Source organism: Homarus americanus, unplaced genomic scaffold, assembly GCF_018991925.1.
Source record: "Homarus americanus isolate GMGI-L3 unplaced genomic scaffold, GMGI_Hamer_2.0 scaffold32929, whole genome shotgun sequence".
Taxonomy (NCBI): Eukaryota; Metazoa; Arthropoda; class Malacostraca; order Decapoda; family Nephropidae; genus Homarus; species Homarus americanus.
Genome location: NW_024737097.1, coordinates 18721349 through 18865527, shown reverse-complemented (window position 1 = coordinate 18865527; position 144179 = coordinate 18721349). Strand labels below are relative to the sequence as shown.

Below are 144179 nucleotides of genomic sequence, written 5' to 3'. Positions count from 1 at the left end.
ACACGTAGAGTATAATTATTAATATGATTATCAATATTAATAATTTAATAGTGATTGCAGTTGTCTTTCATAGTGCAGCATTCAGAACTAAGATAGGTATTAATGAGAGATACAAATATCAACCATACACCCTGGGATAATTGCCACATTGTAAATGGTGTTTTGGAAAGTCCCCAGTCCAACTTGCAAATACCCACACACGCACAAGCATATACATGAAGATAAGAATACACACACACACACACACACGTTCTCGTTTACACATATGTAGGCACACACTCGTACACATGCTTACATTGAACATTGAATACAAGAACCCCTGTAGGCTGCGGGCGGGGGTTAATAATTAATGATGTTGTAAACATGAGCAGCAAACTGAACGTGATATGTCTGTCAATATTCAAAAACTTACAGTGAACTGAGCGATATGATGACGTGGATGAAACGGGCGTTTGAAACCTTGTTAGAAAGAGGATTTTCTGCTGTACAACACCTTTATTATTGTTATTTTCATTATTTTGTTATGAGATCAAGGATGAAGAAACCACAAGTCCAGAAAAATGTGAGGGCAATTTTTTTCTGAGTGAGAATTGTGAACTCTTGAACAACCTTGCCAGTGAGCTCTTTCAAGGCCAAAGTTGACCAACACCGGAGCAGGTTCAGATTCAGGAGCTAGTGCATGCTCAGTACTTGCCAACAGTGGGTAATAGTGACGTGACCGATCACCCAAGCGGCTAACGAGCTGATCAGAGAAGAGGATAAAAGTAAAAGAAAAGAAAGTGTCTGCTCGAAATATTCCGTTGCCTTGAAATGCAGCAGTAAAAAGTTAATGTAAGTTAAATAAAAAAAAAAAAAATACTTCGCTAGTAACAGCCTAGATGATTATATAGTTTCCCTAAATGCATAAGCAATTAGTTCAGAAATTACAGTAGATGTACAGGTACAGTGATTCTCACTTGCTTACATTTTCACGATTACTTTCACTCTTATATGAACGACTTGGCAAAATGACCTCTGAAGTCTTAGTTTCAATCAGTTGGCGACCTCATTTAACCTTCATTTGACAAAGGTCGATCCGTGTTGTAGCTTACACAAGAGCAGGTCATGTGTGGTTAAAGCGGACGTTGTCATGGAGTCATGCCCAGTCTGCTGGTGATTTGCATTTAAATGACTTACAATAACAGCGAGTCCGCAGTGCGTCTACAACGGCGACAGCTTTGTATGGTCAGTCTGGAGGAGGAGGGGGAGGGGGGTAGGGTAAACCCATTCGTTATCTGGCAAAAATAATTACTAGATAAATTATATATAATTATCTAAACAAATCACTAACAGTTTGGCGAAATGGACTGTCAGTGACATCGAATGTGGAAAATGCGAGACTAATATATAAATTATTATATATTTATTTATATCTCCTGTACATATGATTGATTAAATAGATAGCTGTAATGAATCAGGTAATCAATTACAATTATTTTCATAACCAAATGGAAATAATGCATGATCTTAATTCCACCAATAAAGGTATTCCATTAAATAATCAAATGTATCAAAAATATATAATAATTAAATAAGGCTGCTAATCAAAGCAAACGATACTGAATCTAGACACTAACGTGGACAGTGGAGACCATTTACGAGGTGTATACTGTATATTAGGCTGAAAGAACGAAACCCGACCAAGACGCGTTGTGGTTGTCTGGAAAATAACCAGAAACGAAATTTCGCTATAGTTTAGGTTTGATTAAGTTTGCTTTGATTAGGTTAGGTTAGATTAGGTTTGGTTTCATTAAATTAAATTGGTGAGGTTTGGTTAGAGGAATTTCGAGACCATCCCAAATTTCGATAACTGGTTATTTAAAAAACGCTCCCAACGCGTTTTAGTCGTTTTTTCGTTCTTTGAGACACATATACACAACATCCTAACCAGACGGGTCCAGTCGTCGGGTGCTGCGACGTATCGAATGTCGTCGGGGAGGAGCGGATGAACATTTCACGAAACAGTCTCAAACACAATCCAGTAAACATTTTCTCAATTAATATTTTTTATCTATTATCTTACAAATAATGTAGATAAACACTCGTTACGGATGGTAGGAAAACTTAGTAACAAAACGATACAGTCTGTGAATCTAAGAGACGAAGACGTTAGAAAAAAATGAAACAATTGTAGAAACTGCTTACTGGTGTGCATAGTGGTGTGGCAAGTTGACTGAGTGCCAGGATCAGCTAGACACACACACACACAAGGGTAGGGAGTGTGTGCTAGTGCCAGACCTGAGAGCCAGACACGGGGGTAAGAACTAGGGCGTGTCTAGTATCAGGGACGGGCTCAGTCCTCCTTTGTGATATGGTAAGAAGATAATTGGACCAGACGCACTGCAGTTCATCCTCAAATAAACAATGGTGTAATTAGAGCGAGATATAATGCCTTGGTAATGTTCAGAATATTTTTTAAGAATGTTCTGGAGTAACTTTACGTAGCTGAGTGATGTCCGTTGGTCCAGTGCACAACGGACATCACTCAGATCCGTAAAGTTACTTTAAACGATGTCATTAAACATCCTCTTATTCAGAATATTCGTTCACATACAGTAATCTTTAAAAAAAAGTATTAACTTGACCATCAATTAATGTTAAATATTTAAGTTTTCTTCTTATTTATTGTTATTCAGTTTATTTATATAGATTCAATAGCTGTACTTAGTTAAAATGTCTATGGCCTTCACAATCTGTTGCCTGAATTAATTATGATATGTTCATATCTGTTAATCGGTATTAGGATTAATTAATTTGAATAGATTTATTTAGTTACTCTGGAGACGCGAGTATAAGTGTTTGTAAGGTCTGATTTGCCTCTTCTTTACACACACACACACACACACATTAGTGACTCCGAATTTTGTTTTCCCCTTCCTCGACTGCCAGAGAAAAAGAGAAACAAATAAATAAACACGTAATAACAGAGTTTGCAATTGCACGGAGGGTGAATAGAAAGGGAGGGAGGGAGTGAGAAGAACAAGGAAATGAGAGAGAGAGAGAGAGAGAGAGAGAGAGAGAGAGAGAGAGACTTTCTTCCTCCCTCCCCTTCCTTCCCTGCCCTCCGTCCCATCCCCTTCCTCCCCTGTCCTTCCCCTGTCCTCTCTCCCCTGCCCCCCCTCCCCTGCCTCCCCCTTCTTCCTCCCTGGACCTCTCTCCCCTTCTTCCCTCTCTCCACTACTGCATTGGTGTAGTGACGTCAGAATATGATTTTCTACCCAAGGACCTCAGCACCCCATCAGGGAGGGAGGGAGGGGCCTCATACTACTCGTACCTTCGACCTTGAACCCCAGCTCAGCTCCAACCTAGGTTCCGCCTGACCCCCAGCCTCTATTATGAGCTAAACCTCAGCTTAAACCCTAGTATACACCCTACCCTAGACCTTACCATACACCCTACCCTAGTCCTTAGCATACACCCTACCCTAGTCCTTAGCAAACACCCTACCCTAGACCTTACCATACACCCTACCCTAGACCTTACCATACACCCTACCCTAGTCCTTAGCATACACCCTACCCTAGTCCTTACCATACACCCTACCCTAGTCCTTAGCAAACACCCTACCCTAGACCTTACCATACACCCTACCCTAGACCTTACCATACACCTAGACTATACCCTACCCTACCCCTAGTCCTTAGCATACACCCTACCCTAGACCTTACCATACACCCTACCCTAGTCCTTACCATACACCCTACCCTAGTCCTTAGCATACACTCTACCCTAGTCCTTAGCATCAACTCTACCCTAGTCCTTAGCATACACCCTACCCTAGACCTTACCATACACCCTACCCTAGACCTTACCATACACCCTACCCTAGTCCTTAGCATACACCCTACCCTAGACCTTAGCATACACCCTACCCTAGACCTTACCATACACCCTACCCTAGACCTTACCATACACCCTACCCTAGACCTTACCATACACCCTACCCTAGACCTTACCATACACCCTACCCTAGTCCTTAGCATACACCCTACCCTAGACCTTACCATACACCCTACCCTAGTCCTTAGCATACACCCTACCCTAGTCCTTAGCATACACCCTACCCTAGACCTTACCATACACTCTACCCTAGACCTTAGCCTCAACTCCAGCTTACTTCTGAACCCAACTTCGACCTTAGAAACCCTAACCTAATTCCTAGCTAAACCCCAGGCTCGATCCAAGCTTTAGATTAGATTTTTAGATTGCCCCCGAGGGGGCTAGTTTATTGGGCACCCCCTTACAGCCTGTGCAAGGTGAAGCGCAGAAGCGTTTACAGCGCCCATCTGGGAAGCATGCGGAGTTCATGCTTGCCTTTATGACTCATGCATTAAGGGCGTAAAAGCCTGAAGGGTCATGGGCTTTGTCAGCAAGTTTGACCTCCACCTCGACCCTAGCTTGACCTCTACCTCGACCCTAGCTTGACCTTCACCTCGACCCTAGCTTGACCTCCACCTCGACCCTAGCTTGACCTCTACCTCGACCCTAGCTTGACCTTCGCCTCGATCCTAGCTTGACCTCCACCTCGACCCTAGCTTGACCCTCCCCCTCCCACTTGACTTTAAAATGAGTGTAAGGTGAGGTAGTGTCGTCCTCCACGCCTCTTAACCAGCAACACCACCCCTACACCCACCACACCAACACCCCTACCCTTACTCAACACCACCCTTACCCCACCACACCAACACCATCCACCTTCACTCAACACCACCCCTACACCCACCACACCAACACCCCCACCCTTACTCAACACCACCCTCACCCCACCACACCAACACCATCCACCTTCACTCAACACCACCCCTACACTCACCACACCAACACCACCCACCCTTTCCTACCTGAACTTACTCAGCTCCACTCCACCCCCACCTAGCCGGAACCCACCCTCACTCAACACCACCCCTGTCCCACCTTATCCCACCCTACCCTCTCCCCGGCCCACCTCGCCCCTGTTCCATCCCACCCCGCCCCCACAGGCAGCAACAGGACCTACACCACGATAGCCCAAGGCCATGAGGGGTGTATTGATCCCCGCAGCCATGGACACGTGGCCGCCACACCACGTGCTCCACCTTCCCCCCGCCCCCTTCCCTCCACGACGCTCTCCCACCTACCTTCATCCACGTCCTCCCTCACTTACACCCACAATACGTTCCCGCCCCCACAACCTCTTTCGCCTATTCCCTCTCTCGTTTGTCTTCAGGTACTCTGCCCCTTCTCTCAGCCGTGCCAAACCTAATCCATGTTCCCCCTCACCCACACCCTCCCTCCTGCCACCCCTCCTTCTTTCCCCTCTCCCCACTCTCTTCAGGAACTGTATTCTCCTTCATCTTCTTTCATGCCTTTCCTATCTACAGAAACCTCCTCCACACCTTACCCCAGCAACCTTCCCAATGACCCCGAACTCTAATCGGGTGTCTTTTGAATCTCTCAATCAGACAAATGCATAGAGGAAGGGGTGGTGGTGATGGTGTAGGTGGTCAGGGTGGTGGTGTAGGTGGGTGGAGTGGTGGTAAAAGCAGTCTGGGAGGTGGTGGTGTAGTCAGTCAGGGTGGCGGTGGTGTAGGCAGTCTGGGAGGTGATGATGTAGCTGTAGGTGGATGGGGGCGTGGTGTAGGTGGTTTGTGTGGTGGTGGTGTAGGTTGGTAGGGCGGTGGTGTACTGTAGATGGTGTTGTGCATGCTTGAAACACTTATTAAAATATTAAGTCAATGTTCCCTCTCTTCTCGTCTTCTTAAAAAAGGAAACGTGAAAGAGTCGAGACGCGTAGCTCCTCGACTTTTCTCATTATTTTGGGGGATTAGAAAATGAAAAAAATAAAAATAATATGGAAAAGAGGAAGAAGGATGGAAAAATAAAAGCTTAGATCATTTCAACCAGTGCCCAGCGATGACCAATAGAGAACAAAGCTAAGATGACAATGAATTCAACCTAACTCGTAATTCATATACTTATTATATATTACATGCACCTTGGGTTACTTGTTTGATGCTGTCCTGAAGGCCCTGGATGGACATTATAGGGAGCCTCTTGGGCCTGCTTGGTGGTGTTCTTGAAAGGCCCGGGTTTACCAGTTCGTGCCTGATACACAGTTTACCGTCAATCCTATCTTGTGTATTTTGGTTAGGAAAATTAAATCCTTGTTAAAGTTTCCCAGAGTGTTATTATCGAGGCAAGTGTTGATGATGGGTGAGGAAGAGGGTGACTTTGTGTGGCTAAGGAAAGTTAATGAGGCAATTTCTAACTTGTGTTTATTGAATTGTGATGGACTGATGGTGTTAGGAAGTTACGGGTGATATCATTTGATCACATTTCACTCTCCCAGATTGTTAGTGGGATATTAACTTATTAACGTTGATGATGGCGGCACTGAAAGGCTTTAGCGGGGGTTGTAGATGTGGCGATAACTGTATTTGCGGATATTATATGATTGTAGCTTTTGTGACGAGTGTGTTGGGGGTCATTAGCTGCTCTACGCTTCACTAATCCATAAACCTAGTAATTGGTTTTATTTGCTTCATCAGTTGATCCGGGGAACATGGCATATACGTATTAACATGGACGTAGCGTAAGTCATGTGTTCAGGCGAGGGGTGTAAACGTGCATGACGTGAGGGCGTATACATAAGTGTGGCGTGAGGGCGTATACATAAGTGTGGCGTGAAGGCGTATACATAAGTGTGGCGTGAGGGCGTATACATAAGTGTGGCGTGAGGGCGTATACATAAGTGTGGCGTGAAGGCGTATACATAAGTGTGGCGTGTAAGTGTGGCGTGTCAGGTGATAAATAATTCAGAGTGACATGAATAATGAGTCTCTTGTTTGTTTGTCCTCGTACCAGTTATCGACTCACTCTCCTTGTCTCACTTTTCTCTCTCAGTTTTAGATATTTCACTTCAGTTGCTTCTCGCTACATGTGTTTCTCACTTCAGTTGTCTCTCGCTACAGTTGTCTCTCACTTCAGTTGCCTCTCGCTACATTTGTCTCACTTCAGTTGCTTCTGGCTACACTTGTTTCTCACTTCAGTTGCTTCTCACTTCAGTTGCCTCTCACTTCAGTTGCCTCTCACACAAGGTACTTTTTTCTTCAGAAATTCTTCGAGAATCAAAATACTCTTTAGACCTATAACACTTTAACTTATCCAGTGTTGACTTAAACCAGCCTGCAAATTTACCCCACAATATACTGTAGAGAACCTCGTCCCTGCTGGAGGAACCGTCATAAAGTAGAGTTAACACCGCCGAAAATTTCCCCATTAGGAGGAGTATTAATATTTAATGATACGACGAGTCAGGGTGGTTGACCTGTAATCCACATTGGTCACGAAGAAACAAGTCGCCTAAACTCGAACGTCAATGAAAAAATATCACATTATAGTATTCTGATTGTTTAAAGGTTGTCTTGCAAAAGACTTTGACTTTACTTAAAAAGGTCTGTTTTGTTTGCATCTTTACCTACACTGCATCTTGAATGAAATTAGTCGATACTATTATCATTGCTTTATTTTGTGGTCAGTGCTTAATAATCCTGGCAGTTGAAGCACTAAATCTAAGCTAAAAAAACAACAATAACAGCTATTGCAGTATGGTCTTTGTTAAGACAACATCATCATATGCATACCTAAGTGAATAATTAAATAACACTTAACGTGTGTGTGTGTGTGTGTGATTAAGGGTGGTAAATGTTTGAGTGACTGCGGTAAAAAAAATGGACACTACAGGAGTCCGTATTTTAAACAGACGAGCAAACAAGAGATTGCTATGTGTGTGTGTGTGTGTGTGTGTGTGTGTGTGTGTGTGTGTGTGCCCAACAATTAGACACAAGTACCGTCAGCTCGGGCTGGTCAGAAATTAATGTTCTCGGTGAATCAGTCATTCACTCAGACTGTACTGTAACTCTACAAGGATCTGACTGATACAGCAAGATTGCAAACTAACGTAGCCAACATCCCCCGCCGTTACTCCGTCACTGTTGTAAAAATAACGTAACATAAAGATTGTACGATATGCGAGTCTTCATTTGAAAACTGTAACACCAGAAGAAAAATTTTTATTATATATTTTTTTGCATGGATGGACCAATGGTCAAGTGCCACTAAGAGGGCCCAGGCTCTCACTTGGCTCAGCCATGTCAATATTTTTCTTATTTTCCACTCTGTATCTTTCTGGCTAAATAAACTATTTCAATATCAATATCAATATCTATCCACAACAATGGGCGGTTGAGGATAGAAACAGTATTGCTAGTATGAAAATTTGACTGTTGATGTTGGCAGCCCGTGTCACATGACCTCATACATTGTCTATAACTCACACATATATATATTATGGATCACAACAAGCTCACAATCATGTCTTTGTTGTGGACAACAGACAGTCAATGACTCAGACCTCAGACATGTCGCCGCCTCTCGCGTGTTGGCGAGTCAAGTGTGGAGTTTTTCAAAGAACTTAAAGACGACGCTTCCTTCATGTGGAATATTAAATGTGGAACTGAATTGCACTATCAATACATTATGACCAATTGGATTCGCCATCTTTTTTATCGACTAAAAATCCTTGCGTATAAAAAAATAAAAATAAAAATATTCGTTGGGCCTAAAATAACGACTTCTCTGTCCACTCATCAACCATACTAAATAAAACAGGCTGAAAAATATTTAACATTATATAAAAAACATCAATATATATCTGCCTGTCTTTCCATCTATGAGCCTGATTTAGACACTCAAAGTCTCATAAAATGGTGAAAAGTATACTCTCTGAAAATATACAGGTATATTCGTATATTTTCACCTCGAGAAATTATTGTTCTTTCCCATTTTCCTCAATTTTAACAAAGTACGTTTATTTTATAAGTTTTGGAATGAATATAAATAAATAAATGTGGAGGATGTTTGATTAATGGCTCTGTTGGTTACTGCTACCCACGACACTGCCACTTGAGACACACAATTGCAGGGTCTCAATTGTTTCTCTTACTTTGAGAACACAACATACAGTACATATATCGTTTCTCACTACAAATATTTTTTTATTTCTTTATGGTTCTTTATTATTATTATTATTATTATTATTATTATTATTATTATTATTATTATTATTATTATTATTATTCATATTATTATTCATATTATTATTATTATTATTCATATTATTATTATTATTATTATTCATATTATTATTATTATTTTATTTTGTATTTTTTATTATAAATTTTATTTACTATGAACTAATTATGATTATTATTGTTATTATTATTACATTTTCGCCTCCCAAACCCCGATGTGGGTCAGTGACCTATGCCCGGGTGGGCTAATCCCCGTGAAAAAAAAATAAGAAAAAATAACACTAGGAGACAAACACTCACTATACTAGGAGACATTATCCACCACGCTAAGAGATTCATCCACCACTAGGAGACATCATCCACCACACTAATAGATTCATCCACCACTAGGAGACATCATCCACCACACTAATAGATTCATCCACCACTAGAAGACATCATCCACCACACTAAGAGATTCGTTTACCACACTAAGAGATATCATCCACCACACGAAGAGTTTCATCCACCACTAGGAGACATCATCCACCACACTAGAAGATATCATCCACCACACTAAGAGATTCATCCACCACTAGGAGACATCATCCACCACACTAAGAGATCCATTCGCCACTAGGAGACATCATCCATCACACTATGAGATTCATCCACCACGAGGAGACATCATCCACTATACTAGGAGACATCATCCACCACACTAAGAGACATCATCCACCACACTAGAAGACATCATCCACCACACTAGAAGACATCATCCACCACACTAGAAGACATCATCCACCACACTAGAAGACATCATCCACCACACTAGAAGACATCATCCACCACACTAGAAGACATCATCCACCACTAGGAGACAGAAAGAATGAAAGAAGAGGGAACACTGGATTAGGTTTTATTGACACTGACCGTGGATAAGAGGCATGGGAGTGTGAGGAGGATGTGAGGACTGGTTAGGTTAAGTCATCGTAGTCAAAGGGTTAAGTCATCGTAGTCAAAGGGTTAAGTCATCGTAGTCAAAGGGTTAAGTCATCGTAGTCAAAGGGCTAAGTCATCGTAGTCAAAGGGTTAAGTTATCGTACTCAAGGAGTTAGTCATCGTAGTCAAGGGGTTAAGTTATCTTAGTCAAGGGGTTAAGTCATCGAACTCAAGAGTTTAAGTCATCGTAGTCAGGGGTTAAGTCATCGTAATCAAGGGGTCAAGTTATCTTAGACAAGGGATTAAGTTATCATAGTCAAGGGGTTAAGTCAACGCAGTGAAGGAGTTAAGTCATCGTAGTCATCGAACTCAAGGGGTTGTCGCCAAAGTCAAAAGGTTAAGTTATCGTACTCGGGGGGTTAAATCACCATCGTCAAGGGGTTAAGTCATCGTACTCAAAGGGTTAAGTTATCGTACTCAAAGGGTTAAATCATCGTACTCAAGGGGTTAAGTTATTGTAGTCAACTGGTTAAATCATCGTAGTCAAGGGGTTAAGTCATCGGAGGCAAAGGGTTAAGTTATACTCCAGGGGTTAAGTCCTCTTAGTCAAGGGGTTAGATCATCGTAGTCAATTCATCGTATTCAGGGGGTTAAGTTATCGTACTCAAAGGGTTAAATTATCGTACTCTAAGGGTTAAATCACTGCAGTCAAGGGGTTACGCTATTGCGGTCAAGGGGTTAAGGAGTTGTGTACGGGAAACTAGAAGGGATTTTTTTATATGCAGTATATTCTTTTCCATGTCAGATACATGATTACGGGGAGATTATAATTTATAAAAAGATTAAGGATATTTATATTACCACATTGAACTGTAAGAGGTAGAGAGTTTATTTTATTTTTTTCTTGTTGTGCTGGGGATACTGAACTTCACTACCTATTGCCCACAAGGTAAATGGACCAACACTTTTTGCTTATTAATGTCCCGTGCGCTGCTCTAAGTCTACATTATTTATTTCTTAAGAGTTTCCGCCGAGCCAACAACAATACATAAATTTTGCAATAATTGCTAAAGCGATTGCAATTAACAATATTTATAATTTAAGATGCGGCTGAAAATAGGAACTGTATGTGCGGGGAGCGTTCTGGATAAGGATCTTAATTGTTCTGCTCGCTACACTCTTTCTTGCACACGATTAAGACATTTCGTCTAATACGCTATATTACATTAACACTTAACGTTTCCATTTGCTGAACATTACACTCCTACGTTCATTGATCCATAGTGCTCATATACGTACAGCATATACTGTATATCCGTTAAAAAAAATTGGAGTAGGTCCCAAAGGCAATGCAGACACAACACAGTGAAAATTAAGTCGCTGGTACAAAAGGAGGCAGAGTTGCTGGCTCTACGCTCGTTCACCTTCACTTCCCTATTAGTAGAGTTAGGTATCTGTTCACAACTGAGTCGACTGGGTGTGCCCATGGCGCAAACTAGCGACACCTGAAACAGGAGACAAGCGCTGTGTTCTCTCTCTTCCCATTGATAAAATGTTTTACCTCCGATTTAGTTAACTTATATGTTAAAATGTATCAGTATAATATATTCAAAAATGTATTTCGTTATTAATTCAACAGGGAGAAAAGTTTACAATTATACAGTGGGGAGTGAAACACCATTGCTTGTTTACTTTTTATATGCAACATGGACACCGAGATGGGGTACAGGGCCAAACATGAGATTATCATCCTCCACCTATAATTTCTTGCCTGATGCATGTTTCGGCAAGATTAACGTTCAATTAGAATTCGGAATTTTTGGTAGCGTCCTTTAATTACCGAAGACAAATAATTTAATTGTATACCAAACAAACACAGTAATGAAGATGAATGGTTTAGTAATGGCCGCCACACACTTGTCATCGATTGACTCCCACCAGGGCCGTCACGCATCGGAAATACGTTATGACGATATTCTCAAGGGCTAAAAGAAATACTGTAACCTCTTTATTTTTATAAGTTGCTGTACAGTGAAAAAAATGAAACGTTGTGAAGGGAATTTTATGTATCAAAACAACAGACTATCACTTTATGAGCATACATAAAATATATATTATACATTGTTAGGAAATTGATATATTATGGGAGCTTCCGCTCTGTTGAACTCAGTATTGTGAAATAGTGGACGGTAAGATAAATTCTGGTATGCTTTTTCCTTGTGGTTCATCATGAGAAAAACATTTATTTCAATTGTAACGTTTTATCCTGGTCCTGCTGGCCGTGTCATTTTATCTAGAAATTATCAACATTATTAAAGATTTACTGCATAGTAATCGTCGCAGGTGAATATGAGTATGTACTAAATTGTCATTATGTATCATACCTTCTGTTTTATCATTAATTGTCGTTCTGTTATTATCATCACGTTTATGTTCTTATTGTTACTGTTAATACTTCATTTTTATAATTATCAATATAATTTACAAATGGAGGAGTATGAGGACTGATCGTATTAAATTCGTGATTTTTTCTAATATTTTTCAGGACATCGTGCCCAAAGTCTAATTATACTTTGATCGTGCCCTGTTGTGGTTGGTATGTGTGGGCAGCGCTGCGGCGTTACAATTGATAGGTTTTACCCTCTAGGTGTCTAGGTTATGAAATAGCATTTTTTTTTCACATGTACAGCGTCAGTGTAGGACTGGAGAGCGTAATAGAGTATTTCTTTCGGGGATGTTATGGCTGTGGTGTTGATGGATAATATTACGTTGTGTGAAGCGACGGGTGTTGGTGTAAATGAGAAATATATAAGGCCTTGTTGTGGATGAGGATTTTCTTAACGGAAGAACTTCTTTGTTACGACATTAATGACTGACAGGCAAAGTCCGCCTATGAACGGAGTACATACAGTACGAGTCTCGCATTGCGTTTTAGCGGCGCTAGACTTGAAATAATGAAAAACTAACACGGATCTGGATACATAAACCTTACTTCTAAATGGTTGGCAAATGAATATCTACAGATCAACTGTTCCAAGAAATCGTCAATTTCGTTATTTTTTTTTTCCAAGCATCAAATTCTAACTAAATTCCCAGTGTTGAAAAATGTGCTATCGCAGGCGTCTAGTTTCACATGAGCTTCATTTTTGAAGAGGTGAAAAATTTCCTTTCAAGAAGGCGGAAGTGAACGAGGTGTATAACAAGAGCAAGCTGTGAGTGTTTATTGTCGTCGAGGACTGAGAAGACCACCATGGCATCATCCACCACTGCTAGTTTATGCTTCCTCGACCAAGCGGAATCCTCAGAGATTTCCCGAACTTGTTTACAGAAAAAACCTTGAATCATGCTATTTGATTCCATCACACCCGGGTTGGATGTGGGGTGTTATCCAGCCTGACCTTACAAAACATCATAGGCTTTACTGGGTACTCGAGTTTCTTCCTGTACTAACAGTAGACATTTGAAGGTCGTCACACAGACCATATTTGCGTAACAACAGACCGACCGGCTAGTAAACTGGCAAGTGGTGGTGGTGGAAATTATAAAATAATAATAATAATAATTAAAACATGCCTAAGGTAAATAATAACATGAGAGTAAGTCCAAATAAACCCCCAAATGATAATAAAAATCTTTCAAAACCTTGGGGCAGCAACATAAATTAAAGTCAACCGATGACTACAGTATAATATTATGCAAAACTTGGCTCTTAGTCAATAGCTAGTGTCAAACAGAACGAAGCAATACTATTTTGAGTCAGTGCACCTGAGCACTCGTCACTCATGTGATTTGTCACAACTGACGTCACGGGTGAATATGTTGAAACTGTCACTCTTCTTAGATGTTTAACCCCCTTTATACAAAGTTTGTTTTGACCCCGGGTGTTTGACGCACTGCCTGTCAGCTGTCGAGTCCGAACAGCCATTTTATCTTGCGAAATTATTATCATTCTTTTTTTTTTTGCATAACCATTTATTTACTTGTTTCATATGTCTATTTTATATAGTTATAAAATTATAGTTGACGATGTGTGCGTGTGTCTGTTTCTTGACGTGCTGGCTTTTCAGCGTTATCATTCCTTTACAGCAGTTAATGGAAATATTTTGCCCTATACAGTATGAACACTTTTCAGGTGATCACAGAACATTATTTAATCGTATTATAAGGAAATTTCACAGATTGATGGAAGACTGCCACAGTCCAGATTCTCAAAGGTTCGCGATGATTATTCCTTACAAATGATGATGTAAAACTGCAATTGACTGGTTAGTTATTGTTCTTGTTATAATGTTAGTAATACCATAGTCCAACAGCAATTAAAACTTATGAGATAGAATTTTCATTATAAACGGTTAGTTAAGATAAAACATAAATACCTAAAATAGAATTTACATATCACTGACGCTCGACTTGAGCTAGATAAACTCCTTTGTACACCTGACGTTGAAAATTGCCTTCCTATTGTATAATCAACTCCTTCGAAGCTTATCTTCATGATCTCTACCTTCCTGACAGAAAAAAAACACAACAGACAAACAGGACATATGAGAATGATTTAGTTTTGTTTTATTCCGGAGAAGACAGTTTTTTGAGGTCATGTTTAGACGCACGCTTGCACGAGAAAAACAAACATGTAAATGAAAGGTTAGGTTGGATACTCACTTGATTATATATATATATATATATATATATATATATATATATATATATATATATATATATATATATATATATATATATATATATATATATATGTATATATAAATAATAATAATAAGGCGGTAATAAAAATCCCTTTGTGTATTCAATAAAGGTTAAGTTGGATTAGCAACAGAAGCCGTTTGCTTACATAAAAGAGGTGAGGATTTGTTAGTAAGGAATAGCCTTTTGTGTATATAAAAATTTAGGTTAGGTTAGGAAGAAAATAGCAATTTTTGTACTTGATTTTTTACAGCATTTATGCATTGGGCTCTTTTACTTTCTCTTTGAAATAGCTATCGTTTAGTTCTGTCAGTGGCTATCGACCCGGAGCCGACTCTCCACTTATGTTTACTGAAGGTCAGGTAAGCATAGCGGTTGAATTTAAATGAAATAATATTAACAATAGACATGAACCAAACAGACTTAGCTTAACCATAATCTATACCAGGGCTCTAACGCTAGGTTAGATTTTATTTGTGTTTTGCCTCGTACTCTGCAGTTCACAGGGCGATTACTAAAATCAAATAGCTTCGCGCGTTGGTTTCATGTACTGTACTGTAATCAAGTGCTTTAATGGCTAGGGTCTTTGAGCACTGTTCAGTGTCCTGTTAATTGCCTGATATCGCATTTGCTTTCCTCCGTCAATTGGGTTAAAACGGTGCATTTGGAAGTAGTATGTTTATTAATATTTAAAAGACTATTAAATATTAAAGGAATAAGGAAATTGACTAACAGGATAGGGATCAAACTAACCTCTTTTGACCTGTCATTAATAGTTTAAGCTTTTGATCAAGCAGTGGTATGAATATATTTGTTGTTTTTTACTTGTATCTATGCTCGTGTACCGTTTTTTATTTTTTTCACCTGAATCGTTTTTGTTCACATCCTGGTCTTCTGTATTCTGACCTGTATATCATAAGCACCACAGCTCTACACCATCACCCCACTGCTCTACACCATCACCCCACTGCTCTACACCATCATCCCACCGCTCTACGCCATCACCCTATCACCATCACCCCACAGCTCTACACCATCAACCCACATAACAGCCCTACACCGGGATAATTTAAAAAAGCCCAGTGGTTTGCCAGACATGGATTTTTTGTCTTCTTTGTTATTTAGGTGGTGGGGTTCTGTTTAGTGGGAAAATGCTTTGTGAGATTTTGTTCAATGGAATTTTGTTCACTTACAACCAACGCTTGGGAGTTGTAAAGTCTTAAGGTGGAGGCACACTGGGCACTTTCCTCCAAACATGTTGGCCGTTTTGCTGGCCGTTGGCCAAAACTCCCAACAAACAGCAGGATTTCGGCTGTTGCTAGAAATGGACACCGGTTTGGCGGGGCTCTTTGTTGGCCGGGTTAGTGCTCAAATGAGCTTCATATAATTTCACTTAAAATTGAAATAAATCATGAAATAATGGTAATTTAAAATATATCTCATAAACGGTGACAATATCTATTTATTCGTCACTTTTAAACTTCTTTAGTATTATTAAATCATTATTCAGGGTCTTCTTTGACCAACCAACCGCCGCCACTTTTAAAGAAACTTCATTACACACCCATTTGTCTTTTTTTTAGCCTTTGCAGACGCCTCACTTGCTTCAGAAATTGAAGAACTATAGCACAATCCTGCATGCAAGGCCTCAACTGTAGTAACGGGATCCATGGTGAACAAAGTCTAGACGCTTTGTTGTTGTTTTCGTTGCGTTGGGCAGACGCGCCAACAAAACATTCCATTGTGACTCAAAACGTCTCTTTGTTTGCTAAACACTTTTGGATGAAAGTGCCCAGAGTGCCGCCGCCTTTAGTGGCTTGAAATTCAAACCTAACCTAACCTAACCTAGCGCGGATTTTCACCTGTATTCTATCCCTTGGAAAATTATTTAGTGGGATTTTATCTTTTCTGTAGTGGGCCTTGACTCAGAGAACCAGGACAAACTTAGCAGGTACAAGGAGAGACTGCAGGAGGTCATTAGGGCGCACCCTAACAATCATTTGCAGGGGTCGCTGGCTAGATCCAGTTTCCCGCACTCGGCACCAACTGTGTTTATCTTGTGTGCTCCACAATCCTCATCCACCCACAATAAACACTAATTCTGAAGCCCCTATACTGATAACGTGTTAAGATATCCCATATATAACATTGCCGTGTTAATAAAGAGATTTAGTTTGACTGTATACGACTTTATTCTGAAAATGAAGAGGGTAGTTACACAGTACATGAACTAATTTTGTAAATAAAGAAGTTACACTGTCTTTGATCTTGTGTAAATAAAAATGTTTAGTTATACTGTAAACGACATTATATTGTAAATAAAGAGGCCTAGATTATGGTGTATATGATAATGTTGTGTAATGAAGTAAGAAATATCTGCCATACAGTATGTAACATTAATCTGTAAAGAAGGGCGTCTTTTAATTAAAAATAAAATAAAATGCAGAACTTGACATGGTGGGATGTTCAGATAGCGTTGCATGTAGCAGTAACTAACTCCTGTAACTCATCTGTTTTAACTTGAACTTGACCTGGCTTGACGTTGTGGATATTATATCTTCAAGTAGCCTGATTGATGGTATGGATATTAAGAGCCTGGCGTGATGGATATTAAGAACCTGGCGTGGCGGATAATTAAGAGCCGAGCGTGATGTATATTAAGAGCCTGACGTGATGTATATTAAGAGCCGAGCGTGATGGATATTAAGAGCCTGGCGTGATGGATATTAAGAGCCTGGCGTGATGGTTATTAAGAGCTTGACATGATAGATGTTTAATTTAGCTTGAAGAGGCAAGACCGTGATCAACAGAACCAACCAACAACTCGAGCTTATAGTCTGCGGCTAGCCTCGACTTGGCGCGAATTCTGAAAATTTAGGCGAAACTGGTGGGAAGTTCAGTTAGCAGATCATTAGTCCTTCTCCAGTGTTTGCTCATTAGCATAATTACCGTCGTTTTTGCCGTCTCCCCCTCCCCTCCCCCTCTTCCTCCTACTCCCACCACGACCTTGGCAGTGTGTCGTGCTGATTGGGCTGCGATAACGACTCCGGAACTACCTGTTTAAATAATAAAAGAGCGCAACCTTTTGATTCCTGCGGCGAGGGTCATGCAGGCACGATATATACACCTTACCTGGAAATTACCTGCAACGCTGGGACGAGGGTGTGCGTGTTGTGGGTGGGTGGGTGGGTGGGTGCGGGGGCGGAGCGGGTGAGTTGGAGTGTATTTTGATAGTAGGTTGGGATGTCTGAGGGTGGGGTAGCTTGACGGATGAGGGTGTAGGGAGTGGAATGAGTGGGTGGCAGGAGGAAAGATTGGGGGAGGGGGTGAGTATGGGTGGCAAGTATAGTAGGTGAGGATGGTTGAAATGTTTATAATGTATGGGTGGAATATACAGGAGGTGGGTGGCGTGTGCTAGGCTTTGATGGGGAATGTAGCGAGTGGGCGGGAGCATTGAGTGAAATGGGTGGGACAGGGTGAGGGTGGACTAGGTGCGTAGTGGGTGGTTGTGGGGTGTAAATTAAACTGAGGAACATTGTTAAACACTTGCCACACGCTACACTACAACACTTCCCACATACTACACCACAACACTTCCCACACACTACACCACAACACTTGCCACTCACTACACCACAACACTTGCCACACACTACACCACAACACTTGCCACACACTACACCACAACACTTGCCACACACTACACCACAACACTTGCCACACACTACACCACAACACTTGCCACACACTACACCACAACACTTGCCACTCACTACACCACAACACTTGCCACACACTACACCACAACACTTGCCACACACTATACCACAACACTTGCCACACACTACACCCTGGTTGTATGGACAAGGGCGTGGTCCTCCCGTCTACAGAGTCAGCACGACATCACGGCATTGAATAACATTTTCCGGGGGTTGGTCGTCGCCTGAGTGCTGAGTAACACACACACACACACACACACACACACACACACACACACACACACACTCACTCACATTACTGCTGCTACTCACATTACAACTAATGCCCTCACAGCTAACCATCACTATTACCACTACTACCACCACCACAACCACCACCCCTCTACCACTAACACTATCTCCTCCTCCATCACCACAACCACCATCATCAAGGGTTCGGACGCTAATTACTGTACTGTACTCTTAACTCTAGCACGAGATGAACGACCTCTGATTAAACCGATCCTCCCTGAAAAACTGATCCACTGTGACAGACATATCCACCCCTGATACAGACTGATCCACTCAGATAGAGACTGATTCACCCCGTCGCACTAATCCACTTAAGTGATTGATGCACTTAAAAGACGATCTAATTCACAGAGATTGATAGGACCCAGTCAAAAGTTTCATGAAGTAGTCACCAAGTTAATATGGAATAAAACAGTTAGTGATAGGACCCAGTAAACAGTCTCTTAACACAGTCAACACTCTTTGAACAGTCACTGACAGGGTTGAGTTAAGTGTGTGACATTACTGAACCAGTGACATGTCCAACCTAATTACTGGTCTATCTTCTAACCTGGACATGTTGGCGCCCCTCTCGAAGAAAATTGTAAAATAATGAATAATGTAGTTATATAAATAAACAACGGTATTCAATGATAATATTCTTATACATCAAAGAGAAGTAAATAATTAGTAATGAATTAAAATACAAAGTATTGAATTAAAATTAATACTTCTCGTTACGTCACGGTGAGTTGCCAAGTGGCATCATTGGGTAAAACTTACCGACGTATTCGAGATGCCTGGGTTTACAGACATACGCGGGAGGGCTTGGGCACTTTCCCTGCGTGTTGCACCTTGGCAGCCTCGTGGAAGAAACTTGTAACAAAGTAGAGGATTGAATCGTTTACGCTTTTTTGTGGCTGTGGTTTTGTTGAGGATAAAACTCAAATATGCCATATTATCTAACTACTATCTTATATCTCCTCCTTACTATTAATATCAATAAAGTTTGTAGAATAAAAATATATCCCTGAATTTTCTCTCCGTTACTCCTAGAATATCCCTGGCATCTCTACTTTCTAAATTATTAACCCTTAAAATTTCTCCATATTTTCATAGTTCTATCATACACAACCCAACGCCTTTTACTTAACCCATCAACTTCCAAAGTGAACGTTTTGAGACAACCTTTTAGGGAATCTTACACGCCTTGCAAGCGCAGCTCATCATTTTTTATGGCGTGATATATCTCTCTCTCTTGGGTCTGTATTCACAACCTTACGCTAGCTGGTGTTGAGAGAATGAATTTAAGGTAGACTCTTGTAACTTTGGTGCAATTTTGGACAGTTAGAGGCTTCAGTTTAAATCGACCTGTTAGTTGCATTCTCATTACATACCAAGTGACGAAGAAAATTTAACTTACGGAACCTTAGAGAAACAATTACAAACACACCGTCGAAATCCTAAGCGTTTGGAACTTTTTTATTTTTGTGAAGAGAGAAATTTACCATATTAGAACGTGAAGAAATGCGATGTTTATATTTTTCATTTGATCCTCAGGACAAATTGTTTATCAAGCGGGCTCATCGGATTATCAGACTTGTTTTGATTCTGTTTTCGGGATCTCTGTGTGTGGGGAGTGTAGTGAGGTGCATGGTGTGGGGTGGGATGAGGTGAAATGAGTTAGGTGAGGTGGTTTGAGAGGTTAGGGGTGGGGTGGGGGTAGGATGAGTCGATGTTGGGTGGGGTGGGGTTCATATAGACCTTGGGGACAAGGGCGGGGTGAGGTGGTGTGGGGTGGAGTGAGGGTGAGGTGGAATGAGGATGATATGAAGTGGAATGGGGTTGGGTGGACTGAAGGTGGAATGGGGTGGAATGAGTAGGGCGAGTTGAGGGGGGTGTGGGTGGGATGAGGCACTGTATTGTGGGTTGAGGTGGAGGGTGGGGTAGGGTGGGGTGGGGTGGGTGGGTGTTAGGTTGTTTGGGTGTGGTCCGGGTGGATCATCATCAGAGTATTTCCTCGCGTGACGAGGGGTCGTCTGTACCGCTCACCTCTCCTGATATTTCACTCATATGACACTTATTCCTCTGGGCATACTGACATTAGCCACGGAAATAAGATATTAAAGGGGATCAAGTTGGCGTTGGGTGTCACTACATGGGGTAATACTTACAGTCAAAATACATTAAGTTAAGTGTTGAGATGCACGCATAACCTGGCTCAGGATAGCTTATTGTTGTTGATGTTGTTAGTAGTAGTTGTAGTAATAGTAGTTACTGTGTATTTGTGAGAAATGTGCCATCAGATACTAAAACCACAATGTACTGTTCATGATGATGGGTATTTTAACAAAGGGCAATTAACATGTACACTGTATACCACTGATAACCGTTGTTGTATACTCTGCACGTACTAAAGATTAAAGTTATATATCCTTGTAATTAAACTTGTCTAGTCTGTCAAATCGATAGCCGCACTTGCATGTAAATGACCAGGATGTATGCATACCAGCGCGGAAAAATCACACAAAAACGTTACCACGGGAAACTAATACACGGGGGCCAGCAGGTGTCAGCTGTCCTCGGCTTGTAAATATTTTGTTTAACCTGGTCACTTGTATTTTTATATCCAAAGCATTGGGATACAGTATACAGATGACTGTACCGAAGAGAGGGCATGGGAGGAAGATGCACCTTGAAATACGTATTTGTCAAGCAGTAGAAATTTATAATTACCTTTTAGCGAATAGGGTTTGTGGTCAAAGAACATTTACACGAGGAGAGAAATAAATACTGGACGTGTAAGTGAGCTTTTTCAATGATCAAAGTATGTTTGGATGGTCAGAAACATGGTGTTTAATACACACCCGAAAGGACTGCAAGAAAAATGCTCATAGAACTTCACAATGGGCAGACTAACAGACGAATACAGCCAAAACCTGGTTGCAGGTAGACAAATATATAAAAGCACCGAACAAACACATTTACAGTGAACATTCAAAGGGAGGGGAGATATTTGTGAGCAAACAAGTAAAATGATACACGCACACAACGGAGTGTGGGCAGACAAATAACATAAAACACACTACTCAAACACACATTCAATTCTGGGAGAAAGACAAGACAATCAAAAAGGCAGGTAAATTGGCGAGGGCTGTCAGTGGTGCAAGAAGAGCTCTCTGCTCCCTGGGGGTCCCACTAGGCTACAACGGGGACCTTTTTAGCCTTTTATTGCTCCTACCTGATGACTCAACGAACGGAATATATATATATATATATATATATATATATATATATATATATATATATATATATATATATATATATATATATATATATATATATATACACAGAGAGAGAGGGAATAATTTTTTTTATTTCTATTACTAAAATTAAAATTAATTCACATATGATAGAATTAAATGGTACGGCCCTTAAACAGGACCCGATCCGAGTCTGCAGCCAATTGTAGAATTTGGTACCCATTTACTTACAGCTGGGTGGAGTGGGAGTGCACCGGGATCGCAGTAGGCGAGAACTGTATCACTTGACCGCCACACCTCACCCCTAAACCCAACCTAACCTAACCTAACAGATTCCAGAGTCACCCATAGTAAAATTACCTTTTCAAAGCTACACTCAAAATACATGGTAAAATCTTGCGAATGAAAATCAGGACAATGTTCGGAAAGCAGATAAGGCATCAACTCAACGCTTTAACCCTAGGATCCTGTGTTAGGGCTCAGGCGAGAAAGCTGTTACTACTTTCTTTGAGAATTACCACGGGATTTAGATAAACTGACGGAACATAGTGTTGACCATGGGCTCTAGATATGGCTGCGGGTGGTAGGGCTGGCCAAGGGATTTAGAAGTAGCGACAGAAGTGCACAGTGTTTCACGAGATACAGTATATCCAAAGTGACCATACTGTATACATCATTTCTTGATGAAAAATAAATAAATAAGAATGTAGAATGTAGTCTGAAGATTTTGGAATATTTAGTAGTCCGTCATGACCTGAAAACAAACGTCATTAAATCACATGTGACATTACGGAGTCAAATAAAACTTCCAATGCGCTCCTCTCAGTCCCAGACCTCCATAAAATATCACTGTGTGAAGGTGTGGAACAACTTACCCCCACCCATCCGAGCAAAGACTACGCTCCCTTCCTTTAAATCATCCCTTAAAAAATATATATTGTCTAAGTATTAATATTTCTTGTAACTCAGTACCTGTTTTTATTGTACCATCAAAACTGTTTTATCGGAAATTATCATATAAATAGATAAGTAATTACCATTGCAATAAACATATTTGCCAACTAATCATAATCCTGACAGCTCTGTCCTCTTGTTCAACCTTATTATTGTACAATGCATGTTGTACTGCTCCCCCATTATACTTATGTTTTCCAATTCCACTGTAATTTATATATATATATATATATATATATATATATATATATATATATATATATATATATATATATACTTACTTCATTTTTAGTCCACATAACATGAGGACTTTGAACATATAATCATAGACCTCACCAACCAGGACTCGAACCCTCGACCTACTGCATGGGACCAGGGAACGTTACAGACCATGCCACAAGTGTCCTTGTGGCATGGTCTGTAACCTTCCCTGGTCCCATGCAGTAGGTCGAGGGTTTGTGTCCTGGCTGGTGAGGTTGTTGATTATATATATATATATATATATATATATATATATATATATATATATATATATATATATATATATATATATATATACAATAAATAAAATTAATAAATATTGAAGTGATAACCGTGGTAACATTATGAAATGTTCATATTACCACCATACTATTGTTCTATTCCAGATGATACTAAATGTTACATAATACTTCCTTGAGATAAATGTATAGTATATATTAGGTGCCTCAACGAGAGCTCAGGTTCTCAACTGGCTCAGCCATGTTAATATTGTTATTATTATCCACTCTGTATCTGTGTTTTTCTGGCTAAATAAACTGTTTCAATTCAATTCAATCCCTTCTCAATATTTATGCCGCCTTACTTCACCACATTTACAACATTCTTACTGGTTTACTCGTCCTAAATTCCGTCACCTGCGGTTAAGGAGAGAAAATCTGAATGGTTAGTTTCGTTATTACCGTAGATTGCAGCATTCGAACGCTTCGTAGCCCAAAACTGACGAAGTATTCCAAAAATTCCCACACACGAACAGGGCAATGTGGATGGTGTAAGTTGCAGTGTGAAGCAACGGTTTTCGTATAAACAATATAATCAGTTAGTGACATTAACAGATGAATGGGTGAGCTAATGGGTCTGATGTGCACACTCAATGAGGAACTCAAGCCTAGCCACCGAAATAGCTGTTGCATATCTCAGATTGGATCTCTGTCTCTGGTTCCTCCCGGGATTTGGCTCAGCTGGTGATGTGAGTGGCTGGCCTCAGGTCCTGTTGCTCGCTCTTGTTTGTTTGAGTGTTTTCGTGAGTGATTGTACATGTGAATTACTGACATGTTTCTCCCTCTCCGTGGGGCTAGAATACTCTCCATCCTTAATAAAAACTGAACTTGACCATTTGTTTGAATTAATTTCAATTTATAATTTCTACCAGTTATCAGCTTACTAGTTGTTTGGGTGATCAGTCAATTGTTACTTTGTTATGACCTGTGATGTTTGGTAGGATCACATTGGATGACACCCTTCTCACATCTGACTCAGGTCGGGGATTGAAGTTGAGACACAACACAAAGCAAGAGGCACGAGCTTAACTACCGTATGATCAACACTCGTGAACACATTATATAAAACATATATATGTATAAACTACCGTAGGGTATACTCCGGTGACCATGAATACAAGATTCGGTGATTCCATCTTTATTTTTCCCGAGTTACCGCTCGGACATGCAAACACACAAAAGCACCATTGAGAAGCCAACAAACAGACTTATAAACAGACAAGGCTGGCTGTCCCCACCGTGTGTGGGAGTGAGAATAATAAACCCATCAGCCCCGGCCAGCTGGGTGTTGTTGGAAGGTTCGTGTTGCTTTATTTACCAACTCCTAGGGGCTTAACGTTCCTCTAAACACTCCTACCTCTTGTCTATATGGGAAGAAACTTTTAATTGAAAATGAATTAATGAACCCGTTTCTCTCTTATGTAATCTCTTTCTCTCTCTCCCTTTACAATCCTTTCTAAAGACGGTATATATTTTCGTTTAAGCACGCATCCACCCAGTCACCTCAACCACACATCCATCCAGTCAACCACCCTAACAATCCTCCAGTCACCCATCTATACAATCATCCACCCAAACATTCATGAATCCACCTAGACAAGGACACATCCACCTAGACACCCACACATCCACCAAGACACCCACACATCCACCTAGACACCCACACATCCACCAAGACACCCACACATCCACCTAGACACCCACACATCCACCTAGACACCCGCACATCCAACTCAAAATACGACACAGGTGGGGTGGTGAATGAAGAATAGCAAGTCATCACCCAAACAGAGTATCTCACCACTCTCCTGGAGGTAACTGGACATAGGAATAGGACAGTCAAGCTTTTCCATTTTGTAAACGAGCAATCCTGAAGGCGACACTGTCCTCTTACGTTCAAGCTAGTCACTCCGCCCACAAGCTCTGCAGCGAGGCAACTTTCTTATCGGACGTATCACACTGCAGCAATGGACAGACAAACCAGCTGGGTGCGACGGACTGGCTAGCTGATGTACAGTATTTTCTTTTAATTTTTTTTTTGTCCTGTTTATAATGTACTAAATATATTCTCAGAAACATAATTAATATAAATAAGAGAAAGAAAATAAGTAAACTGCCCTACATGGTAACTTATCAAAATGTATTGTCAATTTAGTATTCCACTGTGTTATCAGGGATTGTGGCAGCAAGGTAACAGACATTTGATGGCCTTCCTCACCGAACAAGTCCCTATATCTGACGACCTCTTCTGCATGATCTGTACAGTAGCCATTTGGACGCCATCTGGAATTCGGAGTTAAGCACAAGATGGATTTTTTGGGGTGAGTTTTGTGTTATTATAGACTTTTATTGGAAAATTATCCAGAAAACTTCGCTGGGTTCATCTCCACTCACCTCCACCTCCAGAAACACATAAATCAGGGAATTAATCGGTGGTCAGCCAACCCATCGTCATATCCGTCAAATAATCCTCGATCTTTTTCGGTGCCGCGGTGTCTGGAGGCAAGTTTATCGCGGTGACTGCCCAAGCCTCTTGAGTACGACAGCTTAACCATAACGAGTCTGATTATGATAACGATGATGATGTTGATGCATTGATGATGGTGATGATAATGTTGATAGTGATAACATGGAAGATGCTGGTAAGGATACTGATAATAATAATGACATTGGTGATGATAATTAATTGATGATAATGGTTATAATAATGAGAATTAATAGGAATTATAATAATAGTAGTGATACTATAATAATAATAATAATAATAATAATAATAGCAACTAATAATACTAATAATAGCAACTAATAATAATCGAATCACGTATAACATTAAAAATAATAATAGTAATACTGTAAAGACAGTAACGTAAAAAATATTAGTAATGACTAATTATTATAACAACTATAATATTGGTATTACTGACAATAACAAGGTAAATTACACCTACAAACTACCATATAGTAGTTAATAGTTTGGTTAATTACACAGTTGACTTAGAAACGCCTAACATCTTGTCTTTGAACACCTTTCATGAATTAATTAAGTTTAAGGTGATTGACTTTGGTTTGCCTGTAGTCTATCTAAAATGTTAATCCATACAATATACCAGACAGATGTGGAGTCCGTTGGTAGCTTTGGTTTTGTCGTGGTTTGGGTTGTTCGTCCTGAGACAACACACACGTCTTCTAAAGCGTTGACTTTCTGAATTAGAAAATAATTTAAATTGTGTTCTATTGTTATTTGTTATGTTTAATACAGTTTTATCTCATTTGCGTTTGTTTCCCGTTTGTTTGTTTGTTTGTTTTTAATAGTCAAATAAAGCGGGATAAAAATCTAAACATTTTTGGATACTTTTTGTCAACAGTTGACTGACACAACTTTGAGACATCGATGACGTTAGTGTTTCCAGGGTTCATGAACGGCTCTGATCTGTTTTTGATACATCAGACTTGATCATCCCAAAACGAGCCATTATACGAACTAAAATATTGGCATATAAACTTGTGTAATACATTGCCTTATATTTTATAATTAGAACAGATAAAAACAGTGATATCTAAAGCTACATGTATGGAGAAACGAATGAGTAACACACGCCCAAACTCAGTTCGTTATATTACTGAAATTGAAATACTTTATTGACCATAAAAACTGTTACATCAAAAGGGCAGGGTAGTGTACTACTCCCACCCTCACCTTATGGGACTGGGACGAGGTTTGGCCGGTTCGCTCAAGTCTTGAATCTGCCTCGTTTCACGGTTTCGGATTCATGAGAATATCAACGGAGGACATAGGCCACATACCTGAAGGTGCTGCAGTGGTGTGACTGGTATCTGTTATAGTGCCGGTTTCTGCAACCAGTAGTGGAGTAGATTGGAGCCCACTGGTGAAGCCTATACTGTGTGGTGCTAATATGGTGTGGTGCTCAGGGGTAAAGTGGAGAAAACTGGCGAAACCTACATTGTGTGGTGCTAATGTTGTGTGTTGCTCATTGTGTGGTGTCTCGTGTGGTGCTAATATTGTGTGGTGCTAATGTTGTGTGTTGCTCATTGTGTGGTGCTAATATTGTGTGGTGCTAAGGTTGTGTGGTGCTCATTGTGTGGTGCTAATGCTGTGTGGTGCTCATTGTGTGGTGCTAATGTTTTGTGGTGCTCCTTGTGTGGTGCTAATGTGGTGCTCCTTGTGTGGTGCTAATGTTTTGTGGTGCTCCTTGTGTGGTGCTAATATTGTGTGGTGCTCATTGTGTGGTGCTAATATTGTGTGTGCTCATTGTGTGGTGCTAATGCTGTGTGGTGCTGCTTGTGTGGTGCTAATGCTGTGTGGTGCTTTGTGTGGTGCTAATGTGTGTGGTGCTCCTTGTGTGGTGCTAATGCTGTGTGGTGCTCCTTGTGTGGTGCTAATGCTGTGTGGTGCTCCTTGTGTGGTGCTAATGCTGTGTGGTGCTCCTTGTGTGGTGCTAATGCTGTGTGGTGCTCCTTGTGTGGTGCTGCTGTGTGGTGCTCCTTGTGTGGTGCTAATGCTGTGTGTGCTCCTTGTGTGGTGCTAATGCTGTGTGGTGCTCCTTGTGTGGTGCTAATGCTGCTGTGTAGTGCTAATGTTTGTGGTGCTCCTTGTGTGGTGCTAATGTTTTGTGGTGCTCCTTGTGTGCTAGTGTGGTGCTAATATTGTGTGTGCTCCTTGCTCCTTGCTCCTTGTGTGGTGCTAATGCTGTGTGGTGTGTGCTCCTTGTGCTAATCTCCTTGTGTGGTGCTAATGTTTTGTGGTGCTCCTTGTGTGGTGCTAATGTTTTGTGGTGCTCCTTGTGTGGTGCTAATGTTGTGTGGTGCTCATTGTGTGCTAATCACCAGTTGGCTCCACTACCCCATTGTTGGTCGCCGCCACCACGCAGGTGTGACTTATTTCAAGAGGTAGAATTTTGCATGACAACTAAGGGGAGACACGAAGGCTTATAGACAAACAAATAGCCGGTGAAGAGACTGAAATTGACGAGTTCTGAAAATGATCGAAAAGTGTTCCTCAGTGTAGTAAAGTGTTTGCAATTGTCATGAAGTTTTTGCAAGTGTTAATTGTCGTAAAATATTTAGTTACAGTATAAGTGTCCCAAAGTGGTGTTAAGTTTCAAATATTGCTTTTAAGTGTTGTAACGTTTTCATTAGTATTATGAAGTGATCACATGCATGGTAACGTGTTCGTAAGTAACATAAGGTGTTTATAAGTAATGTAAAGTGTTTTTGATACGAGGTTTTATAAGTGATGTGAAGTGTTTGTGTGATGAAGACTAATAAGTGTGACAAAGTAATTGCAAGCGCCAAAAACACCCATACGTGTCATAAGAGTGGTATAAAGTGTCGTAAAGTGCCATAAGGTGTTAGAGTACCATAAAGTGTCACGTAATGTCACAAAGATTAATGTAATATCTAAAAGATATATGAAGTGCTTTTAAGTGCCAGTGGGTCTGTTAAAGTGCCATTAAGTCTAATGTGTCGTATTATGTCGTAAGATAGGGTGCACAATGAAAAGGTGCTATGGAGTGTTAGTGGTCTCATGAAGTGTCTTAAGGTGTCAAAGTGTTCGAAAGTGTCATGAAGTGTCCTAAAACGTCGGTGGCCTAGTGTCCTAAAGTGTCAGTGTTCTAAAGTGCCATAAAAAGCCACTTAGTTTCAGTGTCATAAAGTCGCAAATAGTGATAAAGTGTCCAAGCACCATACACTAGTGTCATACTGTGTTGAAAGGTGTCATAAGGTACTGTTAAGTCGCTGTGTCGTAAAGTGCCATTAACAGTTTAAAGCCTTGCAAAGTGTCATAGTGTTGCAAAGTGTCTTGAACTATAACAAGGTGTAAAGTCTGTCATGGAGTACAGCAAGGTATCGTCAAGTGCCATGAGGTGTCATAAAAGTGTCAAGACGGTGCCAGCAGGTGACCCTGTACGGCGCCAGGGCTTCCGCGACCACCAGCACAAGGTAACTACTAATAATACTACTGTTGTGTTCTTGACATGTTGAACAAGCTCTCTTAGTCATCCATTTGGCATAAGGTAATGCTTAAGAATATTGGTTCTGCCTTAGTCTGAAAGTTAAGTGTTAATAGTCATATAGGTGTGTGTGTGGGGGGGGGGGGTAACGGCAAGTAATTTCAACTAAATTTTGATTGTCTTCTTTCAGGTAAGTGCGAGATAAAACAGCTTTTCGGGGGACATTAGCACATTATATATCAGGTACGTCTAAGCTATGTTCATTGATTTTCGTTTTATTCATCAGCTAAATCTGGTGTCCCTCCCTTATCAATGAGATAGTGTGATGCCCCCCTCTCGTTCACGCGGACTTCGGACCCACTCCTCATCCTTACCCCGTCTTTGTAATCGCCTGTGGCCCCGTCGCTGTCCATATGAAAATCTCCCCTTCACTCACGTCGTTTATGGGGGCACCGGAGTCCTCCCACCTTCTTCCCATCAGAGCCTCACCTCTTTCAATCAAGTGGGTACAGTGATCACACGCAACCTGTTTTAGAGGCATCCGTATCTCTCCTGGAAAGCTCTTGCTATACTGAGATAAAATGACCCTCACCCTAACCTACTTTACAGGCTAATTAGCTAATCGGTTTCGTGTTTTGGAGGCGTCATGTCCTCTCTATCAGCTGTTGATTCGTTAAACAGGTCCCAGCCTAATTGGTAAGAGCCTCGCTTAACCATTGGGAATAGAGCTTAGTGTTAACAGGTCCCAATTCCAGTAAGTACTAATTTCAATGGATCCCAATTTTAATGGGCTCCAACCGTAATGCTTCAGGGGCGATTAGGATTATGGTCTTTTTGGACAGAGAACCATTTGATCTTGAAAATTTCTCTCCAGTGTTGACCCTGTTACAGCTTAGAATCAAAGACCAATGTTTTCGGTGAACTGGGTCTCTCCTCCCGTTTTAGATGTGTGGGAGCCCATGCCTCGGGGACGTCCTCACACCTCGGGAGCATTACACCACCTCTTCGTGTTTCTAGAAAATCAAAATATTTTTCGATGTATTTTTAGGGATGCCACGATTTCCTAAGCTTGCATCAAACACCATTTTTTTCTAAGTAATGTGAAGATAGATAAAGTCATTCGGTTTACTGTAGTGGGAGCGCCGTTCTTTGTTGACCAGCTTTAAATTTATTTCTCTCAGTATTCCTCCAAGATCGAAAGTTTGAGGATATATAGCAATGAATGCCGTCCGTCGATACGTCTCTTCGTGTCCGTCCGTCAGTTCTATTCATTACAAGGTAAATTGACTGCACTAAATTTGCCGAGGAAAGGAAAAGATAAATCTGTATCTAAATAATGATAAATGGCGTTGGTGGGTAGCTGGCCAGCACGGCACCAGTAGTTTAATAACAAACAGAAATACAGGAGGCCACGAGGGAGTGGGAGTTGCCAGCATGGATTTTAATTGTCGATCAATTCCATATACTGTATTTTTTTTAGTGTGTGTGTTGGTAGGAGGGGGGGGGTAATGGTAAAAATAATGTCAGTCATATTAATATTTAGGTGGACAGTGGTGTGAGGGAGCCCGGACACCGTTGCGTGTGTTGCCGCATATTCCATTTACACATAGAGGTTGTAGGTATACATAATGCTACATACAAAGATTGACAGAGATAGTGATGGTGGAAGGGTCAGTGATATGTGGGTGCACACTCACTCATCAACATCTGCCCTAACGAAGGAGGGGGGGGGGGTGGCGAGGTGGTCATGTCGGCGCAGAACCCACTGATTTCTATTAAACATTTAAATAGTCAAAAGGTTCATGAGGCTAAGCAGACTCTCCCCCCCCCCTTCATTTTTACCAATGTAATAATGAATATAGGGAAATGAGTCTTGTATGTATGGAATATAAATATTACATTGCCATGTGTTAAATAACCAACTGTCCTCCATAGAAACCAGACAAATTTAAAGGACGCAAACTCAAACTAACTGCTAGACAAATCCAACTTTATGACCGTGGCCCACAACGTCCAAAATAATATGCTTTGAAGCGACAGGCTCTTAAAGTAGGCTCCACACACACACACACACACACACTGAATCATATCGGTAACAGGTGTAAGATTTCGTGACATTTTTGAAATGATTGATACATGTAGTAGATATAAGATAAATATGTTGAGATAAAAAGTGGTCGAACACACGGCGGAACATATTTTTATCCTATTACTTTATGCGGGAAATCTGAATTGAGAGAGTTGTGGGTGTTACAGTAGGGAGCTGAAGGCGAGAGAGAATTAGGTGAAAGCGAGTGTCATAATTGTGGTAGTATTAGTGGGAGAGCAAGGAAAGAGGAGGTGAGAAATGGGCTAGGCTAGTGCGGAAAGTGAAAGTGAGAAGTGGATAAAGAGGGGTTGGAACTTCGAACACTCGGCGCGTAGAAAATTAGTGGTAATTCATTTATTAAGTACCGTTATCTTTAGCCCAAATAAAGTTCGAGGTGTATTGGAATATCTGTGTAGTCCTAATGATGAAGGGCATGGAGTCGACAAGGCTGAGACAGAGGTTGTGTCGACGGCGGACGTTCTGGCACACTTTTTGAGCTTTGTCTTCCTTCCACCGCTTGCCTGCTCCGCTCCTCCCCCACATCCCACTCTCGACACATTTTTTTTTATTGGGCACCCCCCTACACCCTGTGCAAGGTGAAGCGCAGAAGCGCTTGCAGCGCCCAACTGGGAAGCATGCTAAGTTCATGCTTGCCTTTATATCTCATGAGTTCAGGGCGTAGAAGCGTGAAGGGTCATGGTTTTTTTTTTGTCAAGGGCGTAGAAGCCTGAAGAGTCGTAGGTTTTTGTCAGCAAGTTATTGGAAGCTCCAACAACTTTCCCTGAATAAGAATTCGCAACTTTTCAATTTACAACAGGTACCTACTTTACTGCTAGGTGAACAGGGACCAAGGGGGGCTAGGAAGTGTGTCCAAACAACTTTACACCGGCATCGTGGCCCACAGATGTTCAATTGGGTTTGGGTCACAACCTTTAGAAGGCCAGTCCATTACCTCCATCTCAGGATGCCTCTGACACGTCTCTCACTACCCGGCTAGTGTGGAGCGGATTTCTGTCCTGGACTAGTCTGGTGGTGTCTAGAGCAGGATTTGTCATAGCTCGAACAGATGGCAGGACGACTTCCTCCAGGATGTCAACGTACTGCTCCCCAGTGAATTTTCCCTCGATCTTCGGGACCGTTCGCCCACACCCACCCCCAGAACGACACGCTGACCCTTCCGCTAACAGCACGTTAATCTGGTTGTGTGTGTTGCGTGGCCTCCAGCACTGCCTCGTTCCCGCCTCCACGGACGAACACGTTTTTTCGTCGATGAAGACTGTGCCCCTCCAAAATTCGACATTACAGGGAAGGTGCTGGAGGGTTCCAGGCTCGAGAATCCTTGTGTGCCAGCACATAGCAGTGGATACCGCTGTTTTGCAGGCGACTTCTGGTGGTCCTAAATTGGAAAGTGCAGCTGAAGATCCCATCTCAGCTGCACTGCTGACGTGAACGGATATTTGTCATCCATCCTGGGGGTGTTTACACGCGGCCTCGTCTCCACGAAGCCCTCTGCCTGCCACTGCGTGATCTACTTCTTCACCATTGTTTTGCTCAGTTCCATCTGCCTGGCAGGTAGACGGAAATAAAGTCCACAGGAAAAAAAGTCACAGGACTTGTACACATCGACAACACAATATATATATATATATATATATATATATATATATATATATATATATATATATATATATATATATATATATATATATATATATATATATATATATGTACATACATATATATATATATATATATATATATATATATATATATATATATATATAAATATATATACAATAAAACGTGGATATATATATATCTTGATAAAATCACACGGGAAAATGGAAACAACGGATATACCTTAGCTTTCGTCTTTATTCAAGACATCTTCAGAGGCAACTGGATTACATGGACAGAGAGAGGCTTAAATATACAGGGTGACCTTAAAAACATGAGGTCAGGTCATAATGATGTCATCCACTAATCCCCACACCAACACACACGTAGAGGAGCTTAAGAGAAGGGGGGTGACGTGACTAGTCAGGTCAGGTCAAAAATAAGGGACCCACTAAATAACTATCATACATCTAGATCAAAGGTTTTCAAAGCATTTTTAACCTTGGGCCACTGACAAATAAATTTATGTAACATATTATCAGTTTTGAACTGACCATCACTAAGGTTTATTGATTTTAATTCCTTAATCAAACTAGCTTCAACCAGAAGTCTTTCTGTGACACAAGATGATTTAAATACTTCTAAGCTTTTTTCCCAAGCAATGGGGTGATTATTATTCCTAACATGAACGAACAAGGCACTGCTTTCAGATGCTGTTCTGATATTATACTTATGTTGTTTGATTCTGAGCTGCAGTGTTTTTCCTGTCTGTCCTACATAATTACAATTACATTTGCTACATGGAATACAATAAACACTTCCATTTACATTCAAACTTGGGCTATTTCTTATTAACATATTGGTAATGGTTGAGTCATACTTGAAAACAACATTAATATTTAGAAGCTTGAGGGACCGAACTAACGGGACAAATTCATTACGAAAGGGCAGTCAAAATATTCTTAAGTGTAGGAACTTGCCTGGTTTGAGAGGAATGAAAGGATTTTTTAGCCCTTATAAAACAACGATCAACAAACACAGAAGGGTACCCGAGTTTCTGTGCAATGGAACGAATGTGTTTCAATTCATCGTCAATAAATTCAGAGTCACAAATACGCAGACATCTTAAGAACATAGCAGAAAAACTGACATTTTAGTAGACTCCAGGTGATTCGATAAAAAGTGAATGAAACTGTCTACCTGTGTGGGCTTTCTGTATACCTTAAATTTGTAGTTTTGGCCATTTCTCATGATAAGCATATCAAGGAATGGAAGGGATCCATTTATTTCTCTTTCAATTTTGAATGTGATACTTGGGACAATATCATTAAGCTTGTCTAAAAATTCCAATGGGTCACTGTTTCTAGGCCAAAGACAAAGAACATCATCTACATATCTATACCATGGAGGAATAAAGTCCACTATATTGGGTAGTAATCTAGACTCAAAAACTCCATATAAATACAGGCTAGAGGAGCAGAAAGACAATTACCCATGCTCATGCCGACATCAAGGTAAATAACACTTCAACTCTGGCGTGTAAGCTGCTATACCTGTAGTGCTACTCTCGGGGCGGTCTGGTTGGGAGTAAGGAGTTGTCTGTTTATTGTATTTTTGCTACCCAACCTCCACAAAGAATTACGTTCAGAATAAAATTTTAAATGATACACGCATAACATCCTCTGGTTAGGAACATAACCAAGAATGTTCATTGGTATATGTGGTTCATGGTCTCGACACACCTGCCGCTGCAATATCTCATTTAGGTTCGATACCGACTCAATTCGGGAGGAGACGAGTTTCTTATCACATTACCTTGCGTCTCTATGTCAGTACAAGTGTTTGTCTTGTCTCATGTCTTGTGATAGCCGTTTTTAGTGAATTTTGTGGCTTGTAAGATTGTAATTTTAGCCTAATTACGCGGTTAATGGATAGTCACTTATTTCAGTAAATACAATGTATTTTTCTAGTTTTACATCACAACTTTTGTGTTTTAATAAATATAAAAGAATGCCTTCCTCTCCAGTTTTCGTTTGTGGTTAATGTGAAAGTTCACTGGAATGAGTTACGGTAGTTTTTACGAGATTTTGAACTGAAACAGTTCAATTCTATGTAAGTCACGTAAGCTGCAAGAAAGGAGACGTGATATCAGTGATGCAAATTCTTATACGCCCACTCTACCGAGGAGTCCAAAATAACGTAAGATGTCTGAGCATAACTACGTCATCGTTTGTTAACCGCAAATGGGTTCTGGGCAAAACCCAGGCAGTTTAATATACGAGAGAAGGTACTTTTCTCCAAGTGGTTAGTTTGCAATCACTGTGTTGGCACTGGCAGCTTCAGTCCGGATTAAGTCCTTGCCAGATTCTTATCAACTGGGACCAACCGTGTAGGGCTACGTCCACAAGCACACTGACTACATCGTACTGTAACACTGAATTGGTTGAGGATGAAATAGAGGAAATACTTGACCAAATTATAAGATTTATCATGATGCCATAAGATAAATGGTTGTGTGTAGTAAATCAGCTATTCCAGTATTATAAATTGGTTTATGTTTTTAACAGTTTCTGGGACTAAATATTTCATAATATTAATTAACAATGAATTCAAAGTAAACAGAGCTTTCTGTCTGCCCGGGAAATGTTAATGTTGGATTTTTTTTTTACTTCTTAAAGGCTAATAATTTTTATATTTCGCGAACTTTACTGCCGACTTCATGAAAATGGTGATTTTAATGTTTATGAGATTGGAGTAATGAAACAATTAAAGGAATTACAGAAGGCTATGAGAAATATGCAGGGAGTGTTCATGTGGGGAGATAGCATGGAAATTGAAAGTGAAAGTGGGTCCCATAGGCATGACTGCATGTTAGGGACAGTGTGCATACAGCACACTGTATACTAAATTACCCATTTACAGCTGGGTGAACTGGGAGTGCCCGGGGATCGAACCACTGAACCCGGGACAGGAGGCGAGCTCTGTATCCAATCAGTTAAGTTAAAAAGTAATAGAAATATGCTAGGAAAGTAATTAATGATAAAAAAAAAATTGCCGAGTCCTTTGATATTGTAAAAAATAAGAAGATAATCGATTTATTATTGTTGTAGGTGATGAGGAAGGGCAACAAGTAGAGTATTTTATTATTATTATTATTATTATTATTATTATTATTATTATTATTATTATTATTTTAGTTTGTGATTCTGCCCTGCTATATGATAAAGAATTCTCTACGGGGGAGGAAAGAGACAACAGCGAGCTGTATTACATCCTTGAACCGAAATAGAAAACTTAATTTATGAAAAACGCTGTAGCAGATGTGTAAAAAGTCAACCAGAACCGGTAGTACTGATCATGTAGGAACTAACATGGACAAAAATCGTTCTAACAAGTTAAAAATGCTGAAAACTAATAAGAGAAATAAATAAAATAGCGAGTACGGACAGTGGCAGTGGGAATCTACACCAAGGGTGCGCGCTTCCAAGAAGAGTAATAGAAGGAAACGAGAATCAGTTATGGAGAGAAGAAAGGAATATGCTTTATGGGCTACTGGGATAGATTTGTTTACTCAAGATGGAATACATCTGATTAAGCCAGGACACGGTTTGTTGGGTAGGCTGTTCAACGGGACAATTACAGATACAAAGATTTAAAAACGATACCGACACCATTGGACACAAACCAGTAAAACTAATCCAAAAGATTAACTCCCGTCCTTCACTAGGCTGTGATTTGAATGACTGCCAAAGAAAACTGTGCTGAAAATATCTCAAACCGCCTTGGTGCATAAGACGAAAATATAAAAAGATAAAGTTTTCTCTCGTAAATTCACGCCAACTGAAATGTTTGTTAACCTAACAGCTTACCTTTGTCCTCACTCGAATCCGAGACTTCATTTTTTCTTTAGTGACGCTCAAGACGGAAGCTCTTGCGAGTTCTTCACTGTCTGTCTTTATTGATGTACCATATTTCAGTAACATGCCAACGATTGAAATGTGTACTGTGTGTGGTTATAAAAGCATTTCATCTAAGAGATTAAAGAAATATTTGATATTGGATTTTTCTGTGTATCTCATTTTGACAAACTAGTAGATGTCTGAACGAAAATCGACGCTATTTAGACAAATATTGGACGGTCTTCAGTTGAAACTAAGGCCAGTGTGAGGCGGAAGGTCTGGGTCACAGGGGACGGTCAAACTGGTTTCACTTTGGGCTGTGTTTTTCTATGACCATTAGAAGTAGTAGTAACGACCTACGTTAATGAACGTCATTTTAGTTTCTTATTGGGAAATGTGCGTGGTATTTAGGTGGAGATAAACAGGAACAAATTAATAGAACAGTATAGAGGGAAAACCGGACATATGTGGTGTATATATATATATATATATATATCTTGATAAAATCACACGGGAAAAATGGAACAACGGTACCTTAGCTTTCGTCTTTATTTTTTTTTGAGAGTGTTGATTGTATATATATATATATATATATATATATATATACTCTCTATATATATATATATATATATATATATATATATATATATATATCATTATATAAAACACGCGGACTTCTACATACAATTAACACCTCAACCCGCCAGTATTCGAACCCACGGCCCACGAGCCCATGACTGAGACCGGGGAACGCTACCTACTGAACCACCAGGATACAAAAGCAGTTCTAGACTCTGTTATATTTCACACAAAGCCTGTTCAACGAGCTTATGGCGCCGTGAACCTCTAATGGGGACTACCCGTATCACGTAGGCGGGTTGAGGTGTTGATTGTATGTAGTAGTCCGCGCTTTATTGGGCTAATGAAATATATATGGATCCTCGTGTTTCGAAGCAGGATTTGGTAAAACGTTACTCTGACCTTCGGAGGGAGGGGGCCCACCCACCAGCCGATGAGTTCGTTGGATGGACGTTTGGAGACCGGGTTGATGCGGCGTTCCATGTCCAGTAGTTGTGGGAGAAGAGGGCGAAGATCGTCGATAGGGATCTCCCAGGGTACGTGGCGAACCATTACCTTGGTACGACGAGTTTCTGGGGTGATGATGGTGAACTTCAGCATCACCTCCCCCTGGGGAGCAGGAAAGCCCACCTGAGTGAGCAGGCGTACCGTCTCGTCCATTTGTGTGGTGACTATCACGGCTGTGGGACCTCGGCGGAGGCGAAGTGTTGAGTCCTGAAGTGGAGAGCAGTGACGGAAGAACCAGGTCGTCCGTGTGCTCAGAGGCAAGTCCCGAGGAAAGGCGAGACGACGAAGGCGCGACGGGGCAGGGAGACAAAAGGAATCCCCTATGTCCATCTTCGGCGGAGGGTCGGTCATTGAGCCACATGTAAGCTCACTTGGGGACCCCGATGACAGGAGGAGTCCACCCTCTACAGCCCCAGAAGGGGTGCAAGGGGGAGCCGTGGCCCCTGCTGGAGACCCTGACTTCTGAGGCTTCTGCTTCTTCTTTGACGTGTCTTCAAGAAGAAAGTCGTCAGCATCACTGTCACCTACTGCCGCCGTTTCCAACGAACGGGAGCGTTTAACAGCGGGCATAGGGCACGTTGGCAACACTGCAGTCAGGTGGAGTGGTAATGACGTCACTGCTACGTCACACTATCACATTGCGCATGCGCAAACTTGAAAAACTTTGCCCAGAGGGATCGGGTGGTAGGACCAGATGTTTTATCCCCAAAAAATGACAAAGTCCAAAAGTAAAAAAAATATATATGCCACTGTGCTGATAACTGGGTCTTCCTATAGTTGTCTGCACAGGCTGGGATTGGTAGACTCGCTGAATTCGTCAGAAATACGAATTTTAAGGAGCAGTCTCTTACAGCCTTTGTTGGCACTACGCACGCATGCGCGTTCCCTCATTATACTGTTATTATTTTATTGTCTAATCATCACTACATATAACACCACCCATCATCACTACATATAACACCATCCATCATCACTACATATAACACCATCCATCATCACTGCATATAACACCATCCATCATCACTACATATAACACCACCCATCATCACTACATATAACAACATCCATCATCACTACATATAACATCTCCGTCCATCATCACTGCATATAACACCATCCATCATCACTACATATAACACCATTCATCATCACTACATATAACACCATCCATCATCACTACATATAACATCTCCGTCCATCATCACTGCATATAACACCATCCATCATCACTACATATAACACCATTCATCATCACTACATATAACACCACCCATCATCACTACATATAACATCTCCGTCCATCATCACTGCATATAACACCATCCATCATCACTACATATAACACCATCCATCATCACTACATATAACACCATCCATCATCACTACATATAACACCATCCATCATCACTACATATAACACCATTCATCATCACTACATATAACACCATCCATCATCACTACATATAACACCATCCATCATCACTGCATATAAATAATTATCATCATCACTATATATAACACATCCATCATCACTACATATAACACCACCCATCATCACTACATATAACATCTCCGTCCATCATCACTGCATATAACACCATCCATCATCACTGCACATAACACCATCATCATCATATATATAACACCATTCATCATCACTACATATAACACCATCCATCATCACTACATATAACACATCCATCATCACTACATATAACACCATCCATCATCACTACATAAACACCATCATCATCATACTATATAACACCATCCATCATCACTACATATAACACCATCCATCATCAGTACATATAACACATCCATCATCACTACATATAACACCATCCATCATCACTTATAACACCATGTCATCACTACATATAACCATTCATCATCATTACATATACACCATCCATCATCACTACATATATCAACACCATCATCATCACTACATATAACACCATCCATCATCACTACATATTACACCATCCATCATCAGCACATATAACACCATCCATCATCACTACATATAACATCACCCATCATCACACATATACCACCATCCATCATCACTACATATAACACCATCCATCATCACTATACATAACACCATCCATCATCACTACATATAACACCATCCATCATCACTACATATAACACCATCCATCATCACTACATATAACAATACTCATCCATATACTAAATATACTGTCTATTTTTAATTTCTATAACACTGCGTCTTGGAGGCGTGATCCCTGAGGTTCACTCAGGCCCCCCCCCCTTCCCCTCAGCCCCAAGACCACAAAAAGATGAGACAGGAGGGGAGGTGTATACACTGGACTTAAGACCAATACACACATAAAATGCGGGTTGAGCTTTATGTACCCAGCGTCTGGTGGTGATATTGAAGCTACTCATATGGCGCTGTATGTATTTTATGTTGTTATTGTTGCGGTAATTGTTCTCTTTCCGTTGGTTGTACAGTGTTTGGGTTTTGTTGATCTTTAATTCAATTTTATGCTATTGTAAGTATAACTGTATCCAGAATTTAATAGTCTAAATTAAATTACTTTGGGTTGGGGGGAGGGGTAGATTACGTATGTCTAGTACCAAAAAGAAAAAAATCTGTTGGTTGTTTGATATCAACTTGGGGCGAGGGGGGTGAAGTAATCCTTTGTAATCTCGGTACTTGCACATACCGAGTGTTGATGATATATACATTAAGCTTTAAAGAGTGACTGATATTTTGCCAATTAGGGATATATTTTTTTGTTTTATTGTTACAACTTAATGAAAATTTATTCATATATAGTAAAATTTGCTGTCTCATTTAATACGTCGTTATTATACCTACATGATTGTCTATGTCTAGTCCGATTTTTTTTTTCAAAAATAAAAGTACATAGAAGTTGTCGCTATTTCGCAATTATCCCTATTTAGTGTATGCACACTTACACATACACATATATGTGTGTGTGTGTGTGTGTGTGTGTGTGTGTGTGTGTGTGTAGGGAGCGAGAGGGAGTGTCCTGAAATATCAAGTTTGATGGCACACGTCATATATTAAAATTGGAAATACATTAGGTCTATTCAAGATGGACCAAACATTGAGACCAATATTTGACGATAAACCAAATGAATGTAAATAGTTATCTATTAAATCAGATGATTATTTTTATGATAAACCACTCTTTAATTATAGTTTTACCTTAATTGTCATGATGTTTTTATTGCAGGTGCGAATTAACACGAGTACATTTGAAATCATCGTCGAGACTTATTGGTGTTTCCAGTGACATAATAATTGTTACCTCAATTGTTCTTTACTTAGTTACATAATGTATATATGTAGTGAAGTTGTATCCGTATAGATCGAGCTACCATATTTATACTTGCCCTTTGTGACTCGTGCCAAGATTACATCTGAAAAATGTCAACAAACGCCCTGCCCGAACACTCTTGGCTCCGTATCATTAAGTTGGCGCCGTATGGGACTGTCGTATTTCCTCACATTTTTCGCTTCCGACAAGTATTATAGTTATCTTCTACTCTGTTTGAAAATTTTCTTACGTGGAATATATTTTCATTGTTGGATCTGTGTAGAATTTTGAATGTAGGTGAGTGTTACAGATACTAGCTGGAGGGCGGGCAGACTTGGCAAACGACATAAGGTCGGGTAATAGGGATACACGCCACACCACCCTTCACAACCCACAGGAACTGTAGGTCACTGACAGAGAAAAAATGTATACGTATTAAAATCTATTTATACTATAGTTACAGCTCAGAAACACTTGTACTAAATTTCACTGCCATATGCCGCATCCAGCTTGAGTGTTGCAGATAAGCGAACAGTTGAGATCATAATGGAAATAATACAGACGTACTAGGCAGTAACGATTTGAAGGGCTTACGGGCCTTCGGCTAAAGCTTCTGCGAGCTCCCCATACCATATAAGACTTTCATTTATCTCTTAGTGGTCTCATAGCGTCGTAAGTCACCCAATTTTGCAGTGTACGCATGGAGAAACTGAAGACCGGCGTTGACAGACCAAAGTCAGAAAAAGGCCTTCCGGTTTTTAAGCTCATATTTCAAGCCACGGAAACGGAAGCTAATTTACGGAGCGATGAAGAGGAAGAATTAATTATTTTTTTAAATATTTGATTGATTAATAATATAATACGAACCAATAATTAATTGATAAATCGTACAGTAACAATGTCCTAGTCCCGAGCCTTAGGTCTGTACATCTAATTAATTTTCTAGTCTCTTCATTATCAGATGAGATAAGGTAGATGTAGATAAAAAGATATAAATAACACTAGCATATAAAGTCTGTAGAGAAGGACGAGTCATTAAAACCATAAAATGATCCCCCAGTTATTATAAGAAAACAAGACAGAAGTGCTAAGCTTAATAAGAAGAAACAATAAAAGAGAGGATATATAAAGGACTGGAGGAGTATGAGACCCCATAAGTTTCCAAGAGAAAGAATTATAACCGTATATGAAGCTTGGGGGGGAAATTTAGGGAAGTTTTTATGCGTGTGGCAGAGAAATTATAGGTGGCAAGTGTGGCAGGGGAAATATGTAGGGCGAGTATGCGGCAGGGGAAAGGGATGTAGGGTGAGTATATATGTATGTATGTGTGTGTGTGTGTGTGTGTGTGTGTGTGTGTGTGTGTGTGTGTGTGTGTGTGTGTGTGTGTGTGTGTGTGTGTGAGGTTGATTATAGGAGTGATGTGTAGGACAAAAGCATTGAGAACGAGTGTTTGTGACAGGGTAAGTTAGAGGGTTAACGTGTGTGGCAAGGTAAAATATAGAGGGTGAATGTTGTGGGGCACGGAAATTGTAAGGGGCGAGTGTGTGTGTGGCAAGGAAAGTTTAGGTGTGATTGGATGTGGCAACGGAGTATGTAGGGTATGTATGTGGCAGAGTTAAGTGTGGTGTCTGTAGGCTCCCAATTTAATAAGAAACCAATACTTATTAAAAACGACTATAGTCTTTGTCAGCAAGCGGTGATTTTCATTTTTACTTTGAAGGTTTATCACATGAATAACATCGACGTATGGACATCAGATATAAGACCCAAATCCAAATGTTATAATCTCAGCATTATACCTTATATACTGTATATGGATAACCGTCTATAAGAACAGCCCTTTAGTCCCCTCCACCCTCCTGTGATGTATTGGCCAATATTGGTTTGCCTGGCATGTTGTGTAAGCGACTGCTGCACTACTAGGCCGGGTTTTTTTTTTACAGGAGGATCTATTTTCAATATTCTCTTAAAAGTTGATTAAAAATATTTGAATTATTGAATGGGATGGGCGACTTTTCAGGGCGTGGGGTTTCATAAAATTAAAGCGTGGATAATGGCCATGTTAAAGTGATGACACCCCGGTTGATGAATCGGTTTTCTAAGGTTTGACTAAAAATATAACGGCGTTCCCAAACGATATATTAAAGTGGATCATAAGCCAAAGATTTGGTTAAGGTAAGGATTCGTTCCCTGGCCGGAGATTCAGTTGGATCTGTGACCAGTAGTGTTGTTAAAGGTAAAATAACTTTCCCAAACCGTAGATTCCATGGAACCCGAACCCAAGAGGTAGTAGTTGTTTCCTCCGTTGTGTGAGGTTATCTTAAAGTCCACTTATACCTGAACAAGATTTCTATCATCGGTCATCTTTAAAGTGTACTGCGGCAGCAAGTCCGTCACTACCCACGTCCTTCTCTCACACTTCCGCCACACGTTTAACACCATGATCCACCTGTGCCCTTCAATTCCCCGTCCCCTTCTCTAGTACTTCCACCACTAACCTAGCTCCACGATCCACCCAGTTCCCTCACTACTTACACCCTTTTATACCTCATCCACCACCAACCCAGCACCCAAGGCTTCCACTAACTGCATGAACATCCCTCTCCACCACATCCGACACCAGGTTTTAGAGTTACATAAAAGAATTATGTATACAGCAACTTAATGTTGTCATACAGCTGTGATTACATTCGAGCATTTTTCCACAATAAGCAGGAGAAATCGATGTTGTAAATGTCATACTGTCATATGTAAACAGGGTGCAAGTAAAGATTCTGATTCATTCTCAAACAATACATAGAAATGAATAGGTTTAAGGGTGATGTAACCACGTCGCTTCTCGGCCGCTACAGCCGCTTCGGACAGGAAATTAAAGTAGGAAAAAAAATGCTGTACAAGGCTTCTTCTGAGTGCAACAAGCGGCTTCTTTTCTTTATTTAGTGTTAAGTAATGAGTAATGTGAAAGATCAGGAAGATATGGTGCTCGGACAAAAGTGGTCGGCTGGTATTGTAGTGGATACTCTCCCCTACAAGCTCACCTGGACAAAACCTCATCGGACAGGTTGCGTGTCACAATATTAACTTTAGATAGGTTTAAGTTAGGTAAGGTAGGTCAGGTTAGGTTAGTTTTATCCAATGAGTTTATTGCCAGGTGATATTTTGTCCTGCCGCGGAAGATGTAATTGATCTTAGGAATATTATTAGATTTTGTGATTATTAACAACCGTTTGAGTGTACTGTATTCACCTCAGGGTGCAGTACTTTGATCTTTATATTGTATAATGCACGCTCGTATATGACTTACTCCGAGTAACTGGTTTCATTTATATAGGATAAAGAACGTTCGTTCATACTGTAATCTGTTTCAGGACTATAATGGCTCTTCTTTAATGTTGATTGAAAACGTTAGTGTATAGGTTTGCCTTAGATTATTTGTACCAGGCTTCACTCGTGTATATATATATATATATATATATATATATATATATATATATATATATATATATATATATATATATATATATATATATATAATCAGCATAGCCACGGGGCCATCACTAGGGTACACCCATTGCTGCCTTATCAGTTATCTTATAGCCTCATATCTTAAGATCACACCACATCTTGAGTGTCGCTAACCTTACCCTCTCCAGTCTAACATATAACTAAAAATATTTGAATATGATTTGTCGATTTTTTGTTCGAATACAATTTTGTGGCATATTCCTTCCCTTGTACATTATACTCATTTTGACAAATTCACAATGTAGTGCAGTATATGTAGGTCAATTAAAAGTAAACTCTGTTCTAAAGTTTGGTTTATGATGAAGCTTGCGGGTTTTGGAGAGACTGCCTTTTAACAAATTGTCTTTAAAAAAATGAGAACTTCGCATTCCCTTCTACTTCTGCACTTAAACCATCTATCTTCGACTAATATTAATCTAAAATCTCCCTTGCCTGGAGAAAATTGTAAATCAAGTGATTGCATTATGTATTCCCGTAGTTTTTCTTCCTATAAATAATGGACGCGTTTCCGCCATTGTATTCGATACCATTTTTGTGCTTCAAGTGTTATTGACAAACGAAAGCTTCCAGGATACGTTACACTTGTCAGCCAATACTCAGGGGTTTCCAGTAAGGTAAGAAAACAAAACCTAACCTAACCCACCCTACCCTACCTTATGTATCCTAACTAAAAGACTGCTACACTATCGTTAGATTGTTAGATTAGTTCGTGTTACCACGGATTCAATTCAATTTCAATTGTTTATTCCTTGATAGAGGAAGCGGGATCCTAGTGCTGTCACTAGGTACCCCTGTACAATGACACCAGAAGCATCTGGCAAGTGTGACAAGTATATACAGCATAAATATTATAAAGGGGCTTACTAAAGCGTAAGGAAGGATATTCCTTTAACACATAATCAATGTTATTTACATAATATCTGGCCAGGATGGGGAGGATCATCGTGTCTCCGTCAGGGGGTCGTGGAGTGGTGGTCCAGCAGGCGTCACGGAAGCGTTGTGTGTGGGGACATCTTAGGAGGTAGTGGATAAGGGTGCTGCTGTCGGGTCTTCTGCATAATGCACATACCACGGATTAATGAAAATGTGAGTCGGAAGCATTCGTATAGAAAGTTCGCTGAAAGTATTTGGTCATTGGTAAACGTCAACAACACTTGAAACCCAAAACTGACGAAGGATAGACATGGCAGAAACAGGTTCATTATATATAAAGAGACAAACTATAGAAACAACAGTACGACATTTACAATTCCTGCATTTGATATGTTTTCTTGAGGTAAGAAAGTTGTCCAATACAAAATTCTTCGAAAATTGGCTATTTAGGTGCGTTAGAACAGTAATGTGTTACCATAAGCAAGAAATAAAAGCCTTTGATAGTAACTGCTGATTTCTGAAATGGTCCCTTTTCACAACTACACTACTCAATGTGGCTGAATTTCTGAAATTCTGTCTGCTTTAAGTATAGGAACTACGAATATATTATGCCGCGAAGCTCACTAGCAAGTGGAAAACGGCTAGATTGCATTTGGGCTGATTAAACGCAGCTAGATATTCGAGAATAATTAACTTCTATTACTAAGCTATGAAACAATTCTTTTATCTATTCCTTGTAACATTTTTATGCTCTCTAAAATTAATGGGGAATAGAGTATGGTGTAGTAGCTGCATAGCCACTTGGGAAATTTAATTGAAATGTCGTACATATGGGTATCTTAATGTGATTTGTTGCGTAGTGAATTCAGGACGATATACAGTAATAAAGTTTTAAAGTCATGGGCAAAGTTAAAAAATAACTGATCATACCTTGGAAGAGATCACTCATTAATCTTATTTAAATTTTTTATGATTATTCTTGTATTCGTAGCCATATACTGTATATCAGTGTCACTTGGACGTCGAGTGACCAATGTGGGTTTTCTTAACTTGTGCTGACAAGTATTAATGTCAACTTACTGTATATTTAATGAAATAAATGACGCCAGTGAACTTGGCCGTTGTTTGTTCTTCAGAGAAAATGATTGTGGTCGATATGATATTGGTTAGTTAATTTTGTATAAAAAAATACACCATTCTATTAATAGCGGCTTTTGCGTTCCCGAAAAAAAAAATAACGCAACTGTATTTTAGGTACCGTGTGCATAATAGTTTTTAATTGTCATCAATATAGTTAAATGTTATGTACTGTACATGTTGATTATTGTTTTATTCATCACATATTCATTTATTCATTGTACGTGTGCTAAGGCGTTGAGTAAACAGGTGAAGAAAAATCCATCACGTTTAGAAGACCGTCCCAAAAGTATACCTTTGTTCTCTAACTTATTCTGAAAAATTGGGAACAGATCTAGTGAATATAAGCGAATGTGGATCTCGAGCTAATATTTCGTCGATGCAAATTTTTATTTAGAAAATGCGCAAGGTGATTTTATGTATGACAATAGGATTGTTTGGCGACACATAAGAATCCTTTCAAGTCTTTCAAGAATGAAAATCCGATTTCTCGTGTCGTTGAAAAACATTTTATGTAGCTCTCTAAGGCTTTCTGTTGAAAAATGCTTTTACGGTAGATTTCCATTATTTAGACTCGAAGGGTTTTAACTTCTTTTGACTCTTAAAATTGTAAACGAAAGAATAAGGATAAAAAGGAAGGTGGTCTTAATGAATGGGGAAATTGCGTATATCAATCAAAGTGGTGGAGCAGGAGCAACGGAACAAGAAGCAGGATAAAACCCCCAGCAAACTGCAGAAGCAAAGGCAGGGGTCGCATGAGCATAAAAAAAATACATAATTAACAGCAAAGCCTGTTTCAACAGCAGCAAAAACGTAGCAGAGGCACCAGCAGCTGTAGGAGATACAATTGAAATGGGAGCAGCTATACGAGGACAGCAGTGTAAAAAGACAGTTGTCGCAATAAAAGCAGTAGCAACAGCAGTCATTGATTACCATATCTTCAATAGCAGGAACAATTTCCTACTTATCCTCTTCGCCGCTCCCTAGTTTACCGGTACTATCGGTATGGTCGTCGGTCGGTCCTGTTACGTACGGTTGTACCTGAACATGTACAGTTGCGGAAATGTGTTCATACACATCGGTGGTAACCTGTGTCTCCAAACGGCTAACCTATATGACCTATAGCAAACCTATCCATCAATCATGTCCGTCGTTACACGACCAATACCCATTCATTCATAAATAGTGATACTACTGTACTACTACTACTGTGAAGTTGCCGTTTGGAGACACGGGTTATCACAGGGGTGCATTTCCGCAACTGTACTAGTGTTTGTCAAGTCTAATCTCGAATGAGTTCCCAACCCTCACTCTCAAGAAGTTAGTAGGACAGTTTTCTGTACTCGTAGCTTTAATTTTAGGCTTTGACTCTCTAGTGGGGTATCCATCCGCTAACTCTAGATATGTGCACGTGATTAATCCCGTTGAGGTACTTATAATCTTCTATTTAATCCCCCTTTGCCCTTATATAGTATTAACTAGGCAATTGAAGACTCTAATCTCTTGAAAGGCTATTATAAAGTGTCCGAGTGCCTGATGTTCGCAATCAATTGGCAGTCTAGCCTATATATAGCGTATCTCACACACAGACCAAACAGAATTATGTATAGTACTGTACAGTAGAGTATTCCCAATGAGGGACCACTTAAGTAAGAGTAAGATCCTTGTCTAAGTTCTGTTAGTTTATTAGCAAGATTCACCTTCTCACAGTGATATGAGAATTTAGTTCATTGTCAATATAAACACCCAGATCCTTTTACAGTTGGTTTCAGTTAATGAAGGATCTTCGTCACAATGTGATATGCTTCCCTACCATTGATACGGCCAAGGTGCATTCTTTTAAAATTTTCAACGTTGATTCTCAGCTTCCATTCCTTTGACCACTCCTGTGACTCCTGAACAGGACCGAACTAAAGCCAGGAGAAACAAGGCAGCTGCCCCCCCCCAAAAAAAAAGAAAAAAAAAAGAAAAAAGAAAACAATACAAATGTATCCAATATGAATATAGGTTTAAACTACCGAATGTAGAGTTAATACAGAGTGTAGTATGGATAGTAGCATACGAAAAACTAATCGGTCCCCTAAAATGAACCCTTGCCCTGGACCCCGTTTGTTCTAAGTTCGTTTTAGTAGCCGATAGAGATTAATTTAATTCACTCACGATCCATAAATTTACAAAATTGTTGGGTCACTCACCTTACATGATCCTTGACCCGTTGATCATACATAACTCAATATATCTCTTCTCTTCACAATGCTACCCCACGAGCTAAATTTTTACATAAACACACACACACACACACACACACACATCGACACCTACCATTAAACCAAATACAGAAAAAGTTCTTATTCACAAGTTTAGGCGATTGTGCTACTACGGTGGCCTCTTGGATTTTAGGTATGGTAGTTGTCATTCATGTCATTTGCACGGCCTTTGGGGTTTGTGATAGAAAAAAAATACAGCGATAATCACTTCCGCCGCCAATGAACTATGGGCAAGTTTATTTTCACCAGTGGCCTCTATCTACACAGCAGTAATCCAGGACCTGGGAAGATATTGGAAGCATAATGTATTGTTTAATGGTAGACCCTTCTGCCATATGGCATCACAAAAATTGTGACCAAGTCCCAGGTTGCAGATCTGACTTTCTGCTTCATTTACACTAAGTGCAGGGTCTCAATTGTTTCTCTTACTATTGACAACACAACATACATATATCGTTTCTCACTAATGATCTTTTTTTCTTTATGGTTTCATATTATTATTATTATTATTATTATTATTATTATTATTATTATTATTATTATTATTATTATTATTATTATTATTATTATTATTATTATTATTATTATTATGTTTATGTTTATTTACATTTTCCCCCCCAGGCCGTGATGTGGGTCAGTGACCTGTGTCCGGGTGGGCTAATACCCGTAAAAAAAAAAAAATAAAAGTTTTGGTTAAATTTCGGACGAAATTCATTATGGTACTGGTGATGCTTAAAATCTCAATATAATATGATGGTATGGTACTAAAATTTATATTGCAAGCTATATTTTATAATACCACCAGTACAGAATAGGTAAGTAGTCAGAAGCTTTTTGCTTTGATTGTAAATTGTTTTGTTTAGATATTAAACCTGTGAGTGTGCCTACAGGCCATACAGCTTCATCCAGCATTGCAAAAGTAGCATAATTATAATTATAGATAATATATAATTGATGTATCATCTTAATAGTAAACAATCAACATTGTACTGACCGGTATGAAGGCACTCGGCACGTTAATTGGTGGCAAATTTCAAAGATATCTTTCTTTGAAGGAAAAGCTTGTAAACCAACAACTTTTGAAAATTTTTAGCTGTTGAATTACAAATGTGTTGTATTTATGTATAACTTTTGTTTGCATAAAGTGTCTACGAATCACGGCATTAGACAATAAAATATGATAAGATAGAATAATTGAGGTTTTAGCAAACAATATGCAGTTGCCACCTTGCCCATACAGTTGTGCCAAGTAAACATTTCATCCACCACCGTTCAGTGCTTCCCCTTGGACACCCTTCTAAAGTGATTTAGATATGCAGTGAATAATTACTAAATAATAATCTACATTTGGAAACCTTAAAAGTTAACTGACAAGGTATATCCTATTATCAGGTTTTTGTGGACATTTTACTGGATATTAGTTACTCTAAATAAGAGACTTTCCGTGAAACACTGAACCCGAAGTGTAGTGAAAATGGACGAAGCTGTATGGGTAAGTGGTGCACTAGGGATGAGGCAGTGGCACAACATTTCTCCTTCCACTCCGTATCGATTGGCCCTGTGGCGCATTTGTACATGTAGTATCTGCGCAGTCTTTAAAATATGTATGTAAGTTAATATTTGAATAGTTTCAATTATTTATGGTTTAATAATATTTATGAAAGTAATATTAATTATATTTGTACGATTAACGCGTGTTTTTATTGTGAATAAAATATTTAAAATAAATATTATGTGGACGCCAGTACTGGAACCCGGTGGCCTGGGTATCGTCTGCCACAGTCAATAACAAACAGCCAGAAAGAGTACGAGAATGAGATGGGGATGTGCTTAGGTTCATGACGTAGTGGACGCTTGTGTAGAACTGTATAGTAGTCGTTGTATGTGTGTAGCACAAGGTGTCTTTAATCATGTGGACCTTGCTTATGCATAGAAATAGTCGTTAGAGTAATGTCACGCCTGTTTACCAAGTTTCCCTAGACGGCCATGCCCAGTTTGTGATGGCACCACCCTCACCTCTCGTGTAGTTATAAATCCAGTGGAAGCAAAGTGCTTGGTGTCAAGCCACCTCCAGTGTCTTGCGTGAAGCCAGTGCCTTGCTGCCTCTGCTGTTGGCTGCTGTCTCACCGCCGTAGTGCTGTTGCAACAAGAGGAATGCCCGGACTTGCCAGGACTTTGGTCTGAGTAAGCTCTGTCCCTCCGTGGCAGTGACAATCTGGACTTATAGTTGATTAATTAGCTCAGTGCTCATTAATGTGTAGTAATATCCTTGAATGTATTATAAAGTGTTGTTATATACCGTACAAACTACTTGGCATGTGTACCGTTTCCAAAGTTAGCGAAGTTGATTTTTAAAATGCAGTTAAATTTAATTGTTACTTTGAGTTACACGAGTTCAGTCCAGTTTGATCTTTATACGGTAACACTAAAGAGTGCATTATCAAAATTGCATGTTTTTTGGAATTTTAATATAACTTCCTGATGTTACTTTGATCTATTTTTCTCTTGAAAATCATATCTATAAAAGGTGTTTTAACAACTTCAGCCCTATAAGCCAGTTGTGTGTGTAACCAAACTGTACCGTACTTTCCCAGAAGAATCTCTAATCATTCACATTCTGAAAGTGAATAGGAGACATTAGTAGAATAAAAATTAAATAATTCTGGTAGTGCATAATTTTTTTTAGTGCTTTCTATGCTCTGTTGACCAGTTTCAGTATGTACAGTAGACCCCTGCTATTTGTAAGGGTTTCATTCTTAGAAAACCTCAATAATGCTTAAATCTTGCTTTACTGGGAAAAAGGAAGCTTGGTGCCTGATATAACTGAACAAGGGAGGGGGGGGGGGAATGATAACTGTTAATACTGTACTGTATTATGTAGTGACCATGCATGGAATTATATATTATTTCTTATACAGTGTAGGAAGATAGAGCAAAACAAAATAACATGACTGTACTACAGTATATATACTCTCTAGCAGTGGTTCCCAAACATGCCCAAGATGCATCATAAGGGGTCGCATGGGGTCGATGGGGTTCCGTAAAGCTCATATCCAGGTGTCAATGACTGAAGTACATGGCTTACAGGTGCTGTCTCGTTAAGTTGGAACCATAAATTATGGTCAAGGGAATAATGCTGTTACTCCTTATGTCAAGTCAGGTCAGTCCAGGGAAGGTGAATGCTGATGACACATTATGCAGCAGAAAATTCACACTCCTACCTTTGAATTGTTCTCAGCTCAATGCACTCTGAACTTCCCATGGATGCAGACAAAATATGGCAACAAATTTCAATGAGATTCCTAAAATTGCTTACTCATTCTATGGATTTTGCTCAGTTTCTGTTCAGGACAGATGTAAAACTGTGTGGCTCCTTTGCCCTCGAAATAACAGATTTAAAGGCTGACAACGAGGCAAGGGTGATTTTTGCCATCTATGATGACATCAATGTTTTGGGTTATTTACCAATTTGACATTCATTGGCTAAAAAACGAGTTATTAAGATTCTGATATGAGTTGGAGGTCTGTGAGGCAGCTCTCTTGACAATGGTGTTTATAAAAAATTATCACCGTAACCGTATATCAAAATTAAACTTAGAGAATTGTCTGCTATGTTGTTTAATCACATAATTATACCCTAAGTTAAAAGAAAATCTATTAAATGATAATGCACACACGTTACTATGAATTATGATTGATGTAACTTGCAATGAAAATTAATTATATGATGATGCACACAAGTCACATATGAAATACGTACAGTATGACAGAGATGTAACGAAGATTAATTGTATGTTGTGTTGCTTAACTATGTAATTATATCCCCATGTATAGAACATTAAATGATCATATATAATGTCACATATTATTAAATATGACAGAGTTGTAGCCTGTTTCTGCCAGTGTTTGCTTTTAGACTTCTCGATTTGTAATACATTTTGTTTTTTTGTTTTTACAGTTAAATACGTATATCAATATGTTCGTATTTACTCTTAGGATTTTCATATACAGTATACAGCATACTGTCTAATGACTTGGGGTTGCACTGGATAGGCGACAGTACTAGACGGGGTTGCATTGGAAAATATTTGGGAACCCCTGTTCTACAGCTTTATTTTCACCTTTCGATTTCACTTGAGAGTGCAAGTTCTCGGGGATATACAATGTTTACTTCTTACTCAGCCAGTCAGCAGAATTGTGAATGTCACGTAATACTTCTGCACATGTGCTTACTCACATTTTCGTCTGATATATTATATTACTGTGTGTGTGTTTGTGTGTATATATATATATATATATATATATATATATATATATATATATATATATATATATATATATATATATATATATATATATATATATATATATATATATATATATATATATACATACATACATACAGTGGGGTATGCTATAACGAATGGATCCTACTACGAATATTCCTATAACGAACGGTTTTACCTATAAAATTGAGAATGCTATAACGAACGAAACTCCTACAACGAACATTATTTAAAAATTTTTGTTTTTTTGTTTTTTTACTAATTTATTGTTTTTTTATTACAAGTATTAATTATATTCTTTATTTCAGGGGTTTAGATGCATATTTATGCACTTTTTTTACAATTTTTACAATTTTATATTATATTTTTCAGTGTTAAGTGGTTGTATTTGGGGGCCTGGAACGGATTAATCCTATAACGAACGAATGCTATAACGAACAAGGTTCTAGAACCAATTAGATTCGTTATAGCATACCCCACTGTATATATATATATATATATATATATATATATATATATATATATATATATATATATATATATATATATATATATATATATATATATATATATATATATATATATATATATATATATATATATATATATATGTAAATCACTGTGGGTGCGCGTGATCCAGGTATATGCTGATAACCACAAGGAAAGAAGAAAGCATGATATAGTATATATATACACACACACACACTGTACAGTGATCCCTCAGTTAACTAGCGCCTCTGTTAACGCAATTTCGGTTAACGAATTACCTTCCATAAGATTCTTAACTTCGGTTAACGTCCCTCGATTAACGAATTCCTTACGAATTTTTCCCAACATGTTTTCGCCTGCATTTTAAGACTTGAGAGTGATTTGGCTAGAAACAACAATTTTTATGGCGATACATTACAGTTTTTATACATTTTCTGTTATAAAAAACTAGTAAATGCTTCTTTTTAGAATTACCTGCACTTGATTCATATTTATTTTAGTGATTAATATTTTCATGGATTAACCCCCTTTTTTCACTTACTATGAGCAATATATTTTTTTATTTTACGATTCGGTTTACTTTTTACTCTCATTGTGAATTTGCTCATTCTTTTTTGTTTCCTAGATTTTTGTGGTATGATTAGAGTTCTTTAAAAAGTCAGGGGTTTTGAAGTATTGTGCATGGAGAGCAGGGAACTTAGAACAGCATAGTGATTTGGAGGTGGAAAAGAAAAAGGTGAATACCGTAGGGGAAGGAGATAAGGGGGGTGGGCTGGAGTGAGAGGACTGGGAGTTAAAGTTAGCATTAGTGCTCATGATTTCTCTTCCAAGGCCTGCATCTACCTACCATCCAGATAATGTGATAAAACATTACTGCTTGGTTTTAAGTGGATGGTGGTGGTGATCTTTCAAGTGTGAGACTATCACCAGGAGATAGAGAAATATTGATTAGGCAGTCTGGGTTCTTTTTTTGTTTTTATATGACTGTTACTACTGTATAGGTAATCTGTCAACAAAAAAACACTTCTAGTAATTTAGCCTTATGCTTTATGAAACTGTCTAATAGAAAAATAAACAGTACTTCTGAGAAAATTTACCAGTCATATTTTGCCAGAAAAAAAATTTGTCTGGTGAATACGTCAAAATTACAACTTTGGCCCAACATTTAGAGTGGCCCTCAAAGCCTTATTTTATTTTAATTTACAGTATATTGATTTCTGGTCTTGATATTTCCAACCAATCTGAAGACCTATCGTTTACAAACTTTGGTTAAAATTTCATTGTCTTAGGCCTTCCTATGCTACAACTCACTGTATATATTCAGTATGTGTACTGTAACTTAATAAGCCTTAAATGTGTATGTATAAAAACAATTAATTTTGTGCACAGACTTAGCCCAACTCTAGCTAAATTTCTATGTTGAAAACTGGACTACGGTACAGATCTTTGACTAGTACAGGTACTCCCCGACTTACGACGGGGTTAGGGACCGACATCCAGGTCGTAAGTAGAAATGGTCATAAGTCGGAAATGCTAAAAATAACACATAGAAAATCGAAAATTTGGGTCTCTTTCTTTTCAGCACCACAAAACACTCACTTTTAAGCTTGCCAGCCATTTTAAAGTGAATTACAGATGAAAATTGTCTGTGTACTGACTTTGGGACTCTAAAATACATAATTTAACCACATTTTGGTACGACTGAGGCGGTCGTAAGTGTGGGTGGACGTAAGTCGAGTCGGTCGTAAGTTGGGGACTACCTGTACTTTATTTTTATCCCTACATATGAAGGTAATTTAACCTGCTTCACCAAATCCAAGAGAAAAAATGCTAATATTTTATAGACTAGGATTATTGATAGCATCATATTTATTTGGTTGAATTAGGATATTTCAAGAAAAGCTCTTACCATACAAAGTACAGAATGTGTTCCTGAGACAGTGAACAACAGAATACATACTAACAAATGTACCTATGACTGCTGTGTTGGCTTTGGAGAATTACACAGTGTGTATAGATACTGTATATGGTCTAGATTTACTATGTAGTGTGCCCAAAGATAGATAAAGAATGACTTGGGCCCTGACTATGGGCCCCTACCCTACTCGTATTGACATCCCACTGAAAATTTCATTGGTGGGGTAAGCTATAGAACACTATGCTTCAGAAAAGTAAAAATGCTCAACTGAAGATATATAAATTTAGAAAAAAAATAGTGTAGAAGGCGAGGCAATGAGCAATAATCTTTGCCTAGAAAGCCTACTGTAGTATTGTACTGTACCCCTTTATTGTATAAACAATATTGCCAACCTTTACCTCATCAATATAGCAGATTATTTTGCTACCCTGGTCCATTAACATTTCATACAGTCGCTTGACATGAAGTCAATAATACTGTATACCTAAATTATGATAGAAATCATTAAAATATGCTTGTCAGCTGGTCCCTGTGTAATACCGTCTGCTAGTCAGGTGGCCCCCATCAATTGCAATACTCTGTGCTTTTTGTTCATATGTTTTCCATTCTTTCTCGTGGGTCGTGGTCAGATGACAGCACTGCTGCTGTCTACATAGCTGTCAGTTTGAATTATTTGCTGCAGAATTTAAGTTCTAATTTATTAACTTAAATTTCCAATGCAATACTATGTAAACAATGCAAGAATGATAGAGCTACTGTACTTTTTTCCTGGTCAGTGGTTCAATTCTCGGGCTCTCCCAGTTCAATCGACTGTAAATGGGTATTGTACTTAAGTTTACAACTTAGGGAAGTGAAAGCAGTCGAGTGCAGTACTAACCTCAAATGAGCCTAATTGTAGTTTATCATGATACTGTATTTAGCAGGAGCTATCTTCTTGGAAAAGCATCAAGAGTTGTCTGGTGTGTTGTGCAGTCCATATGGCAAAGAAGTTCCTTGTAGCAGGCCAGACTTCCTAAAGTACATTGCAGCTGTGAACAAAATCAGGATAGTTTTCAGTGAACTTGTGCACTGATGTTATTTGGTTCATTAATTTGGCCACATTTTTCTCAAATTCATTCAGGTTCAGGGTAATCCACTTCTGTGACTTATTCAGAAGCTCTTTCACAGTTTCTGCATCAGTATCTGTCATTCCACATCATTGACCAGGATGGCAATAATGTATATAGCTAAATGGTAATCTGAAAATTTTTCTCTTGACTGAATTCTGCAAAAACCTTGACAACTTCAGGCCAAACATGGTGCCAAAACATCCTTCAAATGGCCAACTGTCACCGCTTCTTAACCCCATCACCTTGGGGTTGCCACATTTGATATTTTATTTGGTTAACAGCCGGAAACTTTATTCAGCTCAAAGAGAAACCTGTACACAAGGGGTTAGAAGACTTATCTCCACTAACCCCTTCACTATGAATATTTTATATGGCAAAAGCTAAATGATTTTATTTAGCTCAGAGGTAACCCTGTACACAAGGGGTTAATCCTCTTTAATGTTGTCTACGGCCAACATAATGTTTTAAGACTTTCAATAGAAATGAATTGATTCTCTGTCATCCCCATCAATGGCTTTAAAAAGTTGGTTAAAGGTTGGTTGTGACTTAAACAGCTGTCACCCTGGTTCATGGGCTGAAGGAGATATATGTTGTTTAGGCGAAAGAAAGCAAATAAAACAGAGGAGGTTCTGAGGTTCATTAGTTTTGTGGGTGGTCTTGGGCATTTTCCAGTATCAATACAATATACCTTATATAATACTTTTGGTTCAAAACCTTTAAATTTACAGTAAGACGAGACAAAATGGATAAAAAATGATTTATGAATTAATTCACTACATTTTCTTAGTTTCATCCAGACTGCACAAAAGGGTGATAGACAAATTAATCTTTTGCATTGTTGGTACTGTACATGTAGTCCCTTTAGGGAGACTCTTTCTCCAGCTTGTAGAGATGTTGTCATATCATGCCTTAAAAATATGGCTCCCAACACTCTAGATACAGTACAGTATTTCTGTATGGATAGGTTCATCAGCCCAGGGCTGGAATTTGCTACTCGTAAGGAATTGTCAATAGTCAAAGGTTTAGTCATATTGCACAGCAACTGGGATAAACTTCAGGTTCCATTTAATTTTCCTAAACATAAAGAGTAAATTTCAAGGAAGAGCAGTGGCCATGTACAAGTTTACATTGGTGGTGTATTAACAAGGAAAGGTTATCAATATCTTTGTGGAAAATCTTGAAAAGGATTTTTTCAAATAGCCAGCATGTGATGTTTGTCTCTTCTAATTGTAAAATTAATCAAACCCACTGAGCTTCATTGCCTTCATAGAGCACATGATTTTGAGAGCTTTTGCACTTTTCATGAATATTGTGGGAAATATTTCTTTTCTGGTCAATTAAGCATTTTGAGCTACTGAGTGGATTTTTTTACCTATGGCATGAATCCCTACTGGACATTGAATCACCCACTAGTTCAACTGAGAATTACTTGAGCAAAGTTGGTATCGGGATGCCTTCACTTTATCCCATTTTTTTTTAGACACGTGTAGCCTTGATTTGGATGAGTAAAAATAAAAATTGCTGTACTTACCTGACCAGACAAATAAAATTTCATTAATACTTAAAAGTACAGTAATTATCAATATATACTGTATACAGTACAGTATATTTGTCAGATTAGATATTGTAATCAAATAAAGAAACATAATTGGTATGTGGCAACACATGTTACTGCCCTGTACACATCCACATTCCACATATATGAGGTTGTTTTATTACATTGCTTAGTTTGCTCAGTGATTGTTTCTTGAGTATGGTAACCACACAGCCCTAGAATGATGGATAACCGAACACAATACTGTATAGCCAAATTTCAAATTTATAACCGTACTATGGGTTAAAGCAACTCTGTATAGCTAAGTTACAGTAATAAGGGTAAGGTTGAATATCGTGACCCAACAGTGCCAATTGAATTCCGAGAGACATTTTGTATGTAGGTACTGTCCTCTAAAAAGGGAGAAAGCTGAAAAGTCTTTACTGTCAAGCACATACTCTCCAATCTGTTTTTGTTGTCAACAATCACTAGATTTTATCAGGGCCACCACTTCATACTCTGGCACACAGAGTGGAGCTCCTCTAAACCTGCCTTAACAGATACTAAATATTTCTATAGAATTTAGACACTTGTGTTTGGCATTAAGTGCTGCCACACAGTCATATGTAGTTGTTTTCTAAGGGGTGATTCACTCATGGGTAGCCTACTTAAAGGAATTTTTTTCCCAAATAAGGCTCACACCACTAGTGACCTCAAGGCAAACATTCTCCAAGAGATCAAAGCTATTCAAGAAGACATGGAAGAGTTAACATTCTCTAATATGGAAATTGGCTCATAAATAACTTATTAGAATTAATGAAACTCCGGGTCTACTACCAGCGAGTGAATCGTTCTGTACCTTATTTTGGTATGTTTATATGTGTTACAAGTGTTTATTTTTCCTAACAACCTTAGTTGCCAGTGAGCAATGCAGTCGTTTACTGTACTGTACTTTAACAATGTGTCGATCACGTTATCTTTTATAAGATATTTTTTGTTCCAAGAGAGAGTATTGTTTGTCATAGATTATCAGGAAAGGAGTCTTAGGAAAATCTACCGTTAAAAGCTCACACTACATGTACTGTATGTGCAATGCCTCTGGAGCCATGAAATCTGCACTACCTTTGCTCTTTAAAAGGAGGCAGAGATTAAATAGGAAACTTAAGCCCCCCCAAAATTTTTATTTTTGTTGAAAAAAAGGACTTGAAGATTAAAGAAATAGAAGCGGGCTGGAATAAGTTAATAAATTTATATTAGAAAGTACAACAAAATTCAAATGATAAAATGATAACCAGACTAAAACAGAATTGATCACAAATGAAGTGTAAAAGAAAATGAAAAAGAAAAGAACCTTGGATAGAGAAAAAGAGGATTACCGGGTATAAAGAAATTAAATAGATTTTAAGGAATGTAGGCAGCCGAAAGAAGATTTATTGAAAAAAGAAATGTAAGGAGATAGATGATGATGACAGGAAACAGCAAGGAAATGTGAAAAAAAATTCACATGGTTCCTAAAGACCAGACAGTACATCATTTACAATGTGGGTGCAATATACTGATCACAAAGCCTTCAGTACACAAGGAGACAGTCTGGTTGTTACTGCTCTTTCATTCCTTCACTTTCCCAACTGTAAAATTTGGTACCCATCTACAGTTAGGTAAACTTGTGTTGCCCTCGGCATGAATCAGTGACTTAGAACAGGATCAGAACACTTCAGTATCCATTTTGTTACTGCACTCATCGAAGAAATGTACAGAAAGAGGAATGAACCAGAAAAGGACATGATATACAGTAGGCAGAGTATATACAGTAGAAATGATAATGATAAAGTGGAGATTAGGAATTAAAATAAAATAAAGATCAAGCCACCATTTTGATAAGTTAGAGTATATGCCACCCTCCCCCCAGGAAAATGGTTTTGTTTGTTCATGTTCCCAGACCTGCTGCAGGAGCTCCGGGTGGTGGAGTGGCAATGATCTATGCTGTGGCCCAGCTCAACATTAGACTGATTGGTAGTTACAGGTACTGTACAGTACTCTGTTTCTTCCTCCTATGAATTTATGGTGGCATTAATAGATTTTCATCGCCAAATTATTAGAATTGTTTTTGTTTATCACCCTGGTCACCCAGGTACAGATTCATGGATCAATTTGGATGGTTTCTTGAGGCTTTCTCAGGAAAGATTGGGTGACAGTTCTTGGAAATTCTTGATCTAAACAATTTTGTCAATCATGTGTCGTGTTCAGCTCATCTTTCTGGACACTTTAAACCTAGTTTTGTCTCCTGCTGATTGTGATCAAGTACAGTAGTAATAGATGTTGTTGAGGGTAGTTGACTTGATCAATCCAGCAATCTCTGACCATACTTTAAGTAGTTCCTTTTGGTTTTAATGTTCCAAGACCCCATTTTTACAGTAAAACAATTGCTTTCAGAAACTATAGAAACATTGACCATAACATGAGTGATCAGGAAGTCGATCATTTTTTTTAATTGTGTTGGCTCCTCTCTGTTTTGTCCTCTGATGCTCTCTGTTTTGTCCTCTGATGAGACTCGTAATATTTGTTTCTGGCATTACTGGTTTTGAAGGGGGACATTGTTTAAGAGGGGAGAGTTCTTGAAAGGACATTGTTCTGGAAGGGGACATTGTTTTAGAGGGACATTGATCTGGAGGGGACATTGTTCTAGAGGGGACACTGATTAGGAGAGGGACACTGTCCTCATACTTGGTGAACATACCAAGACAATATGGAACCAAATTTAGTGTTCAGGTTTTAAAATGGTGAACTTCATGACTGGTGGCTGGCTTATTGTTTCTACTACCTGTACTGTACTGTCTGTTGTTATCAGAATAAGGCTATAATGGTTGAAAGTATTTGTCTGAGATTTGTTGTATAATGTATACATGGAACTAGTGACTGGAAATAAAAAAAATATTTTGGTTGAAAAAGGTTATTGATTAACTGAAACATTTAAAAATTCATCATGGTATGATTATTGCGGAAAGACAAGAATGTATCTTCTTTACTTTATGGTTTTATTGGGGTTTACATTCTCTCGTTTAGGCCAAACAGCTTTTTTGAAGCCTTTTATGACCTTAGAAATTCGGGTTGTGCCAGTACAGTATACTGTACACTATATGGAAATGCCAGCTCAATTCATCTATACTGTAGTTTTGGGGTAAACTATCCTGTTAACTTACAATTTTGAAGAAATATATTTCAAGGATTTTTAAGGCTTCATGAAAGCTTAACACCATTATTTATATAAGATTCTGCTGTATCACCTTACATGTTGATGGAAATTATTACTGTATAATATTCTAATCTGCAGCAAGGCTTTGAGATAAAGTGACTATTTTAAGCTGATTGCAACTGAGGTAATTTTTGACTCCCCATAACCTGACAAAGTTTACTTATACAGTACAGGTGCTCCTCTACTTAAGAACGTTCAACTTAAAAACTTTCAGAGATACAAACATCATCACTGAGGGGGGTTTACCTGCCAGAACAGGTGTTTAATGGGATGAGACTGGATTATTTTGAAGAAAATTCCAGGTAGAACAAACATTACCTAAGTGGAGAAGAGTGAGCCAGGTTTTAAGGCTGTATTATAGGGTATAGCTGCACTAAATATCCATAATCTTTTAATTTTTTACAATATGTTTGTTATCAACATGAGTAAAGTTGGACCTACAAACAAGCCTCAGGAACATAACTCGTTCGTAAGTAGAGCAGCGCCTGTACTGTAGTAATAATTTATCTTTGCTAAATTTATTTTATTCATAGCAATTTACAGTCACAAATCACAGAGAAGCACCCATTTGGTATCTTTGATATCTTATGACATTTAGATCAGGTCCTTGTAAGAATAGATCAGGGGAGATAACTTGTGATGTCAGTGTGAATCTCAGTTCATATAAGGTCAGATTAAGGTCACATGGTTACCTCATACAGTATAGTCTTCATTTACGCGGTCAATTGAACCCGTGGAGGTCCGCGTAAAACGAGAAACGCGTAAACGAAATAACAGAGCATATGGGATTAATTGAAATAGAGACTGGGCTGACCCCCAAACTACACTTTTTCCGACGCAATACGTACGTTGTAGTAAAAATAACATCTTAATTTTATGATGGTATGCACACACAATTAATATTTAAGAGAAATATCAATAATATTAGGTTTTTTAACACTTACGTAAGTAGAAAAGATGGCTGGGCACACGGGGATGGGGGGTTGGTTCCGAGGCAGAGGGCATATTATTGGCCCTCACCTGTATCACTTGTATCAATTGTATCACTATCCACCACAGAGGCTTGCAGGGCCTCTTTGTCAAACCCCTCAAAGTCCATATCCTCACTATCACTGACTTGGGCCGGCTGTGGTGGGTGGCGGGTGAAAAACTCGGTAATGTTTTGTTGACTGGGCGACCTTGTGCGCACCCTGCCCGCGCCGCTTCCCGCGTAAATGATGGAATGAACCGTGTAAATAAAAATTGTCGGTCTGGCAAAGTGCTGCGTAAATGACCAAATGCGTAAACCAAGTCCACGTAAATCGAGACTATACTGTATTTGACCTGCCTCCTAATGTGGAGATTCTGACCTGGCTGACCTGTGACAATATGTTCTCGTATCAGCATTGACCAGTACTGTATATATATATACAGGGTGTCCCATAAGTTTCCATACAACGTATCACCAACGCCATTACAAGCATAACTCCAGCTGTGCTTGAACGTGTTCTTCAGCAGTGGAGGACACGCATTGAAGAGTGTTTTCAACAGAATGGTAGTCATGTAGAGCATATTATATAAATAAAAATGGATTTTCATATAAAATTTATTTTTCCTATGTATGAAAATTTATGGGACACCCTGTATATATATATATATATATATATATATATATATATATATATATATATATATATATATATATATATATATATATATATACGCGGTGCCTTGCCAAAGCTGAACTTTCACTTAACGTGGATTTTTCCACAGCAACGCGGTGAGTGTCCGGCTCGAGAGCTATTTTTAGATTCGCACCACCCCCCACCCGCCACCCTGCCTGACTGCCTGTTTTAGCTCATAAAATTCATACAAATTACCCAGCCAGAATATAGTTTACATTGCTGGAATTCTTATAATTTGGTGATCATTTTGAATATAAACAACATATTTTTTGCATTAAACATACAATTTTTAGATAAAATGTTTAATCTGAGTAAGTATGTTATCTTTTGTCCAAAATATATGACATTTATATTCAAAATATTCCTGGTCTTACAAGGAATCCAGCAATGTCAATTATATTATCCTAACTTTAGTTTGAGGTATTATTTATTAAAATTTAGTGGTTATCCCACACATCTCCTTGGGACGGTTGGTGGGGGGTGGGGGGGAGGGAGGGACCAACCGACCGACCATCTGTTACCCGGTGAAGAATTATTTTTTTTTAACTGAAGATATTTGTTTTAGCTCATAAAATTCATACAAATTACCCGGTCAGAATATAATTTACATTGCTGGAATTCTTATAATTTGGTGATCATTTTGAATATAAACAACATATTTTTTGCATTAAACATACAATTTTAGATAAAATGTTTAATCTGAGTAAGTATGTTATCTTTTGTCCAAAATATATGACATTTATATTCAAAATATTCCTGGTCTTACAAGGAATCCAGCAATGTCAATTATATTATCCTAACTTTAATCTGAGGTATTATTTAATACTGAATGGAGGATTGGTGGGGGGTGGGGGGAGGGTTGGGACTGACCGCGCGGTTGGAAGAGGGGGGGAGGCAAGGTGGGGTACTTTGATTGACAGATAGTGTTGAAGAATATATTTTTTTTTTTATTAACTGTAGATATTTGTTTTAGCTCATAAAATTCATACAAATTATCCGGCCAGAATATAATTTACATTGCTGGAATTCTTATAATTTGGTGATCATTTTGAATATAAACAACATATTTTTTGCATTAAACATACAATTTTTAGATAAAATGTTTAATCTGAGTAAGTATGTTATCTTTTGTGAAAAATATATGACATTTATATTCAAAATATTCCTGGTCTTACAAGGAATCCAGCAATGTCAATTATATTTTCCTAACTTTAGTTTGAGGTTATCCCACACATCTCCTTGGGACGGTTGGTGGGGGGTGGGGGGGGGGAGGGAGGGACCGACCGACCATCTGTTAGCTGGCTGTGTACTGTAGTGTGAGAGGGGGAGGGAGTTGAGTCCATTATTTGAATGGACATTAACTTGGCGACTGTATTTCTCTTAAGTATTAATTGTGTGCATGTACCATCATAAAATTAAGATGTTATTTTTACTACAACATAGTTATTTGTCGTCAAAAAGTGGAGTTTGGGGGTCGGGCTGGGTTCTATTGGAATTAATCCCATATGTTCTGTTATTCACTTAACGCGGTTTTCACTTAACGCGGGACCCTCTGGGTTCAATTGACCGCGTTAAGTGGGGTACCACTGTATATATATATATATATATATATATATATATATATATATATATATATATATATATATATATATATATATATATATATATATATATATATATATATATATATATATATATATATATATATATATATATATATATATATACTGTACTGTAATGAGATAAAATACTCTATACCTGTACCTTATGATAATTACCGGTACTGGTACTGTACATGCATTTCTTTTATTATTATTATTATTAAAAAGAAAATTTCTGTATGCAAGATTGATCATACTATACTGTATGTAACTACAGTACCGTACAGTAAATAAAAAAAAATGTAGAAAATTACATATATTTACCCGCATTTACGTGTTGTAAAATAACCATAATGTACCATAGAGCTCACAGGTGGGGTATAGTTGGATATATGGTATCCCCGCTCGGCCCGGGAATTACTTGGCACTAATTTTAAATAGGAATTATAAGAGAGTATCCATAAAGTTGGAAATTCCTAACCGGAGTCATCCATAACCTGGGGAGTGTCTGTACTGTAATACTCACTGTAGACTGTTCCTGTATACGGTCAGCCCTGGGAGAAGAAGTATCAAATCCTCCTTGACCATGGGAACGGAAGTGCTATGGCACCTCTGTCCAGACCATCTCACACGAGAACAGGAGATAGAACAAGTACTGAGAAACACCTCCCTCATCGATATCACATTGGGAAGCTGGAGCAACATGGCAAATCTTGCAGGAGGTAGTCTTGAGTCCTGGACACCACAGTCAGCCCTCTGCTTGTTACTGGACAATTGCAAAAATGTTGTATGAACAGATCAAGGTGGCATTCAAGACTGCTTGGGGCTCATACATTGTTTCTGGTATCTTTGGACACTGGCTTGCTCCCAAGCTTTTTGAAGGCTCTTGCATTTTCAGTAAAGTAAAGAATGTATGTTTAGATGATGAAACTGATCATCACACAGGTGTTTCTTCAAGAATCATTAGCGCTTGAAGGTGCCAGATGTTTCTTGGTTATTTGTGAAATTGTTAGGTGTTCCTTGAAGTTATTAATGCAGGAAGGTGGCATGTGTTCTTATGTTTTTTTTAATACAGTGCAAGAAGGTGACAGATGTTTCTTCATGCCGTTATCACTTAAAGGTGGCAGTTGTTTCTTCAAGAATCTTTGATACTTGAAGGCAGCAGTTGTTTTTCACGAATTAACAGAACTAAGATGGCAGATGTATCTTAAAGTCATTAACACATTAAGGGGGCTGATATTTCCTCATATTATTGACATGAGGTGACTGAAGTACAGTACTGTACAGGTATATGGGAATGATAATACAGTATAGCCAGTCCTCGACTTACGATGGGGTTAGGGACCGACGAACAGGTCGTAAGTCGAAAATGCAAAAATAATACATAGAAAATCTAAAATGGGTGTCTCTTTTTCTTCTCAGCACCGCGAGAACTCTCACTTTTACGCTTGCCAGCCATTTTAAAGGGTATTACAAACGAAAATTTTGTCAGTACACAGCGCGATCACTAACGTCGGGACTCTAAAATACGTAATTTGAAAAATATTTTATACGACTGCGGGGGTCGTATGTCCGGGTGGTCGTAAGTTGAGTAGGTCGTAAGTCGAGGAGTACCTGTACTGTGTAGTGTATAATACATGAAAACATCCATTCAATGGAAAGGATCTTCCAGAACCTGTACACACTGTATTGTGCTTTAATACAAGTCTCTCTTCTTCCATATCTTGATAAAGCAAATATCAGTTAAATAAAATACAATATCGGGACATAGATAGGTATAGACAGGATTTTATAGTCATAATTCTGCTACATATCATATACCTGTATTTTGTGACACTTTACGTAAGACTTTGATGATGTACCTGACCATATTCAAATAATTTCTGTTTCTTGTAAGGCAGGAAATCCAGTAACTTGCACTATATATATATATATATATATATATATATATATATATATATATATATATATTGTTTACTTATAGTTGTTATCATCTTGTGTCATTGTTTTCAAAAAGGGTGAATACATTTACAGTTATTATATGTGATATAATGTCCTGTCATTTAAATTTTTACACTGATTCTAAAGAAAATTTCCACTCCCAACCAAAGTGCCTATGCAGAGGTGGTTCAGGAAATGAGAAGTGAAGTATATGAGGCCCAAGTCTAGTATGATGGCCCAGGAACCAAACAGTTAATAAAATACAGTGCATCCAAAACAGAACTGATATTACTACAGTCAACTGGGCTCTATAAACCTAAAACTCTCTTAAAAGTGGCCAGCAAAGGCGCAACTGTACTGAAACAATGGCAGCTCAGACACAGACGGCCGGAGCAAATGATAGTCCTTCCAGGCGCATTGTTACCAAAACTGTGAAAACCATCGTGCCTGCCCCTGAAGACTGTGAATACACACAGTTTTACTGGTAAGTTATACATTATGTTAAAATTGTGGGAATGATTTGCATGGCAGAATGTTCTGCTTCGTGCAAGTTAAGAATGGTGTATGTTTGGAATGATAGGATGCAGTGAAAACTTTTTGAAGAGACAAAAACTGCTGTGTGACATGCTAGCAAAAGTTTTCTTATGTCTTGTTTTTCCTATTCAATATTTAAGAAATGGTGCATGATTCTTTTGAATAGTCAATCGTGTTAACTGTTCCATATTTTAGGAGAGTATGGATTTTTTAAAGGAGCTCGGGTGCAGGAACTCCGAGGGACTTGAGTCGGCGGAGGAGGTGGAGACGGAAACTGGAGGATTTGACAACTTCACTGACGTGTGGTTTCCAATTTAGTTTGTTGTCAATGGTGACGCCGAGGAGCTTCGTGGAATCTACAACCTGGAGTGTGTTCGGACCTAGAGTAATGGAAGGAGGTGGGACAATGTCGGAGGAGAGGTTGATGTGCATAACCATGGTCTTGGTATGGTTGATGGTGACATGGTTGTTGGTGGCTCAGTTTTGGAGACTGTTCAATAAATCCTGAAGGGCGGTATAGTTGGGAGCAGAATTGTTGACGCTGATCCCAATGGTGGAGTCGTCGACATATTTCCAGCGAGCAGGGGTTTCTCTTAGGGCATCATTGATGAGCATAAGGAAGCAGAGTGGTCCCATCTTGGTGCCTTGGAGGACGCCACAGGTGAGTGACTGAAAGGTGGAGACAGCTCCTCGGAAGCGTACAGCTTGGCGTCAGTCACTGAGGAAGTCTGTAAGCCATGGTATAAGACTTCTCCGAAGCCCAAGGTCAATAGCTTTGTTGATGATTATATTGTGGTCGACTAGGTCGAATGCTTTAGTGAAATCAATGAAGGCGACAACTACAGACGTTTTTCGTTTCTCGAGATGGCTTTATTCATGCCTTTATTCATGATTTTGAAATAATTTTTCATCTTCAAAAATTTTCAGCTTTTTAAGGTTCTTTTTATTGGATTGTGTTTATGTTGGAAAGATTTTAATGCTGTATTGCTTTCTTCCTTTTACTAAGTCTTGTTATATTAGATGAAACAGAATGTACCTGTACAATTCTCACTTTATTTCCTTTTCTATACCCCTGATGGATTTAGCAGGAGGATTTAGTGGTAGGTGTCTGTTTGTCAGTGTATCTTTAATCAACTACGTACTGTGATAAAGCACAACACATAAAATTTTTTGTCATTTTCCTCTGTATCATGAGCTCTCTAGCTTATTGTGATGTCTCTCACCACCTTGTACTGTATGTAAAATGTCTAAATACAGGTACAGTATTGTAGCTACTAAAGTGTTCTGTTTCTTTAATATATAGAGGCAATATTTTAAAGAAATTTAAGAATACTGTAGTAGGATTCATTGTTCTCATGTAGGCTACTAAGTAAGAAAAGTATTTTTTTCTGTAAACCTTTTATCATACAGTGAAACCCCCATATAATGGACTTAAATCTAACGGACTAACCTCTTACTTGTACTGTAGTCCATTAAATAGAGGTTTTACTGAATACTGTATTAATATAATTTTCATTTTTTTTTACTTTGATTGCTTAATACTGTACAAACATTAGATTTGGATATCATTAAAACCCTGGGATTAGAAATCTTTTTTTTTTTTTTTTTTACAAATTTTCTGACTATGCTGTACCTCCTATTATAACTCAAGTTTCTTTCTTTTACAGTGAAGAAAATGTCTGGCAGCTGTCTGAATATGTGCGTACTCATGAAGGACAGGAGTTGGTTAAGTGCTTTGTGGCATTCATCAGTAATGAAACCCGTTGTGTACCACTATGGAGACAACGAGTGGGCAAATCTGAGGATAAGCTAATAACATGGGTACGTTGATTTTAGTCTTGTCCTTGGTGAAATAAATGGAAATTAGTGTAACATATAGTATATAAGGTTTGTTAGAAGGAATTAGTTAGTCTTGATAAGGGATTTACTTAAAGAAATATTTTTGGTTTACGATACTGTACAGAATTGTGCTAATATTAGGTGGGTTCCAGTTTACTTAAAAAAAAATTGGTTTGTATAATACTGTATATGAAAATTTAATAAGGTTTAATGTGTTTAACATAGTAATTATGGCTTATCTCAAAAGTGCAATAAATTGATATACATGTACCCTCTATTAAGATATGAAGCCTAGACATTTGATACGAGGGCATAATTTTATATTTTCTATATACTATTAAATTCTTCAACCATTATAGAGTAACTGATCATCCATTTTCTTTTTGATAGAATTGATCCTTTTTTTTTTTTTTTTTTTATCTCCTTCATGGCATTATGGCAGTCACTACTCGGTTTAACTTAATTTAAAATGACGCATGGATTATTTTTTAAAGTTATTCATGAATGCTTTTTTCAAATCAACCAACCAATAGAGACTTTTATGGAAAATAATTTGGGCAAGGTAACATCACCCTAGTGGAAAGGAAGATATCGAAGTAATAATTAGGATTCAAGTATCTTTACCCTTCAGCACCCTGTCGTAGTTTTTTAAAATTTTACCCTATATTTCTATTTATGAATGTAAAACCCCACCACATTTTCTCATTATTTCTAGATTTCTCTGTAAAAACCTTTTCTACTGCATTGTTCCAGGATTATTCTAACATCTTCACATGTGTTGCGCCGAGTGAAAAGGTACACTCGCGTGCTGTGTGTGTGTTTGTGTGAGTGCTTGTCCTATTCTCCATATGGTTTCTTTTGTGTGGTATACTCTTGCTTGCTTACTGCAGTAGATGCATTTTGCTTTCAGCCTTGCAGTAATAGCTTGGGATTATTGATATTACTCTCCTTTGTTTTTCCGACCATAAGTTCAAGTGTTTAATCATGACACCATCCAGAATGATAATTTTATGTGCAGTATGCAGCAAAATGTTTATGCAAAGTAAGCTCATGCTGATTGTATTTATTTAACTGCTACAGCTGAGTGCAGTGTTTTATAGATGTTGGTGAGACTTTACCTTAGTCCTTGCCATGTCAATTTACTGTAGTTATTTTAGTACAATAATTTTGATTCTTTTCATGAAGCTGTGAAGATTCTTGTTGAGCTGTCATAGTTCTTGCAGTAACAAATTTATTCTATTTTATGAAGGTGTTGATTCTAATTATGACATTATGAGGATTCTGTGACATCTTTGTCTGCTATGTCATGTATTTTTTGCTGGATTCAAAGTCAAGTGTTTTATTAGGTGGTCTGCCTCTTGCAGTGCCTTCAGATGTTCATTATCAGTGTTTGCAACAAACTGGAATGTTCTGCATGTGTGCCTGGCTGTCAGTAAGGAAAGCATTTTTCATGTGGTTATGGTAAAAAAAGAGACTAAAAAGAATAAGGGGTGTTTATAGTACCAAGGAAAAAAAAAAGGAAACCTAGAGGGAGGACTAAGAGAAAGTAATAATTCAGATTCAGAGAATTTATCCAGATATACAAGCAGAGTACTGTACAGTACAGGTTGAACCTTTTTATCTGGCACCCTGTGGTCCGGCATGGTTTGTGATTGGCTGTTTTGGTATTACAGTACATGTAGTTTGCAAAACTGGTTGACAAGGGTGGTGTCCCTGTTCCCTGTGCTCTTACAGAGTTTGTTCACTTTCAGCAGTCCAGGCTCTGTGTTGTTCTGTGTTATTATTTAGCTCTAAATTAATCTTTAATATGGCTTCAAAGAGACCAGTGAATGGTGGAAGTTCTAGTATTGCTACATAAGCTAGACAGGGCTTACATGAGATGCATACACTAATATTCCCTCCCAAGTCCATTTTATTAAAGAAACTATTAATACATTTTATAAATTGCTTTATTCAATAAAAACCCATCAAATATTAAGACATTTAAATGTAAATCTATGGGTCTTAGTTTGCACTAAATTTATAATAGCAGCCACTTGGTAGTTCACTTTTAGGTGGGTTTGTCTTCATGATGGGCAGATTTTGGCTGTATTCTTTACTGTATTTTGCACATCACAGTTTTGGGGAAAATTATAATATTTTTTGTTACCAGGAACACATCTTCAAATTTTTGTCCAAAGTGTGTGGACTTTTTTTTTTACTGGTATTGTATATGTATTTCTAGTGTTGGTGGAGTAATTGAATTTTGTCATTAGATTTGCTGTAGTTTGGAAATTTCTGTGGTCCGTCACTGGTCAAGTCCCAAAGGTGCTGGATTAGAGGGACTCAACCTGTACAAATATAGACTTATGTACAGTATATTAAGGTATAGGTGCAGTCATTCCCTTGTTTTGGCATCACAAATTTTTTTTCTTAACATAAATATAACTAGAAATGTAAAAAAAAAAAAATAATATATCACTGTAGAGTAGTCAATTACTCATAGTAGAGGAATCAACCTGCTTCGTGATCACAGGAATATAAAATGTATCATGTTAGAAAAGACAGAAAAAGTAAAATTCTTTCTTTAACCCTAGAAAGGAACCATCATTAGAAGAGAGAACATTTTACCCATGCAATAAAAAAAATCCAACATCCCCTTGCCCTTGGGTAACATCTTTGTAATAATAAAAATACGAGAATTGTTTAATTTTTTGTTTATAGTAAATGTTGTAAAAACAAATTTGTGATCAGGAGAGATCATTTTAGTGAAGTATTGTACAGTACAGAAAATGCACAATATTTGCTTGTAAAAGTTAATTTTTCAAATGTAAACAACTTCCAAAAAGTAAGAGAACATTAGAAAATACTAACTCATGCACTATCATAAGAATTAAGAGAATTGATAGATTTAAGAATGAAGATAGGAGGCATGAGGGTCACAGAAATACAAAGAAATTTGGATGAAAGTTTATGGCACTAGTGTGAACATGAGTAGGTTACAGATTGGTGAAGATAATTTTAGTGAAGAATGACAGAAAACAACACCAGCAATGCAGAAGAATTGTGAATGAAAGAGTAAGAGGGTATACTGTACTGTAGAGATAGAAGTGTCACCAACTTTACAACTTTGTATTGCCGTTTATCAATCATTCTTTGTGTGCGTGCGTACGTGTGTGCATACTTGATGTGAAGTTGGTTGAAGAAAGCGGTCACAAATTGAACATGGTAGTGAGTCCATGAGTAGAAGAGAACAACTGGCCCTTCTGAATGCTCTATGAAAAGTCCCTTTAGGTGTTTTTCCACACTAATATTGTACTTATGAGTTACCAAGTAATGGCTGTCATTTGTAAATATTGTTTTATTTTTGTTCTTTTTTGTTGTATGCAATGCATGTATCCCTGTTTATTTTTCTTTCATTTAGTTGCTTTGTAAGTACTTGGAATTGCTTATTTTTTACATTTTATTGTTTTAAGTGTGAAATATTTAGAGCACTTGAGGTATTTGATATTGTATTGTCATTATAGTTAAGTGCTTTTATGATAAATATTGACTCATAAAGTGTATGATATTTGCCCTGTAATTATGATGCCTTAGATTTAGATTAAGTTCAGAGGTATCACTGAAATATGTATTTGAGTAATATAAAAATCATAGTTGGTTGTGGAATGTTGCTGTCCATTACCCCTGGGTGATGTTCCCTGCTAGAGATCAGTTGTATAGTATAAAATGTGGATATACTATCATTAAAAATGGTTGGCTACATACTGTACTCTTCACATTTTCAGGACTACCACGTAATTTTTATGTATGAACCTGATGACCGGTGTCTGGTGTTTGATCTTGACTCGGATCTACCATTCCCCACATACTTCCACAAGTATGTCACAGAGACACTTCGCACAGATCACATTCTTCGACCAGAGCATCACAGGTAAGTGTTAACCTTGTCAAACTTTTACCTTTTTTTTTATGGATTATGCAAGACTTACAAAACACAATTAATTTTAGAATACATGTACGTTTAATTTTCACTCTTTTTGCAGTATAATTTTAGGTAGAGTTTTCTTTCAGTACAGTATCTGTAGGTTTTTTGAGGTTGAGAGTAAGGCAGGGATGTAGCAGAAAATTAATTTAGGTGCAGACACACCAGTGCATTTGATGTACCACCAAACAGTGGTCCCTTGTGGTTAGAGGCAGCAAAAAGATACAGTAGAGTATTGGAGTCCTTTAGAATAGGTAAATTTAATGTGAGTTGAATAAGGGGAAATGATATTGTTTAAGATTTTGTAGATGGCAGATGAAATATACCGGTATTAGGAACTGAGAGAGAAGTCTGCTGGGAGGAGGAGTATGTGAGATTGATTTCATGTTGTGTGGGGATCCGTTGGGCAGAATCTAACTACAGTACATACTTTTATCATTGATTGGCAATGTTCTTTCATGTTTTATATGAATATAACTTAACCACAAAATACAGGACAAATTTGATTTTAAGAATGTTTGTCTCTATGATGGATCTGTTCTGGACAACAAATATTGTACAGTGTATAGACTTGTACTTCTCACTGGACTGAATTTTTAGATGCTTGGGAAAGACAGAATTTTGGCCAACTAAATATTTTTACTTTATATAAAATAGATTAAATCATACCAGCATTCTTACTGTGTGTTTCCTTTTGTATTTTTCTGTACAGTCACTGTTTGATGTTTCTTTTCAGGTATTTCCGTGTAGTACCAGCATCTGTATTCCTCCAAAAGTTTGCCAGTGATAGACGGCATATGAGACGTGATGATGGGACCTGGATGCATCCACCCCCACCATCCCAACCAATTGCAACACCAGGTTAGTTGTAATATTATTTTGGTGATAGTACAAATAATGCTTATATACAGTAATTACTCTCCCGGTATATTTTTTATCCCTGGTCAGCTTACTAGCTAGTCGGGCAGTTGGTCTGCTCTTTGTTATGCACTGTTGGCAAGTCCTGGGTATGTATGGGCTCCCAAAAGTGCTACCACAACATTCACTGGCACCTTATTCCAAGAGTTCAAACCCTTATTCCAGAGAACAGTTTTCTGTACTGGTGCCTGTAATTTGAGTCTTTGACCCCCTAGTGGCATTTCCATCTGCTACCTCCAGCAGTAATGTTCTTTGAGATGCTTGTAAACTCTTATTAAATTACTCCTTGCCCTATTGTATAAAGCAGGCAATTGGAGTTGTTTTAATTTCTCTTGGTATGTATGGTGCCTATATGCTGACACCAATTTAATGGCCCCCTTTGGATGTTCCCAATCAATTGGCAGTCTTTAGCAAATCTTAGGGACCAAACAAAATAACTATACTGTACTTCAATTGTGGGAACACCACACCTTTGAAAAGCCTAACGTGGGATGGACCTTCTAAGTATGTGTAAGAGTTTTGTATAAATCTTAATAGCTTATTAGCATGTTTCACCTCTCTTTGATCTGAGAAATTCAGTTTGTTGTCGGCATAAACTCCCAGATCCTTTTCACATTTGGTTTCAATTTATGGTGTATCTTAGGTGAATCCTCTTGCATTTCATAATGTTAAATCTTGGCTTTAATTCCTTTGACCAATCCTTATAAAGATCTTCCTATAATGATTCACATAGCAATAGGTTCTTAATTTCCTTGAATATCCTTGAATATCTTAGTATGGAAGAATGAATAGCTTATGGCATATCATTTATGAAACAAACAAACAAACATTAGTCCCAGCACACTGGCATACAAAATTTTCTGCCATTAATCACCACACACTGCTTGCAGTCATAAAGAAAGTCTCCAGATCACACCATGTGGAAAGAAAGAAAAAGAATCAGAAAATGTCCCTTTAAATATGTTACAGGTACTATACTCTACATTATTATTTATTTTATTTCAAGTATCAGTGTTCAGTGTGTTCCTGTAGACAATTTTTTTATGAAAATTTTTCTCAATTTCCAGAGTGTGTTCACAATCTTGATGACTTCATCAGCATGGATCCTAAGCGAGGTGTTGGCACTGTGTACAACCTTCAAGACTTCGTACGCAGATTCTACAAGAACATGTAAGGTGTCCACATATACACACAATTAACCTCTTCATGATGATATAAATGATGCTCAGTTCACAGAAACTCACTTTTGCCAAGGTTGGAATGCCTTTCATATCATTTATCACCATCAGCTTTAGTGAAAGAGTAATTTAGGTTCTTTATGTGGTATTATTAGCTTAATATAGTTCACTGATTTTATGATTTCATTTGTACTTACTTTAAAAATTGAAGTGCTTGTAATATGTTATAATCTATGTATGGAATTAGGTTTGATCTAGTGTCTACATTTTTATCAGAAACTTAATAGTTTTTTGGATTTAATATTAAGATATAAGGTTTTGATATTCATTGTACAAAATGGTTATCTTCTAAGAAATTTATATTATGGTGATTATTGCAAGTGAGGAACGTAGATGAATTTTCATATAGCTACAGTATTATCGGGGTTTAGAAAGTTACTTATTAATTGATTGCCTTCACAGGATGCATTGTATCTGCTATGGCAAACCTAGAAATATTTTATTCGTTTATTGAACTATGTCAATGATTTTACATACGGTATTGACACTAAAATTGTAATTGTATCAAAATGTAATTTAAGACCTCAGTGGTAAAGATGGAAGAATCAAATTAGAAATCTTCAGAAATATAAACAGATGAGTATGGAGGAATCTGCAGAGATGTAGATAGACAGTAAAATGGAAAGATTGAAGTACAGTACTGTATGTGGAGGAATTTATAGATATGTTGAGGAGGTTCAACATAAAATGGTCTGCAGTATAGACAAAAATAGACAAAAAACTCTTGGTATATATATATATATATATATATATACTGAAAAGTGTTTATATATATATATATATATATATATATATATATATACACTTTTCAGTATTTGATATATAACTGTTCAAAAATGATAGATGGATATACTATTTACTATCAGAAAGGTGGCTTCACTATTCACTATCAGATATATGGAAAACCATATACTACAGTACAGTACTATATTATCACACTGATAGGAATGTTTCATTATCATTTAGTAGATGAATATACTACTGTACTCACTTTCATACAATGGAAACCCTTTACTATCAAATAGAGGGGAAAGCTATTAACCATAAAGATGAAGACAATACTGTATTATCTTTCAGATAGATAGAACACTTCATTATCCAATAGCTAGATATTATTCACTTTCAGATGAATGTACATATTATTCACTGTTCAGAAAAGATGGATACACTATTTACTACTGTATTAGGTAGGTAGACACATTGTTCCCTATCAAAATGGTGGGAACACTTTACTATCAGATAGATGGGACATACAGCTAAATGTCTGGTCAATGGATATTCTCATTGTCAAAGAGATGGATATACTGTTCACTAACATATAAGTGGATACACTGTTCAGGATCAGATTGACAGATTTGCTGTGTACTATCCTATATATGGAACCAATCTTCACTGTCAAATAGATTGATGCACTTCGCTATCATAAAACCTTTGTTAGCTGATGCAACTACAGTTTGAACTTATGGGAGAAAATTTGTTTCTTTAATAATATATTACACTGCTCCCTCACTTAAGATGAGTATCTTAAATACAGATTCATCTGAATATTTTATTTTTTTAATTACTACCTGGTATCGCTTAACACGGGGCTAAGATTCGCTCGAACATGGATTGAGCCCGGCTAAAACGGGAAAATTCGGCTGAACGTGGTCAGTTAGAACACGTTTTGTGTGGGCCAGCTGGGAGTTGAGTCCACAGGTAGCATCCTCATGCTACCCACGCACACCATGTGGGCCCAGTGAGTTCAGTGTAATTTAGAATTAGAAAAAATATCTGTGGAGATGGCATGCTGCTATAAAATAAGAAAAATGAAGAGCATGGGTGTGTATTTGTGTGAAGTGAGCATATGTGTGGATGTGGCATGTCGCCATGTTAGACTGTCCCTGTCGCTACATCCCCCTAGCTCTCCCCCTACCAGGCTAGGCTGTTATTGTTATATTTCAACTCATAATTTTGGGTAGATATACAGTATGTTATTTAATTTTTATTTTATTTTTTTATTCTTTCACATGCACTCACAATCGTTCATACAGAATGTGCAAAGAAAATAAAAGACATAATTATCATAAGGTAAAAAAATAAAGGGAATAAATATTTCTTACATGCTCAGTTGCTAGCGCACAGATAGTGGGAAGAGGAGGGGTGAACTATGTTGGGGGTCTCGGCTGTTACAGTTTCCTGTGTCTCACTTGTAGTGAAACTATTGCCAACTGGCAATGCAGTATTTTTTTTTTTTTTTTTTTTAGTATAATTTTTATTTATTCCTCACATTTACTGGTATGCATCCTTTGCAATAACTGGGGTATTCCAGTAGAAGTGAACTACTGGAGAGCTGTACAATGTCTTCAAATTTTAGTTTTGGTGTGGGTGGACTTTTTTAGGTCTACCTGACACATCCCCTATCTCCACATGTTATAATGGGTTTGTTCTCCGTGGATTCGTTCTACACATCGTTTTCTGGGAACACAAGCCCTGCTTTCAGTGAGGGGTCATTGTACCTTAATATTGGACTGTATACATTTACTACATGGAAATATTGTGTTGTTGTTGTTGCTGTATCTGCAAATTTAAGATTTCAAGAATATAAAATAGACTAGACTAGAGGATATCAGTCAAAAATTACTTATTTTTTAACCTTTAGTTACTTTCATGTTTTCTTGTATTTTTCAAGGATTTTTAATCAGAATTATTAATAACTAAGTGCATTTGATTCTGGCCATACTGTGTTGTAGAGGGAAAAGTTTAATAGTGAAAAAAGTTACTAAGAAGTGCTTAATAATGTAAAATTTTTACGTGTATATGACTTTCTAATACTGGTAATCATCTACAAATCTTAAAAATTTACTAATGTTCCACCTCACAGGCATGGCTGAAAAGTGTGTAGGGTCATTTTCATTGGACTGCCTTTTATATTCTTTTGGACAACTTGATATTTGGGTCACTGGCTGGCTTTAAAACTTTATCATAAGAATAATAAATATAATTTGACATGTTGATATAAAATAATGAATTACATTCGTTGCTCAGACCAGTGAAAATCACAGGGTGGTATTAATGGAGGTATTCAACAAAAGCAGTTATTTAACATAAGTTACTGTTGTAGATCAGAATGATTAACAAATAGGCTTAAGCTACAATACTTCTTATAGAAAATACAAGTACTGTATTTTATATAGCAAAATTCATGGTTATTGATTCAGTGAGGTGTATTGAAAGTTACAACGAGTTATATACATCAAATAAGGTTAATGTAGTATTGATATAAATTGAAATTGAGTGCATTTAAAGAGAAGTTGTTAGTTCCTGATTGGTATAATTACATTTCTCTGCACTATTATATACAGCAATTTATGAATTAGAATTACAGGTGTATATGCTTGTGGGCATCAGCAAACCATCTTTGTGCTCTTGGCTGACATTGACTCCCATAGTATTTTACTCTACCTTTTGAGGTTTTTATTCTCGCACATCAAAAATTTTTGTGACCTGCACATCATTAACACTTCTTTATTTTTGTTTTATTTTTTATTTTTCCTTATCAATTTTGGTTGTATTCATAACTCTTACTACATGGGGAGGAATGGTAAAATTCTGATTGAAAAAAATATATACATTAACAGTTAATGAGAAAGTAAAGAAATGATATATGAGGAATGAGAAAGGGTTGTCCAGGTGTGTTGATGGTGAATGATTGGATTATAATTTGTTACCAATACAAAATGTAGCACCAAGAAAAAAGAGTTCTACTAATTTGGATTAATGTTTATAAATGAAACTTACTGAAAGTGGCACCCGTCATCACAAACAGTAGCTATTTATTGTGGATTTCATGTACATTTCTGCCAGTATTATACCTGGGAGGTTCATTTGTTACTGTAGTAAGTATAGACACCATTGCTTTTTCCCAAATTTTGTGTGGATACCACACAGTACAAAATGCAGAAACACATCAGTAATGGTTGTGGATTGAATGATATTTTAAGAAGGCAGGTATAGCTCATTGACTGGAAAAATTGTGTAAACAAAATTATGTAATGTATGGTAAATTGGGTAACTAGAAAAATATGTAGTGCACAGTATTACCTGGTATAAGAAAAGTCCATCAGTACTCCTAGAAAGTTTAGTGTAAATTGATTCTTTGTGATTATGTGGTAGATTATTTTTAAATAAAAGTTTAAAAACAAACACAGAGCCACTTCTACTACCGTACTCCAACTATTATCATCAAAAGCATTACCCCATGGAAAAGTTGCCCTTTAATGAATATCTGCTTGAAAAAAATACAGTACTATACGTGGTAATATACTGTATACATGTATATGCTATCCAATTTTGCTGTGTTCAATGACTTTCAAATAGATTTTTGAGATATTAAAAATTATACTAATTGGGAATTTATTTAATAAAAAAAGCATGATAAAGATTAGCATAAAATATGTAATACTGATTATTATGAAAATTATTGAGATATAAGACCTGTTACTGTGAAGTACAACAAATGAGATAATTGTACAAAAGTACTGTACTGAACTAGTCTCAGCATAAGTAAAGCTTGTAATTGTCTTAATACATATGGTAATAATATTTAGAAATTAACTTTTGGTCTCTGCATGCTCAAATTGTGACTTTTAAGAACAATTTAATAATAAAGTACAGTAGTTGAATATTTCTTAAACTTTTAACCAAATTTGGACTCTTTACCAGTATTATTTCTTTTGCATTTTTATGCTAAATTTAAATTAATATTTATGCTACAGACAACTATTTGTTTTAACTGAAGTGCACAAAAAGGATGTGGTTTGCCATTTTGGATAACAATGCTTCTTAGGTCTTTACAATATTGTAATAGTTTAACATTTATCTAAGTACATGTACCACAGAAAAGATATGATATAGGTAGTTGATTTTATTGATATTTTTTTAAATGTGTAGGTAATATTTTCAAAGGTGAGATAGCACAAAAAAGTTACTGTACTGTAGTGTTTTAAATACTTATTTGTAAATGGGGCCCTTATGATATATATATATATATATATATATATATATATATATATATATATATATATATATATATATATATATATATATATATATATATATATATATATATATATATATATATATATATATATATATATATATATATATATATGAAATATATGTCTGTATTCACACTTGGAAATGATTTTTAATATGATACTTTAATAGAAAGCTATAGAACAACATCTTAAATACTGCATGTGATTATTATATTTGAGAGATTTATTTGTACATATGGTATTTTATACACTTTCATGAGTGTTGATTTTGAGAAAATGGTTATTTATTATTTTATTTTTAGGGTAAATTGAATATAAAGAATAATAAAATGTACTCGGTACTATCAGCATGAGGTTGCAAAGGGAATTGAGTGAAGAGACTATACAGTCTCTTCACTCAAACCTTGTAACTGAGGTCTAGGGTCAGTTTGTAGCAAGGCAGCTGATTTGCTGGTAGATGGATGCAGACAAAGTATTTAATATTTCGTGTTTATAATATTATACTAGTGGGGAAGCAAAAATTAACATATGAAATGCTCTGATGATATAAATATCTTGAAGAGAACAAGAAAATAATTAAAAATTTTCAGTGACATCCTCCACCACACTGTGTGATGTCATGGGGCGAGGAAGAGTTTACATCTCAAAATTTGTTCATCATGTTCTTTTCAAAATATTTGCATTACCTGTGTTTCAGATGTTAATTTTTGCTTCATTAAGTGCAGAAATTATCAGAGATCAATAAAAAATAGTTTTTTTCCATTAAAATATCATAATATAAATACAATTGATTAAATACTGTACCAAAGATCTGTAGTACTTTTCCTCTGACTGTCCGACATCCAATCAGCTGCCTTCCAACAAACTGACCTTAGGCCTCAGTTGCAGGCTTAGAGTGAACAGACAATAGTATTATCTTTTTATTTTTTACTTTGCTGAAGTGAATTTAAGAAAATAGAGTTCATAATGTGATTTCATTTACCAGCTTCAGAAAAATGGTAACAGTGTTGTTATATGAAGTGAGCTTCAGATGTGCCAAGCTGCAAGTTGTATTTGGAGCTACATCATAATTGCAAAGTTGCAATGCTAAAAAATCTTATCAAGTACTTAAAATAATAGTTGGTAAAGGTATACTGTATGCATTATTACCTAGGAAACTATCTTAGTCCATGCATGTACTATAAATTTATAAGCTTTCATGCTGCCCTTTGATGGGCATTGAGACTACTCAGAGATATATTTTCAAACCATACCACTTAAATTGTTGATGTTAGTGTGTAATGTTTTATAGGTAATCTCCTCTGCTCTAATGATTGCATTTTTTCCACAAGATTATTTCAAATTTTCACAGCATGTTGTGCAACAGATATTTAGAGAAAAAATACTTCTCTTTAGCCAGTAACTCACTAGTGTTGTATTATACATTAGTAGAATTAAATATCAGTGTGACTTCACTTCTTCCAGTTAGCTGAATGGTCAATGATTTGTTAATTTTAACTCCCATCCAGATATAAATTTCATGATTACATATGTTGTGTTGAGCATTCGCAGGTGATAGGTTAATTTTGATGTATCCTTCTGTGACAACAGAAATTTTTATAATATGAATTATTTTTGCAATATCCAACAAGTTTTAAAGATAAAAAAAAAATATATATAGTATATATATATATATATATATATATATATGGTGGTAACAGAATATCAAAATAAGAAAGGAGCAGTACAGTATATAGTTAAACTACACTGATAGCAGTTTTGTTCTTTAGTTTGTGGAAGCAACTGCAAAATTAGAATAGTAAAATTTCCTGAAATAAGAAGAGAAAACAGAAACCTGAAGTGTGGTAAGAAAATATTCTCATGTCTCCTAAATCCATCCATTTTTTGTCAGTATTTATTCTATAAATGCCTGCAACTTTTTACTATAATGGAAGGTATGTTATTTGAGTTTTGAGGTGTCTGTAGGCTGATTAAAACATTTTATCATTCAAAATGCTTATTGTAAAGTTGCTGTTTCATGTGGTTTGTTGTTCACATTCTCAAGAAGTCTATCAAACTGAAATTAAGTTGTAGAAAGTGCATGTGGTAAATAGCATGTCTAACTTACCAGTACTGTAGTTATATACAGTAGAAGTCCAAAAATCCGGATGCCAGAAATCCGGACCACCTGAGAATCCGGACTTTTTGAAAACTCAATATTTTTAAATTTAGCGGGCTTTTGTGTGTGTGTGCGCATGCGTGAGCGCCACAGCTACACAGCGACAACAAGCGACCACGCGGTCACTATTTTAAAACGAGCAATCAAACTGTGACAATGTATGTAATATTGTGTCCTACTCTTTCCATTTACCATATACAGTATAGCATACGTATTTACAAGCCCATAATAATGGCTCCTAAAGTAGATAAACTTCGTTGTGTGAAGAGAAAGAAGAACGCATTGAAATTGAGTGACAAATTTGAAATAATTAAGAAACTAGAACGTGGTGTGAGCAATACTGATCTAATGGAAACATATGACATCGGAAAGTCTACAATTTACGATATAAAAAAGGCAAAGAATAAAATTCCAGAATTCGCAGCCTCGTCTCAGTATTTGCTAATGAATAGACTATCAAAATTTACCTGTTCATCTCTTCTTTATTCTTCCTTAAATTTGAATTTTAAAAGTACTGCCCGAGAATCCGGAAAATCCGAAAATCCGGACCTACCCAATCCCTGAGCAGTCCGGATTTTTGGACTTCTACTGTACAGTAGTTCTTTAATTAACTGGTCACCAAATTAGTGATGGGATGAAAGGAAACTCTTTATATGAGAAAGAAAGGAAACATTTATTATTGTTACAAGACAAGCAGTGTGGCACTGTACATCTCAAATAACATACTTCTTTTGCTACATAGAATGATGCAGTTCTTTGCTGCCTGGCTGAAGATAAAATAATTTTATTTATTTATTTATTTTTTTTAAATGATGCATGGATGGTTTGGGAACCACAAAATTATCATACCAGTAAATGCATCTGAATAAGCCATTAGGAAATTCTTCCATTAGTCATCAGTTTTAGTGTAGTTAGGATACAAGTATTTTCTAGAAGTGTTAGCTAGATTTGAAATTTTTTACCCACCAGTGGTAGTCTGCTAAACCCCAGGCTTTAAATTTTCAGGTCATTTTAATATTGTTATTGTAAATATAGCTCTTTTAATATACATGTGTGTTTAATGCAGTCACTTTACATAAATTTGTAATGCAATCATTATAAAAAGAGACATCTTCAACTATAAATTACTATTACAATTAAAAATGTGAAGCTCTTTGGTACATCATTCTCTCTCTCTCTCTCTCTCTCTCTCTCTCTCTCTCTCTGTTTTATTTTAACTCGTATGAGTTAAATTTTTAAGCACTGTTTCCATTTTTTAGTTACCCAAGTTATTTATTTAATTTATAATTTAAACCCTAATAAAGCCTATGTGATAATTCAGTTGCTTCTGTCCTAAAATGGTACATGTTTGGTTTGTGAGCTTTTTATTAGTGTGTGTCTCATGTGCATTTGTATGTTATTTTGTAGTACAGTTGCGTGTTCTGCTGTACAGATTCTGCCTAGTAATTTACTTACTCCCTTGCAGTATGGTACAGTATTTACTAAATTTTGTACTTGAACTGACTGTATGTGAGATGTAACTTTCCTTCTAAACTCATCAAATGTTATAACTTCTTTAATATTATAATTCACCTGTGATCAAAGTGCACTTTACATCAAACTTGCAAGGAAATGAATCCTTGTCATAAGCTACATATTGCTGAATGAATATATGACCAGATGTGCGAGGTGGTGGATGCAAGTGAGAAACACAACCTGTGCACTACTGGACTTGACAGAACTATTATCTTAGTCTCTCTTTGCTAGCAGAGAGCTTTGCTATAATGCTAACTTTTTTATATATATTTCTTACAGATTTCATTGCTTTTTATATGCATGTTCTCTCCTGCTAAAATGATTCAAATCCAAGTGAATATCAGTAGTCTAGAGTTGAGAATTGACAAGTTTATAGCCAGGAGAAATGATGGCAGAATTAGTTTTGTGATTAGTTCTAGTTAAGAAGGGTAAGTATTTTTTTATCATAACTATTGTATGTTCAGTTAGAGAAGAGTTAAAAGACCAGGTTGTTCGAGTTGAATTTAGCCTTTCTCTCCAGGGAGGATTGTATTCCAAAATCCTCTCCATCAAGGAACAGAATATGTCATATTTTAATGTATTTAAGTACTGTACCTGTATTTACATTGAGATTGTTTGTATAAAGGAAAAGTTTCAAATATGCTTCTGATAAAACAAAATGAATCACATTATATATTTTGAGCTTTACTGATGTTTTGTGGATTCAGCTGAGTTTGAATACCATTAGCACTTATACTGTACTTGCATTTAGTTTTGGTTAGGAGTTAACAAAGTTGAACTTATAATTTTTTTTTCTTTTAACAGCAGATTTCCAATATTGAAAGAGTAATCATAATTTTCAAGTTTGTAAACTACAAGTAACAATTTAGGGCACGAATTTATTATCATATGTAATTCATGCAAGGAGATTGGTGGTGAGTACACTGTAAGAAGCACCACGAGGCTAGTTAACAGAATAGAGATGCAGTATTTTATTGGGCATAAGCTGTTTCAAAATATTCTAATCTGCTAATTTTCATTTGTTACACAATTATAGTTATTAGAATTTTATAGTTTTATAATAGATTTAACTATGATAAAGTGTGTTGAATTTGGTGTGTATGTTATTCAATTACAACAATATTGCCTTCAGATTTGGCACATTTTTCTAATCTACTTTTATGACAATGGAAAACGAAACTGTAGTGTTCTTGATGAATTATGTGTTCATATTTTTCAGCTCTAACATTGCCTTGAAATTTTGCATGTTTTCTTATGTATTTTTATGAAATTTATGAAAAGTAATACTGTACTGAAGTATTTTAAATTTTTGCATATGTAACACTTCAAGAAGTATAGCAAGGAACAAGGTTCTACTTGATATCTCTTTGGTTGAGTTTAAGCCTTTTCTAATCCACAGTTTGTACATTTTTGTATGAACATATATCCAGGTTGATTATTCTAGTTTATATCATAAGTTTGAGTTGGATATTTACTTGACGGTAGCATTGCCTCGAGTTACAGTTTAACAAGCTGTAGAGTTTTTCTTAAGAGGGAAAATTAAGAATAGTTCTTTAAATATACTTTTATTATATTACTCAGATGGAAATTTTATAATAAATGTTGAAGTGTATTTACTAGTATTATACAGCTGTCTTGCAAACAATGACTTTGGGTCCTACAACTGCCTTATCTCTTACCACAAAGAAGTTAGTGATTTTTCTAATTATATTATTAAGTACTGAGGCTCAAGAGTCATTTGAGCAAAAGCAAAAAAAAAAAAATAATAACTATACTACTAATCAAAGTCATCGAGCCTTTGGAGAGAAACCAAATTTCACAATACGTACTGTAGTATACTCTATAGTACTCAAATTCATCGAAGTCACCCATTGTCCGTTATCGATGAACAGTACTGTAATGGATGATTGTTGCAATTACTGGAATGCCTTCTAATTACAATTTATAAGAATATAGCTTAGATGTTATGAACTTTCTTTGTTAAAATACACAACTTTCAGGTGTTACAATTGGAAGGCTAAGTACTATCACTATTGTGTTTTTTGGTACTGTATTCAACTGCCTCATATTTTAGTTCCATCGCCCTGTGTACATGGTAACTAGAATGTATGAAATTTTTATATTTGGGAAAGGCAATGCTAAATACAGCTCTCCTTTGTAACTTTTTGCTAATTGTTATATCAAGTGTTGTGAACAATTGTCAGACTCAAAATATCTTTCAAGTGTTGAGATATATTTACAGGCTATAATATGCAGTTTTAGCAATGTTTTTGGCAGTTACATTTATTAAAGAGCTTCCCCCATGCTCTTTAGCTGTATATATCTATTAGTTGCCTCTTTGCAACTTTAATAATGTTATATCCTTTCCATATCTATTTCTTATTGTCAGCATCAATTTCCAGTTTTCATGATATGAAAATTTCCTAAATACTCATTGACTTAATGGATACAGTAGGAAGGTTACATTTTGTAAGAAAACTGACGGCATTGTAACAAATTTGTTTAATCTTGTATTTGATGACATAAGACCGTGATACCTGGTTGTATACCGCAGATTACATTTGAAGAAAAGTTATACTGTACAAATTGTAACCTTAATTGAAATTCTTGTTAACTTAGTCTTATACACATCAATTCCTCCTTGAGGTAAATACATTGTGAAGGATCTCTTACTGTCTAACACTGCTATTTGGCAGGGATACCTCAAGAATTTAATTCGTGTGATTTTCCTCTGTCAAAATAGAAAATTACAGGTTACTGTGAATGACTTGAGACTATTCGATACTCAAGCTTTTATATATGAAGTGCTTTTGATGTACTGTTTGATTGTTTGACAAATCATTGTGGTTACTTATTTAAAATCTTTTTTCCTTAATATATAATAATAGTTTTATTTCCCTAATAATTATTTCATGGCAGACTTAGATAGTAGAGTATCCTAGCTAGTTGAATTCATATAGATTTTTCATATCTCAGAAGCGTAACCAGGATTCTGGTATGGGGGGTTTTCCATATTGTCCGAATGTAAATATATACAGGACAAGTGCAGCGAGCTCATACAGCTCAAGTGTTGTAACCCCCCCTGAGAAAATTTGAAATTTGATAAATTTCGGGGACTTTTTGAGTCCATATTCGAAGGCTATTAGGTTATTTGAAAAGATAATCAAGGGGTAATTCAGAGTGAGAGTAGACATTCAATGTCCTATAAATAGTCGGTACGGTGAACTATATCGACGTCTTGTCATACATCATTTATGAAAAATTTTTCCAACCCTGTCTGACTTACACATAATTAATAGATATTTGTACTTACATTGTGGGCATTTTGATGCAGAAGTGACATTTACATCATCATACTGTAGCTTAAGTTTCACTGGGATGCTAGCAGTTGCACTTGATTCAGTGTTGGTCGATGATGATGTACCCAGAATCTCCTTGGCGACGTCTCTGGTAGGGCTTAATGGCTTTGACTGAATGCCAGTTGGGCGAATAAAATTGCAAAAATCCATAGTGGATTAGAAACAAAGCACACACACTATACACGCACGGGAATAACACGATAATGTAAGAGTGCGCATGTGTTGTTCACAGCTGAAACGGGCTTGTGACTGACTCCTGGGTCAGAACTTGGTCATTTATATGAAGATGCCAGTGGTCCTGAGGGTCATATCAGGTCACAAGCTGAGCTTACGACCTGACATGACCCAAAATTCTGCACACAAGTATGTCTTATAATCATGCCGCTTGTGTTTGACCGTATTAAGATTAAATATGACACGTAAGGGAGGGAGATGACAGCAGATCAAAGACACTTCAGATGAGCAGTGTGGGCTTCGAGGGGGGTTTCCGGGTAACCAGGAAACCCCCCTGGACATGCCCCTGTATCTGTCAGACTGATATAAGTTTTTTAGAACTACTGTAGTAGATTGAGATTTATTTTAAAAGTGTCTAGCTATAGATTACAAGTGCCTCACACTTTATGTGGCGTCTCTTAAAAATTCGTTATTATGAGAAGACCTTATTTCTACCACTTCACTGAATTATACGACTGGCTGGGTTGGATATACAAAGCTCATACTACTTGTGTAAGCAAACATGGACTCTATTATGCAGTTGGGACTCCTTAGGCTTTCTGTGGGAGCAGGTGGAGTGGCGAGTGGGTAGCCGTGATGAAGCAGCCCAGGTGCTCTCTCACTCGGTGTTTCATTGTTTAATGTTGTTTGTGGACCTAAGCTATTCTTATTTTGTAGTGTGTCCTTTTACCATTACTGTTGATGGTTGTATGGTAACCAAGTGGTAAAAACGGGGGGCAGAGAGACAACTTTATTCCTGGCGATCTTCACAAAACACTTTCTCAGAGTCCTCTGACGAAATGTCAGGATTAAAGTCATCTCTCTAACCCTGAGTTCTTTGTTACCATACAAGCATTTGTCCAAATGAATACTATTCATTACTATTGAACAGTGCAAAGTCATCTTAAGTGAATGTTGAAAAAATAAGGAACTCATTGATGCACTTGGCATTTTTGGGGGCAAAGGTAATGACCAGAATAAGTAGTCCATAGCTGGAAAAAATGGAGATGCTCATCTTGTCACATTAAATGTAAAAATAAGAAGTTTACGTATATTCAGTTTGTGTAAAAAAAAAAACATTCATGTAAGAATTTGGCAATTATGTAGTGACATGCTGATGTAGATTCAGAATGTACAAACATGTGCAAACTCTTAGTTTTATTCTCTAAATTTTGTCATAAATCTTTGAGACATAGTATACAGTACAGATGTATTTATTACAAAATTTTTAGCTAAAGTTGTTTTTTATTTGATATGAGAGTGATATACATTAAAATTTCGTTTTCTTATAGTATTTCAATCGTACACAATTTTCAGTGTCAAAAAAATTAAAGACTATTTTTCGTGTTTTTAAGTTATATTTATTACCAGTTTTTCTAAGTGTTTTTATGGAACTTTCTGAGTTACAATCTTACAATTTAGTACTGTAGTGAAAATATATTAGATTCCTAACTACTCGTTTATTAAATGTACAGTCGTTTAGTTAAGTAAAATGTAGTTAAGAACATTGAACGTCAAGTTTAAGCTTAAATATTACCTATGATAATATGGCTTTTTGCTTTCATTTTAAACATAATATAAGAAATGAACAGCTATATAAAAAAAAGTATTGTCCATCTTTACTTTAGTGGAACCATTCCCACTCTGCCCTTATAGAATTGACATAATTATGACTTTAGGTAAGAGACGTCTTTGTTTATACCCAATATCCTACTAAGGAATGTTGAGATTATTCATTTGTCAAAAAAGCTATGTTTTATAATATGCCCAACACTTTAAAATTTTGTCAAGATGACAAACTCCTTGCTATGTCAAATAACTGTAAACTAAATCACTTGTCCACTTAGCAAATACAGGTACTGTATCGATTTTAAGTTTGGGGCATATCAGATTGTGTGTGTGTGAGCTCGTGCAAAGTATGCACTTACATTAATGTCCGTGTACAGAGGTGCTCATGTTTTTCATATACCTTTATGTGTGTTAAGTCACTGAGATGGAACAAAGACAAGACAAAAAGAAATATGGGGGGAAAGGAGAAATATAATACTGTATTAGAAAAATCGACAAAAACTAATGTTTGTTCTTTGAACAAAAAGATTTCCTGTTCTTGAACTTTTAACACTGTGACACGGACTTTCATATGAGGGACCTGGGAATTCGCAATACAGGGGGGGGGGGGTATATCATCTTGTGGACATCAACCTTTCTAAGCTGTTATCAAAATCCTTGAACTAGTTCAACACTTATAAAGTGGGCATGCGATATATAAGAAGAGCAGACAAAGCAGATCATTGAGGGATAAAAAAAGGGGGGCTGAGAACCTGAAAGGGACAACAAGAATGAATTATATGTCTCTTGCATAATGTCAATAGTAAAGTCACCTACACTAAATACAGTACAATGGGCTACTATACAAAGGAAGCTGTACTCATCTACAGTATGTCATTCAAGTACATTTTAATTTTACCGTCTACTTATGTCAAGATCTGTCATTTGTTTTGATTTTTTAATATCCAGTATTGTTCTTCCATAAGAATGTCTGATATCAGATTTTCTGTATCGTAGCTGTTGTGAAACTGATGCATCAGTTCCATGTCTTACTTTGCGAGACCATAAAACCTTGGTTGATCGACGTTTGAAGTATAGCTCAACCATCAAAATCAGTAGAGATATAACTGCCCCAGCAAGAAGTAACATGAAGGCAGTCAAGATATTTCTGAAAAAAAAACCTTTTTATTGTGTTCTTTCGAAAAATTAATATAATGGATCCAAATGATTAGTAATTTAAATTTTTACCCTCTCCCTAAACCCCCTCTCTCTTACACACACACCTACAGTATATAAAAGAACTATCAAATTTATTGTTACTTACGAAAATCCAAGCTCTGTATAGGGGGAGGGTGCCTCACATGGTATGGATTTACCCCACCAGTGCTGATGCATGCGATCCAACAAGCCGCCTGATGACATCTTGATTAATCTGGTGGAGAGAAAAGTTTTGGTTGAACTAGAGGTAATTTTCATTTATGACTTGCAGTTTTTACACTAGGAATGCCACAGCTCATTTGGCGATGCTGTGGAATCCTAACCTGAATCGGATCCAACGCTACATAAATACTGTCAAGGTGGCCACAGAGCCAATGCCCCTTTTATATGGGATGTTACTTTTAATATTTTATTTAGCTAATACCAGACGACTTTATCCAGCACTGAAAGACCCCTTGCACCCAAGAGGTTAAATACCTCACAGCCTAGGCAGATAGTGTAAACGAGCTTAACAGTACTGCAGTACATTTTACTAGCAATTACTCATACACTACAGAACCTCAGTTACCCAGAAAGATTAGAATGCCTGCAGTTGCCCAGCTTATACTATAGGTGGGCAAGGGGTGACTTAATTCAGGTCTATAATTTTACTTTTTTTACTTTTATCCTCTTCGCCACTGATTGGCTTGTTAGCCGCTTGGGCGATCGGTCACGTCTCTGGTTACTTTTCCTTTTCATTTATCTTCTTCACCAAAAGATCGGCTCGCTAGCCGCCCGGGCGATCGGTCACGTCTCTGTCACGCACTGTTGGCAAATACTGGGCACGCACCGGCTCCTGAATGTACCTGAACCCGCTCCAGTGTTGGTCAAGTCTTGTCTTGAAAGAGCTCACACTCGGTGCCGTCACAACACTCTCTGGTAGATTGTTCCAAGAGTTTACAACCCTCACTCCGAAAAAGTTTGCCCTCACGGTTTTCTGGACTTGCGGCTTCTTCAATCTTGAGCTGTGACCCCTTGTGGGGCGAGCGTCCGCCAGCTCCAAGTAAGGACACTCAACTGAGTAGTGCCCCCTTGAATCTCAGCAGCCATTTCTTCGACCATTCCTGGAGCCCACAGAGGTCCTTCTGCAGTTCTTCACAGTCCGCTTGGTTCTTAATTTCCCGAAATAACTTGGCGTCATCGGCAAACATTTGTATGGAGGAGTGTACGACGTCAGGCATGTCATTTATGAAACAAACAAACAACAGCGGGCCCAATACACTGCCTTGTGGTACCCCACTTGTGACAGGTACAGATGACGATTTCGTGCCATTAATCACCACACACTGCTTGCAGTCATGTAGAAAGTCTTCTATCCACGCTAGGACATTTTCCCGAATTCCGTACCCTTCCAGTTTGATTTTCAGCCTTTCGTGGGGTACTCTGTCGAAAGCCTTGGCAAAATCTAGGTAAATATTGTCGATATTACCACCCCGTTCCCGAATATGGGTCCAAATATCCAATACCTTGAGAAATTGTGTTAAGCAGGAGCGCCCCGGCATAAAACCGTGTTGGCAATCTTTTACAAGGTTGTTTCGTATTAGATGTTCCATTGCGGCATCTCTGATAATACTCTCAAGTACTTTACATATTATACTGGTCAGGCTCACCTGTCTATAGTGGAGTGAGGTCATTACTCAGTCGAGTGTCCATACCTGGAGCTGGCGAATGCCCGTCCCACTAAAGGCCACAGCTTAAGGTCAAAGAAGCCACAAGCTCAGAAAAATGACAAGGCAAACTTTTTCGAAGTGAGAATTATACTCTTGGTACAATTTGCCCGAGTGTTGTGACGGCACTGAGTGTGAGCTCATTCAAGACCAGGCTTGACCAATGCTGGCACAGGTAGAGATACATTTAGGAGCCAGTACATGCAAGGACTAATCCTTGAGTACATGCTCAGTACTTGCCAACAGTGTGTAACAGAGATGTAACCGACCGCCCAAATGGTTAATGAGCCGATCACTGACAAAGAGGATAAAAGCAAAAGGGGTGTTGTCTGTTGGTGATGCAGTCAAAGATCCTGTTGTTAGGGCCAGTCCACTCACTGACATGTTGTCCTAGATTTGGAAGCATTGATCAGATATAAGCAAACACTACTAATGAATAGGATTAATTTGGACAAGTGGTTATTACTTTCATCCTCTTCGCCACTGATCGGCTCGTTAGCCTCTTGGGCGGTCGGTCATGTCTCTGATACTGTTGGCAGATACTGGGCATGCACTGGTTCCTGAATATATTAAAATCTGCTTCAGTAAGTTCAGTGTCTGGTCTTGAATGAGTTCACACTCGGTGCCGTCACAATGCTCTCTGGCAGATTGTTCCAAGAGTTCACAATTCTCACTCCGATAAAGTTTGCCCGAACAGTTTTCTGGACTTGTTGCTTCTTCAACCCTAAGCTGTGACTCCCGCCAGCTCCAGGTATGTACATTTGACCGAGTAGTGCCACCTGAGATGTTTATACACTTCGATTAGGTCGCCCCTCGCCCGTCTGTAGTATAAGCTAGGTAGTTGCAGGCTCTCCAATCTCTCTGAGTAACTGAGGTTACGTAGAGCAGGCACCAGTCTGGTGGCCCTCCTTTGGACATTTTCAATCAATTGACAGTCTCTAACAAACCTCGGGGTCCAAACGGGGTGACAATACTCCAAACGGGGAACCACCTCACTCTTGAAGATCAAGACGAGCAACGGACCATCCAGATATCTAAACGACCTTTCTTATAAGACCTACTAGTTTCGTTGCCTGATTCACCTTCTAACAATGGCCCGAGAACTTAAGTTCATTGTCGACATACACACCCAGGTCCTTTTCGCATTCGGTTTCAATTAATGCAGTCTCTTCGTCTTGTTGGGACGTGTGACATGCGTCCTTACTATTGGTGCAACCCAGGTGCATCCTTTTGCACTTTGTGAAATTGAATCTTAGCAGCCATTTCCTCAACCATTCTTGAAGCTCATAGAGATCTTTCTGTAGCTCATGACAGTTTGTTTGATTCTTAATTTCCCTTAATATGTTGGCATCATCCGCAAACAATTGTATGGAGGAGTGTATACCTTCTGGCATGTCATTAATGAAGCAGGCAAACATTAACAGGCCCAATTCACTGCCCTGTGGTACCCCTCTAGTCACAGGCACACATGATGATTTCGTACCGTTTATCACCACACACTGTTTGCGGTCATGCAGAAAGTCTCCAATCCATGCTAGGACACTTCCCCGAATCCCGTACTCTTCTAGTTTTATTCTCAGCCTTTCATGGGATACACTGTCGAAAGCATTGGCAAAATCTAGGTATATATTGTCAATATTTCTGCCTTGTTCTAGAATTTGAGTACAAACATCTAGTACCTTGAGTAATTGTGTTAAGCAGGATCTTCCCGGCATAAAACCGTGTTGGCATTCCTTTACAAGGTTGTTTCATAACAGATGTTCATTCATGGCATCTCCTATGATGCTTTCTAGTACTTTGTACACTATGCTGGTCAGGCTCACTGGTCTATAATTGTTCGTGGAGTGACGATCGCCCTGCTTGAGTATAGGACTCGCATAGCTATTTTCCAGTCGTCGGGGACTTTTTGCTTCTCCAGTCATTTGCAGGAACAGGATCTTAAGGGGCTCCACAACCTCGTTACACAGTTCTCTTAACACTCTGGGGTGTACCATATCTGGGCCGGGACTCTTGTGAAGCTTTAGCTTTGACAGTTTATTTCTTTTATCCTCGTCCGAGAACCGAGCATGGGTCCGCTGTGTCAAACCGTCTTTCCTCAAACACAGGCTCTGAGGGACAACTTTACTCCTGGTGTTTCATTATGAAGAACGAGAACATCTTTTGTGATGAAACGCAAGGAGTAAACTTGTGTCTGATCCTGTTTCCTTTATTACTATATAATGTAACCCTACTAAATGATGTCACAAAACAATGTCAGTCTTTCTTATTCATAACATCTAAAGTTGAGATAAACCTCAACAATTAACTTTTAAAGCACCCATAAGTCAGGAGGTGACACTTCGCTTCACATTACTAGGCAGAGTGTGAAGAGGGACACTGGCTTGGAAAGCAAGATGGCGCAATTTATGAACAGTAACGGCTAGACAGACATGGCTGTGTTTTAGACCTCGTGTCTCTAGATGGCAACAGTTGCTTCCAATCAAATCATTTCTATTTAAGGAAATAATTGTGATAGGAAAGGATTGGCGATTATAAGATCTGACCCCGAAAACAAGTTGTGTATTAACAAAGAGCAATTTGGTGAAAGGCATGAAACTAGAAAAGGTCACTTTGACTAAAAGCAACCAAAGGTTAAAATAATATACAGTGTACTGAGGATGAAAATTATTATGATGATCTAAAAGATTTTCATCGTCTGATAAGTAGCATTTTAGAGTTACGTCCATACAAATTATGATGTCATATATGCAAGAAATTGTTTTATCATGTATTAAAAACTTGGCAAATGAAAATCTTCTATTAGAAGTTATTTTTGGAGTTATGTCACTACAATACAGTATTTCATATACAGTTTTTACAGTTTCAATTGTAATACTGGTACAGGTACTGTACTTATTCAGTGGATCTTTGACAATGTGAAACAATGCTCAACTTCTCAATGTGGATATACAAATAGACAATAAAATTTAACAACAAATGGACTGGTACAGTATATATTTTCAAGGTGTTCTGATTAGAAACTCACTCTTTATTAAGAACGGTGGCATAAGGGAGTCGCTTTCTGAGTCCAAGGTGTAAATAGCCAGCCAGGTAACTGCCAGGGACCTAATATAAAAAACATTAAAGTGAGTCTTAAATCCCTCTAGAAGAGTAGTAATTGTAACTTCCTAAGTCATTTAGAAAGTACAGTAATTAAATCACTTAAACAGAAACCACCAAAGCACATTAAATATTAAGAACAGGGCATGGTGCTGCTGAAGTGTTAATTATGCTTACAACAGTGAAGAATGGGTTCCTAATAAATATGTGAGACAACATTGTTTGGAATATCATAAATGTATGAAACTTTACACACATATTAAATGGCCCCTTGCATTGTGCACCACGGGATTAGTACTATAGACTATGGACTCCTTGGTGTAAGTCTGTGAGTGTCTGTTTCAGGCATAGCTCCAAAACAGAAGCAGTTAGATCTGAAACTTTACACACACACACACACGCCAGAGCTGAGGACCATCTACAACGCCTTTATTCTCCCCAAACTAATGTATGCGTCACCAGCCTGGTCGTCTTCTCTCAACTACACCCAACAACGTCATCTAGAGAAGGTACAGAAGATGGCCTGCAGAATCATGCTCGGCGCAGAATACTCCAGCTACACCAACGCTCTCTCCACCCTGGAAATGCCATCCCTCAGTGACCTCCACCACCAAGCACTGGAAAGGTTTGGCAGCCAACTAATGCACCACCCTCGTCATCGCCGCCACCTGCCACCGGCAGCCCCCCACCCACCTTGCGCATTCCGGCACTACAACAAAATTCAGCCCGTATGAGCCTGCACCCATAGATATAAGAATAGCACCACCCCATCTATTGTTAAAATAATAAACAACTCCTGATTTATGTACTGTACAGCCCTGTAAATATATGCAATGCATATTATATCATTATGTCTAAATCAAATGTAAGTCTGTAAATTTTCAGCCACCGGCTGCAACTCTATTAATAAACCGTTTACTGTATTATTATTATTATTATTATTATTATTATTATTATTATTATTATTATTATTATTATTATTATAATTATTATTATTATAATTATTATTATTATTATTATTATTATTATTATTATTATTATTATTATTATTATTATTATTATTATTACATGGCCTCTTGGGTTGTGCACCATGTTACTATATTACTATTGATCACGGACCCAGGGTGGTTGGGAAAAGTACCAAAAATCTTCCCTGACTGAGATGTCACCACGGCGTTTGCGGAAAGTGGTTACCCGTGTCGGAGAGCAAACTGTGAAAGTCAAGATTAGGTTAGGTTAGGCTAGGCTGGGTTATGTTAGGTTAAGCTGGGTTAGGTTAGGCTGGGCTGGGTTTAGTTAGGCTAGGCTAGGCTGGGTTGGGTTAGGTTAGGTTAGGCTGGGTTGAGTTAGGTTAGGTTAGGCTGGGTTAAGTTAGGTTATATTAGGGTGATTTAGGTTAGGCTGGGTTAATTTAGAATGGGTTAAGTTAGGCTGGGTTAAGTTGGGCTGGGTTTGCTTAGGTTGGGTTAGGTAAGGCAAGGTTGAGTTTGGTTAGGTAAGGTTAGGTTGAATTAGATTAGGAAGGGACTGGTTAGGTTAACTTAGGTTAGACTGGGTTTGATTTGGTTGGGTTATGTTAGGTTATGTTGAGGTAGTTACCCGATGTCAGAAAGTGCAAACTGTGTCAGTCAAGGTTATACAGTATATACAGTATACTTAAGCCATGCAAACCTGGGTAATTTTGCAGATACAGTGTACTGTATAACAAAAGAACGAGTCTGTGAGTCTTTCTGTCCGTTCCAGCCTTAACTCCAAAATGGAGGCAGTTAAAAGACCTAAAATGTTACAGACAAGGTTTGTGCACCTTGGTACATTTTTACTTTTTACTTTTATCCTCTTCGCCACTGATCGGCTTGTTAGCCGCTTGGGCGATCGGTCACGTCTCGATTACTTTTCCTTTTCATTTATCTTCTTCTCCAAAAGATCGGCTCGTTAGCCACCCGGGCGATCGGTCACGTCTCTGTTACGCACTGTTGGCAAATACTGGGCATGCACCGGCTCCTGAATGTACCTGAACCCGCTCCAGTGTTGGTCAAGTCTTGTCTTGAAAGAGCTCACACTCGGTGCCGTCACAACACTCTCTGGTAGATTGTTCCAAGAGTTTACAACCCTCACTCCAAAAAAGTTTGCCCTCACGGTTTTCTGGACTTGCGGCTTCTTCATATCTTGAGCTGTGACCCTTTGTGGGGCGAGCGTCCGCCAGCTCCAAGTAAGGACACTCAACTGAGTAGTGCCCCCTGAGATGCTTATACACCTCAACTAGGTCCCCCCTTGCCCGTCTGTAGTATAAGCTAGGCAAGTTCAGGCGCTCCAATCTCTCAGGGTAGCTGAGGTGCCAAAGTGCAGGCACCAGTCTGGTGGCCCTCCTTTGAACATTTTCAACCAACTGACAGTCCCTAGCATATCTCGGAACCAGATGGGGTGACAGTACTCCAAATGGGGAAGCACTTCACTCCTGAAGATCGTTACGAGGGACGGACCGTCTGGATATCTGAACGACCTTCTTATAAGACCCAATAATTTATTTGCCTGATTTACCTTCTTCTCACAATGGCCCGAGAACTTCAGCTCATTGACAACATACACACCTAGGTCCTTCTCACACACAGTCTCAACTAGCGCAGTTTCTTTATCCCGTTGGGACATATGATACGCCTCCTTACCGTTGGTACGCCCCAGGTGCATCCTCTTACACTTCGTGACATTGAATCTTAGCAGCCATTTCTTCGACCAATCCTGGAGCCCACAGAGATCCTTCTGCAGCTCTTCACAGTCCGCTTGGTTCTTAATTTCCCGAAATAACTTGGCGTCATCGGCAAACATTTGTATGGAGGAGTGTACAACGTCAGGCATGTCATTTATGAAACAAACAAACAACAGCGGGCCCAATACACTGCCCTGTGGTACCCCACTTGTGACTGGTACAGATGACGATTTCGTACCATTAATCACCACACACTGCTTGCGGTCATGTAGAAAGTCTTCTATCCACGCTAGGACATTCCCCCGAATTCCGTACCCTTCCGGTTTGATTTTAAGCCTTTCGTGGGGTACACTGTCGAAAGCCTTGGCAAAATCTAGGTAAATATTGTCGATATTACCACCCCGTTCCAGAATATGGGTCCAAATATCCAATACCTTGAGCAATTGTGTTAAGCAGGAGCGCCCCGGCATAAAACCGTGTTGGAAATCTTTTACAAGGTTGTTTCGTATTAGATTTTCCATTGCGGCATCTCTGATAATACTCTCAAGTACTTTACATATTATGCTGGTCACGCTCACCGGTCTATAGTTGTTCGTGGAGTGACGATCGCCCTTCTTGAAGACAGGACTCACATAAGCCACTTTCCATTCACTGGGGACCATTTGTTCGTCCAGGCATTTACAAAACAGGATCTTCAGGGGCTCTGCAAGCTCGTTGCACAACTCTCTTAACACTCTAGGATGCACCATGTCAGGTCCGGGTCTTTTATGGACCTTTAGTCTGGACAGTTTATTTCTAATACCCTCTTCTGTGAACACAATGTGGGTCAGTGCAGTGTCGAACCGTCTGTCCTCAAACGCAGGAAGGTTAGTTGCATCCTCTCTTGTGAACACTGAGGAAAAGAAGCTATTCAATGCCTCAGCTTTATCCTGGTCAGAATCTGCTTAACTACCATCCACCAGCCTCAGGTCTGATACTCCTACTCGCGTTTTCAATTTCGACTTTGCATAGCGGTGAAACGCCTTTAGGTTTGACTTGACTTCGCTTGCAACCAGCCTCTGGAACTCCTTTTCAGCCCTCCTACACTCTATCTTACGGTACGGTTGGTTTCTGGCTCTTGCATACATCCTCCTGTCTTGCTCATCGTTTGACCCAACCCACGTCTTGAATTTCTGGGTTTTCTTAATTTTGTCGACCGCCGCATGGTTCATGTGTAGGGATCCCCTCGTATTCCAAGAAGCACTGGGTTTGGTCTTGGGTATATATTTATCGATCAAATGGGTCATTTTACTAGTTATGATATTCAGCGTAGTGTCTGCGTTCTTGTACTTTAATAAGTCAGGCCAGTTGATACCCCTCAACTCTTCCCTCATCCCATTGTAATTTCCCTTGTAATATTTGCACCTTGGCCTGGCCTTATCCTGAATTAGGTAACAGTTAAATCTGAATGACAACACTGTATGGTGACTGGTGCCAACTGGGGCAAGGTGTTCCAGTTTGGCCACCATACCCTCCTCGTTTGTTATGATGAGGTCAAGTGGCTTGGGTGTTTGCTCCCCTCTGTAATGTGTCGGGTCTCTAACATGTTGGAACAGAAAATTATCTCTCAGAGTTTCTACAAAAAGAGTAGCAGGGTTATTCAAGTCATTCGGGGTGGACTCGTTTCTCCAGTCGATGTCGCCATAGTTAAAGTCCCCCATGATAAGGAGGTGGCTAGGGTTAAGCATCGCCGCGTTGCTTATTAAGGTTCTTAAGTTCCTGTGATTTAGTGGGCCACAGTTTGGGCTCCAGGCGGTCCGAGCAAGAACCAAATATCTTCTCCGAACGAGATATCGCCACGGCGACTGTGGGTGGTGGTTTCCTATGTCAGAGAGGGCATACTGTGACAGTCAAGGTTAGGTTACGATAAGTTAGGTGATGTGCTGTGGGGTTGGGTTAGAATCGGTAAAGTTAGGTTGAAGTGGTTACCTGTGTTTGGGAGGGCAAACTGTGACAGTCAAAGTTATACAGTATTGAATATACAGGTACATAACCTGAGCGAAGCAGAGTTTATATATATATATATATATATATTCAGTTGAGAGTGAATTTGGAATCTTGCACCGTACAGTATAATTCATCACAACTGGAAAGTCTGAGACGCTTAAGAAGCGAACACGGAGGTAAGGAGCACTGGCTGAGGAGGAACGGAGCTTCTCCGCGAGACGTAAACAACAAATGGCTCGACTTGTGACTTACCAAATATAATATTATTGGAAAATTAATATCGCGGTTACCCTTTATTTCCGGTGGAAATATCATAGAATAAAAATGTCTTAAAAATGTCTAAACATTACGAAATACATATTAATAACAGCGAGAGAAAGACCGGTGCACATTACTATAAATTCACCGTATCAATTCCTGTTTCAGCATTTTTTTTTCGGGAATTAGCCCACCCGTGCACAGGTCAAACGACCCACAACTGGGCCTGGGGGGCGAAACAATAAGAACAGAATGAAATTGAAAATTGAGAAGAAAAAGGTTATATTGTACTGTGTTAATCTACACCACGAAGATGCCGGAAAACCAGCTTTTTTAAAGTGAGACAGATTGTATTAGTATGGAAACACAGAAGAAGGTAGAGCATTCCACAGTTTGGCTGTGTGAGGAAAGAAGGATGTACTATAACGGGTTATTCTAATGTGACCGACATCCACAGAGAAACGGTGGGCACCGCAGGCAAGACGTGCATTACGAGCCCATGGCCTTGCCGGCGGTAATAACCATGAATATTGTAATTGGGTAAATAATTCGGAGAAATCTTACTGTAGGTCTACCATCAAGCCCAGGAGGGAATAAGGTAGTGTTTGTTGGAACATTTTTTTTTCTCGGGGATTAGCCCACCCAGGCACAGGTCATTGACCCACATCGGCACCTGGGGGGCGAAAATAGAATAATAATAATAATTCAGATAAGTAAAATTTATAAAAAAAAAATAAAAAAAATAAAAATAGTAAAATAATGATAATAATAATAATAATAATAATAATAATAATACAAAATAAAAAAAATGATCACGACTGAGAAACAATATACTGTATGTAGGTTGTGATGTCAATGGTAAGAGAAACAATTGAGGCCCTGCAATTGTGTGTAAATGGGGCAGAAAGTCAGATCAGCAACCTGAGATTTGGTCACAATTTTCGTGATGCCATATGGCAGCAGGGTCTACCATTCGACAACACATTATGCTTCCAACACTTCTCAGGCGGTAGTACCTCCCTGTTTGATAGCTGCCTACTAACTACTACATGTACATACTGTCGGGAAACAATATCACAAGGGACATCTAATCTACACAAATCATACTAACCTGTTTAATTGAGCAATTACCCCTCAGTAAAAACTCCATGCTAAGTTGGTCAGTGAACACTGCATACTTTGGTTCAGTAAGGACACGATTGATGCCCTCAATCTCACTGCTAAAAAGAGGACTCGGATTCTGCTTCAGCCCCTTATATAATTTCTTATAGTAATCCTTTTGAGATCGCTGGAGGGAGCCAAGAGATAGTAACCACATTAATTCCACCTTAGATGAGTAAAAGAAACATGGAAAATATGAACAGTAACAGAAGACAAAAATATATATGAGGGTGCCATGGAAAACAGGAGAGAGAGAATTGTTAACAAACATATATAGTACAGGACTGTACAGTATATGTTTGGAAGGGGGGCAATCTTGTTTAACAACCAAGTTTATAGATCATAAGTTAGGACTCAAATGGATAAATGCCTTCCTCGGGGTCGAGGATAAATGCCTCCTCGCAAGATAATCCATAACACAGTCACTGGATATCAGGGTGAGTCTTATGGACAATGTGATAATTAAAATGCATCCCTGGCTGTTTTATTTATTGATTTGATTCTCCTGAGTTTGAAAAAAAAAATAAAGTAAATAAAAATTAGAGGTTCCAACAAATGCACTGAAGAATTTCTACCGGCATCGTTTTCAATGACATGTGAACTCGTCTGCCAAATTTAATATATTCTCGTTGTTTTTGGAAGGAATTGGTGACAATAAAATTTAATGGGTAATTGCTTAGAGATGAATAGAATTAAACTATTACAGTGTTTGCAGGCCTCCTGTAATTTTGTACACACATAAATCTACACTATTCCACATACATACATGCATATAAACAGTGCTAAGAAACTGTACAGTTACTTTATTACAATTCATCACTTTGTGAAACAATAAATAGTTGTAGCGTGTCAAAGGATGAAAAAACACCAGGTAAACATATCATTAAACTATGTTGTGACCAGAACTCTTGAACAAGATTCTAAAAAGGAATCTAATGTAAAATTTTACACCACATTTGGACCTGGATAAAATTTAAATGTTATGTTAATTTATATCGAGTGTTCACAAAGTTACATATAAATGATCAAACACCATGTCTGACGACCTACTTCAAGTGTCTGGATTGTTGAAGTACCCTTCAGAATTCCTATTTTCCACCCTGGGGTGTTGACGGCTTGTTCAAGGGATGAGAATGGCAACCTGATAGATGACACAGTCAGGAAGGAAGTAAGGCGAGCTGTATACGAGGCGTACAGGACCACCGATGAAAACCAAAACATCCACAAAACACCTTGGGCTCTTCCGGTTGTAGGTAGGATCCATGACCCTAAGAGGAAATGAAGTAAAATTGTTCTGTATGAAGCAGTTTGAGGGCCATAACTAGGAAATTTAATAATTAAATAACGATGTGTCATATATCGAGACAATTAGCACCATGGAAAATTCCTCACTACGTGAGCTCAACACGTGAGCGACATTCACAATTTCACACCGCCGCCGTTGCTCCCCCACCCCTCCTTTCGCTCCCCCATCTCGCCAGATGTGTGGCACGAACTACTAACCATTCATCAATTTGAATTGAAAAGTGACGTCACTACACCCACGCCTCAATGCGAACTAATAAAAAGACATACTGTACACACCCTCCGAGCTCACTTCACTTTGCTACCCTCCCAACTTAATATAAAAATTCCCCTGGGTTGACGTTCACTCTACTATCTCCTCTGTTGTTATCTACACTACTACTTTGCTGTCACTCGGAATTGACTATGACGATCATCCAGCTATGATACAATGATATGAGTTATTAAGGATGTCGCCTTCGTTGGTGAGCTCTGAGGTGACCAAAGAGGCCAATAAGGGATCGGCAGGGTCGTCCACAGATGTTGCACGTGTGAGGGCTACATCTAGTGCGGGACGGGTGGCGGCAGCGTCTTTCCGGCGCTGGCTCTTGTCTGCCTCGGTATGCAGTCGGGCTAACTCGAAAGTGCTGACACTTTCTTGTGTGGTGCTCCTCCAAGCGTTATGGTGTGGAGTAATTGTCTCCCAGGTGAGGAGGTCGATTTGGTACTTTTTTCAGGCTTGTCTTAAGACTATCCTTATACCTTTTCAGTTGCCCACCAGGGTTACGTTTACCATTCGTTAGGTGACTAAAGTAGCTGCTTTGGTAGTCTACGGTCGTCCATGCAGGTAACATGGCCAGTCCAGCATAGTTGTTCATGGATAATGGTAGGCTCGATGCTCCTACAGTTGGTCTCGGCGAGAATACTGGCATTTGTTCTCTTGTCTTACCAGCGAACTTGGAGGATGGAATGTAGATTATGTTAGTGAAAGTTTTCAAGTGCCCTGAGGTGCCTCCTGTATGTGACCCATGTCTCGCTGCCATACAGCAGGGTGGGGAGGACCACTGCTAGATTCACTTGCATTTTTTTTAGATAATTTCAGCTCCCTACAGCTGAAGACACAGGTACAGAGTCTGCCAAAGGCTTGAGATGCACGTCTGATCCGATGTTGAATTTCTTCATCGATGTCCGCGGTGGTGAACAGGTGGGAGCCAAGGTACTGGTACAGTACAACCCCTATAGTGTGTTCAACCAATTGGCTCATCTATATTGTACACGGGTAGAACGTCTATACATGTGGAACTTCACATATACTGTATGTAGGAAATTTCATGCCGGTCTGAAGTGATATCAACACATGTAACTGAAATGTTATACACGTACTCGAGTAATTTGGGTTTTGAATCAAAAATAATTTTGGTTCATCGATTCAAGCACCCAAACCTCATCAATAATATACGTTTTGCTTTGGTGCTCAGTGTTCAATTTTTTAGGTTCCTTTAAAGGTAATTTTTTTGTTCAGAATATATGTTATTTTTATACTGTACAATGTATACACAAAGAGGGGCAAGGATGCAGACTGACGTAACTCAGTCAAAACAATATTAAATAACCAATAAGCAATCACATTTGATTTATTAGCAAAAATGAAGCAAGCGAGACTGTTCTTCAATACAAATATGAATAAGTAAATAAACAGCTGAATAAATATGATAAAGGGAATTGCTAAATGGCTTTAATGGGACTGTTGTGATACAAAATGAAATATAAGAATCAACCCACCTTGCTGGACGAGACACGAGAAGAATATGAAAATAACATTGTGTCCGTTGTTAAAATGTGGGTCTTCATTTCTTTGTTGTTGAACAATGAACCAGAAGCCAGCAGTCATGACAGCAAGAAGTAGTATGATAGCCAACCACGTCCCCCAGTGAAATGACAGGACGAAGGTGTTCCAACCAATTGTATGCAACGACGAGTTAGTCCAAACGAACAGTCCCATACCAGTGTAAGCTGTTAGATAAAAAACATCTCACATTAACACATTTATATTTAATATAACGCATCTCATTCACAGATTTTTTTTACCTTTGTCACATTTCATTAATTTTGTTGGAGCATAAGATGACCATAATAGCAACATAATCTCCCATGCGTCGTCATTCACTGGGTGTTACAATAGTAGTAGTCCACTATGATGCTCCCCTCTACAACATGGCCCTAATATAGCCCTCTGGTTTATATTATCTCTATTACTTCACAGTCCAGCATCACCCACCAACACATTCATTAGCTTACTAATTGTAAATGTAAACAGCCTCATCCTTTTATGAATCGTATTTTCTTTTTAATGTAAAATATTTCACACAAGAATACAGTACAGTCTGTAATGCCCATCATGTCAACTATATGTTACAGTGATACCTTGTAGCTCAGTCAGAGACTTACCCTGGTGTAGTGATAAATAAGTCCATGATGGAGGACTTAAAATAATTACTGTATAATAATAATAATAATATTAATAATAATAATAATAATAATAATAATAATAGTAATAATAATAATAATAATAATAATATTTATTCAGTAAATTTGTCATAGAGGTTTACAATTGGATGAGCATGTTTATAAACTATGCAGTTATACAGTTCAGCATGAATATAAACAATTTAGGTATACAGTGCATGTAGGCTGTGGAAGTACAGTGTGGCGAGATCGTGCAGGTAAACAACAATGATAACAGTGAAGCAACTTGACCAAGGATAGCTGACAAAGATGTCATCATACTTGACTGTAATTAAACAAATCATAGGAATATATTAAGTTAAACATTTGACCAGTGCCAAAACTATTACCATAAGAATACTTAATGTGTCACAATGAGTATTAACAAATATATGCATGGGGTTCCCGAGTTACGTACGTCCGAATTACGAACATCCACCGGCACGAATGAAGTCCCATAAAGTTAAACTTTAAATTTAAAGTATTTTATTTACCTCATGACTTATTTGTTACTTTAATTTATTGTACTTTGTCATTCTATTTCTTCTTTTTTCTTAAATTAAGTGAGTTTATATGTATATAAGGACTTAGCCTATGATGTAAGTACTGTATGCACATAGGCGGTATGTGATTCGACTTAAGTACATTTTCGACTTAAGAACGTCCGTAAGAACGGAACTTGCACGTAACCATTGAAAATAAGAAAAAAAGTAGAAGCTGGATATTGTACCTGCACTGTATAAGCATATAGGAAACTATATTATATTGTTATGCCGAGGCATAATTTGGTATAATAATGTTTGCAAAACTAAGTGTTTTGAATATTTTCTGTCTCAAGCAGCAGTTATTTTGGTAAATTTAGGGAGATTTTCTTGTATATATTGATGTATTACTTATGTAAGATTATTCTAGAATGCATTGCGTCATTTATGTTATGATTTACTTCTTATTGTAAGCCTCGATCAAAGTAGAACTTTCTAAAACCTCCCAGGCGTATCTCGGTGGTGCTAGAGGCGTCTCACACTCTGACGAGACGTACAGTATATAAACACCCACGAGCGGTATGGAAGTCTGTCAACCGTTTCTGCTCAGGTGTAAAGTACAACAAGCCCAGTGAGACAAGTGAAGATAATTGTTGTACAAGTATTGTGGAATTATTGTGATCAATATAAAGTGAAAAGACTAAGGAATTGTATACTGGTAATGTGCTGAGTATAATATACGAAGCGAGAAGTTAGTTGTGAAGCAATCACCCTGAATTAGTGACTATTAAAGAGGACAGAGTAAATGTCCACATTCCTCATATACATTTGTTAATTGATGCATAAACATGCTTATACAACAATGAACAAGATGTATAAGCTGCATAAAAATTAAACTTTCTTGCTATGCATAAAATGTATAGTTCAGCATGCACAAAATTAAATGAGACCAAGTCAAACGAAATGAAACATGTACCGCCTAAGCTGAAACCAACATATTTAATCAAGAAGTACAATATATAGTCACAAGATGTATAACCAAAAGATGTATAATCAACCTCACAAAAAGAAGACAGGGGGAAAGATTTTGATAACGGTAAAAATAAAAACTCACCAATAGGCTCCGAGAAATCCATGATCTGGTACCGCTCACGGGTCATGGAAAGCCCAACAAGGGCGATGTCCGTCTTCTGTCAATAAGAGGAACAGAAGCGTTAAAGTTTTTGTCTTGTGGAAGGGCTAAGGCTTATGTCTTGTGGAAGGGCTAAGGCTTGTGTTTTGTGGAAGGACTATATGACTAAGGTATGTCTTGCACGCTAGAGTTTGTTTACATCTCCTTATTTGCTGATCAATGAGAAAGTTCAACACCACATCAATACAAGTAATTAACATATGGGTATGTGTGTGTTATAAGATATTTAGAGGCAAACAGACAGACAGACAAGAAAGGCAGAAACTGTACCATTAGTACTTAAGTATACAGTACTGTAATTCATAAAGATCTATGGTATACTTCTGTGACATTTGCTGTCTTATCGGTGAACTTTCATCTCGGCTCACCCTCCCTCTTATCACACTACTCCTCTACAAACTCTTATTATTCCACTGACATGATGCTCTTATTTGCTTTACATATTTTATTTATGCCTTTCAGGATTTGGCGAAATAATCACTGTTAAATCTCATGGCTCAACAGCTTACTCCATCATCCTAGTAATTTGGTTCTCTCCCTCCTTCCTTGCCTCCCCTCACTCCTGTTTTATGTATATTAACATTTCCTCTTTATACTAACCACATAACCATGAGTTATATTGAGAATTACATACATATTCATCTTCACCGCATGAAATAATATTTCTCTAATAAGTATGCTACTCCCTCTTCCGTGTAATTTGATTATCTAGATCCATATTTATTACTTATTTTACACCGGCAAATAACTATTCTTAGTATGTGAACAGTGTGCTACCTTTTGTCTTTAACTCTCTACAACTGCCTCAGTATATGTTGTTACTGCACCTATTCTTTGTGACTATGTAAAGTAACATATTGTTTATTATTTAGTATCTTTTTTACTTTAATTTCTTTATCTATTGCTCTGAATTTTATTTATTTCCCTTTTAATTATTCCTCTACTCGCATTACTCGCGGCTTAATTTTACTATACGTCATACGTACCCGACTTTGAAGAGCACCTACTAAACCTGAGTAGTTGCCATCACCGTTATCTATACCAAATTCAGCGCTCTCTGGGGGCAGGACACTCAGATTCACTCTGTGAGAATATATACATATACTGTGTATATATATAAAACTGATACAGTACAATATTGAAATACCATCCATACATTGAACACATAATTTAACACATACAGCACTATACAGGAAAACTGATAAGTACTATACTAAGACAACTTACATAAAGGACCAAAACGGGAAAAAACTCTTTGAAGAAAAAGAGATAGAATCCGCATACAGGAAAGAATGGAAAAAAGTATTTCAAATATCAGAAGAAAATGAGCAATTTGATGAGGAACACGAAAATCATATCTGCAGAGAAATGGCTGAAATGATACACAGGATAACCCCATACCATGTGGTGGACAAAACCAGGCTCAACCTGACAGAACCAATTACAGAAGGAGAACTGCTACACTAGATCAGGCACACTAAAGAAAAAGCACCAGGATTTACAAAAATCACAAGAAATATGATCCTATACCTACCCAACAACTGCACACAAGGCATCCTTGAAATATTTAACTCAGCTTTGGCAAGTGGATACTTCATTGATGCATTTAAAAACGCAAAACTTATATTCATACCGAAACCAGCCAAAGACCACACCCAAGTAATTAACTACAGACCGATTTCCCTACTCGAAGTTATAGGAAAACTATTTGAAAAGGCAATAAACAAGAGAATCAGAAAACACAGAAGTGAAAACGGACTACTAAACCCCAGACAACATGGATTCACTGAAAAAAGGGAACACATACTGCACTAGCCATAATCACGGAAACGTTAGCCAACAAGAAAGCAGAAAGAAACCAAGTCAACATTGTATTAAGAGACGTTAAGAAAGCGTTCGATAAAGTATGGCACCTAGGATTAAAATTTAAACTGCTTCAATTAAATCTTCCAGAACCAATAGAAAAAATCGCCTGTGACTTCCTAGACGATCGCACGGCACAAATACAAATTGGCAGCTTTATAGGACCACCCATAAAACTGAAAAGTGGAGCACCCCAAGGCAGTGTCATTTCACCCACGCTGTACAATGTCTACACAGCAGACCTACCAGAACCAGCTCCCTACAGTGAATACATAAGTTTTGCAGACGATATCACACAAATCATCACATACCCCGGCAAATCAACAGTAATAATGGCACAACATACTGCCAACGCAATAGAGAACATCAACCAGTACGAAAAAAAGTGGAAGATACAAACGAACAACAACAAGTTCAAAATAATCCCAATCGCTATAAGGAAAAAAGACCCCATTATAGTAGACAACAAAGTGATTCCATATGCCATGGAAGGCACTGTCCTCGGGCTGAAGATAACAACAAAAGGCTACAAAACATTCATCACCGAAAAACTTGCAAAAACCAGAAACATGGTAATTAAATTAAAACGCTTCAGAAGCCTGTCAGCAAAAAACAAGTTAAAGTTATATAGAGCCTTTGTCCAATCCCGACTAGTATATCCGCCAATTCCCCTACATGCAATAAAACAAACAAACATAAAGAAACTGCAGATAATTCAAAACTTAGACCTAAGGGATGTATATAACATCAGATATCCTGACATAGTCACCAACCGTCAACTACACCAACTAGCGCAAATAGAACCCCTAAACGTTTACCCACACCAGTGGTTCTCAACCAGGGGGGAATTCCCCCCAGGGGGGGAATTCAGGTTTTCAGGGGGGGGGGGAAACTGATTCGGGAGCAAGAGATATGTTCGATGAGAAATCAATCACAGAATTTTGGCCCTTGATGTGCGATTCCTACCCAAAAGTGGCAGAAAGAGCTATCCGTGCATTGCTTCCGTTTGTGTCGACATATCTTTGTGAGTCAGGCTTTTCAACTCTGTTGCAAATTAAAACGAAGCAACGTAGTAGATTAGAGGTAGAAAATGACCTGCGTTGTGCCCTTTCAAGCACTCCTCCGCGTATCCCAGAATTGGCGAAGAAAAAACAATCACAGGTTTCTCATTGACTGTAATCTTCATCTGAATAAAATTAATTACAAATTTACAATATCCTGGTATTCTATTGAACTTTTTGTTTATTGCATTATGCTTCAGTTTGGTCTGTTAAGTAATTCATTATAAAAAAAAAAAACTATTTTACTTTTATTCAAGTTTTATAAATCCATCAACATTTTCAATTGGCATTTAATTTGTAAAACTCCACTATAAAAATAATCCATGTAAAATTGTAAATGTATATGTACTAATATGGAAAAAAATAAAGGTTTTTCAGTATTATATGCATATTATTTGGAATGCACTTTTTGAGGCAGACAATCTTGGAAAGGAGGGGGGAATGACATTCTGACATATGGTGAAAGGGGTGCATGGGGCAAACAAGGTTGAGAACCACTGCTCTTGAGACAGCAGTGATGAGGTGCACAGCCCTTCTCATCTTGCTGAGTAAGGCCCTTACTCAGCTTTCTCTTCCTTAGCCCCTTGTGGTGATCCCTGACTGCCTTCCCATAGGTAATGTACTCAAGTTATAAAGTAAATTATTCATGTTTTTAATGTGTTAGATAGTAAATTAGTTGTGTAAAGTACTGTATATCATTAGTTAGGCAGATTTGTTTTGTCGCTCATGAACCAATTTATACGTTTTTGGAGCATGATATTTTTATTTTTTGTCATTGGAGAACCGAACCTTACCCCCCCCCCCAAAGGTCTTTTATTCGCTACACGAAAATTCACTTAACAAAAGGGGTTTCAAGAACCTAACCCTGTGTATAGCGAGAGATATTATACCTGTATAGTGTATATTATAATTTAATGTTATATTCTACCAGGTGCTTTTTTAAGTGAGTTATAATTAAAAATGCTCAGTCAAATCAGTTTCATTACAGCTGAGCAATTATATTTCTAACTTTTTTGCTCTATAAACTTTTAAGTTCAAAATCCATATGCAAATACAGTTGGTTATAATTTTCTGGTAAGACTACAGTAATCTTGTATTGGAATACATATGACTGACAGTAGAATTTTCAGATTCATATTGGATAAAAATCCTTTGGAAGATTACACAGTAAATTTAAGGACAATTTACACCTCAGGTGACGCCACAAATATTCAATCATTTTACATGCCTAAAATTGAGAGCGGTGGACATGGTATAGATGACGTCCACGAGGTATCCTTCATAATACGCAGTCTCTTTATTCGACCTTCCCAGCATGACACCCTCTGAAATGAAAATTAGAATTTTTTTTTATAAACCCAGCAAAAAATGCTGGAAAACAACTAGGGCAAATTAATTCTCCTTCCCTGCCACGAGAAGAGTTCCACTGTATCCTGGAAAAATGGAGTATCAGATATGGAGAATGTTAATACAGAAGGAAACCATTTATTTTAATTTACCAGTGAAATACAAAATAACTTTTCTGCTTTCAAAGTTAAATTGGATTCAATCTTCATAAAACCTTACTTGTATTATCACCCAAATAAGATTTTCCTCTCTGATTTGAAATTTGGTGGGATTAACTACAGTAATTAAGTACGTCCAGAAGAACATAAAAACACCAACTAATCACCTCGGAAACTTATAGCTGGCGAGTACAGTGATTAGCATTGTGAAATGTCATTAAAATATTCAAAGCGTCATTGCGACCACTAATTATCCCGAAATCGATCTGTCGACCATAGATTCTAAATCAGCATGCTCATGAGTACGTATCCTGAGATTTTGAGTAAAATTGCAAATATCGCGATTTTTGGGGGGCCTGAAAATACCATCAAGGAGGGGTAGACCCTTATTCGTATTTTCACCTAAATATGATTTTTCTCTTAGCTTGGAAATTTGGTGGGATTAACTACAGTAATTAATTAATTAATTAATTAATAATTACTGTAGATGAAGGTCATCCTCATACATTTGACAAGGTGATTGCAAAGGCAAATTTTATAGTTTATTACAAATTACTGTACTGTACATACTGTATAGTCAAATGCCTGAACAATAAATAAAATTAGCAATATTTTTACCTAAATAATCAATAAAATTTATTCCATATATAAATGCTTTGTTACTTTACTGATCCTCTAAATTTTATAAATGAGTAGCTAGTTATCATATATTACCGAGTGTGCCAAGGATATCGGAAGAGGAGTGCAGTATAGTCTCGCGTACTGTACCTAGCCCTTCATTCAAGATGAAAATCTATTCCATAACACTTTTTTGAGGGGTAAATTCTCTACTACTGAGCTAGGTTAATTTTGACAAGATACCCGATGATGCTTTATTTGTTTTGATGTTTCTTTTCTTACTATATTTTCATTGGTGAGTTTTGATATGATATTAATTTCTTGAGCCAATGCTTCGTTTGGTAGATAGTTAGGCGCCTAAGCGCGCTCTTCTTCGTCTATCTAGGCGGTGATGCTGCATCCCCGTTGCAAAACACTCTGGCGTGCTTTCTGCCGCGCTCCGATCAACGCCTATGCTCAGTGTACGTTTATGAGCTGCTCGATCTGGGCGGCTGCTGTCACGTCCACAAAAAAACCTAATATTACACCATATCATAGTAAGGTAGGTTTCTTTGGTTAGGTTGGTGCAGTCTTCTTCCAACACTTCTGCCGCATGTTTTCTTGTCAACTGAGGCTAGGTTAGGTTTATTTAGAAATACCAATTTTTTTTTACACATTTGCCTAAACTACGATACTGTCCACTGCAAACACCCTGAGTTACATTATTATATGGTATGAAAAAATATACATTATTTTATACCATATGTACCTACCTATGCGATTTTTGTGGCAAACGTTTTCATGAAGGTCATCTTTAGGTGATAACACCATCTTGCACGGCTTAGATTTCGTTATCTGTGGACTGTACTGTAAAATATACAGACAAAAAAGAGTATTTAAAATAAGTCTCCCTACTTTATATATGAGAAATTGCTGATAATAAATAAATATACTGCATGTACTGTACAATAATTAAATTAAATATTAAAATAAAAACAAATACGACAGGTTTCATTAAAAGTAACTCACGTCCATGGCAATAACTTGAATTGCATGTCCTTGAAAGTCTTCAGGACCAACGTCTGGCTCATGAAGGATAGTGATGCTATGGGTCTTCGTGCTATGAGGATGCCATTTTGTCACTGGAACATGTAAGCTCTCTCTTCCATCATTAAACAGAAATACTTCATCTGTCATCACTTCTTTGGTGTTCTGTTGATCACAAGAGTTTAATATTTCTGTTAATAGCATTATAGCCATCGGTAACGTCATGACGGGATATCTTTTATATGCTAGTGTCCATTAACCTATTCTCTACCTAACTCTTTTGTTACTTATCATAAGAATCGAGGGTAACAGGGCATTTCTTAACGTTTTATTCCAGCGTTAATTGTAAAGCGTCTTTTGGGGATTTTCTGTCCTTCTCGTACATTATTTAAATGTCTTGGTTATAGACAATTATTAAGTAATTTATAAAAATCCATGAATCAATTCCCTGCAATACAGCAGTATAACAAAACTTGATCTAGTGCCTGCAGTACGGCACCAGGGCGAAGAAACTGCATAAATAGAGACCGAATGTGAAAAGGACCTGGGTGTGTATGATGACAATGAACTGAAGCTTTCGGGCCATTGTGAGACGGTGAATCAAGCGACTAAACTAGTAGGTCCTATAGGGTCGTTCACATATCTAAATAGCATTCCTCGTAGTACTCTTCAAAAGTGAGGTGCTTACCCGTCTGGAGTACTGTCACGCCGTCTGGTCTCCGAGATGTACTAGAGACTGTTAGTTGACTGACTGGTGCCTTACACTACGGCACCTCAGTTATCCAGAGAGATTAGGATGCCTGCAACTGCATAGCTTATACTACAGACGGACAAGGGGTGACCTAATTGAAGTTTATAAATATCTCAGAGTGTACTACTCGGGCGAGTGTCCATACCTGGAGCTGGCGGACGCCCGCCCCACAAGGGGTCGTCACAGCTCAAGGTTGAAGAAGCCACAAGTCCAGAAAATTGTGAGGGCAAACATTTTCGGAGAACTGTGATCTCTTGGAACAACCTGCCAGAGAGTGTTGTGACGGTACCAAGTGTGAGGTCCTCCAAGACCATATGAATTCTTTAAGCACTTACGAAGTTCTTAACCCGTTGCCCACTTGCCAACAGTGCGTAACCACCCAAGCGGCTAATGAGCCATCAGTGGCGAAAAGGATAAAAAAGTAAATTACATGCTGACTATCCCTTTCATGCAAACTATTGACATATATAATGTGCCGTTATTGTAAAATATGAGTTTTAAGTTTCTTTAAAACCAACTTCTGATAATTATGCAAATCACTTAATTGTAAGTCTAAGAGTTGATTATTTAAAAAAAAAAAACTTAATATTTAAGTTGACTCAAAGTAAACTAACTAAAACAGATAAGAAAAACTGTGGGAAACACCACCGTGAAAATGCTTGAATATCATAGAGTGCAATAAATACTATAATATGAATTATGTACCAAATTGTATGAAGACTGGAACCATCGAGCTGTGACCTCCAGCTGGACCTGGCATGGGGGGAGGTCAACACCCATAATGATATGGAGAGCACCAAAGTGGTCACTGAGATTTTGTTTCCACAATGTGATGAGTGTAGTAGCCAAAGATTTGCGAGTCGTGAGATGAAGGACAGCGGGATGGAAGAGGAACTGTGGTACAGAATCTTCAGGAGTAGCACCGGCATCCAGGGCGTTAATGCTCCCCATCATACGAGAAAGATCACACGGCATGAAAAACATCATATGTTGGCTCAGTATTGATGCAAATATTCGCTTTATTACCCCGTTTGGCAAACCTGTGGGCAACACCATTATAAGTGGATAAATTATATTGTAATTTGATTAAAAAAAATAATTTTAGTAAACATTTTAGAAAAAAATACAGAATATAGAACACCACATACCCTATTAAATATTGTATACGTAAGACTTGAATTTCAAAATTTAAAGATTCTCAAAACACAAGAGTCTGAATATCAAAATAAGTGTGATCACATTAGGTAGGGTAGATAAGTGCACAGGAATTTAAAAACTTTCAAAGACCACATCGAACTGTACGAAAGTCAAAGAATACCTTATTAATCTTAAAATGGTTCAACTCAAATACATTTCAGTTGTAAAAATAGTAAAGAGAAAGCAAATGTATAGAGATTAGTAAATGGAAACAGAAATGGGATAGTGGTAGTGAAAATGTTACAATGAGTGTTTGATGGTGTGTTATGTGAAGCTGTACTGGGGTAAATCAGATACAGTACATGATTGGACCTTCTTGTAGAAGATGAACACCTTAACAGATCAGATATGTTACAACGAGAAAAGTGAATAACTGACAGAAAATGAAGAAAGTGTGTATTTCTTGGTGATTCCCAGCACCCTGAATTTCATTGATAATGGACTTGAAAGTAAAAGTAACAGTAAATTTTACTGGTAAATAGTTTGATGCTATGATGTTATTAGTCAATCAATCAGAGTGCCGTCCTCATATCTGAGGGTTGGCGACCACAGTCCTCCACTTTAAACGTTCTTGGGCTGTTTTTACCAATCACCCAAGGTTTTGTATCTCTCCGGGGACCCAGTTTTTAATTTAATTCATCCATCCATCTCAGTGCGCCTCAACAAATAAGGTCGCTTAAGTTCGTAATAATTAACAATTATGAGATAGAACTCTCTATAATTGGGGATTCATAATAAATATACCACCAAATAAGAATTATTCACCATATACTGTAATGGTTTATTGGTTTGATTGATTCATTTTAACTGACCATATAGGTGCAATATATGAATATAATAGTCACATAAGAATTTACCAATAAGTATAAATTTCTTTGCAGCTCCCTTAAACATTTGCAAAACTTGTTTATTGACTTGGAAGTAGCGCCACTTACCTGTTTCCCCCATCAAGCAAAAGTACACTTCGTTAATCTTGATCAGCTTTGCAAATTCAACAACAAATCGAGCCATCCTGACAAAATCCTCAGACGCTGGAGCTGGTTGCGGTTCTTCCTCTTGAACAGCATCCCAGCAAGCAGATATAGGCTGCTTGTTCAGGTTAGGTTGAGCCTCACACAGAAGAGAAGCCAACAGCAATAGGCCTGTCATGCTTGATCCTACCATCGTAACTCAGCAACTTGGAACGAGGCAATCTGTAAATGCGTAGCAAATGTTAAGCCAGCATTTCAACTTTAATGACTGTAGTTCTGGAATGTTTACTAATATTTCAAACAATAGAACCAATAATGACAAAAGTTTATTCAAATGACCAACACTATAAAGAAAGAGAATACGTTATTACAACTTAATATGTCAAATTTCCTTTGGAGTAATATATGTACATAAACATTAATGTTCATCTGGGTAATGAGAGATGTGATGTAAACATTTGCACATCCTACATGAGTATTCTACAACTGTCACGTGTCTTGCTTCAGCTGAAATAATGATGTGGAAAGTGTATAAGTGAACTACTGCCCAGATGTTGTGTGCCTTCGTATGTACACTGACCAGCATGACATCAAGTAATCATTTTGTTAATCCTCGACTAAACCAATAGTTCTCAACCTTTTTGGAGTTGTGCCCACCCCTAATCTCCAAAGGGCTTAAGAACACTTATTTTTAAAGTTCCAGTTTCACCAACTTTACTGCCTTTCTAAATCCAAATCTCGTTCTGCAGCTGCATGGACGAGGAAAAGGTCCCCAGCGACTGAAAAATGGCACATGTAAGTCTCATATTCAAACAGGGAGATCGCCACTCCACGAATAAATAATTCGTGGAGTGGAGATCGGCCTATAATTATTCGGAATAATTATAGGCCGGTGAGCATGACCAGCATAGTGGGTCAAGTGCTAGACAGCATTATACAAGATGTTATGATGAACCAACTACTACTGGTCCCCGAGATATGCTAGAGACTGTCAGTTGATTGAAAACGCCCAAATGAGGGCCACCAAACTGGTGTCTGCACTACGGCACCTCAGTTACCCAGAGAGATTGGAACAACTGCAGCTGCCTAGCTTATACTATAGGCGGACAAGGGGTGACTTAGCAATTAAATTTTATAAACGTCTCAGAGGGCATTACTCAGTCGAGTGTTCATACCTGGAGGGCTGATGCCCACCCCACTAAGGGTCACAGAGAGTTGTGAGCTCTTGGAACTACCTGCTAGAGAAAGTGTGATGACGAGTGTGAACTCATTCAAGATCAGATTTGACCAACACTGGCTCAGGTACAGATACATTCTGGAACTTGCAATGGTTAATCGAGTATCTATATCATATACAGTCTTAAAAAAATACTATGAAAATGAAATGAACCCTGAACAAATACTGTACCTTACAGTGAAAGTGGGTCCCATTAGTGCCGCCGTCTCCCCACTCCTGGGGAGACGGCGGCACTGGTGATTTTTATTTTTTAGTATAGACGTCAAATAGTCAAGATACACGCAATAAATATTTCATAATTGCTACCCACAAGTGAACTACAGGATCATTCTGAAACTGGAGATGACGCTCACTTGAGGACCAGGGCCGGATTCAGGAGTGGGCAGCTGCCCAGGGGCCTCCACATATTACAATATTTTATTTATTTGTTTATTCATTTTGATTATTTTTATTTTCATTCTTTAAAATTCATGTTTATCTATTCCATCACGTAAAACTATGTTCAGCAAGAAGCGTGATAGAAATTAGGCTAGCTACTCCTTGAAATTCATGAATACCTGGTTTTCCTATGAACCGTATATTTTTAATGAATGCTGTTGTTTGTGTTGCTAATAATATATTTAGAATTCCACAAACTTATATTGAGTAAAAATAAACTACATGGAATAACGAAATTGAGATTAAAAAACAAATAAAATATTTTTTTCATTATCACTTCCATTACGAATGCCATCAGGGCGCTGTGTTCTAATTTCCTCGATATAACTGCATATGGCTTCAAAATTCTCCAAAGAAGTGTTCAAATTTCAAAATTTTCCCGGGGCTTACAGCGCCTCCCAGAACTGCCAGATGTTTAGGCTCGCTTCACTCGCCACCCCACCCTCTTGGGTAGTTATAATGAGGGGGGCCTCCACAAAGAGGCTGCCCATGGGCCTCCACAGGTCTAAATCCGGCACTGTTGTGGACAACGAATACCAGAATAAACCAACAGGGCTGTACTGTTTACAAGTCTATAGCCAGAGGAGATGCGTTGTGGTTGCCAGATGTCACAATATATTGGTAACGCATGAGCGGCATGACTAGTGCTATAAACTGCGAGAAATATGTGTCGTTACACCTTCATTGCCCTATTACCATGAATATACCAGCACATAATTGCCATGACTGATAAGACATGTTTGGGAATTCCATTTCTAACTTTTGAACATCTGAAATACTGTTATTAACCTGAGATATACAACAGCAGTACCTAGAGGTATATTATCATGTAGATTGTAGCCAAAGTTTTGCTTAAATAACGTATGTGTGTATGAAATTGCTGTTTTTGTTGGATGAATATCAATAATACGTTCAACTTTCATGAAATGGCGAGAGGCGGTGGAGGCCTGCCATTAGAGATTCCTTACTTTTAAAGGCAGAGAAAGGTGTAGTAGGAGTGGAGACGAAAATATTGTATAACGTTTATTGGTCGAAACTAGAAGGTTTGTGCTAATTTTTGGAAGTAACTCACATGTTATCTTGTAGTTTGACGTCTCAAGGTTCTAAACGGTGGTGGTCATCAAAGCTGTTTTCCTTAATGATGTCCGAGTGTTGAAGTGTCATCAGACTTCTCCTCTGTCAAACAAGAAAGAATGACTTGAGTTATTCGGTATATCTGGGATCTTTTGATGGACAAAGTTGAGCCAGGTACAAAGATGCAGGCAGTATACATAGTTCAGAATCATCAGCATGACAGCCACATTCTTACCAACAAGTGAAGGCGACACATCACGTGTACAATATTATTATTATTATTATTAATGTGGTTTAATTCTGAGTCCTCTCATATACTGTCACAAAATTCATTACTAACTCACTGAGCTGTAACTTGTTAATAATGACATTCAGTTGTGAACCCCATAAGAATTGATTGTTCAAAGGAAACTTGTAAGAAATGGAGAATTGTTCCTGGTAACTCGCTTCTTCCAACGCCATTTTGGGAGGCGTCACTAATGTATACAGTAACTACTGACAGCTAATGTTGTTGACGGGTTGCCCAAGTATTAACTGAGACGCATGATGAGTTCATGACGTGACTCCTTCAACGAGGGAGTGAAGTCATAAAAGACGATATCGAAGAAAGTGTTTTTTTTTCTTTTTGTGGTTTAGTTTAATTCAATGAATTTCACCCTCGCTAGTCTTACAACTTGTCTAACATGCATTATAGCGATCTACAACACAATAATCTGGTGTCCGTCATCTTGAGCGTGGCATGAAAACACTTACAAATAACTCATATGAATAAAGCATTAGGGAAGAGAATCTATGAGGCACCCAAATAACAGGTGCTACGTGGGCTATATGTTATTTTCCAGGAAAGAGTGTGTTTACTCTGCCTTGGCGAGGTAGGCGGAGAAGGCAGTCTATTGAATAATATATCATCTTCTCTATACTAAATCTTCATTACCCTAACATATGTCATCTCAGCCTGCTGCATCGGTAATACCTGTGTGTGTGTGTGTGTGTGCGTAGAGTACCTGAGTCCTTGCGATGAAAGTTGCCTGCAGGTGTTTACATATTATTACAGCACCGTCTGTCTTGTGAACTTCACCTGTTTGATAAAGTACGCGATGTTGTGCTGCAGTATCACTCCAACACAAATGTGATTAAAACCTACTTCACATACTCAGACTTTTGCCTACATTTGTCTGCACAGATAAAGTGTGCGCAGACAAATCGGAACATTTGTAGCGGAAGTTTATAAAGACTGCGAAAGACAGTTTGTTAGGTCTGCAAAATCAAGTGCTGCACAGACAAAGCGGCGGAGCATGTGTAGGATCGTTCAGACCAGTTGCTCTGTCTTCAGCTTCATGTACCAATGAGTCTTTTTTTTTAATTGTTCCAAATAATTCATAACAGTTAATTGAGATCCATAAAACAGTGAACGATCGCTTAAGAAAATTAATGTTAAAGAATACAGTGCTATTTTTATATAAAATCTTCCGATTCCTTAATTTGTCATTTTGTCTTTAATCGTAATTATGTATCTACGATATTAATTAATACTAGCAAGAAGTAAAAATTGGACACACAGGGGTTTTATAAAATAATAGCTCGATAAATGTGTTATTTCAGTCTCTGTTGGACACTGGCAAATGCTGTTTGCGCAGACACAACTGTACAGTATGGTGGAAAAACGCATAGGCTACATTTTGCCTGCGCAGACAAATCTGAGAAAAGTTTGAACGTGTGGAGTAGACTTAGCAATTATCTTTATTCTTTTTTTTACTGTTATTATTAAGAGTAGTAGTATTAGATATACACTTTTACTATAATTATCATAAATCTAAGATCACACCCTCCTAATGCAGTTAAGACGAACGCATCAGAATATGACTGACCTTTTGACGAACAGCTGTCACTTTAACAAGGACTTCTTAACGTCTCAGAAGTTGTCATTATATACAACATCTGGAATAACATAAAAATATCACACTTAAAAGTAAGTACACGTTGTACTGTACAAGAGCATTCGTCAAACCATCATTGGGGCCATCACCAGTACCAGTGCAAGCTCTCACCATCATCACCAATACCATCACCACCAATACTATCAGCATTATTCAGTAGTTAAAGAACCATAAAACACCTGTCACCAACGCCTCTTAGTCATCCACCCACAACAATAGCCACCAAGGAAGGGCTTCCCCATCATAACAACAACACAACGAACCGCCGTATTGTTCTCTAAGTCAATATATCGAGTCTTCTGTAATACTATTATGCCTATGTCTCTTGTTTGTCTTTAAATAAATGAGGTGAAGGCTACCCGTCAGAGTGGGTAGATCATCCTGCATTATTGGTACAGGTGTTGCCGAAATTTAAAATGAATTATAGTGCATGATACGTCATGTGTGAGCTGAAGAATGTCAAGGCTTATGGTGATATTGCATATATGATAAGGCAGTGTGGTGAAGCAGTAATGTTATGGCAGGACTAGGGAACACAGTTTATGGTGAATGTCGACGGATGGGCGGACTCCGACAGACTCAAAGTTGACGACGAGTTGCAGAAATGACGCAGCCTCTATTTACATAAACAGCCAGTTGTTATCGACTCGGGTTACGGTTCTCATTTCATCTTTGCAAAACACCCGGGTCTTTTATACAGAAGTCCGTATACAAAATTATTATTTATTTTAACAGGCATAAACTAAGAATGCCAAACCAAACAAGTTCAGAGAATATTTTATAAAGTACTCACTGTGCAGCTTTGACTGCTTGAAACATTGAAACGCATTGTGTTTCCATTTCCTGAATAATGCCTTTTTATATAAAAAAAAAGATCATAATAATTAGTCAATGTTTAAGAACATTACGCAGAACAATACCATAGCGTGTGCCCATCTCCATGCCTCCCTGAATGACTACAGTATATGGGGAAGGCAGTAAAATGTACCACTGATCATATACAGTACACAGTAGCTCTTTCAGTGAGTTTTTGTACACTACAAATGTACATAAAGTTATTGAAATTTTTTCATACAGTTTAAGAAAATCATATTATTAATGAAAGTTGTTCATATCGTCATGGGAATTTTCTTCATATTAATTGTAGTTCATACCGTAATTGGAATTTGTTTATAATGCTGTGCAAATCCGTTCAACCTGTTTTTAATTAAGATTGTTGTTCATGTCACTGATGTAAATTTTTCATATGTGAGGGTTGGCAGCCACAGTCCTCCACTCTTAACGTTTTAGAGCTGTTTTTCGCAATCCTCCAAGATTTTGTATCTCTCTAGGGACCCAGCTTTTAATTTCATTCACCCACTCCAGTCTCTGCCTTTCCCTGGCCCTCCTACCCTCAACTTCTCACTCGTATTTCTGTTATTACCCCCTCATCCCTAATTATATGAGCAACGTATCTCAATTTTTTTTTCTGGACATTTGAAATACCGGTATTTATCTTGAAGTTTTTGATAACCTTAGTAATTTTTCATACCATTATTTAATTTTATTCATAGCGTTCTGACGATTTTGTTCATCGTGTTATTAGAGTTTGCTCACGTTTTTTTTTTAATTCTTTCGTACTTACTGAAATTTGTCTATACTGTTATTAGAGTTTATTCCTATCGTTATCGGAACGTGTTTATATCGTTACTGGGCATGTTTACAGAAAGCTAAAAAAAAACTATTTATGTTACAGTAACAGTGGAAATTCGACGCCATTTGCATCATAATGTGTACACTTTTATTCAGTAAAATTCGCCAAACAGTTTCAAATGTATTCAGCATGTGTATAGATAATGAAGGTATACAATTCAGCATGGATATAAACAATGCAGGTATATAAATCAGTATACCTATAGACAATGCAGGTGCAATATACAATAGACAAAGAGTAATGTATGCATACAAGAAATGAACTTAGAGCCAAGACAGTAATAAGTAATGTAATTCGATCAAGGATAACCAACAAAACCATCAGATACTTAGACCTGGGTACTAAACATTAACAGTAAATCTAAAAAAAAAAAAAATAAGCGTAAAAATTTATGGTTGGATATAACAAATCATTTACATTGCACTTGGACTACTTGAGACTGACGCCGTAGCTTTACACGACAGACCTCGATGTGCTCTCACGCTGCTCTCGAAGGAAAATAAAATGAAATATTAATCGTTTAAATATCTAAAAATTCAATGTGACGAACAAAAACTCGCCAACCATAATCATTCGTATTTACGTATTGGCAACTCAGACACTATTGCCATCATGTGGTATTCTATTTTATGGGTCGAAATATACAGACCAAACACGATATCTTGTACTTACGATACCATCTAAGGACAGGTGAAAATCCACTGCTAGAATATATTGTACGAAAGCAACAGATATTCACTTAGAATACCTAGAAGTGACGATAGCAGGTCATATACATTAACGATACCATACCCTGAAGCAATGGAAACATCATACTTACAATATCCTGATGTAACTGTAATACATCATACTTACAATACCCTGAAGTAATAGAAATATATCATACTTACAATACCCTGAAGTAACGGTAATAGATCACACTTACAATAGCCTGAAGCAACGGAAATAGATCATGCTTACACTGCCGTGAAGTAACGGTAACACATCGCACTTACAATACCCTGAAGTGACTAAAGTCATAATTTACGATACCTTGTTGTAACATATCGATGATTTTACTCACACTTATAACTGCCTAAAATTAAAATGTTACAAATAAGAAGTGAAATTTAACATGACAAAAATTATGAATACATTATTATCGTTATTATCAACACTAATGCTTATGATGAATCGTTACTGAGAATCATTATCACCAGTCACTCATCACCAGCAACTTTAATCATCATCCAAATATTATTCTAGTCATTATCATTATCACAATCATTACTATTACTATCGTTAAATGAATCATTATCATCCCTATCAGTCTAATCACAATTATTATATGTTGTATCCTCCTAATAATAATAACTATCCTATGATTATCACAACGACCACTCACCAACATAACAATTATCACCATTATCACTATACCGATCACAATTGCCACCATCATCACTGTACCAACATCACCATCATCTCACTCTCATCACCACCAAATCTACGGTCATTCCCATCAATATTTCACTAAGTCTTCAGTGATAGCGTTAACGAGGAAGACCATTTGACAACACCCTCTTGAGTCTAGCGGCGTTAAGACTTGGTGGATGAAAACCCGTAGAAATGTTAGCTGTGGAAAAGTTATAGTAAAGGTGATACTCCGGTGATTACTTAATTAAATATTGGATCAAGACGGCCCTGAATATTCATATTACAGATAAAACAATACGTTCCTAGTATAAGATAACTTGATGGATTCCCGGTAACACTGGAGCCTGTACTAACAAGCGCGCCGTCCCAGATGTAAACATGACCGGTCACTAGCGGTATTGTGCGCCCATAAAGTGTCCTAATTTCCACAAACAATTGAATTGAATTGAAACAGTTTATTTAGTCAGAAAAATACAGATACAGAGTGGATAATAATAACAATATTAACATGCTGAGCCAGTTGAGAACCTGAGCTCTCTTTGAGGCACCTGATATATACTATACATTTATCTCAAGGTAGTATTATGTAACATTTAGTATCATCTGGAATAGTACAATCGCATGGTGGTAATAAGAACATCTCATAATGTTACCACGGTTATCACTTCAATATTTATTTATTTTTTATTTTTTTATATATAAATTACAGTGGAATTGAAAAACATAATTAGAATGGGGGAGCAGTACAACATGGATTGTACAATAATAAGGTTGAACAAGAGGACAGAGCTGTCAGGATTATGACTAGTCGGCAAATATGTTTATTGCAATGGTAATTACTTATCTATTTATATGATAATTCCGATAAAACGGTTTTGATGGTACAATAAAAGCAGGTACTGTAAATATAGTAGGTGTTACAAGACATATTAATACTTAGAAAATAGATTTTTTTAAGAGATGATTTAAAGGAAGGGAGCATAGTCTTTGCTCGGATGGGTTGGGGTACTTGAAAATAGATTTTTTTAAGAGATGATTTAAAGGAAGGGAGCATAGTCTTTGCTCGGATGGGTGGGGGTAATTGTTCCACACCTTCACACCGTGATATTTTATGAAGGTCTGGGACTGAGAGGAGCGCATGGGGGGTGGTCTTAGTAGCTCTGGGTGCCTTAAGTTGTATCTCTGATGATTCCGGAACTGGAAATAGTTATTGTCAAGCAAGTGATTGATAGATTTGTAAACAAAGAGGGCACAGCAGTTGGTGTTAATATCTTCGAATTTTAAAATTTTCAATGTAGCAAATTTCTCGTTTGTGTGATCTGTTTTTTTCAAGTAGGTCATCGTCCGTACAACTCTCTTTTGTGCAGTAACCAGAGATTGTGTTTTTGAAGAGCCAGAGGCCCCCCATAGTGTGTGACAGTGTATCAGCTGTTGGTAGACAAGATCATGATAGATTTCTTTCATTGCTGTGAGAGTGAGTGACTGTCGAGTGTGATACATGATGCCGCACTGTTTATTGACTTTACTGCGAATGGCTTGTATGTGGATTCTCCAGTTAGGTTTCTCATCAACAATAACTCCGAGGAATTTAGTATTTTGTTCGCGTTTGAGGACTGTGTTACCAAAGTACAGTGGGTCCAAGTCTGGGGGTGAGTTTTTCCTTCTGTGAAAGATCGTGTAGTGGGTTTTCTCAAGATTTAAGGTCAGTTTATTACGTATTACCCAGCTCCTGACTTTAGTTACTTCAGTGTTCATAGTTATCATCAAGGAATGGAGGTCTGAGTTGCTGGCATAGAGATTACTATCATCTGCAAATAAGTTGTATTTTATGAGTGAGCTGGCGTGGACTATGTCGTTTATGTACAACAAAAACAGTACTGGACCGAGAATGGAACCTTGGGGGACTCCATACAAGATTGGCGAGGAGTTAGATTGGTGATTATTATAGCAGACATACTGCATCCTGTTGGACAGATATGAGGTAAACCAATTGTAGGACAGGCCCCTAACGCTGTAATGTTCAAGTTTTGAGAGGAGGATGGTATGGTCGACAGTATCGAAGGCTTTAGAATATACCGACTGTGAACTGTCATCAAAGGAACTTAAGATGCCATTAGTAAAGGATAGCAGAGCACTCTCAGTCGACCTTCTAGCTCTAAATCCAAACTGGGAGTCTGTAAAAATGTTATTGGCATTGCCGAATGCATTTAGTCTATTACATGCTAGCTTTTCCAGTATCTTACTCAAGGCTGGGAGGACTGATATGAGGCGGTAATTCTTGAAGAGACCTTTGTCCCCAGATTTTTTATATGCTGGGTGAACTTAGCAATTTTCAGTTTATCAGGAAAGACACCACTAGTGAAGGAGGAGTTACAAATGTGTAGGAGAACAGGTAGTAATAAGTGGGCTACTTTCTTAATGATGCTCATTGGTATATTGTCTTCGCCTGCTGCTGCATCTTTGGACATTTTTATGATGGCCAGTAATTCATCTGCTATGGCAGAGGATAAGAACAGCTCATTTTGCTGTCTGTTTTGCAGGTAGGCACTAAATTCCCCATGGTGATCTAGGATGCTCTCTGCAAGATTTTTGCCAACATTAAAAAAATATTCATTGAAGTGGTTGGCAATGGGGGGGGGAGGGTTCCGTTACAATTGAATCATTTATCATAAAAGCTGAGTGGGGGGCCAAAGGCTGAGTGTTCCTGTTCTGAATAGAATTTATGACATTCCAGGTTTTCTAACTGTCGTGGTATGTAATGTTTTCCTTTCCAAAGGGATAAAACGACAATAGAATATAGATACTAAATACTATATATATATATATATATATATATATATATATATATATATATATATATATATATATATATATATATATATATATATATATATATATATATATATATATATATATATATATATATATATATATCTAAATCATGATGTAGTTATTTCTTCCGAGTGCATTTTATAATATATATATATATATATATATATATATATATATATATATGGATAAGATATATATTTCATATTTATCATATATATATATATATATATATATATATATCACCAAGATCCCATAACACATCCACCTCTCCAGCCGAGAATGTTTCTAACTACAGACTATCGTAAGTCGAACTTCACGAATCATCCTAAAAAAAAGGCGAAATAACTAAAATTATTCAATTTGAAATCAAGCAGTTGCGTGCTGCTCTAAGAACATGCAGGTGGGGCATAATTAAATTTTTTTTGTTTTGTTTTTTTTGTTTTAACAAGCAACCTGTTTTTGAACGTCAGCCGCCACTTGTCAACAAAGAAACCGGGTTCACAGTTCCATTGGATTTGTGATTCTCGATGCACTTAACGGCCTGCCTCACTGGGAAAAATATTTAAGCTTTTACTTAAGTTTTAACGAATATGCAAATTTTGTCTGATTTTGTTTTCATGCCAATTTCGCCGGAGTATTTTCCTTATCGGTATCACATTCTTTGTACGTACGGCGCAAGGGCTCTCCTATCATCTCCTATTTCCACCTGCTCTTTCCTCCTGCTATTTCCACCTGCTCTTTCCTCCTCCTATTTCCACCTGCTCTTTCTTCCTCCTATTTCCACCTGCTCATTCCTCCTCCTATTTCCATCTGCTCCTTCTTCCTCCTCCTATTTCCACCCGCTATATCCTTCTCCTACTTCTAAATTCTCTTGCACTTACCCCTGAAGAAGTGTTTTCAATTTCTTTATATATCATTGGAAACCATATCTGATACTGTACACAAACTCCTTACATCTCTCATAAGTAAGCCTAATGATGTGGTCTATCTATCTAGTAAACAGTGGCTACACCACCATACGTGTCTAGCGGAAAGTGAATATTTACTTAGGTGAACCTCCACACCCGCAACCACAATGTATATTTTACTATACGTTGTGGCCATCGACCTGTATCAAGATCTCAATTCCCTCTTTGCTACGTATACTCCAACTTACTTTTGTAGTCATTTATCCATAACATTTACTGTACCCTTTTTAATCTACCATAACTAAACCTAAACTATAGTGATTTTATGCGAGGATTGGTTTACATTTTTCTCCATAACTCGCTGAGGTTCACTACTCATGAGTGTTATGGTAATTTTCTTGACGAGTGTGAGGGCTAGTTTTGTACACTGGCTATGACATACTCGGCTCTCAGTCAACTCTACATTGATAACCAGAGCCAGATTGGTAACTACCTCCTGTACACTTTATAGCTGAAGCATATATAAAGAAAAGGTGCTTATATTACCACTTCGACTGAGAAAGGTTAGGTTAGGTTAGGGTGATACCGCTTACTGATGACTAGATATCGATGTCTACTGGGTTTGAGAAACTCTTTAACTCTTTAACGATTTTATTCAGCTCAGGGGAACGTCCCGCTTCGAAATGATTAAATGTGTTCCCGGGTTGGTCAGAACTATTTTTGTCTTCCTTGCAGCTACAACTATAAATAAAAACAAATAAACAAAGTGACCAACAAACACCACTAATATATTTTATGCAGTACGTTACAAATTGGGGGCTCTTTCCTTATAGCATCATCTAACACCATCTCGAAATAACATTTAAACTGATAAATAGGCTAATTGGCAAAGATATATACATACGTCAACAAACAGTAATATATACAGTTGTGAACTAATCTGAAAGTTTTAGCTGAAGTGATGTTAAGGAGGAAAATAATCGGGAAGGAGGAAGATTAACAGGAAGGAGGAAGACTAAAAGGAATAAAGAAGATTAACAGGAACAGGGAATATTAACAGGAAGGAGGAACAAAAGAAGAAAACAATAAAAGGTATAAGAAAAGTCAGTTGAAAACACTATAAAATCAAAGGAAAAGAAACCGACAAAAACCCAAAAGGGGAACCCACATAAACCCAGAGGACCCAGAAAAACCCGGAGGACCCACAAAACCCAGGGGAAGGACCCACAGAAACCTGGATTGATGACCAACAAAATTTCGTAAAAAAGTCCACAATAACACTTGGGAGGGGAGGCCAGTAAAATTCCAGGTATACATAAAGTATATGTAAATTACGTGTTACGGACGCAGCACCATCAGGGCTGCGACATAGGGCAGCACGCTTCATGTTACATTATTAATGTTGTATCAGACACTCCCTGACAAACTTGGATTCATTCCTTTTATTTTCGTCTTGTCAGAATTCTTCGTTCTGGTCAGTAATTACTAAGATTTCATTGGTTGGCCTTAAGTGTAGAGCATTACGAAATATTAAACAATGGAGCCATCCACATTGTCACATTACCTGGCCTCATGATACTATTCTTATTTTAAGCACTGCTAACAACTACAAATACAAGAAAATAGATAATAAGGTGATGTAAATTGGCCGATCTGAATTTCGTTGTGATCTCAGTGACCACTCCCTAGTAAACACGAGATATGGGCGATGCTTATTTTACACTAGAGGAACAGTATAATATCGGAGAATACAAGTCTCGTCTCCCCGCCTTCTGTTTTTCGACAAATTGACATAAAATATAACTAGTTTGGTTTTAGATGGAAGGAATCATTGAGCGATATGTGTTTAAGTTGTTCTTTCCTGCTATAACCGGATATAGTTAAGTAATTTTTCTCTCAACTCTCCGACAGCGCGACGGACGCAAGGGCCTTCCTGACATTTCCTCAGTGAATTGGCAGTAGTTTATATTGCAGTTCCGACACTGGCTCTGCAGAGTTTAGTACTTCCTTTTATGAATTTGGATTAAAACGTTTATTTTAAGACATAAAATCCATATCCATGCTGGGGCTCAAGGCACAGCCAGACGTGAAGGATGGAGAAGTCACAACATATAGTCGTGGGGGGAAAGGTTAGAAAAGAAGTTAAATGAGCTTAACAGAGGGGGACGACACCCCTTGTTTTCCATATTACAGAGTTTGTTGGCTAACTAAGCTAACCTAGGAGGATGAGGTTGCACATTGGTTACTTTGGTAGGCAATGACTAGTTTGATTTTACAATTACATGTTTATTAAAATCTTACCTACTGTATTACGTTATGGACTCACGAGATTGTGACTTGTTAAATGTGATCTTATATCATCTAGGTTTTAATCTAAGGTGGATCACTGTGGCGGACATATAGATGGGTTGCGGGTTGGGTTATTGTAGGGTGGGCAGACTCCGTGGCCACCAAGCGTGAACATGTACTAGTAGTGTTGAAGTGAATAAGATGGAGTACATACATATACACTTAATCATACACGAACACACACCCGGTCGGTGTGATGGTCGGGTCAGTCGATGTATTAGTCGGTCGATCGGGATTTTGATCGATTGTGTTAAATTGTGTCAGATTTATATTGAAGGTGTTGGTGGGTCATAAACACACTGGGTGCGTTAGAGTGGGTCGGAGTGGTGGGTGGAGAAAATTTACTCGTTTACAATTATTTGCTAAGTGCGTGGGTCTGGTGTGTGTGGATCAACACTTTCTGCTTTCCTTTTCCTTCAGTTGTTTGTGTGTTGGTTGGTTGGATTTTGTTCCTTTGAATTGGATGTGAGTGTGTGTGTAGGGGATGTGTGTGTGTGTAGGGGATGTGTGTGTGTGTGTAGGGGATGTGTGTGTGTGTGTGTGTGAGAGAGAGAGTTCTATACTTGACCGTACATTACACGACCCTATGCTTGTCTATTTGGAGCTCATGGCCACAGCTTCTATCCCCTAATCCAACATCCGTAACTTTTCCTCAGCCAAGTTCAGCAACTCCTGTGTTGGTGATGTTGGAGAAGACAAAGGTTGACATTTTCTTGCCGTAATTTTGCTGGAGATGGACAATCAACCGTTCAATCCTGTATCCTGTCTTGACTGAGGGTGGGGTTGTATTTTCGCGCCCAAACACCAGCGTCAAGGTTATGTTCGAGTTACTCCGAACGAAATCAAACAGAGTGTTCGAGCAGATGACGAGCTAGAATTACGTAACAGTTTAAGAAGTAAGAAGTTCAATGAGTGAGTCCCAGTTTAAGTGGCTACGTCCCCAAACGAACAAGTGGGATATTAAGGAATCTCGCGTGTTGGTGGGCGACGCTGTAACACTCCCAGGGTGGAGGTTTGATATCTTATGGGAACATTGTTACCCTCGAAGACTAAGACGAGTTTAATAGCAGACTTCTGATCCTATTATTCTTACTAGTGGAATTGAGGTCTTTCGGGAATATATCGCGTGTTCGGCTTCATGAATGCAGACACGCGGACTCCTACAGCGTTGGGGAGAGGAGTATTATTTTACATTCTCCTGTTTAGCTGTACTATAGCAACACGCCTCAACCAAGTGCCGCAGCGACAAAGGACAACAAATCTCGAATCAGCTGAAATAAACATATAAATGTTATAAAGTAGTGAATACTAAGTGTATTACGATGTACAACGTATAACAGGGATGTGTGTTGGCGGCCAAGGTGGTGTGTGGCGTGGTAGGGTGTTCATGGCTAAGCATGTACACAGTTCGCATTCAGTAGAGCAACAACTTACGACCGGCTCATGATTTCAGGCGTTAAAGCTCGATGATTTATACAGGGTAACACTGGAGCCCCGCGCTGGTACAAGAGAACCCATTTGACGGTGTAAACAGCCACACGACCACTACGGTTTATCCATCAAGGCACAGGGACTGTGTAGCCAGGGCGCTCAGTCTGCCTTAACTTGCATTTGGGTTTCTAAGTCAAGGTGTGTGTGTGCGTGTGTGTGTGTACAAGTGTGTGTGTGTGTGTGTAAGCATAGACAATTATAAGAGCTGAGGGTAACAAACAGAAAAACAATGTCCCTGAGACTCATTCCAGACCTTGTGGAGCATTGTTGGTAATTATTCACAACACGACCTTCACACACACACACACACACACGCACACACACACACACACACACACACACACATCCATGCACACTCACATGCCACACTCACATGCACACGCACGCACATACATGCGCACAAATTCACAAATATACGCATATATATGCACATACGTTCATACTTACATAAAATGCACACACACACACATGCACACACACATGCCACACACACATGCACACGCACGCACATACATGAACACAAATACACAAATATACGCATATATATGCACATACGTTCACACTTATATAAAATGCACACACACACATATATACATACATACATACATACATACATACATACATACATACATACATAATGGTTGCCCCTCGTGTAAGGAGGATGGCCGGCCCAAGGGCCATCTAGGCGTGAATTTGTTTAGGGTGTAGAAGCTATCGCCAACACAACAACCACACCCTGAGTTAACGAGCTGCATGACCCAGTGTCAAGGAATAGTGCGAGAAGACCGGACAACTCGCCAACTGCACTGGCTAACCATTACCCCGGAACACGATCCAAAAATCGATTAACGTCCAGGTTCCCAATTACTGCTGGGTAGACAGAGGCAAATGGCGTAAAGAAACTCGCCCATAGTTTCACCCTGCCCGGGGATCGAATCCGGGTCTGCTTGCTTGCGAGGTGAGCATGCTGACTATTACACCACATACATACATACACACGTTGTCCTTCTGGATAAAACGTAAAAGGAGAGAAAAGCCCATCCCATATCTTACAAGAGAGAGAGAGAGATCCTATGACACTCAGACATCACTTAAGTGGCCTACTCATGTGTGGCTCAGCTATTGACCTTGATGCTACGGCACGCTAGCATGTGTCAGACCCCTCCGACCCCTCCCCCGTCCCACCTCTACCACGGTACAGCAGACAGAGGAAAACTGACAGACATACATACAAACAGCCAGCCAGACAAACAAGTACATAAACACAACCGTCCATATAGAGACATAAACACAAATATAGACAGCCAGAGAAGCATGCATGTAAACACAAACTGAAGCACAGACCTGCAAAAACATTTACAGGAAGACAGATAAACATATAATATATCTATAAACTGAAAGACAAAACGCTCAAACACATATGAATATTTAAACGAACAAATACACAGACAGACATAATAAAATACCGTTAAAAAAAATTATGCACATAGTCACCAACCCTCCCGAATCATCCCTCCCCCGAGTCACTCCCCCCTCCCTCCCCTGAGTCACTCCCCCCTCGAGTCCCCCCTCCCCTCCCATCCTCCCCTGAGTCCCCCTCCTCCCGAATCATCCCTCCCCTCCCGAGTCACCCTCCCCTCCCGAGTCACTCCCCCTCCCGAGTCACCCCCCTCCCCTCCTCATCCCTCCTCCCGAGTCCTCCTCCCGAGTCATCCCCTCATCCCTCCCTCCCAGTCAACCCCACCCCTCCACCATTCATCCTTCCTCAATATCTCTCTCCTTTTCCTCCTTTCATCCCCTCCCATCATCCTCATCATGCCCTTCCCTGTTCCCCCTTTCTTCCCCTGCCTCCTCATCCCCTTCCACCTCACCCCTTCTTCCTCCCTTCCTACTGCCTCATCACCCCTTCCTCTCCTTTCCTCCCATTTCCCACCGCCTCATCACCCCTTCCCTCTCCCTTCCTCCCATTCCCCACCTCCTCATCATCCTCCTCTTTCCTCCCCCTCCCCACCGCCTCATCATCCCCTCCCCCTTCCTTCATCAATCCCAAGCCATCAAACATCTACACTCAAACTCGTTATACCCCTACCCTCCCTCCCTCCCTCCCTCCCTTCCCACAACGGGTTAACAAAAGACACTGTGGTGGGCCATTGAAGCAGCCTTTCACGAGAACACCATTATACTCATGCGACATAACAGTGCCACTAAATATAGTATATACCGTATGTATATATGTGTATGTTCACGTGTGTAGTAGTACTTAATTGTGTCTCGTTAGTTGAGTGATGACAGACACCTGCTGCCAGTGATGTCATTATTTGTGTGTCAATACCTCGTCTGTGTCATTATCAGAATAACACACTATGTAAGTATTGACGTCTGTATGATGAACAAGTATAATATAATGACTAATGATGCCTGTATGAATAATATTAGGACATAATAATGCTAAAGTTAAGGTTGGATGAGAAATGCGTTTAATTAAGGTGTTGCTGAAATTAAATGTTGCATGAAAAATATGCTAAGTACACTACATCTGATACATCAACATACGTGAATACAACAACAACAAAAACAACAACAACAACGCAATTCTATAAGTTTAGGAATAGATTTTCATACTCGTCTATCGTATAATCTTGTAAGGCTTAGTGAACGGCTGTTGACGCACCCAGACACGAAAACTTTTGTATGATGAGATGATTTTTTTATTTTACTGTTTACAATTTCTAGACATGCAACTGTTATTTAACTTAGAAAGTAGAGCGGTGCTAAAAGGCCATGGTGGTTTGAGCCCCTGCTGTAAATATATTCAAGTAACAATAGAACTTTTTGAGCGCATAACCAAAACATTTGATGCACCTAAACCGAGAAAAAAAAAACTTGGTGTGTTCCATCACGTGTCACGGCTGTAGCTCTCACACCGGGACCTGAGGCGTCTGCTATGTAAGACTGACGGGTTTTATAGCCACCCTTGTGTTCCTTCTTACTCTACCTCATTCCTCGGGTGTTTTATTCACAAGGTGACAGAGGCGCTATTATATGAAGAACAAAATTCGAGGAATCTACAAAGGAATGTACATCACGTTCTGGGTCAAATAAGGTTTTACAACACTTTTTAACTTAATCCAACAAAAATTTATATTTTATTAATTCTGTTTTTATTTTGTGATTACGCTATTGATTGCTAACGCTACCGTAATGGTGGTCAATGAACTAGAAGCATCTTCGACTCTATGAATCTTTTTCTGCCGTTAAACACGTAAAATCTAAGCACCTACTATCCTGACTGACAGTTATAATAAAAGAACGAAAGTGAGGAATGCCAGAAGCCCCATTTAGTCCAAAATGTGTCATGCAAGGCAAGTTTTTTATTATTGTTTTTTTTTCACCGTTGTTAGTACAGTAATTTCTAAAGCACTCAACGTCTCAACCTTAAAATATATTTCATTTTATTATACATAGAACTATATCAGTTGCTTACCGCATGACACACCTCTTATGCACGTGTGGGGGGATATTGCTTCAGTTGCTGGTCTCTTTCTAAAATAATTCAGTGACACACACACTTGGGGCTCTGGAAGTGTACCTGGGTGTTGTGTCACCGACTGGCCAATGTTACTGAATAATACAGGTTGAGAATGCAAGTCCTTCGTCTTTATGATAAGAGCAGGAGAGATAATGGCAGCTATACAGGCACCCGCAGCTGCTCTACCACTTCACTGAACGACAAACAAAACATTACCTCTAGACCACAGGTGTACAATATTCCCTTATTACTTACTAAGCGGATATAAGCTCAGTGTGATGTGTCCCGTGACGAGATAAAAAAAAACGGAGAAAAGAGAAAAAGATGTCCATATATGAAAGAGGTCCCGAACTGCCTCGAGGTAAACAGGCCAACCAATCACAGACCAGCTCCACATGGGTTCCTGTATAGGTTATGTTAGGTTAAGTTAGATATGGTTAGGTCGGTCACTCTAGATTAGGCTAGGCTAGATTAGGTTAGGTCGGTCACTCTAGATTAGGCCAGGCTAGATTAGGTTAGGTCGGTAACTAGATTAGGCTAGGCTAGATTAGGTTAGGTCGGTCACTCTAGATTAGACCAGGCTAGATTAAGTTAGGTCGGTCACTCTAGATTAGGCCAGGCTAGATTAGGTTAGGTCGGTCACTCTTACAACGCACTACCAGTCTTTATTTCGACCATAGACAAACACAAATCCTATTTCAACCTGTCTGTGTAAGCATTATGACCCCTGACTGACCCTCGGTGCTGATATGCTCATGGCTAACTCGTTAACCAAACTAAGCCAATCTCTATCTTCACTTGCCTTATCTAACTTAACCTAACCTAACCTAATCAAACATAACGATTCACTGATAATAAGAAATAATCCTCATGTTTTTATTTTAATCTTGTGTGTAAAAAACGACTCCAAACTTCACGAACAAAATGACCATGATTCCCGTATTGCAATTATTTTCATGAAATAAATACGCTGTTTCTTATGAATTTCTTGATATTTAATGCAAGATAATAATGTTTGACTATTCTTTACTCACTACAATTTGTTCACTGACGCTGCGGTGAAACTAGCCTAATGTATTTTCATTTTATTTTCAAAGGTGGTGGTCCGTCCTTCAATAAGCAATGCACAGTTTATAAAGTCTTTGTAAAGTTTTAAACGTTACTAATTTTGGATATACATATCATAAAAAAAATCTGTAAAAATGATCAATAAAAGAATAATTCATGAAATTTTGACATACATAAATTTCCACTAGATTTCACCACGTCTGCCAGCTGTCGTGATACATCATTCAGTCCTATTTTAGACTCTGTCAATATCCATTCTCCAGTTGCTGTTGAGTTATGTCATGAATTTTATTTGTGTTACAAGCGCTAAGTTTACCCAAAGAATGATGCATGAACGAGATGAATCATATTGTTTACAAGGGGGGAAGTGGATCATACTGTTTACAAAGTGGAGGCCAGTGGATCACGTTGTTTACAAATGGAGGCCAGTGGATCGTGTTGTTTACAAAGAGGAGACCAGTGGATGAGAGAGGAAAGGGGAGATTATATAGACTATTCCATTGTATTCCTTACCAAATCAGTAACTGCACCTTAGCTTTCCACCCATCAAATCAGCTAACCACACCTAGATTTATACCCATTAATTATTCCTAATTGTACTGGATGATTACTAAAACACTTTTTTTTTATTACCTTCTAAATACCAGGTTGGTGAAAGAGAGTGTAAATATAAAATGAATCAATAATAAGTAACAAATACTGGAACTAAACCTGCGAGGTGCAGATTGCGACATACTCTGTGTAAAGACTGAGCGAAATATGTCACTGTTAACTCTTGTATGACACACAGACCTTGACAATCCCGCTTACTACAGTACGACAAGCTTTAATAGCCTCCAGTGTGTATTATTAAATCACTGTATCTCTTGTAACTTTATGTACTGTGTTTTTCCTACTGTAACTTAGACTACTGTAATTTACCCACTGTATCTTTTCTATTGTAACTGTAACTTAGCTGCTCTAGAGGTAAGGGGAGATGGGAGAGGTAGGGAGTGGGAAGGTAGGGGGGTGAGGGAGTTAGAGGATGAGGGAGTTCTGGGATGGGGAAGGTAGGGGTGAGGGAGGTAGGGTGTGGGGGGAGGTAGGGGGTGGGGAGGTAGGGGGTGGGGAGGTAGGGGGTAAAGGGTAAGGGAGTGAGGGAGATATTTAAATCACAAATACTACACAATAACAAGTACTACACCACAACAAGTACTACACCACAACAAGTACTACACAATAACAAGTACTACACAACAAGTACTACAACAACAAGTACTACACTACAACAAGTACTACACAACAACAAGTACTATTGCACACAAGTAAGCACAACAACAAGTGCTATACAAAACACAAGTGCAACACAACAAGTGCTACACAACAACAAGTACTACACTACAAACCAAGTGCTACTGCAACAACAGCACAACAAGTGCTACACAACAAGTACACAACAACAAGTGCTACAACAAGTGCTACACTGCAACAAGTACTACACAACAACAAGTGCTGCACAACAACAAGTGCTACTGCAACAAGTGCTACTGCAACAAGTACTACAACAACAAGTGCTACTACAACAAGTGCTACACTACCCAACAAGTACTACACAACAACAAGTACTACACTACAACAAGTGCTATGCAACAACAACAAGTGCTGCCAAAACAACAAGAATTACAACACAACAAGTGCTACACGCTACGCAACCATAATTACTACAAAACAAGTACTACACAACAACATTGCCACACAACAACAAGTGCTACACTACCAACAAGTACTATACAACAACAAGTACTGCGAAACAACAAGTACTTTAACACAACAAGTGCTACACAACAACAAGTGCTACCTGACATGCTACACTACAACAAGTGCTGCTACAACAACAAATTGCCAAAACAAGTACTACACAACAACAAGTGCTACTGCTACACTACAACAAGTGCTAACCAGCAACAAGTGCTGCCAAAAAACAAGTGCTACACAACAACAAGTGCTATACAACAACAAGTACTACACAACAACAAGTACTACACAACAAGTGCTACACTGCAACAAGTGCTACACAACAACAAGTGCTACACTACAACAAGTACTACGCAACAAGTGCTACACACAACAAATGCTACGTAACAACATTCTAAACATTAGAATACAACAACAGGTGCTGCACTGCAACCCAAGTGCTACACTGCAACAGAGTGCTGCACTGACAGGTACTGCACAAGCAGCAAGGTGCTAATACAGCAACAAATTGCTACAACAAATTGCTGCAACAAGTGCTGCACTGCAACCAAATTATGCTATGCAACAACAAATTGCTGTGCAAAAAACAGTGCTACACAACAACAAGTGCTACACAACAACAAATTATACACTACAACAAGTGCTGCCTGCAACCAAGTGCTACTGCAACAAGTGCTACACTACAACAAATGCTACTGTGTAAGTACTACTGTGTAAGTGCTACGCAAGTGCTATGCAAGCACTATACCAGCAACAAGTGCTGCAACAAGTGCTGCCCAAAAAGTGCTACAACAACAAGTGCTACAACAACAAGTGCTACGCAGCAACAAATTACTACACAACAACAAATTGCTATAAGCAAGTACTACACTACCACTTAAGTACTACACAACAAGTACTACACAACAACAAGTGCTACTACAACAACAAGTACTACACAACATGTATTGCTACACTACAACAAGTACTACTACACAACAACAAGTGCTACCTCACAACAAGGCACTTTACACTACAACAAGTACTACACTGCCTTAAGTACTACACTACAACAGAAGTACTACACTACCAACAGAAATTGCTACACAACAACAAATTGCTACACTACCAACAAGTACTACACAACATGTGCTACACAACAACAAGTGCTACACAACAACAAGTGCTACACAACTTAACAAGTATACACAACAACAAGTATACCCCAACAACAAGTGCTACACACAACAAATTGCTACACTACAACAAGTGCTACTGTAAGTACTACACAACAACAAGTGCTACACCAACAACAAGTACTACACAACATGTGCTACTGTGTAAGTACTACAACAACAAGTGCTACACTACAACAAGTGCTACACTACCAGCAAGTACTACACTGCAGCAAGTACTACACTACAACAAGTACTACACTAACAAGTACTACACAACAACAAGGAAATTGCTACACTGCAACAAGTACTACACAACATGTACTACACAACAACAATTGCTACACAACAACAAGTACTACACAACAACAAGTACTACACAACAACAAGTACTACACAACAACAAGTACTACACTACAACAAGTACTACACTACAACAAGTACTACACTACAACAAGTACTACACAACAACAAGTACTACACTACAACAAGTACTACACAACAACAAGTACTACACAACAACAAGTACTACACTACAACAAGTACTACACTACAACAAGTACTACACAACAACAAGTACTACACTACAACAAGTACTACACAACAACAAGTACTACACAACAACAAGTAATACACAACAACAAGTACTACACAACAACAAGTACTACACTACACGTCTCATATCTCCTCTATTTAGTGCAGGGTACAACATAAAAATAGCTCATACGTATAAAAAAGTGAGGGAGAACCTTTGTCAGGTGGCAGAGTACTTGAGATATACATTTCGAGAAGTCAAAAGTATATTGAATGTATAAAAAATATTCCATATAAATATTGTTTTTTATGATATATATAGTTTATTTAATGAGTGAGATTGAGAGAGGGTGCGTGACGTCTTATACAGTGATCGTGAAGCACTGGTATGTAACGGTGTATAATATAGTGGTAAGTTGAGTTGTTATTACCTCTCACTGTTACCCGATGCCCTCTAATACTAATAAACTTATATATTTAACTGTCATCAATGTTAAAAGATCAGATTGTAAATGAGATGGCAGAGCAAATTTAAGTCATTACTACTCTAAAGGAAATTACATAACGAGTGATGCATTTAAAGTAAGAAGAGATGAAATTATAGACACAGGACATGACGAACTCAACATCCTCAACAGACATGATTAAAACGACAAGACATGCATGCCTCAGTTGTAAATAATTCCCTGTGATCACTACATGTCAGGGACGTTACTGGGGAAATTCCACTGTTGGCAGATCGCCCGCCCCACACACACACACGTACAGTACACTTCAGATACAGCAGTTTTATACACCGGGAGCAGTACTGTAAATCACATGTAATGGTAATATATATACGTGCGTCCCACACAGCATAATCAATACACAGGCAGATATACAAGGTACAAACATCCACACCTATATACACTCACTACACACTCAACCCTTCAGTAAATAGTAAATCCGTTCTCACTATTGCCAAGTGTATAATAAACAATAAATAAATAAATAAGGAAATAAATGCCATATAAATAAGATAAATAAACACATTAATTAATAAGTTGATGGATGTACAGTATAAATAATGTCGTTAGTGAATTCTTAAGTGTTGCGTTTATAAGAATTATTTTAACTGTGAATGTCGCTGTGTTTGTTTACATAAAAAAAAACCGGATTCACAAATTATTAAGTAACATAAAATAAGTGTATAATCAAAGTAAGAAATGTGAAAACTAATTAAGAATATAAACTAGTGCGACGATAATTTGGCAAAATATTTATCAAAGAAGTCGATGAATAAAAGAACATAAACAAATACATGGGTAAATAGATTAATTAATAATAAACATGAATAAGCTGATACATGACCGATAAATACAATAGCATGTAAATAAGTAAATAATATATACAAAGTAAGAAAAAGGACATATAGATGAAATGATAAGTATAATAAAAAGTTTTTATTTTACATGTGGTGGTCGTGGTGGGCTGGGCTTGAGACACCCTCAACCAATGGTTACTAGACAACAGAGATATATTTATTCCATCTGTGGAATTTCTGTGGCGATTGGTTATAGATATCTTGTCGGTGGCTTTGACCTTTGTCTCGAGTCGTGTGGAGTGATCTACAGTATGGGTTATGGGAAGGTGGTGGTGGTAGTGGTGGTGGTGGTGGTGTGATGGTGGTGATAGTGGTGGTGTGAGGTGATAGAGTACGCCAAACTCACAGCCTAGTTGAGGAAGGAGAGGACCATATTGTAAATGGAAGACTGATAACGACGAAGAGGAAGGTAGTGTGTGTGTGTGTGTGTGTGAGCTCGCCTTCCCTTACTGATGGATGTTTTACACGTCTGAAGGTTACAGTCAGTATTCAGGTCCAGCTCAGCCAGCGAAAAACAGCTCTTGATCACCTTACATGACCTTGCCCTTTACTCAAAGACTATTTGCACCCTTCTGAGGATGTTCTCCCCCTCCCTATTCTTAACTCCAAGGTTCACTTACATAACTTAAGCTCATGAGTTACCTATCAGACAGACAGACAGACAGACGAAATAGAAACACGAGAAAGACAGATAAAGACAAAAATCGCTGCAGACAGACCGTGATGCAGTAATAATGAACACAGGATGAATTAAGCTTTCGTGACCAAGGGAATAAAATACTTAAAAAAAATCCTTTGAATTTCTCAAATTTATCACGAAATCGACCAAAGTTCCCAGAGCCTTGAGAACACATTATACGAGACGAAACGAATATTAATCTAAACAAATAAATAAATACCCTTAAAGCTATAACAAAATGGGGTCAAATTACAGGTACTTACGTGAAAGAGTATTTGCTGCAACTACAGGTGAGTTTGTCCAGATGCACAGGTACACGTGCAGGAGTGGTCGAACTGATGTGTCTTATAAGTGTGGAAGTACAGATGTATTGTACAAGTGTGGATATATATGGGTACACATAAAAATGAGTGACTCCATATACACACATACACACACAGACATACACGGCCTAGCAGGTGTATGTCAGTAAAGAGTTATACTTCATGCAGGCGATTCTCTAAACATACATATGTGGGCTAGTTTATACAGAGGTGTTAGTTTGCAGGTGTGTGCATATATACACAAATGTTCCAACACTGGTAGGTCTATATATTCACAATTGTTCCAGTACAGGTGTTCCGCTACAGATGTATGCTTATATCTACGTGTGCGCATATATCTACTGTTGTTTGGGTACAGGTATGTGTAAACGGTCACACAGGCAGGTGTACACGTGTCAGAGGGCAGTGGTCTCTCTCACACAATATAACACGCTGGCGTCTCGCGCGTGACTGACTGTCTTTCTGAAGGTGTAGTGAAGGAGGTGGAGGAGGGGGCGGGGCGGGGCGGGGCGGGGCGGGGACGGTAAGGCAGTGCCATGATGGGGCAGGGGGTGAGGCAGTGGTACAGCCAGTACCATGGGAGGGGCAGGGTGAGTGAAGGAGAGTGCCATGAAGGGCGGGATGAGGTGAAGACCTTGATGCCATGAGAGCGGAGAGGGTAAATGAAGGCCAGTACAGTACCATGAGGGGAGGGCAGGGATGGGTGGGCAGTGCCATGAGAGGGCGGGATGAGTGAAGACAGTACCGTGAGGGGCTGGAGCGAGTGAGCAGTACCATGATATGGAGCAGGGCAGGTGAAGGCAGTATCGTGAAAGGGGCGGGGCAGAGTGAAGGCAGTACCATGAGAGGGGCAGGGCGAATGAAGACAGTGCCCACCGCCAGGAGGATGAGTGAAGGCGGTACCATGATATGGGCGGGGCAGGTGAAGGCAGTATCCGCTAGATGGGCGGGGCGAGTAAAGGCGAGGTACCATGGGAGGGGCGGGGTGAGTGAAGGAAGTACCATGAAAGGGCGGGATGAGTGAAGACAGTACCATGAGAGCGGAGAGGTAAATGAAGGCAGTACAGTACCATGAGAGGGCGAGGTGGGTGAAGGCAGTACCATGAGAGGGTCGGGATGAGTGATGACAATTGCCGTGAAGGGGCTGGGCGAGTGAAGGCAGTACCAGAGAGGGCGGGGCGAGTGAAGGCGGTATCGTGAAAGGGGCGGGGCGAGTGAAGGCAGTACCATGAGGGCGGGGCAGATGAAGACAGCAAAGTACCATGAGAGGGCGGGATCAGGTGAAGGCGGTACCATGATATGGGCAGGAAAGTGAAGGCAGTATCCTTAAATGGGCGGGGCAGGTAAAAGCCCAGTACCATAGAGAGGTCAGGATGGTGAAGGAGAGTACCATAGAAAGGGCAGGATAAGTGAAGACAGTACCATGAGCGGAGGTAAATGAAGGCAGTGCAATTACCATGAGAGGGCAGGTGGGTGAAGGCAGTACCATGAGAGGGCAGGATGAAAGGTGAAGACAGTACCAGTGAAGAGAATTTCTGGAGCGAGTGAAGGCAGTACCATGAGAGGGGCGCGGGGCAGCGAGTGAAGGCAGTAACAGTGGCGGGGCGGGGGCAGAGTGAAGGCGGAGGTACCGCCAGGAAGGCGGGGCGAGTGAAGCAGTATCATAGAGAGGGGCGGGATGGTGAAGACAGTACCGTGAAGGGGCAGGGCGAGTAAAGGCAGTACCGCCAGGAAGGGCAGGGCAGGTAAAAGGCAGGTGATGCCGCCAGGAGAATAAGGGCAGGTAAAGGCAATTACCGCGCCAGAGAGGGGCGGGGCGAGTAAAGGCAGTACCATGAGAGGGGCGGGGTAAGAGGCAGGGAACTCAGAATATGAATCACAAACACACTTCGAAAAGTCACTGATCATGAGCTAAAGAATATACATAGACATAGAAAATATCATTGACAACTATCTATCATTACATCACCTGATATTGTCAAGACTTAGGAACTTAAAACTGTATTAATTAAAGTTGTGTTCGTTACGGTGTCAGAGATCATTCACACTTTGGGTCTTTTAAAGTGTTTGTCAAAAATTACCACAGTTTAAAGTTGTTCAAGCACTTTATTTACAACTTGTATAATGTAAATGATAAGTAATATGAATTGCAGGTAATGTAAGTCATACGTAAGGTGAATTGCAAGTAACAGGGACGAGTAACGTGAATCACAAGTAACAGGTACAAGTAACATGAATCACAGGTAACATGAAACACAAGTAACACGAACAAGTAACATGAATCACAAATAACATTAATCACAAATAACAAATAACGTGAATCACAAGTAACAGGAACAAGCAACAATGGAGGGTGAAATCTTCGGCTCACAAATGCTTCAATCCAGGAACATAAAGACCAACACACACACACACTGGTACTTTCTTTTTGTCTTCTTTCATCTGTGAATATGA

General features: G+C 38.3%; 2 protein-coding genes across 10 annotated transcripts; one reads left to right on the top strand and one right to left on the bottom strand.

Annotated features, from left to right (window-relative positions):
• The first annotated feature begins 51009 nt into the window (after positions 1–51009).
• LOC121873268 (protein N-terminal glutamine amidohydrolase-like) lies at positions 51010–79066 on the top strand. 8 transcript variants are annotated; one of them, XM_042376701.1, is made up of 7 exons: positions 51010–51067; positions 67228–67541; positions 69259–69412; positions 70184–70225; positions 73198–73343; positions 74131–74255; positions 75380–79066. In XM_042376701.1, exons 2-7 carry the CDS (start codon positions 67423–67425, stop codon positions 75484–75486), a joined length of 693 nt encoding a protein of 230 aa, XP_042232635.1. In that variant the 5' UTR covers positions 51010–51067; positions 67228–67422; the 3' UTR covers positions 75487–79066. The 8 variants fall into 8 exon arrangements, with proteins under 8 accessions (XP_042232635.1, XP_042232634.1, XP_042232633.1 ...); XM_042376700.1 differs by having other exon boundaries at positions 51050–51096; XM_042376699.1 differs by having other exon boundaries at positions 51058–51142.
• Positions 79067–89109: 10043 nt separating this feature from the next.
• Positions 89110–142155, bottom strand: LOC121873267 (glutamate receptor ionotropic, kainate 4-like). 2 transcript variants are annotated; one of them, XM_042376695.1, is made up of 15 exons: positions 141666–142155; positions 118717–118820; positions 115934–116191; positions 114507–114841; positions 113033–113215; positions 112777–112870; positions 111130–111226; positions 107964–108060; positions 106900–106975; positions 104581–104811; positions 102565–102782; positions 101465–101641; positions 95332–95411; positions 90707–90814; positions 89110–90550 (listed from the first exon to the last, which is right to left on the bottom strand). In XM_042376695.1, the coding sequence occupies exons 3-15, from the start codon at positions 116160–116162 to the stop codon at positions 90298–90300; spliced, it is 2178 nt and encodes a 725-aa protein (XP_042232629.1). In that variant the 5' UTR covers positions 116163–116191; positions 118717–118820; positions 141666–142155; the 3' UTR covers positions 89110–90297. The 2 variants fall into 2 exon arrangements, with proteins under 2 accessions (XP_042232629.1, XP_042232630.1); XM_042376696.1 differs by lacking the exon at positions 95332–95411 and having other exon boundaries at positions 90427–90550.
• Between the last annotated feature and the right edge of the window lie 2024 nt (positions 142156–144179).

Excerpts from the sequence above, each read along its gene's own strand:
- LOC121873268 (XM_042376701.1), top strand. The coding sequence starts at position 67,423 with ATGGCAGCTCAGACACAGACGGCCGGAGCAAATGATAGTCCTTCCAGG. Across the intron at positions 67,542-69,258 it reads GAATACACACAGTTTTACTG|TGAAGAAAATGTCTGGCAGC; the intron begins GTAAGTTATACA and ends TTTCTTTTACAG. Across the intron at positions 69,413-70,183 it reads AGGATAAGCTAATAACATGG|GATTATTCTAACATCTTCAC; the intron begins GTACGTTGATTT and ends GCATTGTTCCAG.
- LOC121873267 (XM_042376695.1), bottom strand. The coding sequence starts at position 116,162 with ATGGTAGGATCAAGCATGACAGGCCTATTGCTGTTGGCTTCTCTTCTG. Across the intron at positions 102,783-104,580 it reads CTCGTGTCTCGTCCAGCAAG|GGTCATGGATCCTACCTACA; the intron begins GTGGGTTGATTC and ends ATTTCCTCTTAG. Across the intron at positions 95,412-101,464 it reads GTAATTGCTCAATTAAACAG|GTCCCTGGCAGTTACCTGGC; the intron begins GTTAGTATGATT and ends TTTTTATATTAG.